Source organism: Chelonia mydas, chromosome 12, assembly GCF_015237465.2.
Source record: "Chelonia mydas isolate rCheMyd1 chromosome 12, rCheMyd1.pri.v2, whole genome shotgun sequence".
Lineage (NCBI taxonomy): Eukaryota > Metazoa > Chordata > Testudines > Cheloniidae > Chelonia > Chelonia mydas.
This window is the reverse complement of record NC_051252.2, coordinates 11124432-11255076: the sequence shown is the minus strand read 5'-3', so window position 1 is coordinate 11255076 and position 130645 is coordinate 11124432. Positions and strand designations below refer to the sequence as shown.

Below are 130645 nucleotides of genomic sequence, written 5' to 3'. Positions count from 1 at the left end.
AGCTAAGTCTTAGCCTAATATCGCGAGACCTATAGAAGCAGGGCTCACATCAGAACTGAGTGGGAAACAGCAGAATAGTCAGTGTGACCTAGCCTTGAGATAACGGGAAGAGAAATTGAGAAAATACTGGAATAGATAGTAAATAGCCTAAATAAAATACAGATGTTTTTAATTAATGCACATCACAAAGAGGTATAAATGCTTGGGTGATTTTGCTTGTACTTTGGAGAAACTGAGGCAGAGATGCTCTCTGTCAGCTGTATTCTTCCCTTGCAATTGCTCAAATAAAGCTGTCTCTGATTTTGTTGCTTCCAACCTGAGAGTGGAGTTTGTTTTCTTCCACAATGGGGTAGGATAAGAAACTATATAGAATAGAACAGACTCAATTGCAATGAATACATTCTTTACTGAGACTCTGACACAAACAATAATCTATAGTTCTTTTTTTGACCTCCAGTTCCCAAACATACTAAACACCGTCTGTGTTGCCTAGTATCACCACACATGGTCTCCAGAAGACCTATATAGATTTAAGCGAAAGTGACTTCTGATTGCATGACACTTGGGAATTGTTGGATGTAAATGCCAAATATCCCAAACATCAATACTTCAATTAACGAAGTGATGAATCACTAGTATGGGGTTAATGGCAGTTTTCTGAGCATTCTGGGCAAATATGGTCCTTGCTCTGAAAACAAATAACCAATATTTGAAAAGATAGGGCCCCAGATTTAACAATATAACAAACATGGGGGTGAGCTCAGCTCTTCACTGGAAGCCAGGAGAGAATATCTTCCTGGGACTGCAAACTAAATTGATTAAGTAACCAGTTCCAGAGGAACTTTGAATGTATTCAGTGCAACAATGTTTTAAGAAGGAAGTTGATTTGTTTGAGTCACATTGTTGGCTTTTGCTGAGTTTTACTCCCTGATAGTTTTCCTCCAACAGGAGCTCTAGGATTAAACAAGAGAGAAGAAATCCTCCATCAGTTGCAGCAAGGTATCTTAAAGTTAATATCAGCACTGACATTATAAGCCTCTCCTTCTAGGCCTTTATTTGGCATTTTTAAAACAGTCCAGAGCTGCCAAGTTCAGATCTGGATCCAAAGTCCTCTAAAGATTTGGATTTTGGTTCAATCCCCATCACTTGTTATCTCTGGTTAATTAGATTGTAACCTCTTTGGGGCATAGCCTCTTTTCCTCTTACATGCCTATCACAATAGGACCTCAATCCCTGATTTGGACCTCTAGTCTCCACTGCAATACAAATAAATAAATAATCTACCATGGATAGAAATTTGACCCTTTAATTCCCAGCCTCTTGAAATTAAGTTATCAAGTATATTTGCTGAGAAATAAGAGAGAATGTGCTCTGGTTGGAAACAGATGATAATTACATTGTATGGAAATCAACTGAGGAAGCTTTAACATGGGAGAGAATGGTGCCTAATGGTTAGAAATCTGCATTCCTGTGATGTTAAGGTTGAGTTTTTATAACACCAGAGGAACACAGAATTGGGTTTCCATACCAACCACAACTCTATTGCTGTCTTCATATGCATTACAATAAATTCTTTCACTGTGAATACTGACCCTATGTACCGTAGGCACTTGCCCCAAACTTCTTTGTGTGTGTGTCTGCAGCACTGATTAGAAGGAACTGGAGCAACTAGACGTTGACTGAGACACTTTTGAAAAAGTAAAAGATTTGGAAGGAAAGGAAAAGAAGAGGGAAAGAAGCAAAAAAGGGGGAAGAGGGGTGATATTTGTATGTATGTATTATGTATTAATCAGTATTTGTGTGTATGTAATATGTATTAAACAGTTCACAAGATAGAGGAATAGTGCTTTGCTGTTACATTATTAAGTGCCTTTTATGTAAGTTTGGAAGCATGATATTTTTATTGTAAATGTCAGTAAACATCGATTTCACCGTACACACACCAATCAATGAAAAAATATTTCCATTGATGATAATCAAAATTTACAGACAGACAAAGAAAGAAGAATGCTTTGCGAGAACTTATTAGAGTTTGATTTAAGGCTGATTACTTTGTATACTTTAATGTGACGTTGACAATTAGTGTTTTATGGTTATAAAGCTCTAACTTTTTGAATCTCAGTGTCAATGGTCATTAAATAATTGTCAGACCCCTCCTGTATAATTTCTCACAATTGTGAAATTTTAAGTTGACAAAAATTGGGGGAAAAAAGCCTAAAACTCATAATTTTGCACCGGTGAAAATGTAAATAGATACAAATGCTTAAAAACAAACACTGATATCATCAGCTGATATTACAAAAAATAAAAATCAAATTCTTATATCATTTTTATCAGTGCCTATGAAGGCACTGACTAGCAGCAGTGGATGCTGCAAGGCCTACTATCTACATGTTCAGAGGCTGAATGAGAATACAGCAATTTTACAGCTGGAAGTTACAGCTCAAGCATTAATTTTGCCTAGACTTGAGATTTTCACAGCAAAATGTAGAGAGTTTTCATGTAATAGCTCCCTCTCCTTTATAAGTTGTAAACGGCACTGATCTGGTTCTCCTCATATTTTACTCTTCTAGACTTGTTAAATGAAGTTCACGTATGTTGATGTGGGTCAGGATGCAACATTCCTTTTGGGTGATTTGCCATTCAGAAATAGTTTTGGCATGAATGTGTCAGAGCCAGGGAACGAGGAGCTGCAGAAAGTCGGGTCGCAGGAGGTCCAGGTTAAGCAAACATATCTGCTTCCTCTACAAAAAAGCTTCACTATAATTTCAAGTTTAATTATAGGGCTCTTGTTAAAGCAAAAGGACAGAAACCAGCAAAGTCTCTACCCACATTGGCTCAAGCAACTTACCAGTGTAAACTCCAAACAAATAGCATCAGCCCCAAACAGAAAAAACATGCCAGTTCTTTGGAAGCCAGGACTAGGAGTGCTGGCAACCTATCAGAAAATCCCTCTCTCCCTCACCCTCTCATGAAAGGGCAGTCCAGCCCCTCTTAAGGGGTGGAGCCTAACTCACCACACCCTGGCACCTCACTCGGAGAGAAACTTGCTCCCAGTAACTGCAGTAGGTGTGGTCATTGTTGAAGAGCTCGGAATCTGAATTACTGCTGGGAGAGACATGTGTGCTGTGCTCTGGCAGGTTCTGTAGGAAGGGGCATATGAAAACGTACAGCCAATTATTCCCAGCTTCTTGCAGTTGGAGATGAAACCCACCTACCTTCCCTATTTGCAGATGTCTACTTAAGGCTTAGATATCCATATAAACACTTACAGTATGTCTAACTGAGGTGCAGGTTCTTGCCAATAGAAAAGTCACTCAGAGTAGCATTCGCTTACGTTTCCTGCACTAATACACTGTAATTTTCCATGATAGCACATGGCACATAGTGCTTTGCCTTGACCTGACACCCCCCACCTGTTTTTCTCCCCCCACTCTGCTTTTTTGGTAGGGGGCGACCATACAATCCTGTGTGAGACCGTTTTTTGTTGTAAGTTTGTTTGGCTGCATGACCAAGGAGGGCTTTTTAGCTTCTGTAACAAGTTCTTGATCACACCCCTTACTCCACTTCCACCCCCCTCACAATGGTGAAACCGACAGGAAGAAAAGTGTCTCTAAAAGGGCCCCCTTATGGCATTTCTTTCTGAACATTTTGTGGTTGGTGAGGGTTTGCTCATCCTCAAAAATATTCAAAAACAATCCCATCAGTTCTAAGCAATTCTAAGGCAAGGAGTTTAGCTAATGACAGCTCAGGAAAAAAAGACAGACTGGTACCCTGGAGAGACAGTGTAGTCTGGTGGATAGGGTGCTGGCCTGGGACTCAAAGGACCGGGGTCCTAGTGCCGGCTCTGCCACTGAGCTGCTGCGTGAGTTTAAGCAAGTCACTGCACCTTTGTTTCCCCTCCTACTTTTGTCTGACCTATCTGCTTACATTGTAAAGTCTTCCAGGCTGGCCCTCCATGTGTGTACGGTGCCTAGCCCAATGGAACCCGGCTCATAGTAGGAGCTCCTGTAATACAAACAATGATATCCCCTCCCAAATGATACTGAAATCCTTAGCGATGGTACATGTCATCACTACAGTCTATTTCCTCATGGAACACTCACAACAGCAGTTCATTTTTGACCCCTGCCTTGAAGAACAATACACCTAAGGATCACCAAACGAGTGAGATCAATGGATAATCCGAGGGGCCCATCGCGCAACTTGCAAACCTTCATGGAGCTAGAAAAAATTATGTTTAATGTTGGGGATGCTTGATTCTGCCTTGCTTTGTCATATACATTCATAGAGTATCCAAATTATGTATGGTTTCTGTTATTAAATGCCCTGGCTTCACTTCAGAGTTTAATCCTTCAAAAGGAATTTGTTGCCTCGACTAACCCTCTGCCATTATCATTATCCCATAAATAAATAAAACGGAATCAGTTTATGTTTTGATGATACAGTGTCATCAGTCTCCCTGTTCTATTAAGTAATTTGGTATTTAAAACCTATAGGCTATTTCAGTTACTACGTTCTAAATGATGCAGCAATCAAAAAATCTCTCCCCTAGTTAAGCAACAAGAGGGTGATTTTTCATGGCTTACCGGCAGTGTTTACATGTTTATATTTTACTGGGATGCAATCACTACACCCTGAATAGAATTATCTATGAAAAGTTAACAGTCAGAGCAGGAAGGGAGTGGGGGCAATGTTTCTCTACTGGCTGAGTCTTAACTGATTCATTTGAAATGAACAAAGGCATAGTCAATTTTTTTAAAATCCAAATTGTGTTTAAAACCTACTGGGGTTTTTTTCACTCCCATTTCCTTGATATCACATGCTGTTTGTTTGCTCATGGCAGAGCGGGGTCAGACAGAGTTTGGTGCTAGTTTTAGAAAATCGTGTGTTTTATTTTCCCCAGCAGTCAATAAACCAATTATTCCATTTGAAGGCTGAGAGGTCAGTTCTGTCTCAAAATGGGTTCCTTAAGCGTACTTCTAGGAAATGGGCACTGAACAGGTGAACTTAAAGTACAAGCATTTCTGGGCTATGAAGCCTTATAGATCCGCAGTTTGGATCTACTTCACATTAGGAATGGCCCTAAAAGATATCACCAATTAGGGTTGGACCAAGGAGGCCAGTTTTTGGTTCTGAATTTGCAAAGTCAACCTTGTCATTTTCCTTTTTTTTTTTTTTTTTTAAATAAAACTAGAAGTGATTTGGGTTGGGTTCCATTTTAGTAGTGTCACCACAATGGAAAGGGAGGTCAAATGGGTGAGGGAGTGGGTTCCTCTCTCATACTACTAGGTCATATAAGTCTCCGAAGAAGTCCTGTGAGCTGGAGAACAGCAATGCAGGTTGGGTTCTGCATGGGCCATTGGCATCAGAGAACAGCTAGAGCACAGTGCACTAAGTCCACACTCCTTCCCTCTGACTTTGAGATGCCCCTATGGCAGGAGATAAAGGAGAAGTGGTGTAGAATCATTGCCATGAGCCAGGCAAGGAATGCCCATGTGTCGGGGGTATCGGGCATGCTCTGTCAATGGCATAAAGGGATCAGAAAATCTCCTGAAGGTGACTCATTCTGAATGATCACATAATGGGAGATGGCCAGCAGTACTGAGCATGCACAGAACTAGAGCTCTGAATGAGAGGAGTTCTAGCCTCAGCTCTTATACTGATGTGTGTCAATCAGTCGGTGCGATTCACAGTTCTTTTCAATTGGACAAGCCCTCATAACCCTATCTTTAGTCACACCCCTGGTGCATTTTGATGTCTTTAATTCCATGATACATTCTATTTGTTTTATAGGGTCACTGCCACATTCAGTGGATGGGTCAGACTGCGACTGAGGCAGAAGATTCCAACAAGAAAAAAGGACGTTCTCTTATATTTAAGGCAGGGATCCAGGAGAGTCAGATTCTATTTCCAGGCTCTGACACAGAGTTCTAACATGATGCTGGGCAAGACGATTAGCACACCCAATGGGGCAGAACGAAGGGTGCATGGACAGCCTTAAATATGGTATTTTCTAACGTTTGAATGCTTGACTTTTCAACCTTAATATTCTTTTTAAACAATTTCTAAATTATTTAATTCTATGGTTTAAATAATTAACTTTCTTAGTATTGTTATGGCTGATTGTGCCTACAGGGCCTCAAAGCAGGTGGTTTCAAGTTCTATAGAAAATCACCAAGCCTCTTGGATGACTGCAGACCAGAAAATTTTATAAGAGAGCAGGACACAGGAACAGACACACAGGTAGCAGGTTCCCCTTCGGGACCATCAAGCAGGGCCCTTGGTCAGTAGCATCAGTTCTTCTTCATATTGTTAGCTTCACACTACAACCTTCCCTCTTCATCCCTCAAACTGAACTGAATTGTAACCAGCAGGTGGAGCTTTAGGGCAACCCAAAAAGAGTTTTGCAAATCCTTGCACAGCATCAACCTGAAAGTTACATTTACTGTGTATCCGCTTCCAGGCATTCAAGACAATGCTTCTGCCAGAAAAAGCAGGCCAATTCAGAAAACTGCAGCTGAAGTACTGCAATTATTACATCTCCAGACACTTAATTGATACACACGATCTAGATAAATGCCACACTTTCTGGCAGCCCATTTCATCTTCCCCATTAGATACATAGCTAGGGGACTATGTTTGTCAGGAGAATTCTGAACAAAGGGACACTGTGCCTCTAGGGATTTGTTGTGTTGTTCCCCTTCTTCCCCCACGCCCCCCAGACTTTGATACAGTCTGAAGTTAAGCACATATAACCCTCAAGTTGATAGATCTACACCCATCACTGTCTCTATAACACCACCACCACCATGGTCTTGATGCATTTTTGGTTCCTAGTGAAATAAGGAAACAGCCCACAAAAATATTTGTGCCACCTTTGGAAAAGTGAATCAAGAATTACTGTTTAAAGTGAGAACTAATGGTCAGACACCACCCTCATCTACACCTGTATAATTCTAGGGGGGTCAAATATGTCTGCATGCATTATCTGAAGTTGGTATTTCTGAGTAAAGTTTTGGTCCTGTTTATTTTTAAACGAACAGAAATCATTAAAAAAATATTTCTTGCCTTGACCCAGTTCTTTAGGTTCCCACTCTGACGCTGTTCTATATGTCAGCATTCATTATCTATTCTATTTGTGTGTGTCTGAAGGATGGAGTTTAATATATTCTAGTACTATTTGCCAGCAATTGTTTTAGACATTAATATTTGGGTTCATTTGCCTTGAATAATAACAACAATAATTAACAAAGGAGTATATAGGAAATGGACTGTCAGAGTGGACAAGATGTGTGACTAATGATTCTAACTGCCCAACTTGACACACCTTCAGGGGGACTGACTTTCACAAAGTGCAGAGCCACCTACTCTCTGAAAATCTGGCCCCTCTGGAGGGGTATCAAGTTGGGCACCCAAAAAATAAGGTACCCAGCACCTCTTGTTGCTTTTTGGATGTGAAAGTGTACAGCACCCAACGCATTTAGGATCTAAAAGTAAACTCGTTTTACCCAGACTTTCCATTTTCTTTTTTCAATTCAGCTCCTTGTTTCCAACCTTTCAGCTTATCAGCATTACTTTATTTAATATAAAGTAGTGAGTTTACCGTGGATCAATTATACCTTTTCCTGTGTAATTTCCAAAGCTTAATATATCTGTTACTGCTCAGCCGCAGGGACAACTTGTCCAGCTGGATCCTAAATTATTTCAACCCTTAATTCAATTGTATTTTTGCCACAGACCAGCCAATGAGCATAATTCTTTTATGCCTAAGAAGCCTCTTTAGAAATAATCCAATAGCCCACATTAAAATATAGGTCACTGCGAGAGCTGCCAAGTGGCTGACTTGTCATAACTTTGAAGATAGGCTCTGAGTCTCCTTGGGTGCTGCTGATGCTTCCAGTGCTTGCAGGCTTAATTTTAAAACAATCAGCTCAACAAAAACAATTTACTTACAACTGTCCAAACTACTCAATGTTAGCTCGGAAGCTAATTCACTAATTCGCTACTTGGTGCTGTGGTTGGGTAAATGCTGCACTCAGAGCAACTGGAGATTTCCTAGTACCAAGTAATTTTATAAATCTAAGTACCTTTATAGACCAATTGCTGTAGGATCAGAGAAAATTTGGGCCCAAGGAACTGAGTCAATACACACATGAAGTAAACATGTATATTAAAAAAAAAAAGGCAAAGCAACCTTCATATGCTGAGAAGTGAAGTATTTTCTGGTAGGATGCTCTACCCCAGCTCTCTGCTAATACTGCAAATTATATATATTAATGTCCGTTAAAATAAATACAAAGATTACCTGCATTTTTACCTTAGTTTAAAAAGGCGTCTTACTCAGTGGGTTAACATCTTGGGAAAATCTTCAAATATTAACTGGCTTTTCTTCCTCTTTCCTCTTAGGAAACAAAGCCTAATTCAAAGGTCAATGAGGTCAATCAGGCCCTTGTAGCATATATTGGCCTACAGATTTAAAAAAAATATATATATATATATCCACTGAAGACACCTTTTTTCCCCCTACTGAACTGATCTGAATGTGCCATACAGAAACTGAAAGATCATCATCTGTAGATGTCCAAAATGAACCTAATTTTTACAACTGTTTGTACGGTGCCTGTGTATGTACAACACCTAACACTTAAGTCCCTGACCTGGATAGCTGTTAAGTGCTACCACAATAGAAATATTAGGTAATAGCATGAACCATAGATTTTGTGCATTCTTCACTGGAGAGGTAGCTTGTTTATTTAATACAAATTACTTATTCCTGGGTTTCCTTTGCAAAGCCAAAGATGACAACAAGTAGGATTTAGACAAGTGGAGTTTCTGTTCATTCCCTCTTTTCAAATATGGGCATGTAATTCCCACTGGCCATAAAGGGAGCTTTATATTTGCATCAGAGGACATAATCTGACCCCGAAGATTAATAGTAGTACAAATAACAATCTCCCCCTGTGAATAATTCAGATGTTTTCATTGTTTGCTTTGGATTTAGTGAAATTAATGAGTCAGTTGCTGTTTTCCAGTTGAGAAGAGAGTACGTTTGTGGTCCATTTGTGCCTTTGGATGTTAAGCATGAGTCTCGTTAAAGTCAATGGGAGTTGTGCCTCTACGGGTAAAGCTGACCTCAAGTATGTTTAATATTCAGTGTTGTACACAATACACTTAGGGCCTCATTATTTTCTCACTCTTTAAACACAAAATCAAAGGAACCACATTTTACACTTCCTCCACCTGCCATCTTATCATAAATATCAAAGAGAGACTTGCCTTATGTTGTTGCTTAAAGTCTCTTCAATTGGAGCTGGAACAGCCACTAAATTCCTAATATTTTAGAGTCACATTTACCAGCCAACGCCCTCTAAAGGCAGTCTAATGATGAAAAGCTTCCTCTAAATCTCAAGCTCATCCAAATTTCAAAGTGTCTTCATATTTATTAGACTGTAAGATCTGTGGGGCGCTGTGTGTTTAGGGTCCCATTTTGCTTGACACCGTACAATCTTGGTTGAGGCGTACAGACACTACTGTAAACTACTACTACTAATGAAGTATCTTGTGACTACCTTGATTTGGAGACGCACATAATTCCATGAGATCAACGTTTTCCCACAATTCTTACATGAAATAACAAGTTAAAACGCTCTTTGAGAATTCCTCCAACAGGCACATCACAAGAGAGCAGTGCCACTAGAACAAAAGGGGAGAGGGACGAAAAAGAAGGGGCATACAGCTACTCTATAACTCCTGGCTTAGGTATGTCCACAGCAATTCTGAGCACCTTCTGTCCCTTGGCCTTACCAACTACCTCAATGCAATGAAGGGTATGTTTACACAACAAAGAAAAACCTGTGGCCAGCTGACTCAGGCTCCGGGGGCTCAGGCTGTGGGGCTGTTCCATTGCTGTGTAGACATTTGGGCTCGTACAGGAACTTGACCTTTGGGAACCTCCTGCCTCGCAGGGTCCTACAGCCTGGGCTCCAGCCCAAACCCGAGCCCAGAAGTCTACACAGCAAAGAAACAGCCCTGCAGCCTGAACCCCGTGAGACCAAGTCAGCTGGCAAGGGCCAGCCCTGGGTATCTAATTGCTGTGTAGACATCCCGAAATGAGAACTAAGACTAAATATTTTCAACCAGATTTCAATAGACCAAAATGAGGGTAGGCTTGGTTATCCTTCGAGAAGAGAAAAATCAGAGAACACTCAATTCCTGTAGGAACTGATGATAAAGTAGGCATTAGTCTTCATACTGAGTCCGAAGTGACACTGCAACCCAGTGACAGGGACACTGTAATGCTAGGGATATCAGCTTTCTAGTGAAGCATGTAATGGACAACTTGATTCCTGCTGTTCATTAAAAGGTGGTATTTGCTACAAGTAATATTAATCCCAGTGTCTTGGCCAGTTCAGGAGTGGGTTTGCTTAGTAGCCCATTTACAAAACCATAGGTAAAAGTAATCTCTTCATGGTTTGTAGTGTTGTATTGTTTCTAAACTATTGTCATAGTATCCTTTCTTTAGAGAGTCAGTGCAAGATGTCTTTTTTTGGCTAGTGATTCAATGTATGTAGGGCCAACCCTAGTCCCCACCGTCACAGTTCTATAAAACAATTATTCTTGCTCATCATCTCCTTACTGCACAGCCCTCCAAGACAGACTGATGGTCAACCCATACAATGAAGCCTAGATCTAGCAGAAGACAAGGCTTCATCCTAGTCTGTATTACTCGTCTCCCTTGTTTCCCAGTTGCATGAGCTCTCCACAGCAGAAAACCATTGAGATTGTGCTCAACCTCCCAAGCAATGGATTTTTGTCTGGCTAGTGAGAAAGAGAGGGATTTTGCTCCTATAATGGGGTCCCCTACAACAGATGGGAAGGAGGGAGCAGTTGGGGCTCAGTCAGGAGATCACTGCACTGCCCTTCTTGGTGACCAGAAGAGAATGGGCGGTATTTATAACTCATGCAGCCCTGGAGAGGCCCCCTTTCATTGGGACCAGACAGCAGCCACCCATGAACTGGGTAAAAGGGCTGGATTGCCTTGACCCACTATGAGCATTATGCTAGTTGCCTTCTTCCTTGGGGGTGGGGGCAGGAAGGAATTGTTCCCTCCCCACCACACGGGCAGAGGTGGGGTGGGGGGTTGTTGTTTTTGTTTTTTTTTGCCTTTCCCACAGCAGTTCCAGGACCTGGTAGGATGGAGTAGGTGGCTTAGATTATAATGTCACAAGTTAAGATGCAAAAATTGTGGTGGATGTCCAGTGCAGGAACTTGGTATGGAAGGGATACGGTTATCGAATAAAATGGATTGGAAATGGAAGTAAAAAGAAAGCATCCCATAAGGGATCTGAGTAAGAAAGGGACTAAAATTCCTATGTCTCATGCAGCAGGGAGCCAATCCTCTGCCTGCTTTTTTAACTCCTTAAACCTCTTAAAAGGGGAGGGCGATGGGGGTCTCACCAGCAGGATGACTGGCACCAGTTTGGAGATTCTGTGGAAATGATTAGGAAAATGATGATGGCCTGCATGGTACAATTTATTGCCAAGTATTACCAGATATTTTAAGTGTATAAAGTTGGCCTAATGAAACTACAGCTATTGCCCCTGACTTTCTTGCAGCGTGGCCAGACAATGAATGATTCAGCCCTGGGATACATCGGACCCCAGCATCTAAATGTCTCTTTGGTCAGGGAATTAGAGTGACACAAAACATCCCAAAGCCCCTGCTTCATTTTTGAGGTGAGGAAAGGCTGAAGTACAGCTCCCACAGGCAATTAGTGCTAGCTAGGAAGGGCTTAGAGTGGTCAGGACATCTACTGATGCAGCATCTCTTGGGGACCCTCCATTAGGTCCTAAGTTAAAACTGTCTTCCCTGAGCAGAACCCTCAAGGAAAACATTGGTTTTGCCCTTCAAGACTTCAACCTCCTCACACCCACCCCTGTTCAATCTCATCCCAGCTTGCTATCTGTACTGATCTTTCCTCAGCAATTCGTTCTGTTCTGGAACACTAAACACTATTCTGTATTAGTAATTAAGTTTCAACTTTTGCAATATTCTTCTTCCTTCCTGTCCTAAATTTGGTGGCTAGGATTGCTATGTGCAACTTAAACAGCTGCCGCCTTCCATCCCAGAGGTGTCTCCATTTACCGTCTGTATAAGATCAAACTTGTAAAGGAATTTAATATCTTTGGGGATGAAAGGCAATGTATACATAAGGTATTCTTATTTCTTTTGTTCCTTCACATTAACTGCTTTTTATCTATAAAAGTTTTGGTTCTAGAGTGCAGGAGACAAGCTTCATCTCCATTACAATTTTAGTTGCAGTTAGCCTTGTGTTATTACCCGTTGACTACCTGCAAAGTCATGATCATTTGGGAGGTATCCAGTTTAGTTACCTAAAATGTTAGGTGGCAGGTATGTTGCATTTACACAGTGTTTGTCATGTTCTTTTTGAGCAGCTGGGCCACATGAGGGATAACAGCCTAGTACTGCCTCTAGCTAATGTAGTTAGTTCTTTAACTCCAGTGGGAGACGTCTGTGCTATGTTGATAGGCCATGGATTCAGACCCTGCCGACAACCCACATTGTGGGGCTTCACACAAGCAGATAGCCCAGCTGCCTCAGTGGAAATTTGGAAGCATAATGCTAAATCTAGACTGCTCTTATGCCAACGCAAGAGGGTTTTCTCCAAACATTAGAGATCTCAGGGCATCTCTAACTTTGAACAATTAAGGCCAACTTGTAAGCAACCAATGGCATTCAACCATCTGACGCAAACAAAACCCATCCCAAGATATGCCCTAGCTCAGAGTAACATGCAACTAACCGCCTGCCATCTTGCTCTGCCCCACTGAGGTTTCTTACCACACTTAGTATTCCCTTTTCCTGCCCGTAACTCAAACAGCTGTCAGGCCCCATTAGGCATAACAGGATCCAGACAGATTCAAGATTAAGCAAGTTTTTAAAAATCCAATTGAGACTTTCTTACCTTGAGGGTGCAGCAGATATTACATTAGCCAGATTGCCCACACTTTCCATGTAAGAGCAATTATCACATATATTGAAAATAAGTGGGGGCTTCCTGGATTCCCCTCCTACCCCCCACAATCTCATTAGAACCAAGATCACCCCCCCACCCTTCCAATTCCCCTTTGTGGGAAAAAAGGTGTTCCCATCTGCTCCTAGCAAGATTTTATCTTGTTTGTCCGGAAGGGACCAGCCAGAGGGACAGTAATTCAATCACGTGGAGAGAGGGGAGCCGGGGTTTAAAAGCTCCTTGGTGGATCACCCGCAGCTTCTGCTCCAGGAGACGTTTCCAGTCCCAAAGAAAAGAAGGACTAGTGTGGTAGACTTCAGGGAGAGCGATCCCTCCTTCATTACTGCCCCCAGCCCCCCGGCTGCCAGGACATAGGACAGAGACCTTCTCAGGGCCATCTGGTGAGTTTGCCCGCATGTTTGCTTCAGGGCACTGCAAGGTGGGGTTGCGAGTGCAGTTTCTTTATGTCTAGATTTGTGTTTATCCCAAGGTGCAGATGCTCCTAATTGAGGGGGGAGGGGGTTGTGCACGTGCTGACAGTTTTTGGAGAATGTGTGTGCGTCTAGAGGAGGTGATTGTTTCTAAGGCAGCAGGTGCTGATAGGTTCTAGCTGTGGTGTGAAGTGTGTGTATGAAGGGCAGGGTGGTGGTTCCCAGGAATTTGTGTCTGGTGTGTGCACACGGGATGGAGCGTTCACAGGGTGCGGGCCATGGGGAGGTGTGTGGGGCTTGGCTGTACTGGCATGGAGTCAGTGTGCCCCATCTGTATAGCTAGTGTGTGTGCGTAGAGGGCAGTGTTAGCGTATGTAGGCTCTATAAAGGCTAGGGGTGTGTGTGTGTGTGTGTGTGTGTGTGTGTGCGCGCGCATATGATGGAGTCTTTACAGTAAAGTACTGCATGGGGCAGCATGTATATCGGCAGCATGAGCAATATGTCTGGGGGGTTGTGTCAGGAGGGGGGAAGGAGTTGTGTGTGTGATTTATTCAGCCAAGCTGAAGGCAGGAAATATGAATATCTGGGTGCCATGTGCCCACAGTGTGCTCTAACTCTAGAGAGTTTCCACAAGCGTAGAGTTGCTTTACCTAGATCGGGGGTCAGAGCCAAGGCACAGCTAAGGCTCAGGAAGGCTGCCAGCTGTGTGATCTGGGATGAGGGATTTCCATTCCCGAACATTACCCCTCTCCTAACTGGGTTCCTTTCTCACCTTCTGAGCTCAAGGAGGCACCTGAAACGCCTTGTCAGGTCATGCTGGCGGATGGCACTGGTGGATTATAAATCAATTCCAAATGCAGGCGCAGGCCCCCCCCTCACAAAGGCTAGAATAGTACTGGGGGCCCCACGCATGAAAGCAAGTGGGCCTGCAACCTGACCTGAAGTTAGGCCGGGGCGGTGGCTGCTTAGTAGGATCACTGGGGAAAAGGCAAAAAAGTTGGACCCTGCCAGTGTTTGGCCGCTACCCCCAAATTCCACTGCCTAAAGGGAGACCAAGTCTAGCCACTGCTCTGGGGGGAAGGAATCATACACACCCCCAGATCCTGATGACAACAGGTCAGCTCTGGAGAACCCCCTGGATTCAGACAATTTTAGGCCCCTAGTTCTGTCCCCTAATTCTGCTCTTCTTACACCAAAGCAGCAGGGCTGGAAATACCCTGATCCGGGGGTGCTGCCAGCCATTGAACCAAACTGCAACCCTGGTGTACCAAGCCAGCACCCCTCGCCCCAGCACCTGCCCCCCGACCCAGCCAGTGCCGGGGCCCGCACATTCTGCGGGCGAAACGGGGACCAAGTCTGCCGGCCCCTGCTCCGGGGCGGGGACCCGGCCGCCCAGGCACCCTGGCGCCACAGCGCTACCGCCCCCCTCCAGCGCCGGCTCCCCCCGCGACCCCCCATTGCCCTGCTCAACCCCGCGCCGCCAGAGCAGCGGAACCTGCCTCTGCAGCGGGCTCCGGCAGCCGAAAGTTGGCGGGCTCCAGCCGGGCAGCGGCCCGAGGCGGCGGTGGGGGGCGGCCGGGGGCGGAGACGCGGCGCTGGGCTCTGCCCGGGCGGTAGGACCGGGCGCGGGGCGGCGCGGGCGTAGGGAGGTTTGACATTTTCAGGTGCAAGGGGAGTGGCTGGGGCTGTTCCCTATTTAGCCAGCGGGACGTGGGGAGCGGGGCAAGGAGCCGGCAGCGCCCCGCGCCAGGGACCCCTCGGCGGAGGCGGGTGGCCTGGGCGCCGGTCCCGCGCCTCACCTAGGGGCTCGCCGCCAGCCTGGCCGCAGGTGCCGCTCCTGGGCCCCGAGTTTGTGACTTGGGCTCCCCCAGCAGCCCGGAGCCGAGGCTCCGTCCCGTGCAGCCGCTCGGGATCCCCCCCCTCTCCCGGCCCATGTGCCTGCCTTATTACGGCTCCCCCAGCACCGCCGGGCGGGTGCGCCCAGAGTCGCCTCCCGTGGAAAGGGCACTTCCGTTCTCCCCTTCTCCCCCCCGCCCAGCTCTCCTTCTGGGTGCCCGAGGCGAGGATGAACAAGGCGATCCAGCCCGAGCGCAGAGTGTCGGCGGTGGCCCCGGTGCAGGACGGCTCCGGCCAGCGGCCGCCGCCGCCCAAGAAGGACGTGGAGCTGCTGCTGGTGAAGGAGCAGAACGGGGTGCAATACACCAGCAGCAGCCTCCTGCCGGCCGCCTCCAGCCTCCAGTACAGCGCCGAGGGGCAGCCGGAGCGGGAGACCTGGGGCAAGAAGATCGATTTCCTTCTCTCGGTCATTGGATTCGCTGTGGACCTGGCCAATGTCTGGAGATTTCCCTACCTCTGCTACAAAAATGGAGGGGGTAAGAGCACAATTTTACTGGGTCTTTCCCATCCCCAGGGCTAGAGCTTTTGCAGACCGCAGTGCTGTATTCACTTCCCAGAGTTTCCAAAGCTTTGCTTTTTTTTTTTTTTTTTGTACTGCAGGCTGACTGAAATCATAGCTGCGCTGTGGCTCTCTAGTCTCTCCTTAATGATCTGCAGTCACGGTCACTGGTTAATAGCGACAGGGCACGAGGGCAGGGAGCACACCCTCATCCCCCTAGAAACTCTGTTCCCTTCCTCGTAGCCTGCAGAGCATCAGCCCACAAGGTTCAGAGCTCCCTTGCCGTGTATTCCGCTGAAATCGATCAGATCGGAATTACGTCCCCCACCTCCCGCAGAGTAAAAGTTTTGAACTGATGCTACGACTTTCGGCTGCCACTTTAGTCTTTTAGAGCTGGTTTTACGTCAGGCTGCTTGTTTTTGCAAAAGATGTGAGTGGAGTGTAAGGGGGGGGGATACCTACGAACAGGAAAAGAGCATCTGGAAAAGTGGTAGCTTGGCCAGTGAGAGAGTTTCTGAGGGAGACACCGCTTTTGTTTTGGATTTGATTTCCACGATCCAGTATGCAGTTTGAGCGGGGTTTTGTTTTGTTTTGTTTTGTCTCCAGTGGGCAGAAGACTTGCCAAAAAATGGAAAACCCTTTCTGCACATCACTGGCAAAAACAAACCAAAAAACCCCACCTTAATTATATTCAATTCAAACAGTCTAGCACATCTATAGCAAGACCTTAAACACGAGGCCTCTTTCATCCCTGTGAAATTTAAGGTGCTGCTGGTAGTGATGCCCCTGCTCCCCCTCCCCACACACACACTATGCAATGGAGTAACACCATCTGTGGGTCCCTACAAATCACACCTAGAACAGACCCCATCTACCAGATGGAAGACTGTTTGCCTGAACGTTCAATGCTCTGGGTAGAAGGATGGCTGGATGGAAAGCATGTACTGTGACACACAGCTATTTATGTCTTGGTGATGTGGTTGCTTGGTGATAAAGACTAACGGTTTCACATTCGTAGCATAAAAAGTCTGTCTTTCCTATGAGAAAATACATGGTGCGGGAAAATCCCACTCAGTGTAGATAGCTGAAACTGAGTTGTGCGGTGGGTTATTGCACCTTCACTGTCTCTTCCTTGAAACTTAAGCTGATACCAGTAAAGGCTGGTACTTAAAAACTTAGCCTGCTTTTAATACTACCAAATATTTGGAGGGGGATCAGGTAAACCATACTCCTGCTACCCATACAGATGTGTGCCAGCTGTACAGAAACTGAAAAAAATAGCCCCCAAATATTCTTTGATTCAATCCAAGATAGCTCAGACACTCCACGATACTGTGGTGCCGCGCACTGCCCCTTTGTAAGGAAACAGGCAGGTGACCCTTGAGGTCTATTGCAGGTGTATCAACATCACTATCCATGCCATTCTACCTGTATGCGCCATTCGGAGAGCTTCTGTTTACTTGACATTCAGTGACCAGATTGTAGTTTATTTTCTGGGAGAGAGAGGCATAGTCCCTCTATTTTGTTATAGAGGAACAGAAAGAAGTAAAGTCTACAATGGTCAAACTCACTGCATTTACCCCATGATTCTGAGTCACTTCCAGTCAGATTCTTCCCTGTTCCCTGAGTAGCCTGCTACTAGTTCAGGCATTTGAGGGGGTGGGATGGGGGGGCAGGATTCTGCATCTTCCTGTGTGTTCATTCTAACTTCAGCCAGGGCAATTTAGACACCGCTAGCATGATTTTCTGGAAAAAAGTGGGAGATGGCAGCTGGTATTGTGCCTGGCTTTTTAGTGGATTCTGTCTCTTGGACCAAAAACTCTCACATGACCCTCTGATTTAGTCTTTGGGTTATATAATGTTAAGAAGTCAACCTCACTGTTGAACTCTCTGGAAATATGCATGGATGACAGATAGAGCTAGCGTAATCTCCTGTAGAGCACCCTGAGATCAGCCACTCGGAAGCTTTCACTCTTCCCACCAGCAGGAAAGTGAAATCAGGGTTATTGCTGAGAGGCCCCCCAGTGCTAACAGATTCTTCAGAAACTCAGAGCAGCGCTGCTCATTGGTCTGGAGACTGTAAACACTATTTTGCTGTCTCTGCTCCTCCACCTTCCTCCCTCACAGTCAGCCTTCCCTTTCCCCTTAACACATTCTAAGCAGGACAGCTCCTTCTGGCCCTGGAGCAGGTTTGTTTTTGTTGAGGAGGAAAGGATGGGTTGTCATTAATGCTCAGGAGTGTCAGCTTCTGAGAGGAGGGCAGTCACTTAGCCAGGGCTTTTCTTTAAGAGCTGTTCTCAGCATGGAAGATAACCAGGGAAGGGCTGCCTCAGAGCCTTGGTTAAACTGCAGGGCATAATCACAACTAGATATTGAACGTGGCTTGTCCGGATCTTTGCCCAGGGTCAGCAGTGTGTCAGCTAATTGTGTTCAGACATGGCACCGTTTCCTAGTACAGCTCAGGCCTGAGGAGTGGGAAACAGAACAACAGAGTGGTCTTGGCTACTACCTTCTATCAAGTCTCACTCGACTACAGTTATCTTTCTGGTATCTGAATGCTTTTCCATCCACCAACACCATGTTTGATATAGGCATTGGGCTTGCTTGGTTAGGAAGTAGAAGTCTGTGCCTCAGTGAGCTGGGCAGAGGAGACTAAGGGTGGGTGAACCTGCTTTAGGTAGTTTCAAGCCAGCTCAATACTTTGCCGGGGTGAACTTTGGCTACACATTTGGACATAGAAGGGTTCTTGTTCTACAGGTGTTTTCCCTGCAGTAGCAGAGTGCAACTCAATGCAGAGAAGAGGAATGCCTTCTGGGCTTCACTCCCTTCTCGCTATCCCAGAGAACCACAGGTGTTCTCAAAGGCTCGATTTGCAAATACAGCAGCGCCTGTGAAAGTTCCTATTGTAGGAGCAAAACAATGGCAACACTGCTTTTCTCTCACTGCTGCAGAGGAGAACGCCACTAGCATTTAGTGAGTTTTGCTGACTCAAATTTAGTAAAGAGTTTGAGCAAGGAGCATATAACTGCTGGCTTACACATCCATTCAGGAGATGTCACAGGCAGAGACACAAAAAAATGTGATTTGAAAAGCAACAAAAATAGGAAGTGATACAGCTATCAAAGTAGCTTTTGGTTTGGCTGCTCAGTTAGCCAGAGGTGCAGTATCCACTTGGATTCCTGGTGTTGGCGAACGCACCCATTGAATAAATGTCCAGAAACTTAAAAAAGGAATTAAAAAAAACCCCATTAATGGTTTCTGTTCTCCTTTTGGTGTTTATAAGGGTCTTCTTAAAGGATCTGACTTCACAGGAGAAAGAGGGAAACTTTCAATCCACAGAGTGTGCTGAGATCTACGAAGTAAACAAACGAAGAGCTAGAGCACATTCTAGCACTTGTAGACAAATGTGACTAAGGCTGATGTTCCTATAGTCGATTGCTGCGAGAGAGTGGCCTGCAACAAGTTCTCTCAAATGCCAAGACAGAACTAACCGCTCTGTTTTTCTTCTTACGGCTATCTGTGATTTTTGAATTCAGAGTACCATGTGATATATTGGTGAACAGAATTATATTCCCATTCCAAAATCTATAATCAATAAGGCAATATTAGGGGCTCACTGCAAACAGGAACATCCAAGCACACGAAAGATCCTTCCTGAAAGCGTTATGTGGAAGAAAATCCCCCTATTACAATAGGAAGGGGGGATGCTGTGTGAGTGCTGTCTGGGTTCCTGTGTTACTCTGAATAGGTTAGACATTGTCAATGAAAACACAGCGCACTAGAGCCTTTCCAGACTTGTAAAGATTAAGTTGTTCATGATGTCGAAGTGAGAGCACTTGTAGGAAGCAACATGCTTTTTACAGGAGGGAAGTCTGAATACACACTGGACTCACCTCATTCAAAGCAGAACGTTACAAGGATGTGTATGTATATACATACCCAGATCTTATTAGCAAATCCTTGAGTTCCTTTGTCAGGCAAACTTCAGGGGCTTTCCTGTGTAAGAACTGGAGATATGGCCCTTTGGGGATAGAACCTAAAGTTCCACACAAAGGCAATTTCCATTAGCTTGAATGGGAGTAGTGCACATGCAAGGAGTGCGGGGTCATATCATTGGTTGCTAGTTTGTCACAATGTGCAAGTTCATAAACTGCATCACCAGTGTTAAAAATAAATTAAAAAAATCTGTTTCTGTTTTTACCAGCTTCCAATAAAATAACAACAACAAATAGTAAGAAGGACACAGTAGCATTAGACTGTTAAATGAACAGCTAGAAATATCTGTTTTTGGCATATCTTGTGGAATTACTCCAGTGGGATTTCTGCACATAGAGGATAGAATGTAACCCTGCCTGAGCAACTGTGGCTCTCAAAAATATCCTTCAACAACTCATTAAAAAGCAAAGCAAAACAAAAAAAAACTTTAGCGAGATTTTAAAAGTTTGAGTGTTCATTTTTATTTTGCTTACCTTGCAGGTAAAGACAGCATTCGATGTCTGCCAGAGTTTCAGTTTGAAACAGGTCAAAGATTTATTTAAGAGGAAACTTTTAGTTCAAATACACTGGTCCTGATCCAGCTTTCAGTCCTGCACTCAGTGAAATCAATAAGGCCACTGTATATTCTAAACTAATTTACTCTGTGACAGCAAAAATTACATACAGATACTGCAGCTTCTGGCAGACAGACAAAATGATACTGTAGAGCTGGGAGGTCCTTGAATGTTTCCACAATAGTTTGGGCTATCAGCTGTTATTGTGAATTATTTGTACTTCACTAGTCTTCACAACACAAAAGAAAACTACAGCTTCCAGTAGGTAAAGTGTGAAATGCCTTGCTATCAAGTATGCCAGTTTTCACTGATTTTCATACTCTCATAAATTCTTAAGCCTTATTAGAACTAACTTCTCATATAAACCTCTGGCAAGAGGTTTTTTTTAAAGCAGTTCCTGGCTTTATTTGTGTATCTAGGGGTCTGATCACCCCTTCCTGGATCAGGCAATATCACCGTACTTAAGTCAAGTCTGATGCCTGACCTCTTCTACATTTCTCGTGAGCTTGCATTCAATGGGCGGTTTTCCCTGAGTGAGGATTGCCAAATAGAGCCCTGAAGAGTTTTCCAGCACAGCTAGTAGCTTTAGAATTAGATTCTCAGAAACTTGGAATAGGATTTATATTGGTAGTTTAGAATGTATCTAATATCCCACACTGATGCCAAATGAAGTTGAGCAACTACATGCTGAGTAATGCCTGGTATGATTAATTGGTGTACTCCTTGTGGGTGTAAGGTGATACTTTGCATTAATTAAAAGAGCAATAACATATTATTTTAATATTCATTCATTTTTAAAGTTTTCTTGCAGTTTGTAAACAAAATGAAATGTGACCCACCATCTAGAATATTTTGAATTCAGATTTATAAAAGAAAAGACTTGTTACACTATCATGCACTTTTCTTTGTGATCCGAACTACTTGGTAAGACTGACCATGTTCAAACTTTTTATTAGGAAGCATGTAATTGTCAGATTAGTCACTAGATCCTTATTATACCATAAGACTCAAATTAAGCTTTTCATACATTCACAAAAAAGCCACAGAAACATATTTTAACAGTTCCTTGGATATCATAATAGATATATTTTAATCTCCTCAGAGACACTTTTCCTCCTCAGTGTTTTAGACTAACAGATTTCCAGGACTGTACCTATCTATGTTTGGTTCAAAACACAATTCACCAACAATCACTATATTTTAGCAGAGAAATGCAGCACACCATTAAAAACCTGATTATCCTACTTTCTGTGTCACGTGACAGTAACCTATGGAGTATTGTCTTTTTGTGTTCCCTTGAAATTATATAATCAACATCTCAAGTAATTTCAGTCAGTTTCACTGAAAGCTCTACCCTGGAGTGGGCCTCATTGAGCAATAAAAAGTTTGGATTCAAATGTAGTGGTTACGTTTGGTTTCCTAATACAGAGTATCCAAGTTTTATTAGCAAAGCTGTGTCAAGCCAGTGAACTCCCATAGATCCTTCAAAACGTTATGCCTGGCCCTCTCTGCAATGTGTTCATAAGCCTTTGGTCCCAATGTATCGTGGAAATGGCAGATTTGAAAAAGATCAGATTAAGGGATTGCAGTGTCCCCACCACATGACAACATCCCCTTCTTTTCAGGGCCACAGGACCACTTCTTCATTCCTCAGCCCCTGAGCTAACCAGCTTTGCACCTAATAGAATACTGGTCACATGCTTCTCACAAACTCCCTGCTGCTTCTCTTCCACTTGACCATCAGTCTTGCTACCTCACCAGAATGGTGCCCCAGAATTGCCGTGTCCCAGGCCCAGGTCTCGTGGGGTTATAGGTCCGTGTGGCCCTGCTTACTTGATTTACATCAGATACTTAATAAATGTTACCAGTATATGAGAAGGAATAACTAATTCTTCCTGTCTCAAGAGATCAAATCCCTACTTATTCTAAATTGAGTTTCTGACTTTTGAGTTCAGGGTTCTATGAAATCTCATAAATGACAAGATACTAGTAATACAGTCTTACTGACCCCAAATGTTCAAAAATCTTGAGTCAGGCTCACAAAAAAAACGTGAGATTGGCTTTAAAATCATGAGATTATGTAAAAGTAATAGATATGCCTTCTGCTTTTTTGAGTCTTTAGGGTGCACGGGGGGGTCACATTTTGAAGCTTTCTCCACAGTCATGAGAGCTAGAAGTTTAATTTCGTTCTTAAAGGAAAAGTATCACATATCCACTTGACTCCAGGAGCTGGGGCCTTAAGGAAAAACAATCATGAGACTCGTGACAAATTCATGAGAGTTAGCAACACTGGTAATATAAACTTCCAGCTAAATCGCCTCTGAATTGAAAACGTGCATCTTCGTGAACAGCTTCCAGCAGGCTGCAGTTTGATGTTCAACAGCAGGTTAATGGTAGTGAAATGTCTTAGGGCTATATCCTATTCAGGATTATCCTGAGGTCAGTGAGAGTGAGTAAGGCAGACCAGATTTGCCACTAATAAATCCTTTTTTGTGATCTGTTTGGATAGAAGCCCCAATCCACACTCCCACAGAAAAAGAAAATGGTTTTCTAGGAACTACAGAAGGTGCTTAACACCCTTCCTTAATGCAGTGCTTGCCATATAATAAACAAGGTTAGTGTTACTGTTGGCAGATTAATCAGTTCTGCTGACAGAATGCAGATGTCCCTTTTTAACAGTGCTGAATGGGACTGAAGGAACAGATCATGCACAATTAAGGATTAGAAATCCATTGATACAATTTCAGTAGCATCTACTGCAAAGATGGGCAAAACAGTACCACATCACAATTAAAGGTGGGTGTCCTTTTGAAAGGTTTGATTCATGTTTTCATTTTCATCCCCTTGTGCTTCTGCTTGTTCTATGTGGAAACGGAAGTGCTGAAGTATCACCAGAAAGCCTGTTCTCACCATATTTCTAGTTTATCTGAAGAGGGAAGTTCTAAAAGTGACATTAGAAAGCCTTCTCTTGTAAGTATAGCAGCCTAATGAAGCAGACCCAGGAGTTCAGTGTAGTTTGGTTAAGAATCCTAATTTTTGGATACTTATCCAAGCTGAAATGCCAGACCCATTCTCTCACTGATCTCTGTTTAAACTCTTATTGAACTCAGTGGGAACTATAGAGGCAATGGAAAGCAGAAAAGACCCTTAATGAGAATAATCAACAGACCCTTTTCACTGCACCTGCTGAAACATTTGTAAGAGACAGCTGAGGGAGGGAATTCATGCTGGTCTACACACAGTTTTTGACCAGTTTAATTATTTCAGTAAAAAATAAGTCACACCCCTAAGAGAAATAGTTATATCAATACAATGTGTAGTGTGGATGAAACTATATCCATATAAAGATGGTTATAGCATTATAGACTATTCTGCTCTCCATACAATATATCGATATAAAGCACCGTTGTACTTATATAATTGTTGGAACTCTGCACGAATACAAAATTTGTGTCCGCATCTGATCTGCAAAAATGATCCATGGACATCCACAGATTTGCAGGTTTTTAGGTATACAATTTGGATCTGCATCCATCTACGATCTGCAAAAAATGGTCCACGGATGCGGATATAAAGTGAATATCTGGATCTGCAGGGCTCTAATAAATTGTTTACACACAAAGGGGTGGGGGAGTGAGGCTTGAGAGGGTTGTACTATTTTAACTTGTGTTTAGATAAGCCCTGATAGAAACTATGATTAGAATCAGTCTGTCATACACTGGTCCACTTGCTGCAAATTTTAATGCAGGCAAATGTTTCAGAGCATTGCAAATAGTTTTAAGAAGCATGTTTTCATCCTTCCACTGCCTAGTGCTTCTGCACTGTTCCCTAAGTTAGAATAGATGTTCCATATTAAAGGCATCAGGCCAACATTTCCCAAGCTTGGCTGCTTAAAAAAATCAGGCACCTGAATCCTTATTTTAGGCACAAAATCTTATTTGTAGAGGTTAGGGTGACCAGATGTCCCAATTTTATAGGGACAGTCCCGATTTTGGGGCCTTTTTCTTATATAGACTCATATCACCCCCTCCCCCCCCCCCCCCACCCTCCGGTCTTGATGTTTCACACTTGCTGTCTAGTCACCCTAGTAGAGGTGTTGAACATTCACTGCTCCCACTGAAATCATTGGAGAGACTATGATGACTGAGCTTCAATTGCTCAGCACCTTCAGGCCACTTATGTGCCTGGATATAGGATCCGTCTGCCTAGCTTTAGCCTTTTGAAAGCAATGGCCTTATTCCTTAAGCAGTAGGACCAGAACCACAGAAGGGAGCATTGCCTGCATTTGGATATGTTGTTCTTTTGTTATTTATTTATATCTTATGTTGGGAAGGTCATAGATGAGAACTTCTCAACTAATGTACCTTATCAGCACTATTCACTATTTTATTTTGTACTTATCTTTTCCCCCCTATTTTGTAATTAAATATGCTTTGCAGTGTCTCTCCTGAAGTATGACAGAGGTGACAGCACAATACTCTGAGATTTAGGGACTACACTTCTAAGGCTGAACCTGTCTGCCAGAGGACTGATTAAATACTTCTGTCTTACTCATTTTCATCCAAAAAGACATTTCAAAGTTTCCAGTGGATGAAATTCCATGAAACAAAGTGACATAAAATTCAGAAGTCAGGTAGAAATGGACAGTTAATTATCTTTTGCCACTCCTTAAGCAGTTCTTTATGATCAAAGCTCTCTGATTGTTGGGGAAGCGGTGCAGAAAGCTGCCTCCATTGTCGACATGCCTTTCGCAAGAGGATGCTAATTTCCAGTGCTCCCAATCTTTGTCTAAATAGTCATGAACACAATCATTTGCTTGCAAAATTATGGACAATTGCTGATGCTGTTCTCTTGACATGTATTAACTGGTTTGCTATTGTTTAGTTATTACTACTGTTTGAGTTCATATTCTACCCTTTAAGCATGTGTAAAATAGGAATCCATCACTATCAGACTATTATTAGAATTATATATGTATATAAGCCTCGCAGCCCACTCTGTTATAAAGTCTTTCCTTAGAACAAGCTTGTCACATCAGCATAACAAAGAAACCTTGGATCACAAGAGCTGCCTATTGGTTTGATTCTGCCCCACTGAAATCAATGGGAATACAGGTTTCAGTGCTAGAAGGATCGAGGTCTCACTCCCTTATAATTTTTTTTTATCAGCGCTTTTGGGGTGGTGGTGGCAGGAATAGCCCTGGATTTCCACACATTGAAATTAGGAGCAGAGTGATTAAAGAACCACATCTTACTACAGCATCCTTAGGTTGACTAACAGTTTTGTGTGTCATTGATGTGCTGGGAGTACAGCTGGTAGAAAACTGCATAGGATTCTTCTTCATGTAAGCCTGCAGAATTGTTTGAACCCAACAGCTGGCCTTCTGGCCCATCAAGGGCATGGAAAAATGTATGCTATTTACGTTGTCAATGAACCAATGAAATAAGCTTTTATCCTGAGTTGATCACACCTAAAGAAAACAATAATCAGAGGTTTGCTTAGGACGTTTTTTAGAATGGGTCCAGTGTGGTACTACTGAAGGGGAAAATGTCATTTTAAATGCAGGGGAAAAGGAAGGACTGGCATTCTTCTCTGATAGTCTCGTATTCTATAGAGCAGTGTAACAGACCAAAACTTTTTCAGACCACAAGGTGGAGCAATAAAACCTTACAAACGGATAATTAATGTAAAGTCAATGTACTGTATTTAAATAGCCAGATGATTAGGAGCTCAGACAACTGTATAATAATGAAAATGGTCTTTCACAACTGGCTCTTTTTCTTGGATCTTCTGACTCACTTAATATATTAGGATATTCTAGGAATGGCACCTTTCAATGCTGCCTAATTGCACCAATGAGCTGGCTTTTGCAGTAATGGTGATGGGAACACTTTGCAAAAATGGACAGTGTGTCGCTCAAATTAACCTGCCATTGGTCCATTTGAAACAAGGCTAACATAAAAGTGGAGGCATGTCCCTTTATTGGAAGGAAGGAAAAGGGCAGGGATTATTTCTCAGAAGGGTTTAAATCTTCGAGGGCCTACCTGTGCAACCTTACAGAATGGTTTTAAATATGGACAGTGAACAATCCACATTTCCATATTACATTCACTACTGCAATCCTAGAACACAGAACCATAGCCTGTATTTTTTACAACATTAAAACTTGCATCCCCCTCTCACCAGGTCTCAAAGTCTGATCCTACTTGTGCATGACAATCTTTCAAACAGCTGGGGATACAAGTTAAATGTTTGCTTTGATGAGAGAGAACCGTTAAATAAGTTGGAGTAATTACAATATTAGAAATTTTCACACAAGTGTTATAGAAACACAAGGATCATAAGTCACTAGCTGAATCAGAACTACATTTGTTACCTGACTTTCATCAGGACACGGGACTGCAACTCGCAATGGTTGTTCAAAGAGATTGATCCCTTAGGAGGCTGAAAAGCTTTTGTGCCCTGCTGTTAAGAGATTAGTAATGATACCATGGATGAAATTGCTTCATAGGCATATTTTATTTTAAGATTAATGACAAAATCAAGGAATTTCATGTGCTAAGGGATGCATTTGTCTCTTATCTAAAGAGAAGTGAAAGGCTCCAGTACATGAGATCACTAGGGAGGTTGTTGAGGAGAACGCGACCCTTCAGGATTTTATTTTTGGGAATGATTTGATAGTTTGTAGTTTCTCTGTAATTTGTTACTTGTACATATGTAGCTTCATATTATTAGTTTAAAATCCATAGATCCATGTTCTTGTTCTTATTTGTAAAACACAAAGGAGAAATCTTATCCCCAAGGAATTCAATGCAAGCTTTTCATCAGGGCCAGGATTTCACCCCAGGTAGCTGACTTGGATATCTGAAGGACTTTTGAGTAGGCAGACTTCCAGAGGAGAAACTGAGGAAGACAATAGAAAAAAGTCTCAGTACTAAGCTGGTGTAGAAGATTTTCACTTTGTAAGAGCAAGTCTTCACTCAATACTATGCCCTATAAATAATATTAGATTTGTATAAATTGTGGTTCTCGTTAAAGGCACTAGATTTAAACGGACTCTATAAAGGTCATGTTATGGTCTATGCACCCCTGCAGGAGCATAAGGCACTCCTTTCCTGCACTGCACAGGGCTTCCTTATCACAGATCACAGCACCCCAGGGAGAGCAGCCTCCATGGGGCTACTATTCACCGACCCAGGCAGATGGGTGGGGAGTGGATGGAGTTTTGACTCTCCCTCTGGTCTCCCACATGCCAGCCAGCACAGTGGAGCCAGTGCAGGGTGAAGTAACTTGTGCAAAGTATTCAGGGCTCTAAATGATCACCATTTTATCATGAGAATTATGATGCATTAGGGATTTTACCTAGAGTCCCAGCTCACTGAGACAAGTGACTAGGGAAGACTCTCCGCTTTCATTCCAAACTACAAACTTGTGATTGTAGAGGAAAGTCTGAAAATGTGAACCAAGTGCACCCGAAAGGATCAGAAGTCAAATAAAAATAACCCAATTTTTTTTAAAAAAATCTTGTGGTGTTAAGCAAAACTCTTGATTTTTCCAGGACCCGATTCATACCTTTTTGAATGTTGGTAACACTGGGTATGTGGCTGGTGCAGATTACTTCTCCCCTGAAGCAAGTAGGGGAAGTCCGGGATCAGACTCTCTGATTCGCAATTTGGTCCCTCCTGATTTAGTCGTGGAGTCACAATTGTGCATTGCCTCTTACAAAGGGTTGGTGACAAAGAATCTCTAATCCTAAATTAACAGATCTGGACATCTTAGAGTTCACTTAATTGTGTTGGTTTTTGTGTGTGTGTGTGTGTGTGTGGTTGTTTTTTTTTTGCCCTACAATAATGAGGTATAAAGAGACTAGCAGTAATAACGATCAATGAGAGGTTTCCTTTTTCTGCTGCACAACACAGTCCAAAAACTACCCAGGCAACATGGATTTACTGTAGCGTACTATGCAGTCATAGCATAAAACTTGCCTTCTGTTTTCTATGTAAAACCTTAGTTTGGAAATACCTTGCTTTCAAATGTTATTGGATCTTCATTTCATCTTAGCAGTGAGTTATTATGGACCCTGAGGTCATTTTCACATTCTTAGATGGAATTTCTAGCTAAGAGGCCATGGACACAGTGGCAGTGACAGAGTGAGTACTGGCGAATTTGGACAGAGGGGGAACTAGGCTTCTTTGTTTGTTGCTCATGGACTAAAAAAGAAAATCTATTAAATAAAACTGGAAAAAAAAAAAACCTTTGCTTCGAGCCTAGATAAAAGCTGGTGTGCCTGCTTTCTCCCCTCAGAAAACAAGTGGGCAGAGAAAAGATGAAGTTTAGTGCCTAGCTATTCTATTGCAACAGCCAGAATGGTTAAGCCAATGCAGGGATTATTGTAGCTTGCTGTGGTTTAGGCCAGAACCAAATTACTACCATTAATCCCTTTGGATGTGGGGATGGGACAGTGGCAAGAGAACTGGGCAATAGGGTTTCAGTGATCTAGTCTTCCTGTGGCAACTATTGGGGTGGTACGATTTACACAAGACTTTTTGCTGAGAACCATCCCATAAGGTGTAATTTAAGAATCTTTGGGATAGCTCTTCAAGGCAGGAGCATCATTTTATACATGCTTTGCATCTAGCATGTTGCCAGTGCTACCCTATCATACATAATAAATGGGGCTCCTTGAAGCTTTCCAATTGTGAGTGCTTTCAATAAAAATTGGCAATACTCTTGTGGAATTCTCTAGTTTCCCAAACAGCTCTACTTGAAGGGTAGTCGGATAAAGAATCCACAGCTGGAAGCTACTCTGATTCAGTGATTTTAAAATCATATAGTGATCTGAGCTGATAGTGCCTGAAATCTTTTAAAATAAATGAGAGAACATTTTTGTATTTTCCAAGGCAGTTTGGGCAACAGCAGCTGTTACTGCAATGGTAAATTGGGTGCCAGAATAATCCCTTATTTAAATCACTGCAGCCAGAGAGAGTTTACAAACAAATTAATTAAAATATTGTACCCTGTCCTAGCTAGCCTCACTTTAGTAAGGTATTGATTACAGTTAGCGAGCATACTTTTTACTTAAATCCAGTTGTACGAGGTACATAACTGTACCTTTTATGGGTTCTTAGCTCTATAACAAAAAATTATAATTAAACGGCAGATGTTTTTAATATTGGCAAAAAAATATGCACAATATTTGTTCAAGAGTGTGTTTCATCAGTTGCCCATACTGGTATCCGCAAAACCGTTGGTACGGAAGACTCTACTTAAAATGACAGAGCAAAACAGCACTTTGATTTACTGGGATTCTTACAGGTAGGAAATTATAACTATCATTCACTACTGAGACAGAATATATTCTGTTATATATTGGCTGATAGCAGAAATTTGCAGGATTCTGCAGTGCAAGGAGTGCAAGATAATATTTTCTGTACTAAGATATTACAAATAGACCTCGAGTAAAACCTGGAAGGACAGGGGGTGTTTTGGTTTGGTCATTCAGTCCAAAAATTGAACTTAAGATAGGATTAATCACTGAACAGTAGGACAAGTTTTAAGTGTACCTCATGATGTTTATACTTGCTCTAAAACTCTGCTAGAGAAGAATCATTTACCTCCCATTGGTTTGTACATTAATCATCTTGAAAGCTGCCTGACACTTGTCTAGAGCTGATTTAAGATGTCTTGAGCACTTTGCTTCACTTTGGTACAGTTATGAATCTCATGCTGCCTAAAAATGGGTACTGCATGCTCCCCAGAGAGTGCTTGCATTTGGGGTAGTTTTTTGTTTTGTCAAATAACTAAAGAAAACCTGGTGGGGGGGGGGGGGGGAGAAGTAGTCTTTAAATGTGGCTGCCTCCATGTGAAGTTGCCCTGAGAAAAAGAAACTACATTACTCCTTTAAGCTTGCAGAATGGCACAGTATTAAAAATACAGTCTCTCAGAATACAGACAGAATCTGACTGCCAGGCACAGGAGCATCAAGCTCATGTGCAAACAGGGCCCAAGATTTTTATCAATCATGTGGAAATATATCAAAACTCACTGCTGATATATTTTGCGGCTGACACACCGATTGGCGGAGTAGTAAATAATGATTCAGAGAGAGCAGGAGTACAGAGCAATCTGGATCAGTTGGGAAGCTAGGCCCATTCCAACAAAATGCCTTTTAAAATCCAGGGTCTCACACCTAGGAACAAGGAATGCAGACCATTTGGAACACAGTGACTCTGAAAAAGATTTAGGGATTGTAGTGGACAAGCAACAACATGCGCTCCTGGTGCGATGCTGTGGCAAAAAGGGCTAAAGTCCTTTGTTGTATAAACAGAGGAGTAGTGAGAAGAAGCAGGGAGGTGATTTTTCCTCTGTGTACAGTTTTGTGTTCAGTTCTAATCACATTTTTTAAAGGATGTTTTAAAACTGAAGAGTGTGCAGCAAAATAATCACAAAAATGATTTATGGGCTTAAAAAAAAGGGAAAAGTCTTATAGTGACAGACTTAAATAGCTCAATTTGTTTAGCTCATCAAAAGGAGGCAGAGGTGACTTGATTACAGTGTATCATGGGGAGAAAATACCAGGTACTAAAGGGCTCTTGATCTTGCAGAGAAAGGCATAAGAACCAGTGGCTGGAAGCTGAAGCCAGACAAATTCAAATTAGAAATAAGACACGTTTTTAACAGCAAGGGTGATTAACCATGGAATAAACTATCAAGGGAAGAAGCAGATTCTCCATCTCTTGATGTCTTCAAATCAAGACTGGATGCCTTACTGAATGGGAAGCTTTAGCCAAAAATAAGTTAAGGGGGCTCAATACAGAGGTAACTGAAATTTAATGGTCTGTGGTACATAGGCTGTCAATCCCTGCTCCATCCTAGTGCCCTCATGGATGCTAACCATGTTCTAAAGGGCTGAGAAGGGGTGGAAACCCCCAAAGCAGCTCCCAGAGCTGGCTAGATGCAAGCTGAGCTACACAGGAGCCCCCTCAGGACTAGCTCTCGCTAACTCTGGCAGAATTCACCCCGCAGGCATCCAACTGCATTGTGGCTCTTCCCCACTCTCATAGCACCCTCGGGTTTGCAGTATCTTGCCCTATGCATCTATGAACCATGTTTAAGTTTGCATGTTCCAGCAGAAGCCATCCCAGAAATGCAACGTTGACACTCCATTCTGGCCAAACAAGTGACATTTGAAGCATCAGTTTAATCTTTCCCCACAAGAGAGAGACAATAGAGGGCAGAAGCTCATTCCATGTGTACTACTTGTAATTTACCTGTCACGTTCATTTTTCGTAGGGAACCAAAGGATTTTCAAAAGTATCCAATGCTGGTCTAACTTGACTCCCATTGACGTCAAGGGTTAAGCTCCTAGCTACCCCAACGAGAGCAGATAGTTTTTTCAAAAACGCTCATCCTTGACCTAATGGCAAATGTATTCTCTGTACAACATCGTTCTAAACACTAAAACCATCGTGCTCTCTCTGGTGTGTGTATAGCATGATGCTTCGATTTTCCGGAAATATTTGTGTAATATTCTGACCAAAAGTCACACTTCTTAAAAAGCTAAAACACTACTTAGGGCAGTCAAGCAGCATTGACTACTGCACTTCGGGCACCTCCTACCAAATTTTCAGATGCTGCAGAGTCTTCCCCATGGCAACTGTGCAGCTCTTAAAATGGCCCACGAGTCACAGCCACATCCCTCCTCATTATGCCCTCTTTGACATTAGTACACAAAGCCCACTGAGTGAACAGAGCATTTCAGTAGAGAAGAGGAAAGCTGACAGTCTACAGTACAGTAGCTTAGTTTGCTCAATCTTCTATAGCTTATGAAAAAGAATATTGAGAGGTGACTTGATTAGTGTAAAAGTACATTCATAAGGAGAGAATAGCAGGTACTAAAAGGCTCTTACATTTAGCAGAAAAAGGCATAAAAACAAGAACCAAATGCTAGAAGTTATAGCCAGACAAATTCAAAATAGAAATAAGGCACACACTTCTGACAGTGAGGGTGAGTAACCATTGGAACAAACTATCCAGGGACTTTGTGGATTTGCCATTGCTTGATGTCTTCTAGATGCCTTTCTGTGAGATATTCTTTAGCCAAACATAAGTTATTGGCCTCAGTACATGTGTAACTGGGTGAAATTCTATGGTCTATGATATATAGGAAACCATACTACATGATCTAATGGTCCCTTCGAGCCTATGAATCTATGAATGGTGAAAACATTGTCTTGATTACTCTGGATTGAGACGAACAAATGCAGTCCCTCTGAGAGCAAACGAGAGAACTGTGACTAATATTCTGCATATGAATGGAAACAAAATGGCAGTTTCCTTAGCTCCCCCTTGCAGCAAGCAGGGACTCCTCTGCATCTCTTGTCATGTACATAGCTTCCTACGGAACACCACAGAAAATGACTGCTCAGTCCATCATCTTTCAATGGAAACCTAGTATACTAATATATAAGATTTTGACTTCTAATTTTTGCACCCAGTTACATGGGTCCATGGACTGAAAAAACAGCTCTTTTCTGTTCTAATCACCCACAAATGTTTCTTATCCACTCGGGGTGGGGGGAAGCCTTGAATTTGTTGTCCTTGATGCAGATTTGCTAATGTACAGGTTGACAAGTGTTTGCCTGCTGACTTTCCAAGATGATCCTGCAGCTTGTGTCTGGGGCTTCATTGGCTTCTCTCATTTACAGATGAACTTCTCTCTTAGACACTTCGCTGTACCGCAGGTGATTGCAAGGATATGCATCATGTTCCCTTTATAAGGGCACCTATGCTAATGCAGTAAGGTGATAGAATGGGGAAAACTGTACTAATAACTCTCTTAAGCCTGTAAGCATGTTCATTGGTAACTAGATGTTTTCAGAAGCCTAGCAGTCTCACTCTGAGCTGAGTTTTTAGTGCTGTGAACTTCCTTCAGCCTCCCCACCTCCAGTGCTAATTGAACATGAGTGATGGAAGAGAGATTTCCCTAAGGGATAGAGCTAAATGTTCCGCAGGCAGCCTTTGCTACACTTGACCGTTTTGGTATTTGTGACCTGGCTAAACTGGCCAGGTCACTTGCAAAGAGTCACAGTGCCAATGGAAAAATGTGGGCACAAATGGTGGCAGCTCGACTTTCAAGTCATTAAAGACTATGGGCTAATTTCATTCTTGAATGTAATTGTTAGAATTGACATCAACCCACAATCTAGGTGACTATAATTAAGGGGGTTATGTTATTGTGACAGTGATGCAGCTATGAGCTGGTATAATATGATCTCTGCAGCCCTGACAAACAATATTTTGGCCTTGTACAATCAAGTATAGATCCGAGGAGGGGAAAGGCCTTAAACACCTGGCCATACCCCTAAACAAGTAGCAGGGGCAGAGAGTCGAACAGGAATCTTTCTATACAGAAGTGCTGCAACTGAGGTTTTCTTCTAGTGTGTGCCTTACAAATTAGAGAAATCACCATACTGAAACAGAGCAATGCTCCATTGGGGCAAGTGCCATGGAGCTGGAAGTGGCCTACACCTGATGTTTAAGAGGAAGGTGGGTAGGGCACTAGCAGGATGTGACAGATGTGTCATCGTATGACACAATGCACTACTAGAAGGTGCTAATATACTATATGGTAATGAGTATAGTATAAGAATCTGCACAGAATAGAATACCAGACAAGCTAGACAATTGGTCTGTTCAAGTATGGGAATTGCTGTACGTTGTGAGGAAGGTGGCTGTACCAGGCACTATTTTTCATGTTGGCATGCTATGGAAAACAGAATTCGTACAATGCTATTAGTCAACAACTATGCTCAGTCATTTAAAGAGAATAGTTTTATGAGTTACTTTCACTTCCTAGCATTATGAAGTCTAAGCTGTCCTCCAAGATCTTCCATAAATATAAGTTAGATACCAGTGAAGCCTCTCCCCTCTTTCCCTCCTAGACTCATCTATATATTTTATCTGGAGCTAGTTCCTCATTTTAAGGCTCTTCCATCTTTCCACAAACCATCTCCATGGTGATCTGATTACTACATTGAGCCCTCCTCTACCTGAGAGAATTTCCCATTTCTGGACAGCTCTCCATTTTCCTCCAATGGAAAGACAGAGGAGGTAACTGGATTTGACCAAGATATTGCTGCCTTTCTTCTGACACTGATGTTATTTGTGCTTTTATGACACCCTTCCCTCCCCAACTGAGATCACTGGTGTATAACATACATGCAGTTATACTTGAAGATCCCGCTGAAGCTTCAGCTACCAGCACTGCTCCCATTACCACACTGTCATCTCCACTGGCTCTTGATCCTCTTCCTGGATTGCCTATGTTTTCTCAAACTCATGCTTTCTGCTTTGATTGCTCTTTAAAATTCTTGCTGAACCAAATGGGCCTTTGCTGCCCTTTTGGCTGTTCCTGTGATTATCTTTAAATTATACACCATTGTAAAAGGTGATCTTTTCATTAATTTATGTAAATAGGACCTTACTCAATGACTTAGCTATTACTTATGAATGAATCATGCTGCTCTGAGTGGCTGGATATATTTAACTCTCTTTAATATGTTCAAAATAGCTTCTAATGGGTCTCTTTAGCTCATTACTCTTACAACAGAAAGCAGAGGAGATAACGGAGTTTGTCTGGCGGAGATGTGGTAACCCTTTCTGTTACTACCCAGTGATCAGTGTTTAAAAATACACAGCCATAAGTAACATGGCAGTGGAAGATTAGCAACAGTGTATTTAGACTTTGAAGGAGGTCAGCCAATGAATTGCACTAAAACACTTCAGCCTGTTTATTCCCCCCCTTTCATTTGGGTGAAAGGAGCCCAACGATATCAGAAGTGTTGACCCAAAACTGAAAATGAGGGCATAAATTGACTCACTGATAAAATCAAGCAGAATTAGAGGGGGTTGTAGTAAGAGGGCTTCGTAAGAGATGCTATACATTACTCATTACCATATAATTTCATTCTTCGTAGAGTAAAAGAATAAGCTTCTGAGAAAAACCTACTAGCGTTCTTGGAAGGTGTTATGGTATGAAATATTACAAAGGAGTTGCTGAAATTTGCAAGGTATAACACTGATTTTTTGTTAGATGTGCACAAACTATTTACAATACAGTGTTAGTCTTGACTACTGTAACCTACTTTATCTGTGCTTCACATCATCACCACCATTCAAAAAGCTGTTAAAGCATCTTCTTGGCTTGTGACTTAGATTAAGCCTCCTCCTCTTTATATTTGTCTCCCTGTAATAGGGTCACTATCTCCAGAACACCCCTTCAGGGCATGGGGTGTCCTTGCAACACCCCTGCCTCAGTCTTCCTCTCTACAGGGCTCCTCATTGACGTCACAAAGGCTTTCTCATAGCCAATAACACCCTTACTTGCTCTGGCTTATTATCAAACAGTTCCAAAATCAGGTCCTGAGGGTACAAATCAGAAGTTCATGTTCTTTAAGGTTTACATATCATCCTTCCCCACTCTTCCTTAAGACACTCCCAGGCCTTCCTGACTGGGGCCTTCCTTGGCTTAGCAGGTCACTCCCAGGCCTATGTAGGTACAATATTTACTCCCCCTGATGCCTCAGGATCTGCCCCCAGGGCCTACTAACTTCCTACAGTTTTCTCTCCCCAATTATCTCACAGGCTCCTAGAAAGGCCAATAAATCCTTGTACCTCTTTCTTCCCTAGTATCTCATAAGCTCCTGTAGAGCTCTTTCTAACTCTTTACAGAAATTTCCCCACACTACCTATCCAGGCCTCTCCCTTATCTATTCCAGACTCCTGCTGAGGTCACATGACTCTTCATTTTCTGCACCTGGAGAGCTGGCTGTTACAGGTGGGGCTGAGACCCACCTCCCTCTCAAGGACTAGCCATATTGGAGCACTCCCTTTTCCAGGCACAAGCACCTTCACAATGTAGCTCCACCTGCTCCACACATCAAATGCTGCCTTTGCTCTATCAATATTCCAATCTTCCCCACCTACGAGTCAGCTACTCCTTCCAACACCTTTGTGCTGTCTCCCATGATGTCCCGTGGTCACGAAAACTCTGACAAAATCCAGCTAGGCACAAGCTTATCCACTTTCAGATTCTCTCTCTAGGGCTATGCACACCAGCTGATCGTAGTTAGTCAGGTGGTGAGCCAGAACTTGTTTGCTGTGCTAGGACATTCTTGTATTACTGTTGACCCTGTTTTCTGTGTCTGTGGTTGTCTTTTTCTAACCTAGATATCAAGCTCCTTAGGATTGCCTTTGAAAAATGTGTTTGTAAAGTGCCTGGTACAACAGGGCCCCAGGAGCTAAGTCAGGTTCTTGGACAACAGCTTAAGAAAGATAACACAATAAAAAGCGATTTGCTAATTGCATCTGACCCTCTTCAATTCACAACTGTCTGAACAGATTACATGGCCACACATTTTCTTAATTGTCCAAGCCTATATATTTCATTCTCTTATTGCTTATGACCTATTGATACTACTTTCCGTATTCTTTAACAGTTTGAAAAAAAACAAGCAATTTTGATTGGGCACAGAGATGAGTTTGTTTTTCAGTTTCCTTCCTGAAACACCATCATTTTTAGAATCAAGTTTCTAGCCTGAATACTTGAAACACTCTTCACTGCAAATGCCCGACAATGTTTGTTCACAGTTTGCTGCCAGTAAACTTGTTCACTGGACTATTCATGGAAGGCAAATTCATGGAATGCACCAAGGCAAATTGTTTTTAGGTAAGTTTGCCCAGCCTGTCTGTTATATCTATTCATAAATTCATTCAAAACAGGTGGCACCTTGTTTTGATCCTCATCAACTTAGAATTTTCCTTCTCTGATCTCTTAGATGGAGATAAATCTTTCTTTTAGGCCTCATTGAAAGATATTTGTTGCAATTCTCTTCTCTACGCTCCAAAAAAGGCCATTTCAAAAATATTTTGAATATTGAAGCAAAATGGATATCGTTGAAAACTCTTTTGGTAGATTTCACTACTATAAACGTTGTTGTAACAAGATGTTTTTGTCACTTGGCTCAGGGATTCTAACTGTGATTGTAAACTCTGGGCCATATTCTGACCAGCCTACAGGAAACCTACGACTGGTTAGGAAACCATTTATGTGAGGTTTCAGCTTGTAGGTTCCTTCAGATGGTTCTGGTGTGGGTGGAAAGAGGTGCAAGGTTTGATCTCATGTAGACCGAGTTGTGGCAGCATGGTTTTCTTTCATCCTCAGATACTCTGAGATCTAAAGGGAAATGTCATATGGAGATGAGATGAGGCATTTATGCAGTGGTCCAGGTCTTCTGCACTAGTCTCTGTGTCCCCAGGAACCATGCACTCATAAGGTTTTTGCAGTTAGCCACCCAACTCCCTTCCAATATGGTGATAAAATCTGAAGAGGAGGAATCTCAGCTCTACTCTCCCTACCCATGTAACACTGCCCTGTGGTGGAGCTTTTCCTGGCCTGTGTCACGGAGCCACAACATACACACCTTTCACAAGCAATTTTGTCCACTGCCTTCTCCCATCAGTAGCTCCTAGTCAAGGGGGTAGAGGGCAAGGGCAATAAAATTTATGCTCAGTGAGACTGGCTTTTGCCACAGTCAGGCTGACGCAGCATGGATACAATCATATTCTCTTCTGAAGAGTCCATGAAATGAATATAGGGTCCAGTTTAAAACTAGGAAGCAGTCCCGTTGAATATATTAGGGATGACATACAAAACCTTCTCCATAAACTCAAACCATACCTGAAGCAAGCTTTTTGGAGATCAAACAGAGCTTGGTTAATTTCTTTTCCCCTTGCATAATGACAGGTTTCAAAGTAGCAGCCGTGTTAGTCTGTATCCGCAAAAAGAAATGGAGTACTTGTGGCACCTTAGAGACTAACAAATTTATTTGAGCATAAGCTTTCGTGAGCTACAGCTCTGAATGCATCGATGAAGTGAGCTGTAGCTCACAAAAGCTTATGCTCAAATAAATTTGTTAGTCTCTAAGGTGCCACAAGTACTCCTGTTCTTTTTCCCCTGTTATTTTTCATTATTTGTGCACCTGCGTGCTTCTGGGCTTTGGCTAGGAGTGGAAGAAGAAGTGTCAGAACAATGCCAGAAAGGCCAAACTTTTGCTCTTTTCTGAAGCTGGCTGCACCAGAAGTCTCCTGAGATTTCCAGATCATTTTTGGAGACAGATACCTTTCAAATAAGGATCAGCATTTGGTTGTTGATCCAGACTTTGAAAATTTCACCCACCATCATTATAAATATATTTACATGAAAGGGAACTCTCTGGTGTGAGATACTTCTATATCACGTAACAGCCTCTTGTTGAAAATGACACAAATGGCCCACCTTAATTATCATACACATTGTAAGGAGAGTGATCACTTTACATAAGCTATTACCAGCAGGAGAGTGGGGTGTGGGGAGAGAGAACCTTTTGTAGTGATAAACACCCATTTTTTCATGATTTGTGTGTATAAAAACAAACATCTTCTGTATTTTCCGCAGTATGCATCCGATCAAGTGAGCTGGAGCTCACGAAAGCTTATGGTCAAATAAATTGGTTAGTCTCTAAGGTGCCACAAGTCCTCCTTTTCTTTTTGCGAATACAGACTAACACGGCTGTTACTCTGAAACATAACAAATAGTGAATCTCTCCAGAAGAACCTCATTAAACCTGGGTTCACTTGCAGCCTAATGTGCTTGTTTGTTTAAGTATCATTTAAGTACTATACACTTCAGAGTTCAATCAACATATTAGTCACACTTGGAAAACACACATTTTTAACTATGATTTAATATTTATGTGCATTACACAGCCTTTTTATTAATTGCTTCAAACAAAAACATCCCTGCTCAATATGTAGTGTTGTGTTTTCTACTGTCTCTTGACATTAAAGTTAATCAAATAGCTCTTTGTGCAAACTCCTACAAGAAGTGCCTCTCTGCAACATGCTAGGTTTGTGAGTCAGTTTTACTCATTGTAATACTGCCCAAGACAGACAAGCATTGTCTGTCTCTCACAAGATCTCTGAAAGTATAACACCTAATGTAATTAGTTAGATATTGGCCATCATGAGAACAATGTATCCTATACTTGACTGTGTTTCAACTCCTATTGCAGTTCAGAGTTATTAGAAATCAGTGGGAGCTGGGTGCTTAAATATATTTCAGAATGCCTCCCCAAATTCTTATTAAAATGTAACAGCTCACAATAGCATCACTACTAAAAAAGTACATATGATCAGTACTGAATTATTATATTATCTTTCTTACGGTGACATGTAGGACCTCAGTCATTGAACAGGACCCCATTGTGCTAGGCACTGTACAAACACAGAACAAAAACATGATGAGAGATGTAATGTATATCTGCTCTTCCCTATTCATGATTTGTCTGCAAAGTATGTTTAAATTTATTTATTCTGTGAATATTTCTTGGTCTCTAGGTGTTTCATTGCAAGATTTCAGTTTCCAAACACTGTACTCTTGATTGCATAGCAGATTTCCTTTCCTTGATTGGATGAGCTGCATAATCTTTTGAATTCGATGTCTGCTGTGACTAAACAATTTGTTTGCTTTTCCATTCATGTTCTTCAGTGTTCACTTGAAATTCATTTTCTGAACACTCCTGCTAGTTATTTTGTTAAAATATTTGTGGAAAACAAACACCAAAGGTAGGGTTAGAACACAGCCATGCAGGCTTTTTCTCTATGATGGAGTATTTGCAGGGTTTTTTTGTTTTGTTTTGTTTTTGTTTTTTTTAAGTATTCAATCAGTTCTACTTATTTTCATGTTTTGGACAGTTGCTCCAACACTTTAAGCTACATTATAGGGATAGATTAAACACACTTGAGTCTAGGTTTTTATTTTTAGAAACAAAGTGGAGATTTAACATTTTGCCTTCAAGGGAACAGAGTTTTCAAATGCACAAACCAGTACAGCAGAGCATGATGCACAGAACCAGGTTTACACCTTCCTTTTATTCCCAACCTTTTTTCCCCCTGTATTGCCTAAACCGCCACAAATGTAATTTGGACAGTTTATTTATTCTTTGATTATATGGGTCATTTAAACAGGTATCTCCCTAATTACAATTGTAACCCTAATTAAACTTAGGTGTATAAATTAGCCTCATACTGATTGGAGAATACATTTGTTTTCTTAGGGAGAGAAGTCATTCTGGATATGTATTTACTCTGTCTGCAACCTAGTTAGTACAACAATCCTGCTATATTTTATTTTCACAAATTATAAAAGAATTAAAGTTTTCTGGACCTATTTATGCAATAAAAATGAAAAACCACATTTTGATAACCTGGCAAGTCCATGGTCTGTGGAACACCATGACGGAATGCATTATTAAACATGACACATGCTATAAGTGCTTTCTGGCTTCACGTGAGGATGTCCATTCCTCTGGGAGTCTTTAGTTTCTGTGGTTTAGATATCATGGTGTGATCTAGCTAATAAATGTTCAGATCAATTCTATATTAAATTATTTACTTTTTTCTTGGCAAAAAACCCCCATCTTTTAACATTCAAGTGGCTTAAGACCATTTTTATGAGAGTAGCACTGACACAGCAGGATTTGCCATTTCTTAAGGATCTGTCTGTGCTGAAAAGTTGTGGACCACTGTCCAAAATCAAGTCCGGTTAGGCACCCCATGAAGATGCAACATGGGGCGTGCCCTACGGTTTGTCATGTTGCGATGTAATGGAGTGATAGTCTGCTTACAAATTAAAGCGAGACAACTGTGGCCTACAGACATCCTGCATAGTGACAAAGCATCGACAAGCAGTTAGGAGACCCTGACCACCACCGTGGAGGAGCCATTTCTTAAAGGAGGATGTTTATTATGCCAGCAGCCACAATAATTCACACACTCCTTATACTGTTACTTTTTTCAAGCAAGACAGCTTCTCTAGTCCCCTACCTGTATGACCTCCCAAGGCTATTCTTATAGGATCCTTTATACAGTACCTAGTAACCTATTGCTGACCTATAACACACCTACCAAGAGGTGCAAAAACCTACATTATAAAGGGAACCAAACTCTGCCCTTTGCCAGCATGCTCAGGTAAAGAGAGCCTGACAGAAAGGCTTCCCTTTTCTTTTAGTGGTGAAAGTTGGCTTTGCACCATGCCTGAGTTTGTTGTCCCATTAAGGATAAATTTCGCAGGGCCTGCTCACTGGCTTTTTAACCTCTGAAACCAGACTACTGGAGTTTTGTAATACGAGAGGAATATATATTCCATGCTAAATGCTTTTCTCAGGGGTCTGGTCTTTGGGACCCAAACAAACAAATGAAGTGAGCAAGCAAACTTGTTAGAAAGCATGATCTTGTCCTTCCTGATTCCCAGAGACAGTTTGCTCTGTCACTGCAAAGGTAAAAGAACTAGAAACACTTTAATGGTAGAGAGGAAAGCAAAATGCAGGGACCACAGGACATTCAATCAAAACTGTCGAATGGTCTGTGCTGACGGGCTGTTTATGCCAACCCTCCCTCCTCATAATAAATCACCTCAGTTCAACTTCACTCTTCACCTGATCATCTTCTCCTCCCCCTCCACCCATTCCCTTCACTTCCCTTTTCATTCCATTTAGCGGATCCCCTCCTAACTAAATCTACCCCAAAGACAGACAGACAAACTAATTGTGGAACTAAGGGTATAGCTACACAACAAAAAAAACTACAGCAGCGAGTCTGAGACTCTGCTGACTCGGGCTCATGCTACAGAGCTAAAATTACAGAGCAGCGTAGACATTCCCACTCAGGCTGGAGCCCAGGCTCTGTGTCTTTTCCCCCCTTGCCGAGTCTCTGAGTCCAAGCTCCCGTCTGAATGGCTATACTGCTATTTTCAGCTCTGCAGCATGAGCCTCACAAGCCCAAGTCAATTGACCTGGGCTCTGAAAGATGCTGTTGGGTGGTTTGTTTGGGTTTTTTTGTTTTTTTTTTTGCGCTGTACAGACATTCCTGAACATGACACTTGCTGCCATCACATTTTTCACTCTGCTTGTGTGGCCTACCCCTTCTCCCACCCTGTGTTTGTTTTGCTGATATAGACGCTTTTATATTTAGATTATAAACTCTTTGGGGCAGGGATTGTCTTTCTGTTCTGTGTTTGTACTGCCCCAGCACAAGGGGTCCTGGGCCATGACTAGGGCTCCTAGGCTCTATGGAAATACCCAGAATAAAAGTAATATAGTAATAATACATCATCACAAAAGCCTAGATTTCAATGGTTGCTTGTAATTCTGTTTTTCCAGGTGCCTTTCTTATCCCCTACATCCTCTTCCTAATCATTGCTGGAATGCCCTTGTTCTACATGGAGTTAGCACTGGGACAGTACAACCGGGAAGGGGCTGCTACGGTGTGGAAAATCTGTCCAGTTTTCAAAGGTATGTGCCAGTTCTCCACTTGGTTTGAGGAGAATGTGAGGGTTTTAAACAAGTCTGATAACAAAAATAGAAGGGGTCTAACTTTCTTTCTTAGATAGCACGAAAGTTGATGGCCTATTTGATAAGCCTGTAATCTAAGGTCCTCTTGTGATCACAGAACAAGCCCAACATGGGAAAAAGCAGGGGAATCTTTCAAGAGGCGGGGGAGGAGAGTCTAGTTCAGACTCCTTGTTCATTGCAGTTTTTGGTCTCTTTGTCGAAACTCCATCAAGGGTGCCAATTAAAGCCATTTGTTGTGGCTGTTTCTTGTGATGTAAAGCTCACATGTTAAACTCTTTGGAATCACAGATTCAAATCCCAGAAGGGTCCAGTGAGCCTGTCACAATTCTTACATAGATAAATTAGGTTTTCCATTCAGTTTATTCTCTAGGGTTTTCTTTTTGAGGCATTGAAAGCCAAAATGTTACTGGTTTTGCTGGTGGATTAAAACTCCAAGGGCACTGACTATGGCCCAGATCCTCAAAGATATCTAGGTCCCTAACTCCCATTGGTGTTAGGTGCCTAAATAGCTTTGAGGGTCTGGGCCTAAAGGTCTCTAATCCCCCTACTGTTGCATTGCACGCTGAGTACTAGGTGCTTACATTTTCTCCATCGAACAGGTGGCTGCATTCCCAGTGGTATCTTGTGTGGGTGTGTAGATATTTGTGTGGGTGTTGAGATATAGAGCTCAGTGCTTGTGATATCCTTCAGGATGTAAGATATGATATCCTTTGTGTAAAATATTAATACTTTATAAGGCCCCATCAAGAAAGTGCCAACTAGCAATGATTTTGGATTGCTACCATCCTGTACCCGATTGGATCCATGTAGCCTCCTAGGTGAAAGATTCTGCAATTCGGAATTGTGTGAAATGACTGAAAACTAACCCAAACCCACAATATGTGTGCTCACCAGGCTTCTTGGTTTTCTTAGAAGCATGAAGTCCAGACAATGTAAAACTATTGGTGAACGGTAATGAGCTTCACAGTGGCAATCTCCTCTTGGCTGAACTGGAGCTTGACCATGGGTTATCTTGAGATAATTTTAGGCTTTTATTGTTGTGTTGAACTCTTGTAGCGTTTTCCTTTTTGTGGGGGTTAGAACTCAAAACCAAGAGAAAAGTGCAGTTTTACTGCATTCTGCTTTGAGATCATGCTTTCAATCGCACCCAAAACTCATAGTGAAGTTCGAGATGAATAGACAAGCATAGATGGACACCTAATTAAAAGTAGGCATGAAACCTTTCAAAATATAACTGCTTAGTTTTGCCCATTTCTGTTGTTATCCTGTTACTAAACCCATGAGCGATACTCCTCCCACCCCCAGAATCATGACATCCCTAGTCAAAAAATATTCTGACTAATAGGTTTCAGAGTAGCTGCCGTGTTAGTCTGTATCCGCAAAAAGAACAGGAGGACTTGTGGCACCTTAAAGACTAACAAATTTATCTGAGCATAAACTTTCGTGGGCTACAGCCCACTTCATCGGATGCATAGAATGGAACATATAGTAAGATATATATACACAGATAAGTTGGAAGTTACCATACAAACTGTGAGAAGTTAATTAGTTAAGATGAGCTATTATCATGTACATTGGCCAAACTGGACAGTCTCTACGCAAAAGAATAAATGGACACAAATCTAACCTCAGGAATCATAACATTCAAAAACCAGTAGGAGAAGACTTCAACCTCTCTGGCCACTCAGTAACAGATTTAAGGGTGGCAATTTTGCAACAGAAAAGCTTCAAAAACAGACTCCAAGGAGAAATTGCTGAGCTTGAATTAATATACAAACTAGATACCATTAACTTGGGTTTGAATAGAGATTGGGAGTGGCTGGGTCATTACACATATTGAATCTATTTCCTTAAGTATCCTCACACCTTCTTGTCAACTGTCTAAATGGGCCATCTTGATTATCACTACAAAAGTTTTTTTTCTCCTGCTGATAATAGCTCATCTTAACTAATTAGCTTCTCCCAGTTTGTATGGCAACTTCCAACTTATCTGTATGTATATATATTTCTTCTTACTATATGTTCCGTTCTGTGCATCCGATGAAGTGGGCTGGTAACCCACGAAAGCTTATGCTCTAATAAATTTGTTAGTCTCTAAGGTGCTACAAGTACTCCTGTTCTTTTATTCTGACTGATGTTAGCTAATTTTTTTTAATGGCAATGGGAATTTTACTTGTCAGGACTGTAACATTTGGCTTGGAGGATCTCACAAAGTCTGATCCATAAACCATTCAAGTCAATGAGAGTCTTTCCATTGACTTCAGGCATGACAAGAAGATGAGAAAGGAAACTCAAGGTTTATTTCATGTTTAGGATTTCATGTAGAGGCTTGTTAACAATCCAGCTGTTTTTTAAGCTGAGACTGTCAAATCTGCCTAAGTGTGCATTAGAGTCCATTGCTAAATGTTTGTATTTCTGAATAGTATAATACAAGGCACGTAGAATATTGGATTCTAAAAGAACAAGAAATATTGTTATATTTTAAATCCCAGCAAAGGGATACTGTTAGTAAAGTTTCAATCACAGCTTCTAATAAGATGCATAAATATATTTCAGTACTTTGTTAAATACACCAGAGTTCTTTGGATATATCTCTGGGTTAACTCAAATCCGTCACTGAAATGAAATGTGCATGGTCTACCCTCAAATTTATAATAGTTTCTCTAAATGAAAAAGCACTATAGTGCTAATTTTAGCTATGAAACCTAAGACTCTAATCTTAATGAAGCACTCCCATAAGGCAAGGGATCAAAAATGTATCTTGTAACCTTTACAGCACAGCCCATTTGCATCACAAGACTTTATAGGGTTTATATGAGCAGCCTGGGTGGGACAAACTTAAATAAATAAAAGGCTAGATCCAGAAACAATGGAGCAAATTCATGCCTGGAGTTATCCTATTGTTGTCAGTGGAGTGACCCCGGGGATAGGTTTGGTCTAGTTCCTTTGAATTTTCACATTAAATTGCAACCATTTTCTCTCTAAAATTGTGGAAACAGCATAGATGTGTGAGATGGTTTTAAAAACAAAATCCCCCCCATTTCTATGCAGTATACAGTCTTTGAGGTGGGTATGTACATTCTAACATACATCATCTAGGGAGGTTTCCACTGCTTTCTTTACTATCATTTATCAATACAGTTTCACTGCCAACATGCAGAAGTCATCCAAACCCCATGATTTTTAAGACAGTTTCAAGTTTGTTTTCACCACCTTTTGCTAGAAGTCAGAGATAAACAAACTGATTCCTATGTAAAACATTAGTTAACTTTCTCCTGACAAACACAGACCATGCTCGACACAATTTACTCTTTAGACTGTTGACACCTAAGGATTTGGCAGCTACTCCTTACATGAACTGAAAACCTCTTTCGATTACGTAATGGAACAATATTATTGTAGCAGTTTCACAGACCATCTCTCCAAGTCCCTGGTACTCTATCTACAGCAATCTGTGTCTTCCTTGATTTGTCAAGGTGCATAAAAACCTGGTGGCATGTGATTATCAGCAAGACTCTCATGCCATTATTAGTATCCTGTTTCTGGACTGATTAAAACTATAAATGAAGGCTTACACTTAGGTATTGAGAGACCACAGTGATGCTGCCTGTAGAAGACTGGATAGTCTTCGTCTCTTTAGAGATAATCCAAATGGCTTAAATGTAGCATTCGGCAAACACTGCTGCCCATAGAAGAAAGAAACTGATGGCACCGGCTGAAGCAAAGCAAGCTTCTTGTCACGATTCTGAGAACGAACCTCCACTCTGACCTGTTGTTAGTACCAGAGCACCCCCTCAGAATATGTGACAGTGACTAATTGCTTACAAGGGTCTGTTTTCATGGTGAGAACAAATGCTCACTGAAGAAAGCCTACACCGAAACTCCAGACACACCTCATGATATTCCAAAGAAACTCAGATCTAGAAGGGCCAATAGGGAATGTGCAGGGTTGAGTTCACCCCAGGCTGGAGAGTCCGTACAAGGCCCTGCATACTATTTAAGGATTTAGGGTTAAGGTCTGCCCTTAGTTACACTCTGCAGATCCATTGAGGTAATACAGTATGGGGTGAAAGTCAGGGTAAAATTTGGCCCAAAGGTTGAAATTCACCGTGGTTTGAAGGGTCAGCCAAATGCCTGGGACCCACTTAAATCCCTCATTGGGGGTTCCACAGTCTCCACACACCTTGCATAATCCGGAATGAGTTTTCATGTTAGAGTCATGTAAACCAGCGCAGAGAATGGCAATGGGGATATGCCAGGAGAGGAAATCAGTCTGTAGTCACAAGGCTGTTTGCAGGTGGGGATGGGCAGCAGCCACTGTTGAAGCCCACAGATGGGAACAGCAGCGGTAGGGGTACTTCACTGCAGCCCCATGCTCTGGCCTTAACTTTACGGGGAGGAAGGTGGATTACCCTGAACCTGAACTTTACTCAGGTGAAGTGAATGGCCCTATTAACACAGGGCTTACGGCCCTCTGCACTGGGTGAGTTTTCCCCTATGAATACAGAACACGGACTCTAGCAGCGCTGGATCAGAGCAGAGTCGTGTCCTTTAATAGCAAAATTTCTAGTTTCCAGCAAACACAACAAGCTTTATTAAACACCAGGTCCGTTTCATGGAATTATTATTTTAAATGGTCAGTTTTTGTGACCAGCCACTATATTTATAACCCTTTGCTAAGTCCTTACAAAATACTAGGCAAAAACAAGCTTGTGTTTAGGAACTGCCCTTATCTAATTAAAAAAAAAAAAAAGCATGGTTCTGCTTTCAGACAATACGGTTGGAGTATATTGTTGTATGTGAAATGCAATGTATAATCTAGTTTTCCTTTGTCTTTAGGTGTAGGCTATGCCGTGATACTCATAGCTCTTTACGTGGGTTTCTACTACAACGTTATCATAGCTTGGTCTCTGTATTATCTGTTTTCATCATTCACATTTGAGCTTCCCTGGACAAACTGCGGCAACAGCTGGAATAGCCTAAACTGTACAGATCCCAAACTCTTCAACGCCTCGGTGCTTGGCAATGGCACCAAGTACTCCAAGTACAAACTCACTCCTGCTGCTGAATTTTATGAGTAAGTGTCGAGTCGCCTTTGCTGTTGCTTCAAATTTCCAGTTTAGTTGAGGTGTTTGTTCATATGTCTCTAAAAGCCTCTCTCCGGTGAGGGAGCATGGCCTAGGGGACAGGACCTTAGACTAGGAGTCAGGAGACCTGAGTTATACACCTGGTAGTACCACTGACCTGCTGTGTGACTTTAAGCAAGTCACACTTTCTTTCTGTGCCTCAGTTTCCCCAGTTCAGCTAAGTGATGCCACTAAGTGCTGTGGAGTCAGAGACAAAGCACAAAATCTCCGTCTGCTCCCCCCCCCCCCCCCGCCCACATGCAGCTTTTTTTCATTCTACACCAAGATGACACTTGTGTTAGGCAAAGGAATAATATATGCGGAATAAAGCTGTCTTAATAGTTTGAAACTAATCATTTACCCAACAAATTTAGCTTCTCTGCTTGCCAAATATCTCTGAGCAGATCTCCTTTTCCTTTTCTGCTTCAGCAGCTCGGTGAAATAGGATGAAGAACAGTGCAGGGAGGAGAGGGTAGCAGTTGCAAAACACAGGGCTTGATCCTATTCCCATTTAAGTGAGACTGAGTTCTGCTGTTGATGATAACAGGAGCAGAATCAGTCACATAGGCTTTGAGACACTTCAAACTAAAAGTCCTCTTCGGGTGCGTAGTGGTAATAGGACCCATTGCAATTGGGAATACAACTGAATGATGAAGATACACTCTATTGTCTCAGACATTCTTGTTTTGCAAGCCTTACTATGAATGATTGGGTTCTGGACCCTTCTCCTCTTCCAGGGAAAGATGTGATTGGGTTAGTGAAAGGGGCGCACTGGCTGGACACCAGACTAATCTCATCCACTACTAAATTGATTCAGATTATTAATTAGTATTTCTGTTTTGTAATTGTAACCATGGCAATGTATATTTATCTAGTGAGCACTGACCATGTTCTCAACACTGGGAACAGTCATCATTCCCCCCACAAGTAGCCTAACCTGTTCAGCGTGGCATACATGGCTGGGCTACGGTTGGGATCTTGTGGGTCCATGGTTACTGCACTGACACATTAATGACTCGTTTTTCCTCTTTAATGTTAGTAAATTTGAAAAGTTGGGCATGGCACACAGTACAACCATTGGGAGAAGATACAGGTTTGCTAAACTCTGTGCTTTGCAAGGGTCTACTGAGTGGCTGTGATGGTATAGGAACTTGATACAATGCTGAGTAATGTCAGCCAGGAAATTGGCCTCTTCCCGACAGAAAAAAAACACTTCTCTTAGTATCGTGGTTAATTACAGCAAAAAGATGCAGTAAATATTCTACACTGGAGATTATGCTATTGGGGTGAAAGAAGAAGAGATCTGAACAATCTGGGAACACTTCCAAGTGGTAATTACACAACTTCAAATTTTAATGTTAATGTCATTTTAGAAAAGTTTTCTCTTAAAACTTGTGTGTATTCTTGGAGTCAGATTTTTAAAAGGTATTTAGGTGCCTAACTGATTTCCATGGGAGCTGGGCATTTAATTAGCTTTAAAAATCTGGCCCTCAGACTTGTTACAACAATCATCATAGTCATCTTACTTGTTCTGTCTACTTCTATATTGCTCACTAATTGTCTAGTAACCTTTGGGTTATATCCATTTTGCCATCACATCTTACTTAGAGTTAGGAATTGTTGTGGTTCTCTCTGAATAAGACACTCACCATTCTTCTAGGTGGTGTGATATCTGACACCTTTAAGCCTGAGTAAACTTTTACTGCTCTATGAAACACAACTCAACTTGTGACTCTGCTAAAACACAAGACTAAAAGTCAAGAGATCTGTGTTCTCAGCTCTGCCAAGTAACATACATCTCTGGTGGGATTTTAAAAAAGCCTAAGTGAATTAGGAACATACATGGCATTTGGCTTGCCCTGGGATTCATAGTCCTAAAACTAGGGCATTTTTGAAATCCCAACACCTGTATTTACTAAGAAATAGACTATATGGCAAAAATGGGAAGAGTAACAAGGCTAATAACTTAACCTGTCTATGACTTCTGATTGCCCATCTGTAAAATGTGGGAGAAGAATCACAAAGTGTATGATGTGCTCAGATCCAGGGTTTTGGTTAGCTTATAATGCTCAGTTTGGGATCTGAGGTTACTCAAAGTTTAGAGGTGTTCAGATCCAAGCTCCAGAATTGGGTTCAACCTTTTAATAAAGGTGTCTCTTTCTGTGGTTCTAACTCACACCCATGAAGTGTTTACAGAATGGAGAACCAAATCCATAGTGTGTCAGTTCCATGTGGCATGTGACATGATCAGCAAATGGGTGTAAGTGATAAAGTAATGTTAATTGACACTGCTATGGCTTTTGGTGGGTTTTCAAAAAAATGTGTGTAACTGACACTGAGAGACCTGAAAGTAAGGGTGTAGCAGGAAATCACATTAAGAAGGGGGTTCTGCTTAAAATAAGACCTGTTTTCTTTTCCTGACATAAACCTCTTCTGCCCCTTAGTATGTCACTTACACTAATCTTGCACATGTATTGCATGGCTGATTAGTGAATTTATATTAATTTTTTAACCATCTTGCCCCACTGCTTGAATCACTACTGAATTTGAGATTTGTATAGGAATTTTACCCACTTATTCCTGGAGGATTGTCTTCATTACTTTTTCCTAAACAAATCTTTGCTGCAGGACAACTGCACTTCCTAATGAGATAGATTGTTGCAATGCATAGCTCTTTTCACACAGTTACTCTATTGCTTTGCATTAGAAATATTATTTTCTTGGGTTGGCTAACTGGTTTCTGATGGGTGGAGTCAGGGTAGAGCATGTCTGTTTAATCTGTGGAATTGCAAAGGTTTCTAACCACTTTTATTGGTTTAAGGTTTGTTGTGTTGGCCACTGTATGATATGGATAATGGTAAGAACAGTTATTTAGGGCAATAGTTTTGCTGTGGGAGGTTTCAATCTCTCTTTTGTGTTTTGGTTTGTCATCTGGAGAAACATTGAGCTCTCACTGGGGAAAATAGAAAAGAGGGAAAAAATCCACTCTGTGATCAGAGCATAAGCGAACAAAGCTACAGCTCCTATCCAGCCTCCATATTTTTGAAGTGGGCTCTAATGAGGCTGCTGTGGTAGCACATACATAGGGACAAATCTGGGTGTAAGCTCTACCCTCCTTTGTGCCACGGCTCCTTAGAATCATAGAAGTGTAGGACTGGAAGGGACCTCAGTAGGTCGTCCAGTCCAGTCCCCTACACTCATGGCAGGACTACGTAGTAACTAAACCATGCCTGACAGGTGTTTGGCTAACCTGCTCTTGAAAACCTCCAGTGATGGAGATTCCACAAACTCCCTAAGCAATTTGTTCCAGTGCTTATCTATCCTGACAGGATTTTTTTTCCTAATGTCCAACCTAAACCTCCCTTGCTGCAATTTAAGCCCATTGCTTCTAGTCCTATCCTCGGAGGTTAAGAACAACAATTTTTCACCCTCCTCCTTGTAAAAACCTTTTATGTACTTGAAAACTATCATGTGCCCCCCTCAGTCTTCTCTTCTCCAGACTAAACAAACTCAATTCTTTCAATCTTTCCTCATAGGTCCTATTTTCCAGACATTTAATAAAGTTTGTTGTTCTTCTCTGGACTTTCTCCAATTTTTCCACATCTTTCCTGAAAAGTGCCACCCAGAAATGGACACAATATTCCAGTTGAGGCCTTATCAGCGCAGAGTAGAGTGGAAGAATTACTTCTTATGTCTTGCTTACAACACTCCTGCTAATACATCCCAGAATGATGTTCGCTTTTTTTTTCTTGCAGCAGTGTTACACTGTTGACTCATATTTAGCTTGTGATCCACTATGACCCCAAATCCCTTTCCGCAGTATGTCTTCCTAGGCAGTCATTTCCCATTTTGTATGTGTGCAGTAGATTGTTTCTTCCTAAGTAGAATACTTTGCATTTGTCCTTACTGAATTTCATTCTATTTACTTCAGGCCATTTCTCCAGATCATTTTGAATTTTAATCCTACCCTCCAAAGCACTTGCAACCCTTCTAAGTATACTCTCTATGCCATTATCTAAATGATTGATGATGATATTGAACAGAACCAGACCCAGGACCGATCTCTGCATGACCCCACTAGATATGCCCTTCCAGCTTGACTCTGAACCATTGATAACTACTCTCTGGGAACGGTTTTCCAAGCAGATATGCATTCATCTTATGGTAGCTCCATCTAGGTTACATTTCCCTAGTTTGTTGATGAGGAGGTCATGCAAGACAGTATCAAAAGCCTTATTAAAGTCAAGATATACCCTACCCTTTCCCCCATCCACAAGGCTTGTTACCTTGACAAAGAAAGCTATTAGGTTGGTTTGACATGATTTGTTCTTGACAAATCCATGTTGACCACTACTTATCATTTTCTAGGTGTTTGCAAATTGATTGCTTGATTATTAGCTCCATTATCTTTCTGGGTAACAAAGTTAAACTGAGTAGTATGTAATTCCCCAGGTTGTCCTTATCCCCCTTTTTATAGATTGGCACTATATTTGCCCTCTTCCTGTCCTCTGGAATCTCTCCTGTCTTCCAGGAGTGTTTTAAGATAATGACTAATGTCTCAAATATCTCCCCAGTCAGCTTGTTGAGTATTCTAGGATGCATTTTATCAGGCCCTGGTGACAAAGATATCTAACTTGTCAAATCTTTAATTTGTTCTTTCCCTATTTTAGCCTCAGATCCTACCTCATTTTCAGTGTGTCAGACACCGATTGCTACTAAATTTTTTGGTATAACAAAAAGTGCATTTAGCAGTTCCACCATTTCAACATTTTCTGTTATTGTCTTTCCCCCTTCATTGAGTAATGGGCTGACCCTGGGCTTGGTCTTCCTCTTGCTTCCAATGTATTTGTAAAATGTTTTCTTATTACCTTTTCTGCCTCTAGTTAGTTTAATCTTTCCTTGGCCTTTCTAATTTTGCCCCTACATGCTTGTGTTGCATGTATGCTTAGCAACAAAACTGGCTTAAACAACTAGCTGGAGATCTGGAGTAGGGGAATCCCTGCAGTCATAGGACTGGCAGAGCTCTTCTGCTCTTGGTCCTCCCAGCATAGGGGCATTCCAGGAGCTGAGGTCAGAGAGCTGTACTCCAGCACCCCTGAGATGATAGAATGGCTCAGGGGGAAGAGGGGCGGTGCTATTTTAACTGGGGCAAGTTTCAGAGCCGTGAGGCACCATTGACTTAACTGGAGCTGATCTGCATCTCTTGAGAATCTAGTTTAGTGGCGGGAAGCTCACACAGTTACTTTGTTTGCACAGAAACATAAGCTGTCATTTCCCAGCAATACAAGTTAGTAGATAATTTTGGTTGAACTCTCCATTTATGTCTGCTTAATACCATGTTTCATTAGATAAATTCTGGTTCCAATCCTCTAGCCTCCAAACGGGCAAAATTCCCATTGACGTCAATGGGAACTTTGCCTGAACACGGACCATGGGAATGGGTCTTCTGTAGTACCTCATTAGAGATGGTCGAAATAAATCATAAATTTATTTATACATTTAAAATCAGGCAAGATAAATATTATGTAATCTGCTTCTTTTATTCTTCCTATGACATGCCAATAGTGGAGTGCTAGGGCTCACAGCTTATGCTCTTTTGCTGGGAATAATAAGTCAAGAAAAATCCAGCTAGAAATAAAACATCGGCTCCACATTACTTTGGAGACATGTATTACTCTAATTATTTCCTTATCCTCTGGTTTAGAATTCACCCTGGAGAATGCAAACTGCTTTCCATCTGCTTTAACTTTGTTAAAATAAGTCATAAGTAGCAACTTTAAGAAAATGCCTCACTTGAAAAAAAAAAAACTGTTCCCAAACCTATCTTACTTATTCAAACATTTTATCTGAATATAGACATACTGTATCTTTGTTCTCTCCCTTCTTGCTCCTTGGAAGGTTTTGTTACCAAACTGTCAGCAATGCAATGAGTTACAGCTATTTTCTCAGAACTGTAATCCTTTTCTCCTGTGTAATAACACATGTTTTACAAGCAAATTTTCATGCCCCATTCAGCGGAGGAAATTCACAGAAGTTTTGCTACTAAATGTATGCAAGGCTGGCCAGATATGAGTAATGAATTGTAAAAAGGCTATGCAAGCAACCACATGGAAGTTCAAACAAGCCTGAATCAACAGAGTCCACATTTATTATACTTACGAACGTAAATTTATGATGCGTGAAGTAACAGTTTTCTGCAGCACATTAACTCTGCATGTGAGAATGTAATCACAAAATCAAAATTGAAGTGACTTAACTTTATTTGGCCAACTGCGCGGTTACTGGGTTGGACAGTAATTCCTAATAGGAAATACCATAAGAGATCAGACCAGTGGGCCACACAGTCCAGTATCTTGTCTCTTGCCAGAGGCCAGAGGAAGGTTCTTCAGAGGAAGCTGTAGCAAACCCCAGTGTAGACAGTTATGGAATAAACTCTCTATAGGAGAGAATTTTTTCCTACCCACCATAAATCAGTAATTTATGTAATCTCCTTAAGTATGAGGGTTTATCCCTTAATTTTTGTATCCTCTTAAGTAACTGCAGGGGGTGTGTGTGTGTGTGTGTGTGTATACACACACACACACTTACTTTTATAATGTCTAACCCTTTTTTTAATCCTGCTGAATTCTTGCCCTCAATTTCTTGCCAGTGAGTTCCACTTCTTGAGCATACATTGTTTAAAAGTGTGTTGGCTTGCTTTGTTGAATGCTGACTAACACAATCCTGTTAATAGCCTTCCATTCAGTATAACAGAACAGACTTAAGTATCTGTTTAAAATTGTTTCAGGAGCAAGTGTCAGCAATTCTGGTCACAAATCAGAGGCCAAAATCCAGGGCTTAATTTGTGCCATGGCTGATTCCCGGCGCCTCTGGGCCGGGGAGGTCAGAGCCCCGGCGCCTCTGGGCTTGCCGCATCAGTTATGAAATTAAAAAATGGCTTGAGTCCTAGCACCTCTTTAAGCATTGCCAAAAATGAATGAAAAGGGACAGTCTGATATTCTGTTGGTTATGTTCCATAAGAAAAAAAATCCTAGCTCATGCTAGGTTGAAATGGGTCAGGAGTTGTCAGCAACTTTCAATTATATTCGAGTTTAGCAGGCAACAAGATCTAGTTCATAAGTGTGTACAGCATTGTTCAGCTTTGAGCCTCTCAGAGTTTTCCCCTGAGCTCACGCTGCAGCCAGATCCAAAATACAAATCTGAGGGTTTGATTAGGAAAGCAAGACGTCCATTATAATTTTTCTGGATCCCTAACTTAATCACCTCTTTGGAATGGTCATTGAAAAGGAGGGATTTCCAGATGTTTCTGACAAAGGTTAGGGCTGGGTAAAACTGGGGAGTTTCTCTTCAGAAGGACTCATGCAAACACTGAGCTTGGTTCTAGCTTTGTGTGTCTGTCCCATAGACCTGTTCCAAATCCACTGAAGGCAATGAAAAGACTCCCGTTGACTTCAGTGGGTTTTGGATCAGGCCCCATATTGAATAATTTATCCAGTGAATCTTGCTGTCTTCTGCCACTGGAAGAGCCATAAGCAAATTACCTCAGGTTTATTAGCTATTCAGAAGCATTCAAGAAATATTTTAGCAAATTGTTTATAACCCCATGAACTGACGGTTAACAGTTCTCTGAGAGTATTGTATGTTTTCTATTTTAACATGGTAGACATTTTGAGACAGTCAAATAAGTCAAAGTCCCATGCTATTGATTCTTTTCTCTGATTGGATGAGTGTGAAAGCCTTTCTGGTACAAATACTTGTGTGCAAATTTAAAATCACGTTCCCACAAATACTCTCATGTGCAGCTGGGATATTTGTTTCCCACAAGAATTCACATCAGTAAAATTTGTTTGATGCCTACTCAGAGAAAGGGGAACACAAATGAAATGTGAGTACAAAGCAAATGAGGTCATTTAAATGTGCTTGCATATTCTTAGGAAATTGTCATATTTGGCCAGCTCTATTTGAGGGGTTCATAAACCTTAGCAAACCTGATCTGAATTTAGATTTTATAGCAAAACCTGAAACTAGGGGACTTAGTAACATCTATGCTAGTTTAAGTTTCCAGAGGGGCTCCAAGCAATGGTATATTGCAGAGTCAACATCAATAGATTACACCTGTCCTGCATGCAATACACTCATTTTCCATTAACTTCTAGGAGCAATTCAAAGTGTTACTTTTCATGAATAAAGCCGTGTGGTTTGGTGAGAGTATCCAGCTATCTGAGCAACTGCCTCTTGCGCTATAAAGGATTACAAGAGCTGAAGTCAGCTACTGTTGAGATTCCCTAGATTTGAAATCTTGACAACCTGAGGCAGAGCCTATGTGGACTTTCCCCAGCTTAGTATTATAGTAAACTTTAGCCATGAAAGGAGGATTTGTGTGTTCATGTCCTTATCATGCAGCACTCAAGGGCACTTGGACCCTGCTCCTGCAATGAGCTCCATACTGCCAAACCCTTGTACTTGCATGCTGCCCCATTGAAATCAGAGTGTCTCCATGCAAGCATAGGTGCAAGTATTTAGTGAGCTCATTGCAGGATTGGGACTTTGGTTAACAGACCTGCATGGTAAGAGTTTACAAAACTCTTAGTCAAGGAATACTCCATTGGCAACCACAAATGATACATACTTCAGAGGACATGATTTTTCTTGAAATGCCCTTGTTGCTTTGCTTCTTACTTAGGCTAACATGCCTCACTTTGTGTTTCTGCTATTCATTAGAGCATCCAAGGGGTTAAACCAAAGTGTTCTATTTTTATTTGCAAACCTCAAGAGAGTTGGTGCAAAAATCAGCTTTAACAAGCAGCTGCTTCAAAGTGCAGTGTAAACTTTAATGTGCCTAAGCCTTGTACACATAACAAGGGAGGCCAGTATTAATAATTAAATGGCAACATTAAGTAGAGCAAAGACTTCAGTGGGTTGGGATTAATATTCTCTCTCTGTGAAGAGTTAAATCCCAAAGCGGCCATTTATCAGCTCAGGATTAACATTCATCAAAATCTAATACCATTTCTTTTAGATCAACCAGCAGTTCATAATATACCAGCCAGGGCTATTGATAAATTGCCTGTCTCTTTGTACGTACTTCGTAGTATACACTGTACATTACACATTTAAGGAAACCAGCACCAATAATTATTTAAAATTATGACCACAACTTGATGGATACACGTATGTGATTCTTCCAATTGCAGGAATGAGCACAATGAACACATTTCAAATTGCATTATAAATGTAATTAGCAGAGAGCAGTAATTTTAGATTCTGTAGTTTACACACAGCAGTCATTCTCAACCTGCAGCCTTGGGCCACCTCAGCCCAATCAGCACACATGTGCAGCCCATGTGACATCCTGAGGGCCATACAAGTAGTTGCATCTATTGCGTGGATGCGGCCCACATAACACACACAGAGCTTCATATGTGGCCCACAATGGTAAATAGGTTGAGAACCACTGACATACAGTATATAGTGTAAGTCCCTCTAGCATCTTCTAACCAGGATGGCTGTCTAAACTTAAAAATTAAAGTGATAATTAGTCTAGATCAGAGTAGGGACTAGATCTCAGAACTCTTGGTTTAGTCCCATCTCTGTCTCTCTATAGGCATTTCTATTGCTCTGTGATCCTGGGAAAGTAAATTAAGCCCAAATTTTCAAAAGCGGCCTCTAATTTTAAGTGCCACAAATTTTGGGAGGCTAACTTGATAAATCTTTAATGTCTGAATTTTGGAGGAACTGGGCACTTGCAACTCCAAGAGACATCTCTATAGGTGCCTATACCATAACCCACATACCCTAAAATTACTTGTCCTCAGAAGATTTAGATGTCAAAAGTTTTCTCCTGTAAGATTTAAGATAAAAACAAAACAAAACAAAAAACCAACATTGAGGCTTTTTACAACAAATGCATTTGTCAAAAACATCATTACATCACTTAATATCCAGAAGTTTATATGTTCTAACATAAAGGCAAGAAACATACTTCTGTTTTTAATACAAGCGTGTCAAAATGAATGACTGTCAGATTGTATGATGTATTTGCCAAAATATCAGTTCATCAACAAATCCCTCAGAGGACAGATATACTTTGCCATTGAAACCTGCCTTTCTGTATATTGTGTATGTGCATGTGTATGTGAAATTCCTTCTACTGGTCCAACACAAATGTAAACCAATACCTCTTTCAACTAAAAAATTGAGGATGGCTGTAGCTGGTTTTGCTCAGAGACTGACAGGCCATGGCTCAACAGTCCTTCCACCCCCAAAGTCCTGAGATGAATTTGCCTGGTGATCAGCGGGTCTAGTGGTCAAGCTGTGTGTGATCTTCACTGCCCCGTGCTCCAGGGTTCTCCTGGTCGGATGGAAGAGGGGGGTGTGAAGTTAGGGGGACCTGGGCCCTACCTCTCCATCCTGTTACAGACCAGGGCCCAAAGGGGAGAGGTGTGGAATGTCTCAGTCACCTCTTCCTGGTGCACCTTATCAGCATCCCCTGGGCTGTTCCCTACTTCCCCCACTCTATCTGCAGTTTGGTGTGTGGCTGCTGCCCTCTCCTGCTCCAGGAGGGAGTTCCCAATCAGTGTCAGCAGCTCAGCTGGTCAAATAAGCATTCCCCAGATCTCTTCCCCATGTTCATTTAGTCTCTCTCAGCTGGGAGTGGGGGAGGGAAAAGGCTCAGGCCTTTACCCTCCCAATTGGGATCTTACCCACAGTCCAGACCCTTCTCCTGTAGATTTTTCTGTTCCCAGGGCTGCAAACTGACTTCCTCCCTTCAGCCATTCTCTCCCCCTGCTTGAGAGGCCCCTTCTGACCAGCTCATCTATTTGGAACATGTTCCACAGCTGTTGAAGGGCGGGGCCCTTTTGGCCCAGTACAGCTCCTTCACTCCCTTAGTTCTCTGTGTGGGGTCTGTAAACTGCATCACAATGGCAAAACAAGCCTTTTAATTGAACTTGGAATTATCATTGGACATGGACTGGAACCACAGCCTCCATTTTAATTACTCAAGTCCATCTGCTTGTGCAATAATCTCTGATACTTGCAAAGTACAGTGCTGTGAATCTCTCGGTAAGAATTAGTCACACAAATAAGCTACTGAGGAGTCCCTCCATAGGATTTGGTTGTACAAAGGGCAGTACCACTCTGAAAGCTATTGTTTTTGTTTTTTTCTCAGGCTATGGCTTAAAAATATTTAAATGGACAATATAGTGTTCTTTCTATTGAGTTAGGTTTCCTTGTTATGCTTTAATACTTCAATGGTTCCAAAAAGAACACATTTCAAAATAGCTCACAGAGGGGATATGATGGGCTCAGGTCAGAGATGACCTAATAAAAATACCCAACTATTATATTGCACTTTTCATCCATCGATCTCAAAGCACTTCACAACAGGGATAATATCACTATCCCTTTACAGATGGGGAAAGTGACACACAGAGAGCAGCAACTTGTTCAGGGTCACCCCATAGCAGAGCTAGGAATAGAACACACATCTCTTGAGGCCCAGTCCAGTGTTCTATCTCTAAGGCTACCCTGCCTCTTCAGTTTAATGAAAGCTCTGATTGTAAATGCAGGACCTTATCTTGGCTCCTTGGTATCCAGAATCTGCAATCAGAGAGGACCTTGATGTATTATGGAGGCAGAACAGAAGGCAAGGGTGTAATAAATAGCTCAATACTGATGGCCAGTTGTCTTCTGGTTTCAGTTGAGACGAGCTGCCTCACATGGGTGGAAATTCAAGGATTCAGGTGAGGGAGGGGAAACAGTAGTCCATCCAGGAGGAAATAGGGGAGTGAAATCTGTCCAGGAAGAGCAGGCTGAAGGGAGCAGGGCAGGTAGGAGGAGCCTGCCCGTGGGGAGAACTGCTTTCCAGACACAAAGAGCCAAACACGTACTGCTTCCAAAATAACAATAAAAGGGCAAACATAAAATCTCCCTGAGAGAGACAGCAAAGTCCCTGACAGTAATATCCTCTAGTCTGAAACCCCACACAGCCCTGCCTCTCCCACCTCCACAGATAGGCAGGAAGACTCTTCGGGCCTGGTTATATGGTAGTTTACAGCCCTGACAATGCAAAGGGCCTCAAAGGTGGTGCAGTTGTAATTCGTGGCCACTTTAAGTCCCCTTTACATTGCCAGAGTGATGTAAAGTAGCCTTCATGTAAATTACAAGAATTAGGCCTTTTGCATTTACACCCACCCTTGACAAGAAACTGGACTAGATGCACCACTACAGCAATTCTTGTTTTCCTATCTATCTGGAGGTTCCTCAGCATTGTGTCAATGCTGTTCCAGCTGAATGCCACCGGCCCTGTGTTCCGGGGTCAGGCTGCATTATTACAAAGCCTAAAAGTCGTACTAAACGATATATCAACACTTCTTGTTTCTTGCTCAGCCTAATGTAATGAGTCCCTTATCTACTCTCTAATTGTTCTTCTCTCCCCCCAACCCCACCCCACAGGTACAAATAATATAGTAATGTTTTTCCGCACTTCCGTTTTTCATCTTTCATCACTTTTTCTTAATATTTTGTTTACCGATTTTCATCACGATCACTGATTATTTTACTACATCTTCTGACTTTCGCCTTCCTTTACTGTCTTTCTCTGTGGCTGTCACTAACCTGACAATTTCCTTGTTTTGTTAATGGAGTTAGAGAACTTTATTATAAAACAGAAGTAGTACCTCTGTCAGCAAGTTTCATTCTCCATCCTCCATTGGGTAGTTTTAGATTTAGATCTGCTTAAAGAGGTTGGTGGCAAAAAAACAAAAACAAATAAATAGGTTGATTCCATTAATACTGTGTTTTGACAGGTTTCTGAACTAGTTGTGAATCAACTAAGGATTTGAGAAGAGAGACAGGTGACGACAGGTCTGACTTGAAAATAAATATTCCAGTTTATGTCCACTCAAGCTGGTGATATTTTAAATAGGTCTGTAGGGCTTATGTTACCTCAGAACACATTAAATGACAGGCTTAAAAGCACATCTTCACAATGTTGGAGGAGATATGGAATTGTTCTTCAGTTGGTGGAGAAGGTGGTCCCAGTCTAGGAATGGACTCTGGTCATTTTGCATTACTCTGCCCATGCCAAGTGGCCCTCCACCCAGATGCTTCGACCCTGGAGAATCTCATGTGTTAGGGAATCCTCAAATGGCCTACAGCTGCTGTGAAGCCACCTTCCTCATCCCTGCAGCTGGTACAGGGATAATGGTTAGGGGGACTCCCTTAGTCCAGCTGGTCCCCAGCTGCCTTAACATTAAATTGCTGAGGTTTAAGAAACAAACAAACAAAAACTTCCCCCATGTTATGATTCTTTTTCCAGATGAAAGGAACAGATCTCTTGGAATCAAGCTTCCAGTGCAACTACTTACAAACCCACACTTGAAATTGATCTTTTGGCAAATGTTCCTAACAGTGAGATCATTTGTGAGATCTTTCATGGAAAACGATCACCACTGAAGCATACTCATTTAAAAATTCAAAAGAATATTTGGGGGAAATGAATGTTCAGTGAGAACAAGGCATGCAGAATCAGGTTTAACTTTTCTGAATATCAAAGATTGAGGTGGGTTCCATTCACATTTTGAGAAAAGGTTTAAATGAGACTTTGTGGGTTTATTCTAAAGAAGCCCAACCTATTTATGTCCCTAAATTTGGTTGAATTTTTTTTTGTTAAGCATCATAAGGAGTCTATCTGTATATTTTTGTTAATGTTTCTGCAGGTCTTAGCACTCGTTCTTAAAATATAAACTAAAGCTCACCTTTTAATTTCTAAAAAAGAGAAGACTCTTGAATGGGCATCACATATACACCGATCCATGTGCTTTCATTCCTTACTTGTTATTGGCCCTACAATGTAATAAAAACAGAGCAGCTACTTACTGTGGCATGATACTTTTAAACGCATTTTTCATCCAATTAAGACTGAAATTGAAGATCCAGCCAAAAGATTATGGCAACTCATCTTTATTAGATGTGATGAGCTAGCAAAGCAAAACAGTTATATTATTTAACCTCCCATTTCCTGATGCTGTGGTGACCCAGATTTCTAGTTGACATTGGCCTAAGTAAAATCTAGAACTGGTCAAAAATGAGGGAAGAGTATTGGTGAATATACCATATACACATAAGTATGAAAATTGACATTTTTTCATCAATTTCAAAATCTGAAATATTTCAACCAGCTGTACTGCTGGAGAATAAGGGGGTGTCCACACATTCATTTTATTTTCTGTGGTTTAATCAAAATAGAAAAAATATTAACTTTTTTGTCCATTGAAATATGCAAAATGTTGACCAGCTCTAGTAAAAACTATATCAAGCATATGCCCATATGCTCAGGGTTTAGCTGATCGCCATATTTGGGGTCGTGAAGGAATTTTCCTCCAGGGCAGATTGGAAGAGGCCCTGGTGGATTTTCGCCTTCCTCTGTAGCATGGGGCACGGGTCACTTGCTGGAGGATTCTCTGCACCTTGAAGTCTGTAAACCACGATTTGAGGACTTTGATAGCTCAGACATAGGTGAGGTTTTTCAGGAGTGGGTGGGTGAGATTCTGTGGCCTGCGTTGTGCAGGAGGTCAGACTAGATGATCATAATGGTCCCTTCTGACCTTAGTATCTATGAATCTAAGCAGAGAAGCCACTGATATTGTCATTAAGCTTTCATGTCTACTTGCAGCACACAGGATGAGAAGTGACCTGATGGTTTTTTTGTTTTGTTTTTGTCTCTCTTCCCCTCTTATGTCTAGACGAGGTGTACTGCATCTGCATGAAAGCAGTGGAATCCATGACCTTGGCTCGCCCCGATGGCAGCTCTCTCTATGCCTCTTGGTGGTAGTAATAATTCTTTTCTTTAGTCTGTGGAAAGGAGTGAAGACTTCAGGAAAGGTAGAGCTAATATTGCTCTTGTATCTCAATATTGTTCTTTGTTCTTTTTAGAAAGTGACTTTTGGGGGGGGAGGAGGGGAATAGGGCCTGTAAATCATTGTACCCAAGGGTGTCACTAGGACCAAAGCTTTAGATCTTTGTCTATCTGTTCTACAAAGTGGAGTGGACATTTCAAATACAGCTCCTGTTTTATCTGAGTCAACAATTACATCATCTTTGCTCCAGTGGTGTCCAGCATTGCAAAATTCTGTTAGCTTTTTAACTTTAAGTTCAGTATTAGAAGCTTGATATAAAGCCCATTAAAGTCAATGGGTGAGTCTTCCCTTTGACTTCTGTTGGAGTTGGATAAAGGTTAAAGATTGTCTCTTGTTCTCTGCAAAACTTGCTTAAAGCTTTCATTGTATTGTTTAAGGGCCCTTGCTTTTATTAAATAAACATGCGTTCTAACTTAAACACTTTATCACTTCCAAAGGTTTCGGCAACTATTCTTTGAAGTACCTCAAGAGCTGAAATAAAACCACCTGGATATTTACTGACACCATCATTTGGATATTTTAGAATTAAGACATTAGACCTTGATGCAACTTTATTAACTTGCTGAAAAGGAGTTTTTAGCTTCCAAACCTCAGAATATTTTTGATTTTGATAAATTAGCTACCACCTCAACAGTTTTCATCAGTTAATGTTCACATACCGGGGTTTAATTTCAATCATGTGGTCGAATGCCCACCCTTTCGTTAGTCTTTCAATGCACAGCCTTTCTTTATTTGGCTTTTCAATTACAACAGTATAATTGTACAAACAGTTCAATTATAACCCACCATTTATGCCATATATTTTCCGTAAATGTCAGCATTTCCTCATTTTCATGTTGATATTTTACTTAGTTGATTAGAAAAAATGGAACATTTCTTGGCAATGTACGGTGAATGAATCAATCTCAAGCAGAAGTCCGAGCCGTGGAAGACATCTGAGAATTCTTGCTGTCTGAGTTGCTTTGTATATTTCTATGGTATTTACAGCAAACATCTGCTCATGTCTACTTATGCTTCTGGAAATAATTCATACTGAACTTGTTCAGAAGTTTAATACAACCATTAATAATATAGTCATTCCACTGCTGACATATAATCTCACTTGCCTAAGCCATCTCATACTTTAACATACTACCTATCTTTACTTGTGGCAATTTTCCTAGTCTGTGTGACTGGTAACTAACAGTTCTTTTTTGCTAGGACAATGCCCCTTATGATAAACAATCAAGACATCCTCCAGAGAACAGATGCAACAAAGGGACAACTGGATTCTCCAACATGTTTATAAAACTTCCAGTTTGTGTAACAGTAGGTTATTTAACATTTGGTGTCTGTTTGTCCCCTGCAGGTTGTGTGGATAACAGCCACTTTGCCTTACGTTGTATTATTTGTATTGTTAATCCATGGAATCACATTGCCTGGTGCATACAATGGAATAAATGCTTACCTTCACATAGATTTCAGAAGGTTAAAAGAAGCTACGGTAAGTTCTCTCTTCCATCTTCGCTTCCTATAATGAAATAATAGCCCTCGCAGACCCTCCTATCTATTGTCCGAGTTAATAGAAATGGAAGCTGTTATTAAATTGTTAGTGTTAGTTTCTAAAATGATGTATTTATGTTTGTTGGCACATGAACATTACTCTAGTTTCTCTACTGTGCGGAGTTTCTGGCTCTCTGATAGTGAGGAAAGCATCAGGGAGCCGTATCAGGATGGATCTGCGCAATTCTGGGCACTGGTTCTGGTAGAATAGCCTGGGGGCTGCTTCATCTTATTCCTCCTTCCAGTCCCTAAGAAACTGTACATGTTTTGACCACAAACCTCACCTATGATGACGTGCTTCCTGTGTGGCCATGGGGTACTGCAAAGGCAGGCTGCATCAGCTCTGTGCCAGCGGAGAGCTCCTGCATGCTGGGGAAATAGTTGGTAAGATCTGGTTATTTTCTGGCCCTTTATGTTGAGCAGCTGCTAGTAGATAATAAAGAGCAGAGCGGATTGAAATTTTTCCATTGAAAACTAATGACTACAGAAAATAGCTTTTAATTGAAAATGAAGATTTTCTTGGGGAAAAAATCATTTTGGATTATGTTTCCCAGTTTGAATAGGCGCTTGAAATTTTGGTTGAGTATCTGATTTGAGGTTTGGTAATGAATACCTTACTTGTCAGGGCCATTCCAGTGCAAGCCATTTTATTGTACTTTATAATGACTGAGACTTTCAGTAGTAAGGAATTAGAAACTTGAAGTACCTATGTCGATAGCTTTGCCTGACAGTGTAAGTCAGCCAAAGCAAATGTGCCCACATACTTTCAATTTGTAGCCAATATAGCCCTATAGGCCTTAGCGCCCTGAGAACATTCAACCTACTGTATTTTAGAATAACTTCTGCCCTCAGCCCATTGTATTAAAAAGATCGGCAAGTCAACTCACTCAAATTCGTTATGAAATTACCAGTCTTTCCAAAGCCCCAGAGGGAAGTAATTTAGTGATCACAAACAGATTTTATCCCAGGGCTGGGGTTTTTTTATTTCTTTTTTACTTAGGAAGAAAAAAGAACGAGTCCTTAAGCAATGGCATCCCCTTGGTACAGACCAGCTTGAAAATGTTTAGTGCTTTTCAAATAAATACAAAATAGAAAACTGGAAAAACGCAAGAAGAAGAAACAAACTGGCATGAAAACACCTAAAGAGAGGCCCATCAGAGTTTGAAAAACTAGACAAAGTTAATACGAGGCTTGAGTACCAAAATCCAGGACTACTTCATGTGTTGTAATCAAAACAGCCCCTCCCCTCCCTTTTTTTTTTTTTTTTTTTGGTAATGTTAATTTTATCCGCTGTATGCAACAGCCAATGTTCAGGTCTCCTCATTGACAGTAGGTTGCAGTATAGCACAGCACATCTTCCAATCTGAACCCACTCACTTTGGGGTGCTTCAAATCCAGATCAAATATTACAGCTTGAGTCATGTCTGTCACCAAAGCAATGTCACTCCCATCATACAAGAAATGTGTAATATACAGTAACGGGGGTGTGTCTGTGAAGCGCAATACAGGGGAAGGGACATGAGTTATTTCATTTTCCTTAGTATTTTAAGTGATGTTTGGAAAACAATAAATATTCAGGGCCAGATCCTCAGCTGGAAGTAAATGGGGCTATGCTGACTTCACACCAGCTCAGAATCTGGTCATCAAATTGTGTTCTGCATTTGTAGAATATATTTGTGTATTGCTCTTTTGGGCTTTAAGTTTACACAGCTGCTACCTGGCTAGCCACAAAGATATTTGTTTGACACCAAGTTTTCCAGATTACTTATATAAAAGAGAGAGACCGACAGAGAATGCCTGCAGGATGATGAAAGATGGAAGACCACTTACAAGAAAGAGGAAAGCCAAGTTGCGTGTTGAGTTATTCTTTCTGCAACCCCCTGTCGAGGAGGCTGGGGCCCCTGCTGGCTCTATTGACGTGTTTGTGTGCTTAATCCTTGTTATTGGGCCTTTGGGAGATTTGACAGCTGCCTGAGTACCAGTTCAGTGTGTTTCGGCAAGAGCCTTTGATTTATGAATATTTTTTCCCCAGTGAAGAACAGCAGCAAATAAAAGTCACAGATAAATTGCATTGTTCTACAATCTGCTCTGCTCTAGGATCAAAAGTCCTAATGTAAAAGGCATAAGGTCCCCTCATGCCAAGAGTTTATAGGGCTCACTGCTGCAAGGTGTTCAGCAACTCATGAGAGGCTTCCATTGCCAGTAAAACAAGCACTGTGCCAGATCAGACCCATTAAGAATACAGATAGAAATGTTGTTTTGAAGGGAACAGGGCCTACATACGTTCCTTGCTGACAAATCCAGCAGCACAAAGCTTGATACTGTTGGCTCCACGGCACAAAAAGCAAGTGATTAATTTAAAAATCTTTGTAAATGGCAGCAGTAAACTTCTGTTCCACAAAAGGAACAGCAGTGAGTGATTAATAAAACCAGAGTCATCAGGAATTCTAGGCCAGGAAGGAGGTGTTTGCTCCTTTGGACGTCATAAGAAGTTTCCTGAAAATTACATCATGTCTGGGGATTCACTTAGCATTTCCCCTTCCTCTCTGTATTGTGCAGTAATATTGCAAGTCCATACATGGAAGAGGAAGTGTAGGAACAAAAGTTATAGTAATATAAACAGGAAGGAAGCTTGGAGTGAAAGACTGGCTACAACCTCCCAGAATTTTTTGTAATGGTACATAAAAATTCAAATACTATAGGATACAGTTAAACTGGATCACGGCGTGAGTCAGAAGTAACTCTATTGAAATTAGTAGAATAACATCAGCGTAAACTGTAGAAGAACCCAGCCCCATTGTCTCTGTGTTGCATCCTGTTTGTTATTACAAGGAATATTTTGCATGGAACCTTGACTTTTTAGTGACTTCTGTCTTCTGCTGCTTACTCCTTATCTCGATCTGCACAGCAGCTAATTGGGTTAACAGAGAGGATTATTTCAATCCAAGGTTCAGATTTAGCAAGGCACAGAAGCACATGCTTAACTCTAAGCCCATGCTTAAATCCATCCCTATACAGCATATGCTAAAGTCATCTTAAAGCCAGTGAGACTTAAGTGCTTTTGAATTGGGCCAAAAATACACAACTAGCATAAGCAGCTACAAATCCAGTGGCAGGACACAAAGTGGCAAAGAGCCAGTGACCTATCAAAAAGCAATACAAGTACCTTGTGGTGTCAGTATGGCATTCCCAAGTATAGTTTATTTTAAAAAATTCCTTGTGTTGAGACTTTGTGCAACTTTTCCAACAAGTGGGATGTGGAGTGTTAGCAGCACCAGCAGCTGATAGCAATACATCCTACAGTTCTTTTGCTCAACACACACCCACGGGTGTTTTAGCCTCGGGCTAGATCTGGCAGATTCGGCTAAATCCAAACATTCTGAGTCTGTGAGGTGCTGAGGACTCTCAGCTCCCCTTAGCTTCAAAACCTCTTGGGATCAAGCCGTGAGCTTTTGACTTCTGAATGTGATACTTGAGGGAAGAGACATTTGAAAACCTTCATAAAACAGTTCATCTGACCTCCTCTGCCTGTATTTTCAGGATCCTAGTTTAAAATCCAGGCATTGGCTCTGGAATGGGCTCTATACAGTCTGAGCAGATGAAGTGGTGGGACTTAATGACTATCATAGAAATAATTCTTGGCCTTTTAAATGAGTGAGAATTGAGAAGGAATATCTCTTAGATGTCCTATTCAAAGCATGTCAATCAGACTTTGACCTCTGATGGAAGAAAGCATCATATAAACTGTAATTACGGTCCCATGCAATAAACTCTCCTGTGGGAAAGGAAAACATTCCATAACTCCTAACCTGTTGACTATTTGTATTTCTGACCGTGCAATCCAAATTAACCCAGCGCTAGTGGGAAGTGTATTGCCACAACGCAGCAAAAAAATCAATTAATCGTTTCTGTACCCTGTGGAAGTTCAGTAAGCTACCAGCACTCCTATAATACCACTCTGCACACACTTAGGTTTTGCTATTGCTTTAGAGTTTGCCTCTTTGTTGAAATAGTCCAGTCCTTGACTGTATCCCATGCCTTGGTTCTTGATGGGCTGGGAAATATTTATGGTTCTGTAATCATGGAGTATGATGAGATATTATTTCAATAGATATCCAAAGCTAGTTCTAACCATACAGTTCTGTCATGTCACTCAACTTTTCTCTTTTAAACTAAGCTAACACATCTAATAATTTTCATCTCTTTATGCAGGTATGGATTGACGCAGCCACTCAGATATTTTACTCTTTAGGAGCTGGGTTTGGAGTTTTAATTGCATTTGCTAGTTATAATAAGTTTGACAACAACTGTTATAGGTAAGAGAGTCTATTTCTCATTACTACTTGATAATGACAATTGACTTTAAAAAGCTCTGATTTCAGACTCACTTTACTTGCACTCTGATACCAAGGTTCCAATAAAATATCTGAGAAATTTGGAATGTAATCTAATTTTTTATGTATTTATTTCTTGATACGTATTTCACAATTCAAGAACTCTATTTTCATGTTAGCTTTGGATTTTTTTTACTTCTGATTATATATATAATGCTATCCTATATACCTATAATATAATAAAATATATCTGTTTTATATAATAGTATGTTATACAGGTAACAGGTATGTTCCATTATTTAGTATTATTTATTTAGCCAGTGGAACTGATAATTACAACCTAATATGCACTAGTGTACTTCATTCACTTAATTGTGATTTTATTATTGACTGGCATTCTGATTTGGACATGAGAACCAACCCAAAACGTGACCCAAACACACCCAAAGTACTTCTTTGCTGAAAGTTCAGCAGTAGGAACCTGCAAAGTTATTAGCTCTCCTGTGCAACAGTATAGGATTAATTTTAGAAAGTTGTGTAAACTGCAATTATATTTGTCTTTCACAAGTAGCACTAGAGACAAGAGAGAATATTCAATGAAATCTGATTGGTCCACAACCCCAGAGAAGCAGGAGGATGTTTCCTCCTTTGTTCAAGTTTAACAGAAACGAGGGGTTTAGAGTCAAATCCTAAAGGGATTTTATGTTTCCAGATCACCTATTTGTGATTTTTTTTTCAGTAGGCCTTGATTCAGCAAAACACATAGTTCAAGTTCAACATGTACATACGTGCTTTGCTGAATCAGGGCCATTGTGCGTAGAGGTCCCAACCAGGGCTGGAGGTCCCATTGTGGAGGCACTGTACAGAGAAATAGTAAGAGACAGACACTGTTACTTTACATTTTAATGTCAGTCATTTGAATGTGTGTTTTAATTGTTCTCTGTGTGTCTACTATGCTGCTTTATCAAAAAGACCTAAAGAATGGAACTAGCTGAAAAACTTTGAATTTTGAAGGGTTTTTTTACCGATCAAAGGGATACTTTTTTTTTTTTAATTAAAGTGTATCCCCAAGGGCTCCATTATTGTGGCTAGTTTGGCTTTAAAGGACTCACATTCTGGGGCATTTCATTTGCCTAGTGTTTGTGTGTGTGTGTGTCAGCATTTGTGGGCCAGACTGACTAGTCTCTTTGAAATGCCCAACCTAAGAGAAGTGCAAAAAGCACAAAGAATGACAAGTAAACTCTAAAATGTCTTTCGGGTTTAATAATGCATTGCTTGTAAATCCAGTTTAGGATTTTATTCAAAAATATGGATTTTAATCCAGAATATTTGTAATGCAAAAAGACAACAAAAATGGAGTTCCTGTAATATAGCCTCACCAGAGGAATAAACTGGAGTGCCTGAAAATACCCATAATAGAAAGCATCAGAGAACATCACTGCATGTTAGATAGTCCTGGGCTGGGTGCTAACAGTTACCTACAGTAGCTCCTTTTGAAAACATCTGTGAGTAAAAGCTAGGAAGCAAAGGGGTTGGTGGTGACTGTAGAAACAGCCCTGAGTGGTGCATAAGCCGCACCATCCCAGAAGTAGTTGCAGGAGGCAGTGTGTTTGAGACAGACCTCTCAATCACAGTGCCACACCGCTTCCCCCTGCTCTAGGCGTGTAGTAGCATGAAGCCCATGAAGGGGTATAAGGGAGTCCTTATTCCCTGCCTGGGCCAGTAGCCTATTCATGGGTCTCACCAAAAGGACTTCCACAGACACACTGTGACACTTGAATGGTAAGCCTAGTTTAGAAATATATCGTTTTCCTAAAATTTGCTGGAATATAGTAGTACTGTATATATTACCATAAAGAGGAAAATGGGCACCTACCATGCCTTTAACAAACACGCCTATAGCAGTCCATAAAAAGCACAAAAGACTATAGAGATTTTAGTTTGCTGGAATGGTCTGTTAAATTTGTTCAATTCTCTGAACACAGGGCTTGATCCAAAGTCCTTTGAAGTCCACGGAGAGATTCCAATTGATTTCAGTGAGCTTTGGACCAAGCCCACTGTAACTTTAGATTCACAAGTGGGTTTTCATGTTAGGTGACATTAATGTGGGTAATGCTGTAGTAAAAATGACACCTCTAATAATAGCTATTCTCCAAAGTGGCAATCATTGCATTCTACAATTAGGTTAACATTAATCTTACAGATTTCTAGGAAGCCTGGCTTTAAGATGTTTCCTACATAATTGTTTTATTCTGTACCCTGAGTAAATTTGCCATGAAATACACTCTGGAACTTAAAATAAATGCCTTGAGGCAATACCTCAAATTACATTAAACTGTGCTGAGCTTATTACACTTGTCTTATGTAGTTTACCAGAATCACTCTGGCTGTATTGTAGAGCGATCTGCAGTGTTTCTAAAATATTATGTTTTATCTTTAATCCTATAAACCAGCTTCCATTCAAAGACAATTGACACTTAAATGAATCCATTCTTTGGTAAAATACTGTGGAGTATGTCAGTGACATCTTTATTACATTGGCAACGCTTTACTGAAGTGGAACAAAACACATTTAAATTAGCATTGTATTTCCAAATAAAGGGCATGATTCACCACTATATTACTCCAGTTGTTTTATGGCAGTGGAACTCCATTGAAATCAATAGTTACGCAGGTGTAAAACTGGGGCAACACAGTGGCAAATCAGAGCCAGAGAGTCTGAAGTGCTGAAGCATTGCAACACAGCATTTTGTCAACTTCTATATTTTGCACGTAAATCCGTCAGCTTAAAAATGGGGTGAAGTGTGTGGTTGATGATGCAAATGGAAAAAGCTACTTACATGTGAATGTTGTGGAATTGAGGGAAATGGTAATGATGACCTTGGCCATAATATTTCACAGATATTCAGAGGTGAAGGTAAGCCGGTCCGGTCCGGCATACTGGCAAGAGCCGATACACAGCCGACCATACTGGCAGGGGGCAGGTTCCCCAGGCCGAAAAATTAAAAGGGCCCGGGTCTTCCGGCCGCCACTACCATAGCCAGAGTCCCGGGCCCTTTAAATCACCACCAGAGCCCCGGGATAGTGGTAGTGGCCAGGAGCCCTCGGGCTCCGGTGGTGATTTAAAGGGCCCGGGGATTTAAAGGCCCCACCCCTTCCACCCAAGGCCCTGCCCCTTCCTCCCGAATGACCCCCAACCCCCTGCACACACACACACACCTTGCTCAGGACCCCGGTCCTGCGTACCGGTAAGTCTCTTAAGTTACTTTCACCCCTGCAGATACTTGGCAAATTTTCTCCTGAAGGAGTCCAAAGAAAATTTTACAAGTATATAGGCCTGAGTTAGTCCTTCCTCTTATGTACACACTGCTCTACAGAAATGCAGTCAAGTCTGGGTGCAGTGAGGTAATTTAAATGTGACAGATGTGGAAACTCTGGCTAAGGCAAACTCTATCATTAACAAAAGCACTATGGTGTATGACTGGTGTCCACACACTGGAGACAGGACCTCAATTTTAAAGGTCTTCTCCAACAGCAGACTGTATGGAATTCATTATATCTACTTGTAAAACAGATCTATTTTGACAACCCTGTTGTGGTTCATTTGATTTTAACTAGGGGCCCGTGAAGCCTGGGTATTGCATCTTAAGGCTGAAAGTACTGAACAATCCTCTGTGGAATGGAGTTCATGACATGACTAAAGCCAATTAATCATATTACTTACATTTTGCATAAGGCTTGTCTTTATGCCACTTGTCAGGATCATGAACAGGATGTGGGTGGTTGGGCCTAACAGTCGGAGTCATAGGGGTTGCCTGGTCTGGGGCTTAGCACGGAGTCAAGGATCAATGCCAAAGGACAACCACGGGTGTAGACGGGAGCAAAGCTGAGGGTCAGACACAGGGATCAGAAGACGAATGCCAGAGCCAATGGGCTCGCTGGAGACATGGTCGGGGAGCTGAGCTGGGGGTCAGAGCCAAAGGCGTCAAGGATGGGGAAGGCTAGGAACTGAAGTGGGCACAAGAGGAGGCTGGGCATGGGCAGGCATAGGCTGGATGGGAGAAAGAAAAGGCACAGGAAGCAGGGTTCAGCACAGCTGCAGTGTGCAATGCGGTGAGCAGCCGGCAAGCTCTGGCCACTACTGGGTCAAGGTGTAGCTTAGCTCCGCCATCCCCACCTGTCAGGAAGTACAGTCAATGAGGCGGAGCAGCTCCTGCTAGGGTCAGCTATGCCCAGTGTGTTGCTGGGAGACTGATCCTGCTGCAGCTGGCTCCCCGATGCCACTAAACATCAAACATTCATAGTTCTGGGGAATTATCACGCTGAGGTGGAACTTTCTCCTGTGCTCTAGGGGAGTGTATTACCATAAGTTTACATGGAAGAACTGGCTAAACTTTAAAAAAAAAAATGTATGAAGGACAGATTTGCTAGAGAAAATTTGAACAGAGCAGTTACAGCGAACAGCCAGTGAGGTATATTTGCAGGTGTCATTATGAAGATGGCAGCCTTGCAAAAGACAATGAGGTTTATAAAATCTCGCTGTTACTGATCTTTAACAATGGGGAGGAAAGGGGGAAACATTCTCAGCCTCTGACTCATTAAATACCTAACAAATTATGATCACTTTCTTTGCATTAATGTACGCACCACAAATAAATGCTAGAGCTAGTGCAAAATGGAGGGTGGGGAGGAGCAATCTCCTCTTTTTGTAAACGTTTGGAATTTCAACAAAAAATGTTCAATTAAAAGTTGAAGTTCAGAACCAGGTGACCAGTTGTAATACATGTATTAGGATGCAGCTGACATTCCAAATTAATGTTGACAACTGTGGCCAGATTTAATTTTGACATAAATGTACATAACACTGGAATGCATTACCTAGGGAGGTGGTGGAATCTCCTTCATTAGAAGTTTTTAAGGTTGGGCTTGACAAAGCCCTGGCTGGGATGATTTAGTTGGTGTTGGTCCTGCTTTGAGCAGGGGGTTGGACTAGATGACCTCCTGAGGTCCCTTCCAACCCTGATATTCTATGATAACTCCCAGGGATGAATCTGGATTTTCCTTTGTGGGTCCTGTCATTGATCTAAAACAATAGCAGATTAATAATAAAGTTATCAGCATTTTTGTCAGATTCATGACTAAACTTATGGTTACCTCTTTATATTATACAATGATGATGGTTGGGTCAGATTCCAATCTCATTGATGTTCATGGCAGTTTTGCCATTGATTTCAATGGGAGCTGGATGAGGTCTTTCCATGCACTTTATCTGAAATGCCTGCTTAACCGGAAGGATTGATGAACAGATTCTATGCAATACCTTGAAAATGGCATCAAAGTTCACTAAAATGCATACCTGATGTTGTCTGAAAACATTCACAATTGTTTATAGGTATCGATTGGTATTTGCTAGTATTCATTTCACCGTGTAGCCTTTTGTTCACTTCTGGTTACTTCCCTGTTCCATTATTGTTGCCAGCTAAGACCATCTTACAATTTATTATAGTCTTTTAATTTTTTGAACACAGATTAATTTCAAAACAATTTAGGAAATAACAGTGAGTCTTTCGCAGCACAATGTGCTCGTATGAGCCTTTGATCATCAGGATGATTACTTAATTGGCATGTTTCTCTTTTCCACCAGAATTTTATTACCATAATAACACAATTCCTACCTACTTCCTAAAGTGCTTTTCACTAGATCGTTCTTCTCTCTCTGTCTCTCATATTAGGGATGCTTTGCTGACTAGCACAATCAACTGTGTCACAAGCTTCATCTCAGGATTTGCAATTTTCTCCATACTGGGCTACATGGCTCACGAGCACAAAGTAAAAATTGAAGATGTAGCCACTGAAGGTAGGAAGTTCATTTTACTCCAGATTTACTGAAAAATTAACCACCTGCTCCAGTGCTGCCCTGCAAATTTGTTTATGTTCATTTCAAATTAAACAAGGCAAAGAAGCTCACCTACAAGGGACTCAGCTGTGGCCCTGATTCAGCAAGCCACTTAGGGTACGTCTACACTGCAATTGGGAGCATGCTTCCCATTGTGAATTGGCAGACACTCTAGCTTTGCTTGAGCTAACACTCCCAAAATAGCCGTGTAGCTGGATCGAGCACAGGTGGTGGTTTGGGCTAGCTGCCCAAGAACGTACTCTGGGGGCTGGGCGGGTTTGTACTCAGGCTGGTAGCCTGAGCTCCTGCCTGTGCTATCCCCGGCTACACCGCTGGTTTTGATGCAGTAGCTGGGACAGAGCTCTCATGTGTCTGCCTGCTCATGCCATAGCACATGCCAACTCTGGGTACGTGAGCTGTGACCTGAATGGGGCCACTCAAGCACTCCAAGGCAGGCACAGGCGTAAGCACGTTGTTGAATTGTAGTCACTGCAAGGCGTTGAGTGGTCCAAGCTCCAGGGAGTTGAGGGTGCTTGGCCCCTGGCTGGAAGCACGCAACACGTAAAGGGGCAGGTCTGTACTGAACACATACATAATCTACTGAGACTACTGGCTAGTTCCATAGGTTCCTGCCTCAACAACGTTCAAATATGGCCCTCTCCTACACAGAGCCAAGGAATGGAAATAAATAGGTAAGAATATCAGGTTCATGGTTACGATCTGAGGCCTAGATCCACAAAGAGACTTAGGCTTCTAAATTCCAGGTGTAGACACTCCTGTGATCTGTATAACCAACCCTTAAATTCGCTCCGTGCCTGAACTTTGACTGTAAAAGTTCCCTTGGTGCCTAAGTTTCTGCCTCTGGGTTTGAGCACTGCTGACCCAGTCAGGTGTCCAGGTACCCGCCTGATACCTAAGCCTCAGTGCAACCCTCAAACCAGATAAAGATAGGCATTTCCCTGCCAGCTCACCTGCAGGGCCCGATCTAGAACATAAGAACAGCCCTACTGGGTCGGACGAAGGGTCCATCTAGCCCTGTATCCTGTCTTCTGACAGTGGCCAGTGCCAGGTGCCTCAGAGGGAATGAACAGAGCAGGTAATCATCCAGTGATCCATCCCCCTGTCACTCATTCCCAGCTTCTAGCAAACAGAGGCTAGGGACACCCAACTCCACATAAAATGTTGTGGAGTAAGTGGGAAGTGGTGGCCTTCCTTATAACATTTAGCCAAGGGTTAAGGTATTCACCTGGGATATGGGAGACCCTGATTCAATTCCTCCCTATTCTTGGTCAGGGCAAGGGATTTGAAGGAGTTTGAGAGGTTCTTGACCTCTCAGGTGAGTGCTGTAGTCACTGCACTCTGGGAGATTCCGATGGGTCTCTCTTTCAGTCTCTCTTGTTGAAAAGATTCCATTTTGCATTAAAAAAATTAATTGGGCCAGATAGATTGTGAGACTGACTCTGTAATTGCAACACCTAAGTACCTTTGTGCATCTGGGCTTGAGAATGGCTTCAAAAATCTAACTGGCTTCAAGACTGAGCTTGATAAATTTATGGAGGAGATGGTATGATGAGCCTGCCCACAATGGCATGTAGTCTATCTGCGACTGCTAGCAGCAAAAATCTCCAACAGCTAGTGATAGGACAATAGATGGAGAGGGCTCTGAGTCATTAGAGAATTCTTTCCCAGGTGTCTGGCTGGTAGGTCCTGGACACATGCTCAAGATCTAACTGAGCACCATATTTGAGATCGAGAAGAAATTTTCCCCTGGAACAGATTGGCAGAGACTCTGGGGGGTTTTCACCTTCCTCTGCAGGATGGGGTACGGGTCACTTGCAGGTTTAAACTAGTATAAATGGTGGATTCTCTGTAACTTGAAATCTTTAAACCATGATGTGAGGACTTCAGTGACTCAGCCAGAGTCTAAGTTGTTCAGATACTATGGTAAGGGACACCAATATAAGAATCTAGGTAGGTCAAATCTTATTTTCGTGAACCCTTTTATAGCTTTAAAAATTTAACAAAAGCCTCCATGCAGAAATGAGTTTTTCTTTCCTCTTGCTTTTCAGGAGCTGGATTAGTTTTCATCCTTTATCCAGAAGCCATTTCAACCCTTTCAGGATCAACATTTTGGGCAGTGGTGTTCTTCATAATGCTTCTCACACTGGGCATTGACAGTTCTGTGCGTATCTTCCATGCCTATCATTTTTCCTTTAATAACATTCTCTGGTAATAAGTACGGAGGCACCAGTCTGATTCCACTAGGTTTCAGAAGCCACATGCTGTGCTCTCAATGTATCTGTTTTCATAGTTAAGGCCAATACACCAAGTAGCATTGCACTCAGCAGTTTATTTAATCACAGATTCACAGTGTGCAAAAGGCTTGTGAAGGACCATCTAGTTTATGAACCAGCAAACACAGTTTCCATGATTCTGGGTTGGGTTCAAAGTTATTACACTTTAAGCACACTGCATCACTGACTCGAATGAGAATTTTACCATTCATTTCTACAGCAGCATACTCAGAGCCTAAAAATGAACTTGGAAAAAGCACGGGAACAAGATGCTAAATTGCCTGCCTATGGTTCTGTACTATTTTGTATTAGAGATTTGTATTTGTTATTTCCCACGACATCCTAAGTGATACTCATGACACAAAGGCTGAGGATAGCATCTAATTATATCTTTGATTTCCTATAATATGGAACTGTATGTAAGATAGTTTCCTTATAACAATAGTCTCATTGTGATCATTTTTTAAAAATCAATTTCATTTACACTATTATTTTGTGGTTGTTAGGTGTCTTGGCAAAAGGCAACAATGTCATCTGTACGTTGACAGATAATAGATACTTAGGAATGGTAAAAAATGAGCACTAAGATGGGCTGCCTCATTTTACAGTTAAATTCAGTTTTAGATTTAGGACTGAACTTCATTCAACATGAAGGGGGAGTATTTGTGCTTTCTACAAAGTGAAAGTATATTGTCCTGGGATAAAAAAAGATAACAGAAACTTCAACCCTAGATGAAATATTCTAAGTACCCTAACCATACTTCTACCACCGTATTCTTGCCAAAGAGGAATCAAGACTTCCTTTTCTACTTAACATAAAAGTTAATTTTCTTCTGGGAAAAGTAAATAGCATCTTTAAAGAACAGAACTGTGAACAGTCTAGTCATGTTCATGAGGAAATTTTTACTATTCCAAAATAAGAATTGCCAAGAAGAAAGTTCACTCATTTTCAGAAATAGAAAGGGAAGGAAAAACAGAGACAAGAGAGGGAACAAAGCTGGGGGGGCGGAGGGGGGAGAAGAGATCACACAAAGGAGCTTTGATAGTCATCTGCAAGTATTTGAAGGACATACTCTAGAAGGGGTCGGAGCTGTGAAGTTCAGCTCCAGCTGTGAACTCTTCCCAGCTCTTTGAATTTTGGATTTCACTTCAGGCTTGCTAGTGATTAGATCAAGTTGTAAAATTGAGACTCTGGAACCTTATTCTAAAAACTTGAGGCAAAGTCAGATCTGGGGTTCCAGTCTGGACCTATTTGTACCATAAACAAACATGAAGGAAGGAGAAGAGTAGATTAGGGTGGCAAGAATGACCAGTAGTAATGAGTCAAAATTAAGAAAAGTAAAATCTAGGTTGTATATTATAGGTTGAGCGCTACTAGGCCCAATCATGCAAACATTTAGGGATTTGTTTAACTCTACCATGGTAAAGCACACGTGTAAATGTTTGAAGGGTCGGCACCTTAAATTGTAGAATAATAATTTTTCAGTGGAAGGGGGTCAAATTACTCAAAGTGGATAAACTGTGGAAAGTCTAGCATTTTCTGTTCTTGGTCAGGCTTTGATGTTTGCCTATTTATTTGCTGTTCAGAATTATTTTCTCGCAGGGGAAGAGAGGGAGAGTTGTCAACATGACTACATTGAACACTTCTATCTTAGTGACATCCCATTACCCAGTCAAAGGCCTTTGAAGACACTGACATGCCACGGGGGGAAGACCAATCCAGTGCGACTCCTCCGGTTATAGAACCGCCTGTGTCAATCAATCAACTAGCCAGACATAGAAAAGTATTTACCCCCATTCAATGTCATTGCCATCTACATGCACCATCCGCAAGTCATTCATTTTATAGAGACATGCAGAGCTTTGCTTTCATTACCCTGCTATATGGAGCACAAACATGGCCATTAAAAACAGCTGAGGAGAGGAATCTAAACAGTTTTCAGAGTCAGAAGTTACAGTGGATTCTTAACATCCATTGGTTTGATTTTTGTCACAAACAAGAAGATACTTAGATGATCCTGGCCAGTTGCAGTCTCGCACAAGTTGAGAACAAGATGACACTGCAATTGTGGGGTCATATACAGAAGAAGGTATGGTTTTACAGAAGTTTTGTAGAGTTGAGGCTGAAGGAAGCAGAACACAAGGCCGACCGTGAATGAAGGAGGTTGGAAGATGCAATTTTGAGGGATTTAAGAATCCTAAATCCTCCCTGTCATGAGGTGCTCTGCTCACTGCTGTGTAGTGTCCTTGTGGCCCATCTGGGGATGAGCTCACACCCATTCTGATGCCCCCTCCTTCAGTTTCTTGCCCCATGATCTCACACTCTTTTTCTGGAGTCACTTCCTCTTCATCACTCAGGGTGCTCCCCCTTCATGGCTGAGCCCTCCAGCCAGGTCACTATCATTTTGTCCTTCCAGGGTATCAAAGTCCCATTGGATGACTTTCCCAGGCAGTCTTCTGCTCCGTTGTCCAGCCTGTGCCACTTCCCCAGCTAAGGTCTTCAATATCCTAAACCTTGCTGCTGTTTCCCTGGGCTGCCTCCTGTTTCGCCTCTATCAGGCTCCTTCTCCACCCTTCTCTGTGCACGCCCTTCCCCCAGGGCCAGGGTCTCAGGGCTTCTATTCTCCCCCTGGTTTGCTCCTTTCCCTCTGTAAGCCCAAAGAGTGACTGCAGGCCTTCTGTATTGCAGCCTCCATCTTGCTCTCTACTTCCTGGTTTTATAGCAGCTTAGCCTTCTCCTTGCCCAGCTGGGCTTCATCATCAGTTAAAAGCTTATCAGCCCTGACTCTCCTCCAGGCGCAGCCTGTCACAGGGCTAATTGTCCCTTTCTCTCTAGTCAGGCCTTGTGTGGGATAGGCACCCCACCCCCATGCCCATATTGACTCTTGCTGAAAGAGAAGTCTTCCAGGGGACCGTTCAAGATGAATTCCATTCTGTGCACCACCATAGCTACATCAATGCCATATCAAGCAGCTGCTGCTCATAATTATTTACTGGTTTTATGCAAGCAACTGTGGGGTTGTTTGCAGACTGTTTCCCTTGATTACCCACTCTACGTGCTGTGAGCTCGGTCACCTAGGACACGTGATACTGTTGCTTATCCCTGATTAGAAAACAAACTAGAAAAAAAATAGAGGAATAATGCATCAACACACTTGTTCGTGCACAAAACCCCTTATTGACATATGGAGACAGTTTTCTGGAACGCCCCCAAATGTTTATGGAAAGAGAAACTTCCTTATGAATGTGTTAGTGGACAGCAAATTAAAGGGATTAGGAATTAGAGTGAATGTCTGTAATGTTTTTTTCAGCATGCAACCATCTCTACATAGGATATTAACAATGGGGATGAACAAAGCACTAGATTAGGAAGCAGTCCTGAACTGATAAAATGGAGTAGAGAATCTGAAGGCTACTTTTCCACTTCTAACTTCTCTGAGTCTCTCAAAGTAGCAGTGTAGTAAATCTTTGTGACCACAAAAAATATGAACCCATATTTAAGCAGTGCACTGAGATTTAACTGTATGATTCCTGTTGATGCTTACAGAAGTCACATGGATAAAACCCCACACTCTGCTTTGACATTTTACTCGAGTGTCAGATTTGCTAAAAGAATGTTTGCCCTTCCCTCTGCAGTCCTCTGGTTTCAGAAGTGAATCATTCAGATACTACAGAGATTATTCTCAGCAATTGATTTGAAACAGAGATGTTGTTGTCTCCAATCTGCTGCCCCCTCTCCCCCAATCCCCAAGTATTTGCCACATTTTTCTTCCATTTGCAGGAAATATCCTATAGTGAGTCTTCCCAACTATTTAACTGATTCTTAAACAAATCAAGATGGCTTGTTCATCCCTAGCAGGAGCAGGGTTGGCCTTAGGGGTTGGCAATCAGGTGTTTGCCCTGGGCACGAGCTTCCAGGATCACCAAAGCAACAGCAGGACAGGCATGGGAGGGAGGGGGGAACCACTGCTTAGTTATTTATTTATTTATTTATTTATTTATTTATTGCTCAGCTGTGTGGAGTGCCAAAAATCCTTTCTGACCTGGGCAGCAAAATACTGACGGCTGGCTCTGAGAAGGAGACTTGGATTCATTCTGATCTAACCCTACGAAAAAAAACCCCAAAATGCTTGCGTTACAGCACAGGACATAAAGCTCATGATCAGGAACCTGTATTCTACAGGAGGATCAATGAAAGCTTGGAAAACATCTCAGCTACCACAGTCAATTTCTCCCAACAGCAAAAAATGGCTAGCATATAGTGGTTACGTCCAGAGGGCAAACTAATATTCTTCTATGGTATCATCAAGAATTTTTGTTACTATAAAATTCTCAGCGTTAAGGGTTGTCTCTCTATCCCCAATATACAGAGGTAACAATGTTGTTTGATTTGCCACATTGTTTAGCTCCAATCTCCATTTTACTGTTCCTTATCAATAAAAACAGCAGCCACCAGGTGAGGGAAATTGAGACCTATTTATTCTGATTTCTAACACTTCAACTATATGCAAGTATGAACAAGAACAAGGAAGAATAGTCCAGACTGAAATCATATGCACATTTTACAGAAGGCATAACACCTTTTAACTAAAGAGAAGAAACTCAATCAATGCTAGAAATCACAAAAGGAAATAGAGATGAATCTCAAACTTATTTATACCCTTCTGTTTGTTTGTGGGTAAAATGTCTCTGTCATTATTGCCTAACTTAGATTGCTGTAATCCTTTTCCTTAGATGGGTGGAATGGAAGCCGTCATCACTGGGTTAGCAGATGATTTCCAAATACTGAAGCGGCACAGAAAGCTTTTCACATTTGGCGTCTGCTTTGGCACTTTCCTGGTGGCTCTTTTTTGTATCACCAATGTAAGTACTGCAAGGGTTTCCATTAGCAAGTTAACTTAACAATGCAACTATTCCTGTAAAAGAGACAGAATTACTGTAGGCTGGGATTTATCTCTTTGTGTACCTGGGAAGTTTAATTATAACCAACATTATTGTCTGAATATTATATTAATTCTTCTATAAACGATGCCTTTCCCCTCCTGTTTTTTACAAGGCTATTATCTATCAGTTGATCTCACAAACCTTTATTCTCATGCATTATGCTTACTTCTACCCCAGCTTGATCATCTGAAATGGGACTATGGTCACTGCTTACTCTTGTGTGTAGGGGAAAACGTTTTGGGGATCACACCCGTAAGGGTCTGAAAACTCTCTCTTCACAACAGAACAAGATAATTAATCAATAAGAAGCATTTACTTCTTGTAAAACTACATTTCAGTACAATAATCCTATCACCCTTTCCATGAACACGATAATAGCTTGGCAGCGTAGCAGATCATAGTTACTAATGCTTTGGGTTGGATGCATTTCAGTGAAGGAACCTTCCTATTTTTGAATATCGGGGGTATAATGCAACCTGCTCCCTACATTACAAATAGAAAGCAGAAAAATAATGGCTGCATAGACGCGCTGGAGGTGGAGAAAGGGTGCAGGGAACCCTCTGCACAGGTGACAGTCATACCGTGGCTGTTTTTGCTGTCTACGGGCAAAGGAACGAGGCACTGCAAGTCCTGGCAGCACAACACACCAGAGAGGATATGTCTGTTCTGGGCTGGCCTTGCTCTTCTCTGTATGCCAACTAGTACCAGGAAGGTGAGGGCCCCTGCTGATCATGCACCCCATAATGCTACCATATGCATTATACCTTAGGTAGCCATAATGAACGCACCAGTGCTGGGATCCTATGACCACATCCCTGTCTATCAGCATTCCACTGACTCACAGATCAACAAGTTAGCAGAAAGTTATAAAAATGATACCAATTAGTGAATAATACAGAAGTTTTAAAGTTTAACAAAATGCATTTTCCTGGTAGTTTTTTTCATTACAGTGTTTCATTAGCTAGAAAGGGTTTTCAAAGACCAAAAGTAAGTCTTACATTAATAATACAGATAATTTATACTAATAATACATATTGACCCTTTTTACATTTTTCAGCTTTCTCTGTCATCTAATGCAGCTGGACATACTACTTCCTTGTTCAAGGTTTCATCTGGGTTAACAATAGGCTTGGACCAATGGGTTTGAAGAAACACAATGGGTCAGATCTTTAGCTGGTCTAAATTGGTGTAATTCCATTTACTTCAACAGCACAATGCCAGTTCAGACCACGTGAGAATCTAGTTCAGTGTCTTTCAAATTATGGCACCTCTGTGGGATTAAATTCTCAAACAAGCTAGACTGCACTGAATTGCCTTGACAGGTACCAAGACATAAGTTCATGTAACAGAAAAAGTTGATGTCACATGTGTACAAAGTAGAAATTAAAAACCCTGTGAGACCATAGAGATAAAATAATCAGCTGAATTTCCCCTTGAAAATCTTTGGGATCTATTTTTGAAGCAGTCTGTTTTTCATACACACACCTTTCATCAGCCACCTTGCTGGATGTCTAAAATAAAGGCATTCAAATAATGAACAGGTGTGAAGCAGATTTTCTCACCTAAAACACCATTCAATAAACAGTCTTTTGCTTCTTGCTAAAATATTTGCCATTCAGTTTGTTAGGTGCCCCATGTTAATCCAAACTTTGGCCAGATCTCCAGAGTTTATAACTCAGAAAAGTCTCGACAGCTGTCTCCATTGGTTACTGTAAATAGTGACACCTCTGGTACAAAGTCTCTGTATGCTATAACAAGAGAAAAGTTAAACTATGTCTTTGTTGATTAAACAGAGTAAAATCATCATCAAATCTACAAAACAAATGGTATTTATCCCCTTTTTAAAATTGTTAAAGATACTAAAGACAAAATCTACACAAGAAGCAGGCATATTCATAGTGGGTTTGTTTATAAATAAGATTGTTAGAATCTACCCTGGCTGGAAGTTCTCTCCGCTGTTTGCGTAGGATGAAATGGTAACAATGTCTTAAAATATTTTGCTTTGCTTCATTTCAAAATGATAGGGAGCTCCATCTGCCAACAAACCCCTCCCCCCATTCTCTTCACTCTACACTAAATAAAATTAGACATTTAATAGTTTACTCAAACACCAATCAAATAAAACAAAGTCAAATCCAGCTCAGAGTGTCTGAAAAACAATTTTGCAAGAATCTCCGTAAATGCAACTTACAGTTCCAAATCAATGCATTTCAGGGGATGTATATTTCAGAGGAGAGGGGATATTTATGTAGGGTGAAATCCTGTCACCACACTTCAGCCACAGAAAAAGACTCAAACCACAGCATAGCCAGGGCTCTCCTACTGTACAGGGGAGCAGGCAATGGAGACTTCACAGCCATTTGTATGCAGTGGGCCACTCTACAGGAGCACAGGAATAGAACATTGGATCCAAGACTGCAGATCCACTGGACCTCAAACCTGGCTATGGGAAGAAGTGGAGTGGTAGCAGCCATGACTGTGACACACCAATGCCTTTGAGAAGTAACTCTATGCTAGCTGTAGTTTGGGCTCAATCCTGCAGGTTGCTGAGAAGTTCTGCAATGCACTGAGAGACCTCAACTCCCGCTCCAGAGGAGCTGAGTAAGAATTCCACCCATTTTTCAGGTCCCATTTTGTGGGTGAAGGCTAAGCCCATTTACAAGGGTTGTTCATTCAAACCCACCATTTCCCATGCAGACCAAGGGATGCCCAAGCTTTCCACTCCTTGGTTAAACATACTGAGACTATTATATTTCTACATATCAGATCTCTGGTACCTGGAGGATAAACTTTGAAAGTAAAAGAATTGTAACTGTTTCTTTAAGAGCTCTGATGAGCCCTGCTATTTGAAGTCTCTGAGGAGTTAATAGAAAAGGAGTACTTGTGGCACCTTAGAGACTAACCAATTTATTTGAGCATAAGCTTTCGTGAGCTATAGCTCACTTCATCGGATGCATAAGGTGCCACAAATACTCCTTTTCTTTTTGCAAATACAGACTAACACAGCTGTTACTCTGAAACCTGAGGAGTTAATCACGCCCTGGTGGTGCGGGCGAAGCTGAACTGAGCTAAACAGGGAGATCTGGTATAAAAAGTCACTTGCTTGGCAAATTCAAAGGCCACGAACAGAGGCAGCTAACAGGAGCGTTTTGGACAGAGTTGAGAGAGGGCATGTGAGAGGCTTTCCTTCCAGGTTCAGCTCTACGTCTGATTTTAAGATGACCAGTGATGGAACAGTGGTGGTGACCCGCAGCAGATTTTCCATGTTTTCTTTCCTGCCAAAACAAGAAGCGCCTTCCGTGTGCATGAAGTGCAAGTTGGTGGCTGTGCTGGAGGAAAACATTCTTGAATTGGAGGGGTAAATAGAGATGCTACTGAGAAGCAGAGGAGTTCCTAGACAGGTCTGGGAAGCATCTGTACCCCCAGGTTCAAGGAGGAAAGGAGCTGACCACCAAAAAGTCAGGGAAACAGGAAATCAGAGAGGAGGCCTGGCAGTTCATTACCACCAGAGGCAAGAGATCACATCAGCATTCTCACAGCTGGAGACAGATGAGGATGAATAGGCTGAGGCCACCAGAGAGATGATGACCAGGAGGAATTCCACACAGTTAGAAGTTTCCAATCAATACCAGGTCCTCCAGTATGGAAACTATAGAAGATTCCTCTCAAGATCCAGCTGATCCTAGGGAATGGAAAGATGTACAGGACAACCAGTATGAAAATCAAGCATATCCACAAAGAGTTCTCCAACTGTCCAAGAAAGACTGATGATCCTTGTTGGACATTTTATACTCAAAAGAACCAAAAGATCATTCTGCAAGGGACAGATGGATAACAGGACAGTGTGCTGTCTTCCTGGAGCCAAGACAGAAGACCTCACTCTAAGATTGGATAGGCTTCTGAAGTCAATCGGCAAGGATCCATTCATGATGATTCACTTCGGCACTAATGACATGGCATCATTGGACATCTCCCAGATAATAGATGACTTCAGGGAACTTGCAAGTGTCCTGAAGAAGAATAAACTTGAAACAATCTTCTCTGAGATCCTTCCTGTCCCACAAACAAGGAAGACAGAAGGCAGAAGATTCTGGAAGTGATCCACTAGTGAGCTAAGTGGTGGAGGGTGGGAGATTTTGGTTTTGTGGTACATTGGTTGACCTTCTACAGGGAGAGGGGACAGTATAGTTTGGACAGCCTCCACCAGTAGAAGGGGAACCAATCTCCTCAGGGGTAGTCTGGCTAGAGTAGACAGGAGGTCATTAAACTAATAACGAAAGGGGAGAGTAAAAACAGGGAAAATATGAGCGCTCATTTAGCACAGAATCAAGATGTTGAAAACAAAATTAATGAAGGAAGCAGAGGATATGAAGAGAAAAAATTCTTTAATTGCCTATACACCAGTGCTCGGAACCAGGATAACAAACAAGATTGAATTTAAATTGAATTTATGCTCATAAATAAGCAATCTAGTTGGTATAACTGAAACCTGGTGGGATGATGTGTAAGACTGGAATATTAAAATCAGTGGTTATAACCTATTTAGGAAGGATTGAGTGGGCAAAAGGGAAGTGGCGCTCTACGTCAAAAATGGCATTATCAGTTTCTGAGTCACTCATAACTCCAAAGAAAATGATCTTGAATGCTTATGAATCAGTGTCCTAATGTATAAAGCACAAGATGGAGTATTAGTTGGCATTTGCTACACACCAGCAAATCACACTAGGGAACGGGATGACCAGCTCCTTACGCTCTAACCATAATGTGTAGGTGGGAAAAACTGCGTGACCGTGGGGTATTTCAATTTGAGTGACACATTCTCGAGGTCTCATGCTGCCAGTATTAAAATATCCTTGGAATTTCTAAATATTATTGACGACCATTTGCTAAATGAAAAGCTGTTGCATCCAACATGGGGGAATTCTATATTAGATCGAATCTTGACAGATAAAGAGGAACTGATCAAAGAATTAAAACTTAATTGTAGCTTAGGAACAAGTGATCATGACTTGATCATATTTACAATATGAAGCAGAATAAAGTCCAGACCAGTAATATATATACTTGGTGCTTTAAGAGGGCCAGTTTCACAAAGCGGAAAACAATTATGAGCCAGATCAACTGGGAGGAAGAATTTAATCAGAAAAATCTGAATCATAATTGGGGATTGTTTAAGAACACTTAACTAGATGCCCAAAAAGTCACAATCTCATAATCAAGGAGGGCCGTATTGCTTTAAAAAATTGACCTGGTTTAGAGGGGAAGTGACGGTAAATATAAAAAATAAAAATATATAATAATGGAAGAAAGGGGAAGCTGATAGTTATGAATATAAATCAGAAGCTAGGAACTATAGAAACTGATAAAGGAAGAAAAGGAACACAAAGAGAAATATATGACCATCAGAGTTAACGACAAGGATACTAGGAAGAACAATCCTGACAATTGTATTGGCCCATTACTATATGGAAATGGTAGAATTATTAGTAATAATGCAGAAAGGCAGAAGTGTTCAATATCTATATCTATTCTGTATTTTGGGGGGGAAGCGGATGATGATAACACTCTTTCCATTCCAGTAGTATCTCAGGAGGATGTTAAACAGCAACTATTATAGTTAAACATTTTTAAATCAGCAAGTCCAGATGACATGCATCCAAGAGTTTTAAAAGAGCTGGCTGAGGAACTCACTGGACAGTTAATGTTGATTTTCAGTGTCTTGGATCACGGGAAAAGTTCCAGAAGACTGGAAGAAAGAAAATGTGCCAATATTTAAAAGGCTAATAGGGATGTCCCAGATAATAATAGGCCTTATAAATGAGGACTCATCGTCGAGTGTGTTTCAAATGGGGACCCACAGGGATGTGTTCTTGGCCCTACACTAGTTAACATTTTTTCAATTACCTGGAAGAAAACACAAAATCATCCCTGATAAAGTTTGCAGATGACATAAACATTGGGGGCGTGGTGAATAATGAAAAGGACAGGTCACTTGTACAGTTTTAATACAGCTACATCTAAATGTATACAGCTAGAAACAAAGAATGTAGGCCATACTTACAGGATGGAGAAACTCCATCTTGGGAAGCAGTGACTCTGAAAAAGAATTGAGGGTCGTGGTGGATATTTGGGGGAACATGAGCTGCCAGTGTGATGCTGTGGCCAAAAGGGCTAATGGAGCCCTACATTGCATCAACAGGGGAATTCATGAAGGATGTTGATAAATTGAGAGGGTTCAGAGAAGAGCCACAAGAATGATTAAAGGATTAGAAAACCTGCCTTCTAGTGATAGACTCAATGACCTTAATCTATTCAGTTTAACAAAGAGAAGCTTAAGGGGTGACTTGATTAGTCTATAAATCTCTACATGGGGAACAAATATTTAATAATGGGTTCTTCAATCTAGCAGAGAAAGGTATACCATAATCCAATGGCTGGAAATTCAAGATAAACAAATTCAGACCGGAAATAAGGCATACATTTTTAATGTTGAGAATAATTAACCATTGGAACAGTTTACCAAGGCTCATGGTGCATTCTCCCTCACTGACCATTTTTAAATCAGGATTGGATGTTTTTATAAAAGATCTGCTCCAGGAATAATTTTGGGGACATTCTCTGGCCCACGTTATATAGGAGCTCAGACTACATGAGCATAAAAGTGGTCCCTTCTGGCCTTGGAATCTATGAATCTATGATACTTGTTGGATTTTTTTATGCCACAGGGAGGAATTTACATCCTCACACTACTGGACACATTTGCAGCTGGGACTTCAATCCTGTTTGCTGTTTTAATGGAGGCAATTGGAGTTTCCTGGTTTTATGGTAAGTGCTTTTCTTTTCTTTTTTTGTGACGACAAAAAGTCTTGTAAAATGTTTGCTGTCCCCATGATACAGCTGTAAGTAATAATGGAAGTATGTTGTATAGCAGAAATCAGAAGAGCAGTAGTTTCAATGCAGTGATCTTCATCTGATTTACAAATAGTGACACGAATATATATGTTTTATGGGCCAAATTTTGGAGCCTTGCACAAAGCCAAAATAAACTGTCTTGGGCAGAGGATCACTGGAGAGGGAGAATCCTCCCACTCTTCCCAAGGTGTTGCAGCTGTTAATACACCCTTTGGATTGCAATCATGCCTCTAAACCATGCAAAATTTCAGGCTAGTGGATTAGCTCAGTTGCGGAGCCATCGACACTGTCCCTACCTCCCACAGAACCTGTCTGCTACCCACAGGGACCGTGGAATCTTTGTGGTCTCTCCATGACCTACACAATGGACACATGGTGGCTTGACCCTATAGGCTTGTATTCATTTCTTACTGGGCAGTTCTTGTCTGATTTAGTAATATAGTGGATGATGAAATACTCCTGTAGCACTGAATTTTGTTTTGTTATATCCGTCAACATATGATGCCTAGTGTATGAGCATATCCATCAATGAACTGGTGAACACTAGAAATAGGACATATATATTAACATGAGGTATTGTGTAGCAGTTTAGTTTCTAATGGCAGTTAGGCACCTAACTGTCCTTTGCACCTTTAAAAATCTCCCTCTGTATGCATCAGCCCAAAGGATGGTGTCACCATAATTACGTATATTAACAAGGATATGATGAGCCAGGCTTGGGAGCTCTCCATAGACACTAAGGTCTGCGTGAGACTGTTCCGTAAATCCAAACAGCAATCTTTCCCAATTGACACACTTTGGTAATTCTGAGGAGATTTTCAAAGGTGCAAAAGGAAGTTAGGTGCCCAACTCCTATTAAAAGTCAATGATAACGGGGCATCTAACACCTGATTGCATGTCCCCCAAAAGGGATGCATACTGGGGGGTTTGGAGGGGTATAAGGAGACTTCCATAAGAGCAAGGCACGGTGAGAGTTTAGGGACAACTCTGTTCCTATTATTCTGGGGGTGCACAGCACACTCCCTTGCAGGCCAGGCTTCAGGAGATATTCTGACGGCCACTGGAACTCCCTTCATGCCGGAGTGGCTTTGCACCAACCCCAATGCAATGGTATGCCAGTGAACCCTAAAGGAGAATAATGCTTACACAAAGTATGGGTCCAATTCTGCTCTCAAATGCATGCACATGGCTTCCATTTATCTCCTTGGCAGTTGCACAAACAATATCAATATCTGAAAGCAGAATTTGGCCATTTGTATTTTCTGTTCCCTCAAGTACTATAAATACAGAATGGAGCATTAAAAATACAGGACAGTTACATAAGGAAGAAGAAACAGTGAAATTTATTTTTGCTTTCCCAGTGCAAAAATAACCCAACATTGGCAGCCAGCCACTGCTCATTCTCCTCCAAACCAATATAAATGCATTTAGGTGACCTTAGCGAGAAGAACAGCAAGTGTATTTAGTTTACTAATATAATGGGACACTAAATCGGGATAGACCCAGTACTTAAATGACAGGAATTTTAAAACTGGTGTAATCTTGTAGAAAATGTCCTGTGTCGTGTATGTCTGCCAAGAAACAGGTGTGTTAGCGATGAAACTGTTGGAAAGCCACTTGAAATCTAAGATAACCCTGACTGCTAATTGAATTGTAGCATCTACTATTTCTAAATGTACAACCCTTCCACCTCGTTCATTGCTTTGCTGTATACCTGTGATCAGTTGTATCAAATCATGCTTATGTAGAGAATTTACATTACGTAAACTGATTTCTTTTTCTTATATATTTTGCTTTGGAAAATGTATTCCTGCCTATAGCGGACTGGGTTTCAGATGGATAAAAGCTTCTTCCAGCTTAAACTTCTCAGGTGGTGCTTGCCACCTTTTGGTTTCAGGTGCAGAGTGCCAGTATTTTTGCCTTAGACCTTTAGACTGTGTTTCGTTCTGATTTGAGAAGACACAAGGAATTATCTGTCTTAAAAAGGGTCTGAACTTCTTTTTATATTGTTGGCAGGCTTTTCTATTGCTAAAATTAAGAGTTTTGATTGCCTCTTGTTTGTGAGGCAGCTAGATAGCTCCACTGTGTATCAACAATAAATGTAACTTATTACTGTATATTAACATGATTGTGTTTATATATGCAACATAATGATCCTGTACAATTCAGCAATGACAGAGTAGGCTTTTTTTATTCCTGAAGAATGGAAGTGAAACTGTTTGTTACTTGGACTAATAGGATCCTATGTACACAGGGCTCAGTTCTGCCAATTATTGGATAGCAATGGGATAGTAAGATAATAAACATGAGTGAAGCTGGAAGAATCAGGCCTATATTTCTTCTGTTCAGTATGTGATGCTCAATGGGTTTTTTAACTCGCACTAGCCATTGTCCCATGCTTCCAAATTACTATTCTGTAAACAAATGCAGCTCAGTATTGAGTTCAGATACAAGGTACATGCAACAATTCCACTTTTCCTCTTTCAAAATACAATGCACCATTCAGGCTCCTCCTTTGGTGACTTTGGGGTTACTTTGCTTATTTTTAATTTCTGTTCTGCTTTCAAGCCAGTTGTGTCCCAGTCATTGAGGACACCACCCAGGAAGACTTTTTTTCCCCCCAGTTCTGTCAAAGGCATTCTAAATATTTTGGCAATTCAGTAGACCACTCAAACGATAATCATCTGAGCAATGCAATATTAATAGTAAGCCTATCTCTTTGCTCCACCACACACTTTAGGAATATATTGAATGTCCTAAGGGTCCCGTAATATAAAGTTGTACTTGGGTAAATAGTTCTTACTCAGGGCAAATAGTCCTGTTTTGACAGCATCAATTCAAACCATCTATCATACCTTAAGATAGTTGCCATTAAAAAGTCAACAACATTAATCAACCTCTCACTCTTTCTTCTCTATCCAGCCACCTCTTCTCTCCTCACCATAATTAGAGTTCAAGGACACAGCCGGCCAGCATTCAAGCATATATTTTCCCCTAGAGACTTTGTGACTCATCCAAGTATATACTGAGCTAGCTGTCCTGATTACTGGTGAAATTATTCTTCTTTTCCTGACAGTCATCTTATTTTCTTTTTAGAGATAGTGCTTTATAGCTGTCATTGTGTGCTTTATAAAGTTCTCAGGTACCCTTGCTATACTCCCATTTGCCTCCCTCGGCCGTCATCTCATCCCACCTGCACACATCACTTTATTTTTCTAGTTAAACTCCCAAATGGAAACTTTTGGCAAGCAAGTGATCTGAAGGGGTGACGTCCACAATTGCTGCATCTAAGGAAAGCAAAGAATGTCAAACACACAATCTTTGCAATGGTAATTCTGTCCATCAGAGGTAGCGTAAATCAAACAGGTTTTAATGCTGCTTTCTTATAAAACAATTAAAGGCACTAGATTTTAGAGGAAACTGCTTTTTAAGAGAGGTAAATGTGTCAAAGAGAGGGATGCTCCTACTCTAGTTTGGCAGCTGAGGCATAAAAATAGCATTGTTTCTTTAGTGATGAAGAGTTATCTTCCATTATTAAAATGGGATTTATTGTGCTTCACAATAGCTAGGCTTGGATGAAGTCCACAAAGTAAATCATCTCCTGAGGTCCCTTCCAACCCAGATACTCTATGATTCTATGATCTGAGCTCAGCCAGAATTCACTTACTTGGTAGAACTTCTCTCTTTGCTCATCATCTCTTTCCCTGCCCCCCCACCCCCTATAATTGGGAAAATAGCTATTAGTTTGTCTCAAGCACCTGATAAATGTTTTTACTGACACAATAAAAGCTGCTGCTCTATAAAGAACAATTTATTGCAGCCCCAGGTGCTATTTAAATCGTTGACTGATTTAATCTGGCATGGTCTTGACCACCTTTTGTTTTCTGATAGACCCCAGTTCCCTTAGCGACCCAGCAGGAACATTAGCTTAGCCCGAAGGCAAACTTGACATTTTGGCACAGACCAAAAATGTGGAAATATTTAGTTCACGTAATACCTATGTCCATTAACTGTGAAGCTTTTGTTCTAAAGATTTTTTACGGGGGAGGGGGAATTGGTTTGTTTTAGCAAGTAACAATACTTTAGTTGGCATTCAGTTTTCCTTGTGTTTACATAAGGTATGCTTTGCTTGATACACATTCTCAGAAAAACCCCTCCCACCCCAAATTAAAATCTGTTAATTAGCATCACTGCCAGGAAAAGTTCCACGTAGGCTTTACAAGTCACAATCCCTGTCATGGCATGTTTCTATGAAGGAATAAGCTTAACATTTGTGAAAAATGAATTCCTGTTTCCATTCCTGCCTCGCATTTTCAGTTGCTCAAAATCTTCTAAAAAAAAAAAAAAATCCATTTGGGCTGAAACTTTCCATACTTGGGCTCAACCCACGGGTGGGTTTGTTCGGAATGTTTGAGTTAAATGGGTGGATCCATTTGGATGATGGGGAGACAAATATTAGCCAGGAACTGACTTTCGACATTATACTTTTGTTCATGCACACATCCATTCACACGTCGATACAGGAGTGCCGCTGAACAGACTGCAAAAGAGGGAGGAGAAGCAATCAAAACGGGCCAAACTTGAGTGGCGTTGTAATCCCGTGTGCCAGGTCACACTGTCGCTCACTCAAATTTGGCCCAGCCACCCCTCCATCATGCCAGCAGTGAATGGAATCTGCCATTACACCACCCAGCTCCAGTCAGAGACTAGGAGGGTGGGAACCTCAGCTGGGCCCCTGCTGAGTTCAGATTCTCAAAAGTGGGGGGGAGGGCATGCTCCCCTTGTTTAAAAAGTGGTGGGGGACAGTGACTCTCCTTCCCCACGTCTGGCACCCATGCATAGATACCAGTACAAGCATGAATGTAATACCTCTACAAACATTCATGCGAACAAAAACAGTCACAGAAATAGACATGAAAAAGCAAACACAAATGGTGCAAATGTGGTTGGAATGAATAGAAATTTGGAATTCATGAATACATTGGGGAAAATGCTCCCCACTCTTCTCCCAGCTCTAACAGAAGTGTCAATTGCAGTGGCCTCCAAACCTCTCTGAATGGCACTGGCCATGCATGCTCCCTACTACTCCTTGCACACATCATGAGGGTACCTCCTAACGACAGCAGTTCTTCCGTGTTGTGCTGTTGGGTGACCACATGGCTGCAGCACCCAGAGCTGTGCAGAGCTGATTCCATAGGGCAATTTTAAACAGGCGCTACTGTAGCATCCCCCTCCATCCTCCTGCCCTCGTTGCTGCTCATGTCAAGTGGTAGCGCAACTGTCTGATTGAAAAATCGCTGCATCTCTCATTCTTCTGTTCTCTTCCTGCTTCCTAACACCTTGCTCCCAAAGGCCTGTCCCTGCGACAGGGTCATTCAAGTGCTTCCAACATGACCCAGATTTTTCACATGCAAATACAAATGTCCTCCCAATGCTGTCCATATCTACACAAATAAAACCTCACCTAATATTTTTCCAAACAAAAGCTATGAATACACATTCATGGGAAAATGCACAAAGAGGGTAAACATGGATTAAATCAAGATCCAATTTTAAAGATTAAGTTTGCCTGCCATCATTTGATCAAATATGCCATTTAAAATGTGATTGATGTATATCCTCTTTGCAATTCAAAAATAACTTTAATTTATATAAAACATAGGGTTAAAAGATTAGCAAAATGAAATAGAAGATGTTGAAGTTCTCATTATCTGGAATCCTAAAGTTTTATATATATAAATATATAAAATATATATATATAAAACTTTAGGATTCCAGATACTGAGAACTGATCATCATGTTACTTTTTGGACACATACTTCTTTCAGATAAGAGAAAACAGTTTCTCTCCAGGGCCAGTGGGCTCCACTGTGGTTTATGTAGGATTTGAGTGATCTCTGGGCCTCATGCTGGCCCTCAGCACAGGGATGATTTACTCCCTAAATCCATAATGACGCCATAAGCAAATCACACAGCAGACAATTGTGCAGGGGCATCTGCAATGTATGAAATTTCACCCTGACTAAATACAGTGGTCTTTATGCAGTTGAGATGAAAGAATATTGCTGTGTTAAAGGATAATTTTCAGTTACAACTGGGATCTATTTGCCATATTTTTATTAAGCTGTTCTTTTACACCTATAAATTTGATGGCCATGTCCAGAACAATTATTTATGCAAGAACCATGCCAACTGTCATAAGTGAAGTAACAAAACATTAGTAAAAAGAAAAGGAGGACTTGTGGCACCTTAGAGACGAACAAATTTATTTGAAGTGAGCTGTAGCTCACGAAAGCTTATGCTCAAATAAATTTGTTAGTCTCTAAGGTGCCAGAAGTCCTCCTTTTCTTTTTGCGGATACAGACTAACACGGCTGCTACTCTGAAACAAAACATTAGTGTGGACACATTGATAAAACAGCTTTGCTGTTTATGTATTTCAGAGATTGCAGTGAAATTCTCTTTAGCACTAATGTATTTATTTAGGGTATTTGGTCATAAAACTTAAGCACATCATAACTACTTTCCCAATAAGAAACAGAGATCACCCTGGCAGTCATGTATTAAAAGTGATATAGATTCTCTCAACTGGTGATTCAATCAAATGTTGGGTTTATGATACCAAATCCTTCTCATGATTGCAACAGCCACCAATATGTAGGGTTTTTTTTTTTTCCCCCATGTGCCACATTATAGAAGCACAAATGAAACTGGGAAAGTGGCTTTCAAGAAATGTGAAGAAAGTGAGCAATATATATAGATATATATACACGTCTGCTATGGAAGCCCCTTTTCAGAGCTGTTATTTGAAAACAAAAACGAAGCATGTAGTTTGAAAGCTACTTTTAGAGGACTCAAATGATGAGAGAGCAGGGTTTGATCTTAAAAGACAAGGCAACTAACTGCAGCATGTATCATCACCTCTTACATTTGAAGTATATGACTCTTTTTACTTTAAAAGATTTCAGAAGCACTTAATAAAGGTTACTAATTTATATTTATAGAACCTACATGCTTTGTTTTCAGGGTTGCAAAAGGTTGTTGAGGGTGTATAGATCACCCATAGTAACAGACAGCTGCTTTGGTGGCATGCAGCCACTGATCAACAGTACAAATCAAGATTCAAAGAATTTAGGATAGGAAGTTGGGAAGAATACTTTATCTAACTGAACTGGGCAGAATTAGGAAAGTCAAATGTTAAAGTCACATGATTAAAATGGGGGAGAAGATTTTATGTATGACCATTTAAAATGTTAAAAATAAAAGGAAACTTTACAGAGATGATAGTCAGCACAGGTTTGCAGAGTTAGTTTGAGATTGTCAGAGTGTGAATAGAAATAAAAGAATAAAGAAGTATGCATTGTAACTACAGTAAAGTGGCTAGAGTGTTTTGCTGAAAAGGAATGGATTACTCCTGAGCTTAAAGTTAAGCAGATGCTCAACTATGTTGCTGAATTGAGGCCTTTAAATTGCACATTTCTAAAGCACTAAACAGCAGTGTTGTCTGATGGACTATAAGCCTGATTCTCAATTGCTGTTCTGACAATGTAAAGAGACACTGATGTAAATGAGAATCAGCTCCTACAAAATTTTAAAGCCAGCATATCAGAGTTAAACAAGTTTAATAAAATATGAGAAACAGTGCAAGCAGGTGGGCTGAATCCTGTAGCTACACAGAAACAGATCATAGGAAAAAAATCCTTCTATAGGTTAAGAATTGTAGGTTAAGAATATCAAGGATTTGGTATGTTCTTCATATTGACAGTGATGGAGCAGAGCTGTACTGCTATATTGAAACTGCAAAGTGGGGGATGTGGGGAACAAGGTGCCTTTATTTGCAGAGTTGCAAGTCATATATCCCATGATCGAAAAGACTTTAGTTACAAAATGCTATGCTGGGGGGAAAGAATTAGTTAAATGTGGTTACTGAAGCGAAGTTATGCAAGTCAACTCGTTCCATTTGAATTGTTCCCTAAGAATAGGCATTAGTACTGTGGTGACACCTTTCAACTCTCGTAAACAAGTTCCTATGAGAAAAAGCCTTCAAACTTGTGGCTCTTTGCCCATTAGTTTTGGGATGAAAAACAAACCTGCAAGCTGCAACATCCTTCTCCAGTGTATTAATACTTGGAAGTTCAGTACTTCTACATGAGCGTGTGACACCGGTCAAAGAGAAGTATTGAGCACTGAAGCCAAGAGCCATTTTTTTCTCTTGGAGATTTCTCTAATTACTTTATTTGTGTTGTCTCTAGGCTTACAAGCAAGGAATCTTTTTTTATTTATGTGTTTATTTTATGGTGGTTCTGACCAGGAAATTTTTTCCAAGCTATCACAGCAGTAGTGGTCATGTAATTATGAACTGATGTGGGAAAATAGTCTTGGCACAGATTAAACTTTTGCAAAGCGATATGTCCTATTGGGAAATGCTACCAGGAGAAATTCAATTCAAGGATTTCAGCAACAGATACAAAGCTGGAGGTTGGGGCGGGGGGAGAAATTTGCATTCTAACCTTATGGAAGGTGGACATTTTACAATTATTTTGCATAACAAATTAAAACTGCCAGTTAATACATAAATTTCTGTTCTAATAAAATACTATGGGTGGAATGTAAGAATTTCCAGTCAGGAATGAAGTTCAAGAAAGATCCAATGAATATGAGTTAGCATGATTTTTATAATTTTTTCTACCGCATACTGAGCTTTCTACAATTAGACATGTCTTTATCAGTTTGAGACTAGTTGCAATACATTTTACATGGGACTACCCCTGTAGACTCTCAGAACCTTCAGCTACTGCAGACTACGGTAGCCTACTGGAGACTTTCACAGGAAGGACCTCATGCCTACCCACTGGCTCCCAACTTGTTCAGGGGTGAAATATGGTTTAGAAGCCCTATGGAGCTCTATAGGGTTTAAGGCCTGCTTACTTGAAAAAAACCACATCCTTTTCCTCATGCATTGCCACAGAATATGATATGTGCGGAGGTACTCACGCTAACAGACCTCGAGTTAAATGAGCTGTGGCTGGAGATAGGATGTTTCCTACGAGAGGTTCTCATCTCTGGAACAAATGTCCATCTTTGGTCCCATGGAGCCTGACACCCTTCATTTAAAGAAAATGCTACAAAAATGTTTATTTTCTCAGGCTTCTGAGAAAGGGACAAGTAGAGGATGGTGTCAGTGAGGTAAAGGATGGGTGCTTGCCCAGGTAGGTTGGGTGGCTCCAGAAGTTTTTATTTTTATGTCTTCCACTGCTGCTTATGTCTATATATCAAATATATATACATGAGAATTTAGGTGTATCATCTAAAAGGAAATACATGAAAATAATCACATTTCATGCTTGGCTTTATGTTCCTGGTGAGATATGGGCCTGATTCTCCTTTAAGGGCCTGATTCTCCTCTCACACCAGTTTCATGCTGGCACTAATTGGCAACCATGATGCTATTTCAACAGAGATTCCAAAGACTGAGTCACAATGGAAGCTGAACTATATTCTGATCTTGAAATCCTAGCCCAAATAACACTTTTTGATGGGTGCCTTAGAAAGACCTTAAGTGGACAGGCCCAGGAGCTTCCTCCAGTTCACTGATAGGACAGTAGGAAGAAACTTGTACTGCCACTGTGTGTACTGTGTCTGGTCACACAGAGGGTTCTAGCTTTTAGAGCTGTAAACATGACACCTCTCACACGTACTACACACACACACAAAGAAGAAGAAGAAGAAACAAATAAGGTATTGAGAACCTTAGCTATCTGACGGTTTATAGGAACACCTAAGTGCTTAAATGATAGATGGTTAATTTGAGAGAGACTGTCTGCTACTCTTCTCTCCTCTCTAGCCAATGTCAGTTGCATATAAGTCTGTTCTGCTTCTCATTTTCATGCATGCCTCTTTCCACAGAGCATAGTAACAACCATTGGATGTAGCTAACTTTCAGCTACAGTTTTTAAGTAGTGTTTGGTTATATAAGGTTTGGCTCACAACGAAAGTAATAGGCTCATGTATTTGCAACTGCTAATACGAATTTATAAATGCTGATCAAGCGATCCAGGTGAGTCTGCCATGTTTATAAACACATGTTCTATGTCATTCATTTAACACAGCAAGTTTGATTACAATTATTTAGAGTCTGATGTTGCAGTCTCATCAAGCAAACCCTCTGTCTCCGGCTGCCCAATGATTTCAACAATCAAAACTCCCAACCTTTTCCTATAATTGCTGCTTTTTACTTTTTTACACATGTGAACACGTCATTTATTTTCTAAGGTATCTTCTCTGTCAGCAGTGTTAAATTAGGAGATATTGACAACGTGTACCGAGATAATAGTTTTAGAAAAAATATTTGGTATTTATTGAGTAGTTTCCTGCAATGCTTTGGGAAATCTAAACCAGGGCATTGTAGCCTTGTTGTTATGTCATTATACTCATTAATAACCTGGAAAAGGGGGTGAACAGTGAAGTTTGCAGATGCTACAAAATTATTCAAGCTATTTAAGTTCAAAGCAGACAGCGAAGCATTACACAAGGATCTCACAAAACTGGGTGACTGGGCAACAAAAGGGAAGATGAAATTCAACATTGATATGTGCAAAATAATGCACAGTGGAGAAAATAATCCCAACTATACATATGCAATGATGGGCTCTAAATTAGCTGTTATCACCCAGGAAAGAGATCTTGGGATCACCGTGGATAATTATAGGAAAATGTCAGCTCAATGCGCAGCAGCAGTCAAAAAGGCTAACGGTATATTAGGAGCTAGTAGGAAATAGATAGAAAATAAGTCAGAAAATATCATAATGCCACTATATAACTCTATGATGTGTCCCCACCTTGAATATTATGGACAGTTCTGGTTGCCCCATCTCAAAAAATGTACAGTGGAATTGGAAAAGGTTCAGAGAAGGGCAACAAAGATTATCAAGGGTATGGAAAGGCTTCGGTTTTTCGCCTTCCTCTGTAGCATGGGGCACGGGTCACTTGCTGGAGGATTCTCTGCACCTTGAAGTCTTTAAACCATGATTTGAGGACTTCAATAGCTCAGACATAGGTGAGAGGTTTATTGCAGGAATGGGTGGGTGAGATTCTGTGGCCTGCGTTGTGCAGGAGGTCAGACTAGATGATCATAATGGTCCCTTCTGACCTTAATATCTATGAGTCTATCTATGAGTTTAGGGCTGGGCAGTTTATGACCAAGGAGGGATATGATAGAGGTCTAAAATCATGAATGGTGTGAATAGAGAAGTGTTATTTACCCTTTCTCACAATACAACAACCCGGGGTCACCTGATAAAATTAATAGGCAGCAGGTTTCATACAAACAAGAGGAAGTACTTTTTCATATAATGCACAACTAAGCTGTGGAACTCATTGCCATGGAATGTTGTGATGGCCAAAAGTATAACTGGTTTAAAAAAAGAACTGGATAAATTCATAGGTGATAGGTCCAGCAATGGCTATTAGCCGAGTTATGAAGGAAACACCATCAGGCTTGGGGAAACCCTAAACTAGAGCCCTGCATGGGGCTATTCCTTAATCCTGCTCCCACTCACACTTGCTATTATGGCAGTGGGTCCTGTGGAACTGCAGGTCTCTTCACTTGTCCCGTGTAGGTCTCTACCCTAAACCTCTATCAGAAGCTGGAAGTGGAAGACAGGAGTGGATCACTCCATAATTGCCATGGTCTGTACAATCCTCCTGAAGCTCTAGCATGGAGACAGGATATTGGGCAAGATGGACCACGGTGTGACCCAGTATGGTGGCTCATATTCTTATTCTAAACTGAAAGATAAGCAGCTAGGCAGATTCTAGAGAAGGTTACTGAAAGATGAAATGGCATGCATTACAAAGGGAATGTGTATTTCTTCACACTGCGCTGAAAAACTGGTAGCTCCTCTGAAGACTTACAAATATGTGGATTTACTTTACAATCAATGCCTTCTTTGTTTGTGGGTTTTTTTACATGACTATGAGTGAGTTGTGTAATTTGACTACAAGTACAATAGCCCATAGGCATAATAAAAAAAGCATCTGTATTCATTTTGCCACTTTAATGTTTGAAATGCATTGTGGCTTAACTGAAAATGAAGCTCAATATGTCTTTCTCAGCAGTCATGTGATTTACAGTTACAATATCATGTGAATGGGCAATTAGGGAGAAACCCTGGTCCCTTTGAACTCCATTGCAAAATTCCTGTTAGCTAAAATGGGGTCCTTCATCCTTACGCAATTTCTGGTTCGGAAGTAACTCGTATATTTTTCTGAGACTACAAATAACAAATTTGTTTGGTTTTTTGCCACCGTCTAATCATTTTTGCCAACTTGAAGTCTGTGTGTCTTCTGTTTGTGCTTAACTTGCAGGTGTGGACAGATTCAGTGAAGACATCCAACAAATGATGGGCTTCAAACCGGGCCTCTACTGGCGACTGTGTTGGAAATTTGTTAGCCCTGCTTTTTTATTGGTAAGGGGTGATTTATTTATTTATTTTGTCCTGGAAAGAACACTATGGGGATGCTTCCTACCAGCTTATTCATACTAAAAGCAAGATATTAAGCAAATTCATAACATTACTCATCAGGGCCTACGCTACATGTTTTGTTGCCCAGGGCAGTTTTGATTTCCAGTGCTCTCCAAACAGCTGAGCAGAACAAAACAAATACTCTGCCCACCCAGTTTGGATGCAGACACACATCCTGGATGTTAATTTGGCACCCTCAGAACCAGGTGTCCAGAGCAACTGCCCTGATTACTGGACCCTAAGGCTGGCTCTGTTACTCGCTGTTATCCCCAGTGTTGTCAGCCAGGATAGCAGAAGCCATTTTGACTCGTTTTCACATTTGGAGAGGCTACATTTTGGGTGAAATTTGTCAGACAGGGGAAAAAATGGGTAGTGGTCAAGACCACCTAATGCAGTTCTCCAAACTGGAGATAGTGGCTCTGCTTGGTAACCCACCAAACCCTCTGATGGTGGGAATGCTCTCCCTATCCCAAGACAGTGTGTGTGTGTGTGTGTGTGTTGAAGGAAGGAGCAGTACAGTCCTCAAATTCTTTTTTGCAGAAAGTGAACACCAGGTAGGAGGTAGAGGTTAACTGTATGCGATTTAAAGGCCATTTGGCCTGGAAGGGTCCTCAACAGGTTCAACTAAACATTTTAATCTTTTGAGGTTTCTCCATCATCAGATCTGTGTGTAGATCTATTGGCTCTATTGAAGTTGGCTTGGAGAACTAGTGTGTGTGTGTGGTGGTAAGTGTTTATATTAATGCTGAGGTTTACACATTTCTCATTTTATTCTCCTCTGATCACTGTACAGACTATAAGGCTGATGAATGCTTGGTGTCTTGTTGGGTTATAGGTCAAGTTTATGTTCTGTCTTACCAAAAACAGTCATTATGCCCCCAGCTTCAAATTCACTTCCCTCATTTCAGTTGCCATGAATTCCATTTTAAAAGCACACCCCTCTTGGACTGACTTCCTTCTTGGGAACATGAATGGAAGGGGGAGGGAAGGAAGAGAAATCTAAAGTGTCAGGACCTGTCCTTCTGAAGAGAACTCCACTGGAGATGAAGTAAAGGCATAGACTACCCAGCTACCTGCATTATCTGACACAGAATATCAGCCCATGGCTGTATTGCAGGCAGATCATCCTCTTGTACAGTACAACTAAAGTTCCTGGTTGTTCAAGTCCTCAACTCCTTGGTCCTCTAGAGTCAGAAATTCTACTGCAACAGGATATGGGCTCCTACCTGTTCCCACTTATTTACAGGTTAATGCAAGCAAGCATGTATACATAAATGAGTTTCAGTTTGTGATTCAAAAAGTGACCAAGCTGTAGTAACCTGCCAAATCACTTTTGACCAGTGTCTTTCAAGGCTACCCCATACCAAGCATGGGGATCTCAATACTTATATTTAAGAATCTTGTCCCTCAGAATCCAGACAGCATAAAAGAGATTCAGGCTGTGTGTAAACTACAAATTACTGTGGTATACTTTGTCACTCAGGGGTGTGAATAATCCACACCCCTGAGCGACATAAGTTATACCAACCTAAGCGCCGGCGTAGACAGCACTATGTCAGCAGGAGAGCTACCACCTCTCATGGAGGCAGGAGTTATTAAGCTGTGGGAAAGCTCTTCACCGATCGGCTTAGAGCGTCTTCACCGGAAGTGCTAGACCTGCGCAGCTGCATTGATGCAGCTGTGCTGCTGCCAATGATGTGGTGTAGACATAGCCTCAGTTTCCCCTTGTCAGGGGTTTTTATCCCCTCTATTCCAGAGTCCAAAACTGGTGGGTGGAGTTCATGCGTAGGTCTCTCCTTCCTGGAGGGAGTTAGGAACGCAGTCAACACAGCCTCTGTCCTTTGATGCTACACAATGCTTCATTGGCCTTCAGTGGGCCATCTGATTGTATTCAGGATGAGCAGTTTCCCTTAATTAAAGCTTCTTTTCCTGTTCGGTGAGTTACACAATTACAGAGGTTTACAATGCAAACACTCAATATAACTTTATACCACGGGCTATAGAGGTTATAAGTGAGATCAGTAATGCAGCGTCCTACAAGCATTATATAAAGTCTAAACACTAAACACATTCTTATCAACTTAACATCTAATATCTATTCTGATGATGCTAACACACAGATAAGCAAGGCTGGTTTCCAACTATGCATTTGTTAGTGTTCAGTAAGGTCTGGGGCCTTGGCATGTGCTGCACTTGGTCTGCCTTCATCACACCATGGTACATTTCCTCCTCCTTTTGACCAGTTGTGCCTCTGGAAGCCTGTTTGATATGAGGGTAAGAGTATCCATGGGGGCTTTTTCCCCTTCCTGTCTCCTCTCTGTAAGCCCAAGATGGTAGTTGTCCTAGTACTTTTGTACAAAATTTTGAATATGTAAAATGACAGCTTCAAATTTGTAAGTGTTAAATGCAAACCGATCTGTATTATGTTTTGGGCATTTGCAGTTTCAGGGAAGTTCAATTCTGAGGACCTAAAAACTACACAAAATGACTAGTGAAAACCAGAGAGAGAAACTTCATAGAAGAAATGTCACCAGTTTTGTCCAATTTTGATAAAACCATTAGCTGAGCTAATACTTTGTGCATATTATGCATCACTTTCCATCCAAAGATCTCAATGTTCTTTACACATAACTATATAAGGCTCCCACAACACCCTTGACACAAGTACATATTATCTTTGTTATCCGGATAGAGACATGGAGGCAGAGAGTGTTTATATCACATCCCCTGGATCTCAGAGAATGTCTGTGATAAAGCCGGGAAGAGAACCAAAATCTCCTGACTCCCATTCCCTGATTTTTAACCACAGTATCTTTCATTTAAAGGTGAAATTGCTACTCTTAATCCGTCTGATTGAAACTAACGTTACCAAAGAGGTCAGAGATGTTACCAAAACAAAACAAAAAAAAGCTAACGCTAACTATACCCAGTTACTGGGTATTAAAGAAAATCCTGCATGTACTGTCTGGAAGGAATTATATGATTACAGATGGAAACTGAATCCAATCTACTTTGTGTATTCTGGATCCTCTGCCCATCACTGGCTATGGTTCTGTGCTTCCACTTCAAGGATAAATATGTCTCATTATGACTTCACTGATGCCCAGCAGATGTCAAACATATTGGTTTAAAAAATAACCAAAAGAACAACCTTTTCCTCCCCACAAAGAAATCTATAGGGTAATCAGGTACATGATTCCAGATGTTGCCAGTTATACAGAATTGCAGATTGCCCTCCATAAGGAACCAAACATAGGAATTGCCATACCGGATCAAACCAGGGTCCATCTAGCATCTAGTCCAATATTCTCTTTCTAACCACAGTCAATATCAGATGCCTCAATGGAAGATGTAAAATCCCTGAAATACAATTTTGCAATAACTTGTCCAAGGGGAGAAATGTTTTTCTCATAGCTATTGGGGCTTCGGTGTTTATCTTTTGATGAGTAACACCCCTGACTATAACTGAGTTTAGCTTTTGATAGGCAAATCCTTGGTGCAAAATGTGAAACATAACTGGTAAAAGCAGTATCCAATATGTTTCCTATTGATACTTCATTGATGAAGTTCAAAAGTGTAATACACACAGTGCAAAGGGAAACTATTTAATGATTATACCACTGAAACTATCATGTTTGTAACGTTCAGAGCAAAATGTACAAATGCTGTCTTCCAATCGACTTAATCTCAACACAAATAACATGCTGCCAATTCAGGGCCAGCCCCAAAATGTAAAATAAATAACTCAATATGGAGTGGTGATGTTTATACCTAACGTTTTAGGCAAATCAAAATATTTGGGGGAAGGAAGGGGTTATTCAGTTCTAAATTTCACTCAGCCATCAGTAAACAAATGTGTGTCAACTAAGCACATAACTTCTTGAGGCGTTACCATTTATGTATGTGCTTTGTTTTTGAATAGTAAAATCACAACAATATGCACAAGACTGTGACTACATATAAAATTTTTACAACTATTTGTTATATATGTACTATAGAACATAATTCAGTTATTAGTGTATTTTTTATTTGGAGGGTATGAAGATCACAAATGTGGACTAATGTATTAGAATATGGAGGGTGCAATTACTCCAAATGGTTAGCTGTGTGACATAGAGAGAAAAGAGACACATTAAATATAGCTTGTAAGCCTTCCGACATGTATTAAGGAAAATAAACAGATGTTTCATTACATTTGAGGATTTTTTCTCCCTGAAATGTGAAGGTAGCATTTGGTAGTTTTATGTAAAGGTTAGAGTCGAAACTAAAGACTGTAGTTTTATATTGGGTATTTATACATTCACTCCAGTTTATTTGTAGATCAAAAGGTCATGGTGAATATATGGAGATTTTGACATCACTGTGACCTAGGATATTTTCCGTTGCATTAAAGTTTATGCTTTCAATTTCAAATTTAAAGCAGTAGTGATCTGCCAAATAGCTACATCAAATCTGGATCCGATACTGTCTCAAAGTTCAAAATTAGCTATCAAACAGTTAATGACACAAGACATTCTTATCAAGACATATTTATGATGGGATACACAGATACATTTTTAAAAAGGAAAACATTTTAATAGCATACCTAGCATCTGATAGCATCCAATTAGTAATGAGCCAATGAAGCATATACTGAAGTCAGTCAGTCGTACTTTATATTAATGTTCCATTTGTAGGTATTCTATAGAAGGTTAATAAATTATCAAAAGATGTTATAAATATGTTACAGACATGAAGACTGTATGTTGAAGATAATTATAACCACATCAGTAGAAGGTATATAGAGATGGTTATAAATCATTATATAAACAACCTGTTGACCTGTTAAACTCTAACAATTGATTAACCATTTAATAAACCCTTTAGCAGCCCTCTAAATGCTAGTTATAAATATAAACTTAGTATCAGTTGTGACCCTCAGGGATAGATCCTGCAACCAAATCCACACAAATGTTTGGATTCAGATCCCAATCTACAATAGTTTGAATGAAAATGCTGGATCTAGCTTTCTTGTGTACCACACTCCCTCCAATCCAACTTTTGAGAATGGAAAGCCAAGTTCTGGATTCAATTTTACAGCAAGAACCTAGCTCTAGGGAAGTAAATGAAAGATGTTCTTATGATGTTTTCCTGGCTACCAGGCTTCATGTCAATTTGGGTATTTGGGATATAACCTCAGCTCTATTTTCAATCACACAATTGCTCACAGATGTCTGTGTGTAGGATGTGGGATGCATCATAATGGACACTGTCTTTCCAAATAAGCTCATTCTGATATAAATATGTTACCAATTGTTCTCTCAATTACTTGGTGATGAACTGCATGGTCAGGGTTAGATAACTACCCACTTCAGTGGAGGCAGGAGATAATTGGAAAGCGAATTAAAAAAGAATTGCTAATCTCTCTAAAGTATATGCTTTAATATCTACTGTAAACATGAAAATATGCACCTTTCTGGATCAGTGGATGCTGCATCCTCTAGCCATGCATACAGTCCTAGAAGACTTCCAGAATTAAGGTCCAATATTGTCAATCATTGACTGAGTGCAACTACTATATATAGATACTTTCTAATACCTGTGGGGAGAGTACACCATTTTAGAGAACATTGAGTAGCTTGATTCTAATAGTCTGGTTTTTTTCAGGTGTCTTAAAAGGTTATATGGACACTGTAAACATGATTTATTAGGGGAAAAACATAGTCCATACAATTTTTTAATCTATATTTTGTATCCATTATAAATTGTGAAAATAAAGCAATGGAAATGCTTTTTTCTTTCTTTTTTTTTTGTTTTAAACCAGAGGGAAAATCTGAATTGAAAAGATGTAGCAGAATTAGAGGGGGCTCAGAGACAATGAGAAAAGAGTGGGATTGTTTAATTTACAGGATATTAATAAGAGGAGGCATAAATTATACAGTATAATGAATGGCACAGAGAAGGTTGATCAAGGACTTCTGTTAGCCATCTCTTATAATGAAAGAATAAGATGACAAATACAAAGCTGATTAAGGAAATATTTTTTAACACAACTTACCCTGTGGAACTCATTGCCACATGAGATCAACAAGGCTAAGAACTTTGCAGGATTCAAAAAACAATTGGTCAAAAAAGGATACCAAAAATAATGAGTTAGAATAGTTACATGTTTAATTTGAAAATAATTTTGGAAGGGATTAAACCTGCATGCTTCACAACATAAACCGGTCTCTAACAAATGGTTTTTAAGAGAAAATTTTACCTGGGGGAAGGTTATCCCATAATTGCCTAGTGTAGAGGTTATTCACTTTCCTCAAAAGCATCTGGTACTGACCACTGTCCAGGATAATGGATTAGAAAGCTCCCTGTTCTAATTTAGTATAGCAATTCCTATGTTCCTAAATATAAGCGGGTATTTCCATAGGATACTAGACCAAACATTTATCTTAGGAGTTTTAGATATCCACATATCTATCTTCGCATTAGGAAGTGTCTTGTTGAAGCATTATGCCCACGTTTCTCACAGCTATTGAATGCCAGCCAAAAAAAAAAAAAAAAATCACAAGATGAACCAACATTTGTGAGTAGATAGCATTGCTGGCATTCTTGCTGATTTGAAAAAGCTATCTCAGTAGCCTTTGACGTTCAAGACCTGGTCTACACTAGAAAATTACTTTGGCTTAACTACGTTGTGTAGGGGTGTGAAAAATCCACACCCCTGAATGGCATAGTTAAACCGACCTAAGTCTCTGTGTAGACAGCATTAAGGTGACGGAAGAATTCTTCTGTTGACCTAGCTACCAACTCTTGGGGAGTTGGATTTCCTATGCTGATGGGAGAACCCCTCCCGTCAGCATAGGTAGTGTCTACACTGAAGTGCTTCTGTAGCCCTTCAAGTGTAGAGAAGCCCCCAGTCTCTGGACATTTTAATCTGAAGTGGTTGCACGACCCAAGGTGGAATAGCCCAGGGGACAAAAAGAAATTACCAATGTACTTTGCACATTGAGATGATATACACATACTGATAGTCATCCAATCTATCTTCTGACAAATACAACATTTAAAGATATTTCTGGTGACTGATTCTATTAGTATTGTACTACAATATCTCTAACAAAACTTAAACATATTATACTGAATCAATAAGTGATTCAAAATGTTTCTAGCCTGCATTGTACTACAAATCTAACTTCTTTCAATAGGACACACAATCCAAGGAAGATACATTTTGATGGGCATAAGAGTGGCTGAGTTTTCCAATTTTCAGTAGCTCATGTTCAACATGGAGCAGCACCTAGAAGAAAAAAAATACCCTCAAGCATCTTATTTGTTTAAGTGGGATAGAAAGTGCTGCTGTACATTGAGAGAGTGGGACATCTGGCTAAGCTGTCCCAAAAATCTTTAGTCAGAAGAGCTTTTTTACCCACCAAGGCTTTTTTCCTTGAGCATGCAAGCAATGGTTTTCCTGACCCACAAATATTTTCAAAAACTGTCCCACTCCATATCCGCATCAGGATGAAACTAGAAACCTTTCCATTTTTGTCACAAAATAAAACCAACACACACAGAGTCCAATCTGAGTCTAGTCAATAATACCAAATAGCCTGGTGGTGAGAGCACTCACACACGTGATGTGGGAGGCTCAAGTTCCTGCTCTGCCTGGTTTGGAGCAGAGACTTGAATCTGGGTTCCCACATCCATGCTGTAAACACTGGGCTAATGGCTATTCTGGGGACAGGTGGACACACACACACTTGAGAAACCTTTCTAATGAGATGAACTGAACATGGCACACAGTAAATGGATTAAAAACTGGCTAACTGGTAGGTCTCACAATGTAATTGTAAATGGGGAACTACTGAGTGGTTGTATTTCCAGTGGGTTCCCACAGGGATTAGCTCTTGGCCCAGCGTTGTTTAACATTTTTATCAATGTCCGGTCAGAAAACATAAAATCATCACAGATAAAGTTTGCAGATGACACAAAAAATGGGGGAAGTGGTAAATAATGAAAAGGACAGGTCACTGAGTCAGAGGGATCTGGATTACTTGGTAAACTGGGTGAAAACAAACAATATGCATTTTAATATGAGTAAAGGTATACATCTAGAAATAAAGAACGTAGGTCATACTTATAGCATAGAGGATTCTATCCAAAAAAGATTTGTGGCTCATGGTGTACGAGAGCTCCCAATGCGACACTGTGGCCAAAAGAGCTAATGCAATCCTTGTATGAACAAACAGAGGAATCTCAAGTAGGAGCAGAAAGGTTATTTACTTCTATATTTGACAGTGGTGCAACTACTGCTGGAATAGCATGCCCAGTTCTGATGCCCACAATTTTAAGAAAGATGTTGATAAATTAGAGAGGGTTCAGAGAAGAGCCACAGGAGTGATGAGGAAACTTGCCTTATACTGATAGACTAAAAGAACTTAATCTATTTATCTTAACAAAGAGAAGCTTAAGGGGTGACTTGATTACAGTCTGTAAGTATCTATGAGGGGAACAAATATTTAATAACAGGCTCTTCAGTCTAGCAGAGAAAGGTATATTGGGACAGTTCCATCCTTATGAAGCATTACTAGAACCCCTGGGGAAGAGGACAAAGAGGGATCTTGAGGAGTCCTCAGGGACCCTTTGAAAATCTCGGCCTGTAGTCCTGTCCTGGACCCAGGACTTCAGCCTTAAGAACTTCCCTATCTCTAACTCTAGTTTAAACTACAGAATAACAAGTCAGCCTCCCCTTTGCTTCAGAAGTAGGGGAGGAAATCCCCCTTCCACAGTAGTATGTCATCTGCCGGTGATATTCACTATTACACAGGGCAGATACAAATAGCCTGGCTGGAATTTTGGGATTTTTCTGACCATTAATATCATTCGTGAGTGCCCTAAATGGTTCCACACTGTCATCTAAAAGGGACACATTGTAAATAGGCTGAAGGTAAGGCCTATTGCGCAGGTCTAAGTATCCCCTTTGCACTGGGCATCCTGCCTGATCTAACAGATGAGGCTTGTTTTCCACTTGGAGTTTTTCCAAAGGACTAAAATTGTGGTGCTTTCTATTTTTCCTTCCTTAGTTTGTGGTGATAGTCAGTATTATAAACTTCAAACCTCTGACCTATGATGACTATACCTTCCCTTTCTGGGCAAATCGCATTGGCTGGGGAATAGCATTGTCTTCAATGATCCTTGTGCCTGCCTACATTATCTATAAATTTCTGAACGTGCGTGGGACCTTTAAAGAAGTAAGTGGAGTGCTAATAAAATGTCATGAAATGTTATGATGAAATGAATGTACTGGATTTGAGCTAACAGTTTGCTTCTCTAGCTCCCTAGACACATTCCTCGTTATGTGACCTTTCAGATCCAGCTTTCTAACTGGTTGGAATTACAAGCTGGATTTAATACACCCTATTCCAGTTTCTAGACAGAAATTAGTCTGCCAGAATGCCCCATTATAGTTCATAAAAGCATATTTTTTTGATATATGCACATTTTGAAGTTGAATTAATAGATTTTTCTCAACTGTAGCAACATATATAAATGCATGCCTTCAAATACAGCATCCAGAATAAAGAGTGGACCCATTCCAGTTGCTTTCCCTAGCCATCAATTTGGCCCATGATTCTCAACAGGAGTGCTGTGCATCTCTGAAAATCTGGGCACTTCATGAGGTGATTAAAAGAGATTAGGCCTTTCATCTGAAAATATGGTTCCAAATGTTTATTGTTGATATAGTTGATATTACAAAAAAGTTGGAGGGTGGGTCTTATAGATGGAGCTGGTGACATCATCTGTTTTGAAGGTTGCTTGACACTTCCCATTAATAGACCCTGTTTTCAGTTGCTTATAATGTTTTCATGCTGGGTGCCTACCTCAGGCTGAATAATCTTGGAAAACTTCAGCCAAAATAGAGGAGCCATTACCAAAAATGAAGTTGTGAAAAATACGTTCTATTTCCCTTATTAAAAAATTCTGGGGGAAATTTGAATCGCCCAAGAGCCCCCATGCTTTGGAGCAGGGACTTGGAATTTGGCAGGGGGTAGACTTTGTGTCAGGAACGTGCCTTTGGCTATCGCTATGAAAATCTGCTGAAATGTGGGCAAGTGATAAGCTTTGAAAAATTGTCGTTCACATGTGCTTAGTAAAGACTTCTGAAGGCTTGTCTACACAGAGCTATTGAGGGGCAGCTATCCAGGAATAGCAATTAAGCTTTAATATCTTTATCCAAATTAACTTTCAAGTAGACAAGTTGTTAGATTTTTGCAGCTAGATTCCCCAAAGATTCAGTCCACATTGGGATGCTCCAACCTGGGATTGAGCATATTGTTCCCTGCAATTGCAGCTCTGGGCTCCTGCAGGCTCTGCCAGGCACCTGAACTGAAAGCAGGGAGACCGTCTCTCCTGGACTCTCAATGACCCCCCCATGCTGGGCCCAGGCAGCTGCCTGATTTGAATGCAGGGGGGCGAGAGTAGGACCTGTGAAAGAGGAAAGGGGAGTAAATTGGGAAAAGGACAAGAGGGTGGTGCAAGACTGAGGGGGGGGGTAGGGAAGGGAAACTGGGAATGGGAGTTAGGTTGGGATGGAGATTGGGAGTGGCTAGGGAGGGAAATGGGGAGATACCAGAGCCAGTAGGTGAGTAAAGAGTGGACAATGAGTGGGGGCTGGGGGACACTGAGATTGGATGAGGAGCCTGGGAGGCAGATTGGAATAGATTATGTGGGGATTGGAAACATAGAATCATAGACTATCAGGATTGGAAGGGACCTCAGGAGGTCATCTAGTCCAACCCCCTGCTCAAAGCAGAACCAATCCCCAACTAAATCATCCCAGCCAGGGCTCTGTCAAGCCTGACCTTAAAAACCTCTCAGGAAGGAGATTCCACCACTTACCTAGGTAACCCATTCCAGTGCTTCACCACCCTCCTAGTGAAAAAGTTTTTCCTAATATCCGACCTAAAACCTCCCCCAATAGAAAGGCTCACGCCCCCCTTTGCAGCAGGTTTGTCTGGGATTTGAACCCCAGGCCCTTTCACACCCAAAGCAAGAATCATACCCTAGACCAAGGAGCCATTGCCTAATGTTGGCAAGTGTGTGTTTGGGGTAGCACTGGGAATTGCTGGGCAAGGGGATTGGTATGGGGAGTCCAGAGGGGTGAGACTAGGATTTGCTGGGCAATGAGATTGAGACTGAGATGAGGAGACAGGGGCAGGTTGGAGGGGATGGGACAAAAGGAATTCAAGCTTTGGGGGAAATGCACAGAAGAGGCTGTGCCCACTAGACAAACTCCCCTCTGCAGCCTTGAACGGAACCCAAGATTCCCATGTCTCACCATTCCTTTGCTGTCAGTAAATGTCTGTGAAACCCACTGGCAAATTGTCTCATCCCTCTCCAGTGTTGTTCAACAAAGAGGATGACAAGCTACTACTGCTATCAGTTACTCCATTAGTTCAAGTAGCAGAGGTCTGTGTGTTGGGTCTAAATGTTCCAACCCTGTTGATGTACCTTGTAGGTGTAAATATATCACATCATATGATGGATGTTGGTTTTTGTTTTATAGGTATTTTTAGGACCTATATCGTTTTATGTTATAGGAAATTACAGGCAAACTACATTAAAAGAATATCAGAGTTGCAAAGTCAAGCATTCAGAAGTTAGAAAATGCCAGAATTAAGATTGCCTTTGAAATCCTAATTTGGCCCTCTTTCAGGGCTGGATTAACTCTCCTGTGGGCCCGGGGCTATTAGATTTTGTGGGGCCCCTGTGGGTTTGGAGTGGGCTCAGGGCTGGGGCAGGGGATTGGGGTGCAGGACGGGGTGCAGCCCCAGATGGGGGGGTGGGCTCTGGGGTAGGGACAGGGAGTTGGGGTGCAGGAGGGGGTGTGGGTTGCAGGCTCCAGCTGGGAGGTGCTTACCTCGGGCAGCTCCTGGTTGGCAGCGCAACAGGGCTAAGGCAGGATCCCTGCCGGCCCTGGTGCTACTCTGCTCTGCCCCGCTAGGTGGCCGACATATCCAGCCCCTACGCAGAGGGGCCAGGCCACTCTGCACACGGCACTCTGCCCCTGCCCACAGGCGCCACCCTCGCAGCTCCCATTGGCTGCGGTACCCGGCCAATTGGAGCTGTGGAACCGGCACTGGGGACGGGGGCAGCATGCAGAGATTCACTGAATGCCCTTTGTCTAGGGGTTGCAGGGGGCTCGAGGACCTGTGTCTAGCCCACAGTACAGAGATTTGCCATGGGCTGGATGAAAAGAAGCAGTGGGCCACATCCTTAGCCCGAGGCCCTGGGCTGCAGCCCCTAAAGCCACTGCATTAATCCGGCCCTGTCCTCTTTTGCACATGCATTACAGTCTTAAATCACATGATCACATATTTTTTCCACGTGACCCCTGCCTCATTAACTTCCCAGGATGGACCTGTTCTGGAGAGGATATCTGTAGGGCCCTTGTTACATTTGTTACAGAAGTTGAAAGGTGTGTAGGGGACAGCGCTGAATGGGAATTTTTTGATGAAAGCTGGGATGTGGGACATGCATGTTGTTGGTCTGCCTGATTTGGAGTAGGGACTTGACCTCGGTCTTCCACATCACAGGTGATTATCCTAGACCCCCTAAAATCTTGGCTATTCTGGGGTGGGGAGGATCTCTCCCTCTCTCTCTCTTTCTCACGCACACACACATGTTTTTGTGAAAGTTCCCTGTGTTGTTTTGATATAGAATAAAAATATCGTAATGATGAGCACCACAGAAAAGCCCACGTGGAAATTAATAGTTCTATCTTCAGAGCAGGGTTTGACTAGCATGCAGTAAATAAGGCATGAGGCAACACACTGAACAATGAGGAGAAAACAGGATATTGAATAGCTGCTCATGAATTGAGCACCATCCGTCCTGTACATTGACTGAGGCAGGCATCCTGTGGCAAACTAGTATGTGGTCATGTAAGGAAAGACTATCAAATGCATACACAGAAAGGGGCTGAAGAAAGGTTCCATAGGTAACCCTAATTCTGACCTAATTTCCTAACTTCTGAGTGCTTGACTTTGCTACCTTAAAAATGTTCTTTTAACATACTGTTATTGTGTGTAATGTTAATCTAATGTGTTATTGTTCTGCTTAAGAGGAACCTGGTTTCTATGGTGAAAAAATACATCTAATTATTTTTTGTTACAATTTCACTGCTCTGTACTTGCCTCAAATTACCATTTCAAAATGACACAAGTTTAAGATTCACTGATCATATTAATTTTCTCATCACTGTCACTGGAAATTCTTATCCATGCTCCAAAGGAATCCACAAATAGGGCTTAGAAAGTAAAGCCACCTTTAGATCTGTTTTCAGCCCTTTAAAAATACCAAACGTACTCCGAAGACATTGAAATGTAATGTCGATTGTTTTATCTTCCTTATAGTCCAGTATTTTAAAACTCAGGCAAGCACAGTTTGAATACCATCTGGTTTATTGCAAACAGTCGGATTCCAATCATAGTATCTGCCCATAATCTGAAAAGATGCCTCTTGGTTTGTCAAAATTCAGACTGCCACGAAGAAGCATTTTATGGTTTCTTAGAAACAATTGATGATAGCCAACGATTACAACAGTTTTTCCTTTTTTCTCCCCAGCACATGACATGAACCCTTCATATTTTTCATGTGTTTTGCATGTGGATGTTCTATTGACCTCAGCAGAAGATTTGTGTGTGGAACAAGTGCAGAAAATGCACTGTGGGTCTGATGCAAAGTCTGCTGATGCCAATGGAAAGGTGCCAATTGACTTCAAAAGGTTTTGGATCAGGCCCTTTAGTTCAGGTAGAATTTAATTCTCTTTTAAATTGTTGTGCAAATAGAGTTGTCAGGTAGCCAGGCATATTATTATATAGTTCAATCTTTTATTTCTGAGCTTCAAATTCAAATAGTCTCCTAATATGTTAGGACAAGAGAAAGGTAAGAGATACAATGTCCTAGGCTCAACTGTGAGCCTTCTTGCATGCATGGGGAGTAAGAAGGAGTAGGATCCTTCTTATACCACTGTGCAGGCTACCTACAGTATAAGCATGGAGAAGACAGCGAGCACTGCTGGTTGGCTATTCCTTCTCCTGCTCAGATGGATGAGAGTGGGCAGGGAGCAGATGAAGATTTGACTCCACCCCCCAACACACCAGGTTAATTAGCAGAACCAGTGCAAACAAGGAGCCAGGAACCTGGCTGAGGCCCTCTGAGTTACAATCTGATTCCTGCACTGCCTTTTACTCCTGTTGGTTTGTAGGGTTACAATCCAGCCCTGTGCAATAAGTGTTCTGCAAAACCTTTGGCTTTCATTTCACTGGGGTTTGTGCAAACCCTTTATTTTGTTCAGTTCTCTTGGATTTGCAAATCCCTTTCAAGCGACACACAAAACCTCACTCTAGCCCACTGAGTTTCACGTGCTTGCACAGTCTGATGACACAAAACTATAGGACAAGCTCAGGTTTGCTCACAAACAAACCTTAGCAATACCCAAAACTAAAAGGGCTGCAATAGAGGGAACCTACAATAGTGCACGCTCCTGGAGGCATGCACAATGCCCATAGAAGTGCATACCAGAGCAACATTTGTGTGTGCTCCCAAATGACACTACAACCTAGGCTTTGTGGATAATATGGAGGGGTACCCTTCCATGCACCTTTCTTCACCTGTTTGCATTGTTACTAGCCTCCAGCAATCCTTGCATTCAGGGAGTTCAAGGGCTGTGATGCTGAGTAGCTCCTGGGACCCTTTTCCCATGCTGGCGGTGACCAGCTAAAATTTAGCGTAAACATTCTGCTGTTGCTGTAGGATTAGGACTACCATCAAGAAGCTTATAAATTTATAATACACTTTGGTCTCTCAATGATTAGGTCCTCTCTGGGCTCAATGATATGAAAAATTAAGTCACTGATTTGTATAAAACTCACACTATCTCCCTGTAAACCCAGGGATAGCATCCCCTATCTGCAGATCTAACATGGCTAACTTTCTTTCCTGTGTGCCTCCACTCTTGTTTAGAGACTAGCTTACTGCATCACACCTGAGAACGAACACCATCTTGTGGCACAAGGGAACGTGAGGCAGTTTAAGGTGTGTATTCCTTTTCCCTACCTCCCTGCCCGCTCCCTTATCCTTTGCACCCTTAGCAAGCTTGATTGGCAAATGAAAGCGGGTTTGTTTCCTTTCTGCCTTTTTGCCAGTATGTTGCTTTATGGGTGGGAAAATGCCATGGGCATTGGCCTTGTAGGACTTTTGGTACCTATCTTTTACCATTTTAACAATATGACCCTATAGAGTCCATGAGGTTATCCCACAGCACATCTAGTTCCAAGCATTTTTGTTCATGTGTGATCATGGTGAGATCTCATCAAAGGACATCTTGGCAAGGATCGATCCCAGACTATCGTGCAGTTTTTAAAAAATAAAGTATTATGAGATGCTTCTTCCCTCACAGAAGTTATTTCATAGGGATCTGGATTGATGGTTTCTACCTCTAACTCCAAATATGTGTCACCAGTCATGACAAAGAGACAAGCAAATATCCTGTGACAAGAACTCACTTACTAAATGGTCATGCTGAGATAACCCAATACTGAGATGTAATAGGTTTCCCCCATATGCTTACAGGTTAAATGTGTTCCTTGTTTTGCATGGATGGTCTTCAAGCAACCATGTCAAATATGCCTTCGACTTAGCAAATAAAATGAGACTGTTGAAAAATGCTTTCCTACGAGTGAGAAAGGATACAAATAGCCCATTCTGCACTGTTATCAACATTCATATTGTATCATTTTTTGCCTTCATGGTTAAAAGTAACTCAGAATTATGTACAATAGCTCAAAACTTGCATTGCTGATTCAGACGTTGGTCATGAAAAATAATGTGAAAATTTGGCTCTTTGCATTTAGTTGGAAACAAAAGCAAGAAATTGAATAGGCAAAACCCTCGCTATATATGAAAGAGAATTCTTTCTATATATTTTAGAGGGATATAGTATAGATAGCTTCCCTTCTATTTTAATGCCTCAGATGTAAGTGATTATGGCTCAAGTTTTCAAATGTGTGTGTTTCCATCTTTTCGCTGTAATTACTGCTCATGAACATGCAGACATGGGTTCTACGCACACATTTCTGCACCACTCTGAACACGTGAACCCAAATACATAACGGTAGAACATCTCTTTTCAGCAGTTTTGGATTTAAATTATGGAGGTTGGGAAAATATACAAAAAGTAGAAAGGCATAATTTGAAAAAAGCAGGAGCGAGTCTCTGCCAATGGAGTTCTTGGATGCTGTGTCAATCACTGAAGCCTGTGTATTGACTTAAGTTACTGTTTCCAAATAGCCAGCATCAGTAGCAGAAAACCATCATGATTGTTGGACGTTTATCTCGTTTAAGCATCTTAACAAAACATTAAGCAGTGTGCCTATCTTATGATGCAGCTAGTATCTTAGTTAGGGGTTTCCCTAATGTCCAATTGTTGTGCATTTTAAAACTGTCAGATTATTAAATGATCGCTGTATCAGATAAACTGGTTGTTAATAGAAACTGGGATTCCTTTTGAAAATAATACTGGTAGTAAATTTTTCCTGCTTTTCTGTAATTCAGGATTTGTCATCTCCTGTATTTCATACTTACTCTCATCACTATCATTTAAATCAATAATATATTATCAAATAAATAATGGCTTCTGTTTCCTTTCAGCTTCAACACTGGCTATCAATATGACAACTGACAGGTTGAGGAAAAAGCCAATACATTAAACTAAACTGGGAATAAACGAAAAGTCAAGTTCAAAGCTCTCTTGATTGTGCTTGGACCAGGCTGGCTCAGAGCTCAACTACTGAGGGAAGACAGCTTCTGCTCTCTGTTTTCAATGCCTCCTTTCTATTACTTGGTTTCAAATGAACTTACAGACTGGTTTTCCGTTTCCTTATATCTTTCAGTGCCATAAAATCCATAAGTGACCAAATTTGTGAGCTTTGATAGAGATAGAAGTGGAGGAGGGAGCAGAAAATTCAGCATTAATTAAAGAAACTCTTGTCTTGGAGAAATAAATAAAAAACATAATTCCTTTAAAAATTCCTGCCACCTCATTGTTTAGAGACCAACTATATACACAGAGATGGATGCATCTCAATTATGAGACAAGAGTGACTTTAAGTGCACATTCATGTCATTTGCTTTCTTTCAATACTATCCTTTGGGATATAATTTTGCATCCTTCTGAAGTGAAGACTCGGTGCTTCATTTTCAGTGGTTTGTTATTAGTCTCTTCTCTTGGTGAAGAAGGTTGTCTTTGCTGTGTATGTCTGTGCCATTTTCTGTGCAGTTGAACTATACACACCGAAAAGTAACAGGGATGGAATTAAATTCCTATTGTTGTGGCTATTGAGTACAGAAAGTAGTTTAACAATACGCTGTACTTAACAATGCAAACATATTCCTTTTTGTCAGCTATTAAAATGGCTTTATCTATCACATGATCCATATTCTACAGATGTTGAGTTAAGCACCAAAAATATTTACAAGTAGTCAGATTTTCCTTCTACATTCTGTTATATTGTGTGACAAAGAATGTACAGTATATATAAATATATAGGAACAGAGACAATGATTTTTAGAATAAGCCACTCTATCCAGTGGCACCAAAATATCAAATGTTGGCTTTGTGCAAGTGCACTATTATTATAAATGTCCTCTAGGTTCAACTGCCAGAGCGTTTTAAGAGTTGTGTACAACATCTTGGATGGAGGGGTCTTCTAGGCATAATTCAATTATCTAGGCCTACTCCCTCCCTTGTGTATTTCAAGCAGCTTTATGCCAGCTAGAAAATACAGAGCAATCTTAGTGTGATTGGGTGCTGTTCTGTATGGTCACTGTTTTAAAGTCATATCTTCCCAGTGATCACTAGGTTGCAGTAACTGTGAATTACTTACTACAAGAACTATTCTAAATTTTAGAGACAGCAGGTTCTCAGTTGAATCTAGTCTGGAGTTAGAGCCTTAATGCTGAATTTCTTTGCCTTTATATGTTCAATTCAGTTTCTTAATGGTTTTTTAAATATATGTAGTGTTTCCTATTTTAATGGTTATTTATATTTTTTTTAATTCTTAATTTTTTATAATACCATCCTGGAAGTCTGAAAATAAAAGTTTTCCCTATTGATTTTGTCCTTCTCCATTTAACAACCATTGACTTCCTTCCAACCCCCAATGTTTCTAATAGAATTGAAATATATCTACTTCTCTTTTTTACTTTATCCTTTATGCCCAAGGCGTGATTGAAAAGCCAGAAATATTTAACAGTTCTTAAAAATAGCTTCTCTTCTATTTTCAGTGTCTAAGTGACAGAATATTGTCATTGTCTTCTTTTTTTCTTCTTCAAAACACAGTGTTTTAAACCCAAAGGGCATTGTCAGCTTTTTACCCAGGCTAATGGACAGTAACCTGGTAGGACAGCTATTGTAATTTATATACAAAAATCAAGGAGTTTAAAATGTTAAAATTAAAGTACTGTAATTACCTAAGAGTCCAAACAACATCTTCTATAAAGAGGAAAATAAGTTTAGGATTCTTTTTTAAATGGTCATTATATAGTCACTCTAATCAACGTTGCTGCTTAAAATTATGCTGGGGACCTTATTTTGTAGATATAAATCTTACTTTGAGAATGGTATAGCTTGCACAATCACTGTTCTGAGGTCACCCAAAAGCTTCTCAGAACGGTTATGGCTATCAAATTGAGAAATACTAGGGGACTGTTAAATGTGCCAATCTTCATGTGTCATCACGTCATATTCCTTTAGATCTGCCCATAAATGGTAAACTTGCAGGCTAACAACCTACAGCAAAGTTTATTTGTGAAAATCTGTCAGTGTAGAGTGAAATGGCTGCAGATGGAATGCTCTCACACCAGCATGCCGTTCTGAAGCCTGTGTGGTTTCCCTTCTTCTATCTAAGGGCTTGTCTGCACTGGCAATTTACAGCGCTGCAACTTCCTCGCTTGGGGTGTGTGAAAAAACACCCCCCCTGAGCACAGTGAGTTTCAGCGCTGTAAAGTGCCAGTGTAAACAGTGCCCCAGCGCTGGGTGGTTTTTTTAGAGCGCTGGGAGAGCTCACTCCCAGCGCTCTGCTGTGACTACACAAGCCACGTGAAAATGCTGCCAGTGTAGACTAGCCCTAAGGGACGTTGGCGCTTGCTCCAACCAGCATGTAAGGGGCCTGATCCTGCAAATACTCACGGGGTTCTTACTACTGTCCTAGTAGTAGTTCTTACTACTGTGAGTAGTTTCCACTGGTGGCTATGCCCAAGGCTAGGGTGATAACTCATTACATTATTATTGATTTGTATTGTGGTAGCACTGCTCTGCACTGTACAAACACAGAACAAGAAAATGGTCCCTGTCCAAAGAGCTTACAATCTAAGGGCTCGTCTACACTTGAAATGTTACAGTGGCACAACTGCATCAGTGTAGACATTCCCTATGCTGACATGAGGGTTCTCTCCTCGGCATAGGTACTCTACCTCCTGGAGGCGGTAGCTAGGTCCTAGCACTGTCTACACCGGGGGTTAGGTCAGTTTAACTATGTTGCACAGGGGGGTGGATTTTTCACACCTCTGAGTGACATAACTGGGTTGACCTAACTTTTTAGTATTGACCAGGCCTAAGTATAAGACAAGAAATAATAGGTGGAGCTGAGGGACAGAGGAATTCTGTTGTTAATGGGACAACTCAGGATAGTAAAGCTTACATGATTGGTCCTTATTTCAGAGTGTCAGCCAGAAGGAGTCTCTCACAATTATTACAAGGCACTTCCTCTGCCCCAGAGATGTAAAATGTTGTTCCCTGATTCTCCATTAAATGAGGGAGCAAGATGAGTCACTTTATCACATCCCTGGATGACAGAAAAGTATGTTGCTATTAGATGCGACCGCAGGGCCTGCTGAGTAATTAAAATACTTTCAAGGAAGCCATGCCTGATTGTGTGAACAATGTGCTAAAGACTCACTCTGTACTTTGTAAGGCAATATGGACAATATGTCCATCAAAGCAGCATCAGTCAGGAATTAGAGAGATTTGGTGCCATATCCTGCTCCTTTCAGGTACCATCTCCTCAGTATGTTCCTGTGTCTCACTGGGGAAAGTAGCAAATGCCTCACACAGAGTCAGCTTCTTTAGGCTTCAACCACAGCCTTTATGAAAGATTGCTCAGGCAAAGCAGGCTCACAACCTCTGTGAGATGGCTCAGCTAAATGGCTCCCATCATAGCAGAACCAGTGTGTCTGACACCTCCAGCCAAGCAGTAACTCACTATTTCTGTCCCCACACACAGATGCCTGTTTGAGAGAGCAGACCTCCCCATGCCTTAGAGCGGTCCCTAAGACCCATTTCTGGTAAGGAGGCACTGGACACTGGAGAGAAAGAGTCCATCCAACTCCACTACATGCTTACTTAGGGATAGGCAGAGTCTCATAAATCTCAGGATTAGCAAAGCGAACGCCCCTTTACGCTATCCCTTGTCACAGCTCAGTAATTCCAGGGACCTCTTTGCAACCCCTGCAGAAGAATAAAAATTCCTCCCCCTCCTACCTCCTAGAAACAGACTCCCTCAGAAGAGGCATATGGCTCCAAGCTCAAACCTCTGTCACTTCACTTTCTTTAGAAGCCCCCCGACCCCCCCTTATCTTCCCCCACAGATCCCAAACTCTGAAGATACGCCCCCAACACACACACAAAGTCCCTAATAGAATAAGAGATGGCCTGGTAACCCATTTTCTGATAGAGGAAAGTGTTGGAAAAGGCCCTGCTCGTTTGCACCCCCAGACACAGCGTTCTCTCTCCCTAAAAATGTGCTTGCTAGTTCTGTAGATTGGTGAGCCAGTGCGGACACTCACCTTGGTCTGAGGGACAGGGTGAAGTGACTATTGTAGGGAGCATAGTGTAGGGCTAAGCAGGTTTATTTGACAGCTTTGGAAGTCACTGTATGTCTACTCTGCAAAAAAGGTGAGTTCTTAACTCAGGTTAGCTTGACTGCATCAGCTAACAAAGGTTAAAATAGCAGCGAAGGGACTGCAGCTCAACTTTTCAACCCCATCCTCCCATATAATCTTTAACTCAAGCGGCTAAAATGAGTTACAAGCCAATTTGCTGTGTCTTTGTTGCTATTTTAACCCAAGTTACCTAACATGTGTTAGCTAATCCAAGTTAAAATCACACCTATTTTTTTGTGTGCTCTATGGCTTGTTTCAGGAAGTCTTGTTTCGGGGCCAGCAAGGAAAGGGGCTCAGTGTCATGTCTCCTGCGCCTAGGTAGTCCTTCCCGGCCTGACTGCCACTGAAATTAGAGCTGCGCAAAATTTTTCATACAAAACTTTTTTTCTGAGAAAGTCAGAAATTTGATGACCTCCCAAACATTTTGCAAATTCATCACTGTTTCCCTGAAATATTCTGAAATTCAGTCTGACTTGTTTGATACAAAATATTTCAATTTTTTGGTTCCAAACTACATTTCATTTCAAAATTTCTTTTAATTTTATTTAAAAACAATAAAAAATGGTTGAAAATGATCAAAATCAATAGGAAACATTTCTCTGTGTTGAAATTAAACATTTCATTTGACTCTAAACTCTTTTTTTCCAATTTTTTGGAATTGCCAGCAACCAAAAAAATCCATTATTTGCCCAGCTCTAACTGCAGTTTACGACCTAGCCATGATCCACACTGTCTCACCAAGCCACAGAAAACCAACTAGCAGGTAAGAAGAGACCTTGCTTTTCCTTCATGTTCTTTTACTGTAGCTCAGCAGTAGTGCTATGAGGTTTCCAAATATCTGCAGTTTTCCACCACTTCATGGTTGAAACCTAGATTTCTAATGGAAATATAGTGAGCCGTTAAAGTCAGTAATCCAGAAAGTACCAGTGTGATTTAATGCTTGGCCTCTGTTTGAACCACTGCAGCGCTCTAGCTTGCCTTCTGTCATGTCCTGGGGCATACACATTGGCAACACTTGAAAGGTATTTTACCATAGTGAGCAATTATGCAGGAAATCTAGGATAAATATAAAGTAAAGGGGGAGAAACACTTGGCCGTTTATTGTACGTGTGCGGCAATTGCCCGTGTGATGCATGTTGTATGTAATTTTCCCAGAGGAAGCTTCCTGTTGTTGACCTTTTTCCACAGTAAGATGAAACATCGATAAAACAGCCACATTCAAACATCTAGTATATACATTTCCCTTCTTACATTATTGTTTAGAAGTGAGTTTAATTTATTTTTTCCACAACCTGATAAGAAAAATGGCACGCAGAAAACAATTTCATTTTTCAAACAGTTTTCATAATCCAAAAAAGTTGTTCATTTAACATTAATTTGGGTTCAGATGGAATGCATAAGACAGGCACAAAAACTACATTTGTTTTTGCTGGGTGTTTTGAATGTTGGCTTATTGTATATCTTGAAGTCTTATCAAACGTTTCCTTAAACACAGGGAATAGATTTAATGAATCGACTCAGAAACATAGACCAAGAATTTCTGACATGACTAGTGATTTTTTGCCGTCTCATTTGGGTTGAGACATTTTAAAATTAAGTTAGGATCTGATAAAGTGTCTCAAACTGGGCCCCCAAAATCATTGATTTTGTTTTAGACTCTTGGCCACAACACAGGAAGAGGCAGATTTTATAATAAAAATCCTTGAAGATTTTCATCCAAAGGAAAAAGTCTTTGCACGCTGTATTGATTAGCATTACTCATACTATAACCTATGACAGCTATTCAGTTAGAAGTCAAGCTACTGGGGACTGTAGAATGAAGTTATTGCTGTTTGAACACACTCTGTTCAGAAGAAGGGGGGTAAAAATGACCTACATCTCCTGGAGCTGCCTCTGCAGGGCTGGCCCCTCTGCCTTAAGGGCTTCATCAACAGAATGAGGGCTGTTCTAAATAACAGCGGCTAACAGCCCCAAGGAGCTGAATCTGAAGCAGAGGATCAGTGCAGTGCTTGGGCATCCAGGCCATTGCCCTCTTTTCTCTGCCACACTGGCAATAAAAAGGATGCCTAGGAATGGTATAAAAGCTCCTACTTACCTGTGCTCTGTGTCAAAGGATCACCCTTAGACTGAGATCATAGAATCCTAGAAGATTAGGGTTGGAAGAGACCTCAAGAGGTCATCTAGTCCAACCCCCTGCTCAAAGCATTGATGAGTATCCAAGCATTGGCTGCACCAGATTATAACAGCAGAGCAGTGCAAAGTGGTTGCAGAATCTGGTTCTCTGGCCGTTAATTTATGGCAAATAAAAAAACCCCTAGAGTTAAACTCAAAGCAGGTCTACACTACAGTGGAGATCAACGCTCTGAGATCGATCCACCAGTGGTCGATTTAGCGGGTCTAATAAAGACCTGCCAAATCAACTGCATATCGTTTTCCAGTTGACCTGTGTACTCTACTCCCGATGAGAAGAGTAAGGTAAATCGAAGGGAGATTTTCTCCCAGCGACCCCCCGTGGTGTAGATCCCACGGTAACTCAACCTAAGGTATGTAGCTGGAGTTGCGTAGCGTAGATCGATTTACCATGGTAGTGTAGACATAGCCTCAGTTAGTCCTTTGACCCTTCCCCCCAACACTTTATTCCTCTTTGTTTGGCAAATGAGCATATTCTAATGAAAAGCTTCTACCTGGAAGGAATCTAAAAAAGTCCATGTGAGGGGGGCGGGGATTTCTGTGTTAGAGAATTGAGTCCTCAATATATTTTTGCAGTCACATTTTTTAATTCCAATCTAGGTGTTGGAACCCAGCGCTTTGCACTGTACTACAATGAGTTGTTGTTCTGGTTTGTTTTTTTCCTAACCAATATTCTTGGGAGGCAAGGTTTTGCTGAGGTAGGGATAATGTTAGTCAATAAGACCAACCATGTGTGCACATGTTCTTTAGCTTTGATGAAAAATGCAATTAGCATGTTTCTGCAATGCCCTGAAAGGCCTATTCTGAGAGGGACCTAACCCCCATGTATAGCTGGGGATTTTTTAATTATTATTATTTAGACAAAAAATGTTTCTGAACCTGGTTCTCCCACTCACAATGCAAGAAGGTCACATGACTGGGGTAGACCACCTAGGACTTTTGATCTTTGTATCACAATTGGCTCAGTATATTGATCTGAAAGTGAACGGGGAAAAAGGTAAAATACCCGGATAAAGGGAGAAGCAAGAACAGGCACTTCCTTCATCTAAACCTCCGAACTTTTGTGAACAGAAGCTGTCAACTTGCTTTTTACGTTGGCGCTAAACCAAGTTGATGTGATTCAGGAAACTTGTGGATGTCAACATTAATAAAGGTAGATTATTACTGAGCAACTTTTCAATGTATTAGACATAAGATTATTATCTATAATTTCAGTGTCAGTATTTTCTAGCAAAACTCATTTTCTTGAACAGAAAAAATTACTATGGCAAATACAAGGGAAAAAATTGAATGAGAATTGAAAGAAATTATTCATTTTCACTTCCAAGGACATCACTGGTGAGGAGGAATATTCTAATATCTATTGTCTGACAAAATATTCCAGAAGAGAGACATATTCTGTGTCACACTAGCAAAGAGAGGGCACTTTATCAATTCTGCTGATGTGAAAAGTTTGTCTAAACTATGTGAAAGAAGTGGTGTAGCTCTATTTTAAAACTGGGCAGTGCCATTTGGCAGCAGTATTGGAGACATCGGTAGAATTTTGGGTGAGACAAAGAAGCTAACAGGATACTTGTATCTGCAAGTATCCTGTCCACTCTGGTGTTTTTCAGTGCCATTAAGATGGGACCTCTCTTCTACACCAGGAATCCAACTTTTGGATATTGACATGGATTTTTCTCATCTTAGCATCTGATGGACTAGAATGTGCCCTTTAGTCCCCTCGTCACACAGTATCACGTAGTGACCCCAACAAGAGGTGGAGTAGCAGTAACTAACTGTGTTGATAAGCAGCAACACAGAGAATCTGTAGCAGTTTTTTAGTAACTTCTTATGTTACCATGATCTGAAATGAAACAGTTCTTGTGTGCTACACTCTCGTGAGTGCTACTTACTGCTTGTTGCAGATCATGTACATGTCAAGATGATGTGGTTCCTTCTGCAGGACCAAAAATGTGAATGCCCTCTGCTTATCTTTAAGCCTCTGCCCCAAATTTCATTCACTCCAGAAAACATTTCAAAGGTGGATAACTATACAGCCCAGCGTACATCTTTTGATGCCTAGGAGTTTTTGCAGGAAAAGGCATCTTCAGTACAAACATGTGGAGTATGATCATTAGGGACCGAAGCTGTAGGTTTTATGCACTCAGGTCATTTTCAAATTATTCACCAAAGCACACAAACTTCTAAGAGTGGCAAGTTCATGTAAACATAGGGCCATGTCCTCGGTTCTATGATACTCTGCATAGTTGCATTGTTCATCCCCTGAGGATGTGGGCATGCTATCAGAATCAGAAGACCACCTCTGGATGCTCTCCATTGGAATTCTTTAACTATGTCCATCAGACATTTATCATTTGGGCTACTGGAGAGAACTAGGCTACAGGTAAATAAAATGTCAGCCTGCATAAGAATTTTCCATGTGTTTTAGTTAAGTGACAACTTACAATAAGGGGATTTTTTTGTTTGTTTGTTCCCCACTCCCCCACCCCCAGTACCAAAAGCAAACTTATTTAGTCACATAGCAATCATTATTTGAAGAAATTGATATAGAGGGGAGAAGCAGACAGAGAAATTCAGGAGAACTAAATGACCAAATGTAGTGTAGAACAATGAATGTTTTCAATTATACTGACCTCCTTTGTAAAGTGCTTTGAGATCTACTGAAGAAAAATGCTGTGTCTGATCTAGGTAATTTTAATAGGACTGATTCAAAGCCCAGTGAATTCATTGGAGGCATTCCTGTGTACTTCAGTAGGTTTTGGATCGGCCCCTATGTGAAACATTTTTTAAAGTCTTTCAGTCCTACCCTACAGTCTTCACATAGGTAAAATTTCTATTAGCATCAGCTTTGACATTGAGATCAGCTGACCTCTTGCTTAAGTACTGATTGCAAGACCGTGCCACTTGTATATTTGTTTTCTTTTGTAAAAAGGTGCTTACTTTTCCTCTTTTACTGCAACTTTAAATGGTTCTTTGATTGCTAGATTTCTTTAACAGGGTAACATGCAAAAATGCAGTGAACTCAGAAAATCACTAAGCATTAAGTTGTCTCTGTTTAAATGTGTCATGTTGTTTCTTGATCACTGCCAAGACAGTGTTAAATTTGCAGGTGACCTGCATTTATCATTTATTATGTTGCACCCTCTCTATGAGCCTATTTGTGAGAGCTTAACATTTGTGCACTTAGGGGAAATATTATTTACTAAGGGAGTTTTTCCAAATACTGCATTTTAAAAGTAACTTATCAAGGTTTGCCTTACAAATGAAAGCTTTATAGTGAGCATTTACTTGGTTTACACAAATGTTTTACTTAATTTGTAATGCCTTTTTATAGCAGTGATTAGAATTTATCTAAAATAAGGGTACCTCTGTATATGAATATTTTAATATTTTTACCTGTTTTTTTTTATTTTTAACAAAATGTAAATGTATATTGTAAGGCGAGAAATTGAGCTTTTGTGTTTTCACGTAGGACCTGTTTCTCCATTATAAGTCTATGTCAGGGGTGGCCAACCTGTGGCTCCGGGGCCACATGGGGCTCTTCAGAAGTTAATATGCGGCTCCTTGTATAGGCATCGACTCCAGGGCTGGAACTACAGGTGCCAACTTTCCAATGTGCCGGGGGGCGGGGGTGCTCACTGCTCAATCCCTGGCTCTGCCACAGGCCCTGCCCTCACTCCACCCCTTCCCACCCCCCTCCCCTGAGCTGACAGTGCCCTCGCTCCTTCCCCTCCCCCCCAGAGCCTCCTGCACACCACGAAACAACTGATCGGGAGATGAGAGGAGGGAGGGGGAGGCGCTGATCGGCAGGGCTGCCAGTGAGGGAGAAGCTGATGGGGGGCTGCTGACGTATTACTGTGGCTCTTTTGGCAATGTACATTGGTAAATTCTGGCTCCTTCCCCGGTTCAGGCTGGCCACCCCTGGTCTGTGTAATCAGCCAGTCTAGTTCTACAGTATGTTGGCCTTTTGATTATAAATGTAAATGTGATAAAGGAGAATAAAGCATTGTTTGCTACAGCTAATGTGCACTGTAGAACAATATTCTCCAAAACTGCCTTAATTTCATAAAAGGAAGTCATGCATTTGTAGTCTATATTCTGAAGAACCAGTGAGAGCATATTTTTGCCTGTAATTTTGTTTTGTTATGGAGAACTGTACTTTAAATAAAATAAACTAGTGTCTAATATAGATCCATATTCAAATCAAGAAATACTATTTAATTGCCAAAAAAAAATGTCATAGGAGTTGACAATTTACCAGTAATTAAACCTTCTCCAAAGTATCCCAGCGGCCTCAAATGTTTGAATAATGCCACTAAACTTTCACATCTACTTCCATGAGTTTGTACGATCTGCAGATACCTTTTCCAACCATTTCATTTCTGTAAATCATACATTAACACCTTTCGATGTCGGGAAAGAAACAACATTTCAATTTCATTTTTCAAAAAAACAAGGACATAGCTACATACGTATGTAACCAGAAACAACTACATTTCTTATAAATATGGGTGTACGTGTGATAGGTGCGCTGGTTAACTATGTTAAAAATGTTGATAAAGTTGGTGAATGTAAAGTATTTGTCCTCATTCTTCTGTCCTTCTGTGATCAGTGTAAATAAGAACTGTTTTAAGATGTGCACCATAAATGTAATAGATTATTTCAATATTGTGTACAAAGTATTATTTAAATGAATAAACATCTGACAAATATGCACATACAAAAACAGACAATAAACAATAAAGAGTATCTTCTGTATCAACAATTTAGTTATGGTAATATTGCATGCAGTGTGAACGGAGTTAAGATGTCCAAATTGTTCAGAATGCATAATCCTGAAATGATCTCCACACAGGTGGAAACTATGCCTTGATGTGAGTGGGGTACGGAAACACTAAAAATATGCAAACTAGCCACTATTATCAAACATTGTCTCTGGCTGATCCTCCAGGCTGGTAACCAGTTAAAAATAGCAGGCGAAAGGTAGAAATTGTACACAATTCTTATCTTTGCTCAGTTATATCCCACATCCCTTTACTGTTCAGCTAATCAAATGGATTAGCAAGAGTAAAGTGGTTGTTTAATTCCTAGAGTGAGTGTAATCCAAGTAATTCTGTAAACTGTCATACTAAACACACATTAAGTAAAAATCAATTTAAAAATCTCTCAAAATGCAAGACACAAGAACTGCAATTTCCCAAAGTACACGTGGTTAACCTTTTAAACTACTTGCTGTCATTTATATTCTGCTTATAAAATACACCTTAACTATAGTCACAATTAAAACAAAAACACAACCTTAATCTATGGATTACCCAGGAAGAAAAGCTTATTTACTTTTGCTTTTCCCCTTAATTGCTGTCACTTAGTTTAAAAAAAGGGGATAATTTGATTATTTTGCCTACAGCTGAAACCATCAAATGTATCACTGAAAAGTTTATTTTTTAATTTATAAAATAATTTAAAACCTACTCACAATAGGTCCAATTTGAATGCTCTGAATGTTTCACAACTTTTTTTGAACAACTGTGCTATTGAAGGAACATAGCAGAGGACATCCCCTCTCAAGTGCAACTTAGATCAAAAAGGCAATCAAGCCTATCAGCAGAGTAATGTTTCAATAGGGGGGATACAAAATATCTACCTCCTCAGAAAGTTTAAAATGATGGGGTAGAATTATTTCTACAACATAAATATTGTCCGTAAAAACTGTTCTTCTCTTAAATCAGACTATCAGATGTGTTCATCAAGAATATAATGCTCATGCGACTCCTGCCTCAGGTTGGAAACAGAGATAAATAACCCAAGGGAAGTCAGGGCCACTTCATACTGAAAATGGGGTCTGGGAGGGCCTGGCCATTGCTCACTCCATGGCAGCTGGGGGTTGGTTGTGGGAGGCACAAGCTACACTTAAAAGAGATAAGTATTGTTGCTGCTTTTAAGCATGCGCCCCCCCAGGCCCTCAAGCCCCCAGGAACATTCTAGCTGCCTTGTTTTCTGGAGGCAGAATGATGTTGCATCTGCACGTATTTGCCTCCCCCGCAGCATGGACCTTATTCTCAAAGCCAAAGCAGAGACCTTAGTTTGCAATTACACATTTCCATACCATCCTGAGCTGCA

At 41.1% G+C, this 130645-nt stretch overlaps 1 protein-coding gene across 3 annotated transcripts; it reads left to right on the top strand.

The window, feature by feature from the left end:
- Positions 1-14933: 14933 nt before the first annotated feature.
- SLC6A2 (solute carrier family 6 member 2) lies at positions 14934-128962 on the top strand. Of its 3 annotated transcripts, XM_027829689.3 has the most exons (15): positions 14934-15081; positions 15507-15840; positions 42673-42804; positions 47704-47941; positions 62738-62876; positions 64260-64394; positions 68666-68769; positions 74520-74644; positions 76753-76865; positions 81712-81840; positions 88647-88746; positions 101199-101299; positions 110413-110580; positions 116357-116428; positions 118043-128962. In XM_027829689.3, exons 2-15 carry the CDS (start codon positions 15534-15536, stop codon positions 118064-118066), a joined length of 1887 nt encoding a protein of 628 aa, XP_027685490.2. In that variant the 5' UTR covers positions 14934-15081; positions 15507-15533; the 3' UTR covers positions 118067-128962. The 3 variants fall into 3 exon arrangements, with proteins under 3 accessions (XP_027685490.2, XP_027685493.2, XP_043382194.1); XM_027829692.3 differs by lacking the exons at positions 14934-15081; positions 110413-110580; positions 116357-116428; positions 118043-128962 and adding an exon at positions 102265-107038 and having other exon boundaries at positions 15199-15840; XM_043526259.1 differs by lacking the exons at positions 14934-15081; positions 110413-110580; positions 116357-116428; positions 118043-128962 and adding an exon at positions 102192-107038 and having other exon boundaries at positions 15405-15840.
- The last annotated feature ends 1683 nt before the right edge of the window (positions 128963-130645 follow it).

What these genes read in the sequence shown, in the direction of transcription:
- SLC6A2 (XM_027829689.3), top strand. Translation starts at nt 15,534, where the DNA reads ATGAACAAGGCGATCCAGCCCGAGCGCAGAGTGTCGGCGGTGGCCCCG. An exon ending in AATCTGTCCAGTTTTCAAAG is followed by an intron (nt 42,805 to 47,703) that starts GTATGTGCCAGT and finishes CTTTGTCTTTAG; the next exon opens with GTGTAGGCTATGCCGTGATA. An exon ending in GAAGGTTAAAAGAAGCTACG is followed by an intron (nt 64,395 to 68,665) that starts GTAAGTTCTCTC and finishes CTCTTTATGCAG; the next exon opens with GTATGGATTGACGCAGCCAC.